Source organism: Pararge aegeria, chromosome 7 (genome assembly GCF_905163445.1).
Source record: "Pararge aegeria chromosome 7, ilParAegt1.1, whole genome shotgun sequence".
Lineage (NCBI taxonomy): Eukaryota > Metazoa > Arthropoda > Insecta > Lepidoptera > Nymphalidae > Pararge > Pararge aegeria.
In genome coordinates, this window is record NC_053186.1 from 13185385 (window position 1) to 13305396 (window position 120012).

The 120012-nt window shown below is 35.8% G+C and overlaps 3 protein-coding genes and 3 non-coding genes across 7 annotated transcripts; 1 reads left to right on the forward strand and 5 right to left on the reverse strand.

Moving 5' to 3' along the window:
• Window positions 1-11738: 11738 nt before the first annotated feature.
• Trnad-guc lies at window positions 11739-11810 on the reverse strand. Its single transcript has one exon. It is a non-coding gene; the product is annotated as a tRNA-Asp (tRNA).
• A 259-nt stretch (window positions 11811-12069) lies between these two features.
• On the reverse strand, window positions 12070-12158 carry Trnay-gua. Its single transcript is given in 2 exon segments — window positions 12070-12105; window positions 12122-12158. It is a non-coding gene; the product is annotated as a tRNA-Tyr (tRNA).
• A 182-nt stretch (window positions 12159-12340) lies between these two features.
• Window positions 12341-12414, reverse strand: Trnan-guu. Its single transcript has one exon. It is a non-coding gene; the product is annotated as a tRNA-Asn (tRNA).
• Window positions 12415-63278: 50864 nt separating this feature from the next.
• On the forward strand, window positions 63279-99850 carry LOC120624890 (alpha-N-acetylgalactosaminidase). Its single transcript, XM_039891656.1, has 9 exons — window positions 63279-63672; window positions 66344-66518; window positions 91901-91994; window positions 95894-96069; window positions 96348-96509; window positions 97165-97362; window positions 98106-98270; window positions 98724-98796; window positions 99204-99850. The coding sequence occupies exons 1-9, from the start codon at window positions 63503-63505 to the stop codon at window positions 99311-99313; spliced, it is 1323 nt and encodes a 440-aa protein (XP_039747590.1). The 5' UTR covers window positions 63279-63502; the 3' UTR covers window positions 99314-99850.
• A 98-nt stretch (window positions 99851-99948) lies between these two features.
• LOC120624891 lies at window positions 99949-119483 on the reverse strand. 2 transcript variants are annotated; one of them, XM_039891658.1, is made up of 3 exons: window positions 119378-119483; window positions 100313-101802; window positions 99949-100111 (listed from the first exon to the last, which is right to left on the reverse strand). In XM_039891658.1, the coding sequence occupies exons 2-3, from the start codon at window positions 101740-101742 to the stop codon at window positions 99997-99999; spliced, it is 1545 nt and encodes a 514-aa protein (XP_039747592.1). In that variant the 5' UTR covers window positions 101743-101802; window positions 119378-119483; the 3' UTR covers window positions 99949-99996. The 2 variants fall into 2 exon arrangements, with proteins under 2 accessions (XP_039747592.1, XP_039747591.1); XM_039891657.1 differs by lacking the exon at window positions 119378-119483 and adding an exon at window positions 102878-102947.
• Window positions 104730-106107, reverse strand: LOC120624892. The gene has a single exon (XM_039891659.1). The coding sequence runs from the start codon at window positions 106014-106016 to the stop codon at window positions 104799-104801; it is 1218 nt and encodes a 405-aa protein (XP_039747593.1). The 5' UTR covers window positions 106017-106107; the 3' UTR covers window positions 104730-104798.
• Window positions 119484-120012: the final 529 nt, after the last annotated feature.

Genomic DNA, 120012 nt, shown 5'->3' on the forward strand with positions numbered 1-120012 from the left:
TATTTAGGAAGCTGAAATTTAATGGCAGTTTGCAATCTAATCTACCTATAGCATTTATTATTTACATAGTGAACCATTCATTGAAATACCGAAACCAAAATGCATATGCATGTTGCAGCCACTATAAACCACGAGTGCTCCTGCACTGTCTAGACCAGCTGTTTCCAAAGTTGCGGAAGTTTTTCATTAAAAAGTATTTTTGATCATTGGAATATTGTGATCCGGTCTGAAGGGCGTGGTTGCTGGGTTAATAACAGACACATGAGGCTTATTGAAAGATGCATGGCGGTATGTTGTAGGACGAGCTCTGTTTATAGGCGATTGTTTTCCACTTACCATTAGGTGGGACATCAAAATTCAAAAAATTAAAAAAAAATCAAAATTCATTTATTTTAAGTAGGCCTAATATAAGCACTTTTGAAACGTCAAGTCTGTCTGTGTGTAGTGATTCTACCACCATCTGCATGGTCCGTAAATTATTACTATTAAAAATAACAAAAAAATTATATGGTTCACCCGAGTTTTATCTGGTGGGAGGCTGTGGCCGTGGCTAATTACCACTGACAAAGACGTGCTTTAGTGTTCTAAAGCGATTTAGTGTTCCATTGCGATGTCGCGTAGAAATCGATTACGCGTATGACTACCATACTCGCTATCAGGTAAGCCAACTACCATCTTAGATTGCAGCATCACTTACCACCAGGTGAGATTGCAGTCAAGGGCTAACTTATGGTGGAATAAAAAAAAATAACGTAATTGGAAAACCATCGTTTAAAAACAACAACACAAAGTCCGTTGTCCGACAAAGAGCCCCCCTGTATCCATCGACCAAAGGCGTATATACCAGCAACCGCACTTTTCAGACCGCAAGACAGAAAAGCTTATTCTGCCGTTAAGCAGCTTATCTGTTATTTGTGACAGAGCTCGTCCGTGGAAGTCCCCGAACGAGCTCTCTCACAAAAAACTCTACAGCTAATAAAATGTTCAGTGTTTCGTATTAAGTTGGGCACCACTGGTCTAGACAGTGGAACGATAGCGAAAAGTGTACTTCTGATGTGACTAAAGTGTTGTTTGTTGGTCTCATATGACATTAGGTAGCAAGGGTACTTGGAGTAAAGATGGAAGTACAAGTGAGTATAAAAAAGTCTTTACTAACAAAAATTGATTCTTCTCAGTTGGTTCGCTCTTGTCAGATTAATGTTGAGTATCGTCACATTAGTGTTAAGGCACGCTTGACTATCCATCGCCACTCCTCTATGGCAGCTGCCTTTCTTGCACACTCACGTAAGAGGACAGCCACTGCAACCTTTATTTGTCTCATGGGCGATATTCCGCGTGATTTTGTGCCTTCGATTATTTCTTGGACAAACAGACGTTCAATGGAGTCATTGTCTCTTCTTGATACGTGACCAAAAAAAACTAATACGAGCCTGTACAATGGAGGATAGACGTTCAGTAAAGCCAAGTTCTTCAAGTACTTGGCGTCACTCAACTTGATGCAAAGAACATGAACAGAAGACCTGTTGGTCCGATTCTCCCTTGGACAACAAGACGTTTGATGGAGTTGTTGTCTCATCTTGATACGTGACATAGAAAAGCGAGCCTGTACAATAGAGGATAGACGTTGCAAATGCAAAGAACATGAAGACTTGTTGTTCCGGAATGTATTCCAGGGTACGCTTAACATCCTTCTTAAAAATTGATTATTTGGGCAAGAATTATCTTTTTTTTCTGCGTGGAGGAAAAGCTTTATGGCTACCTACCAACCTTGGGCAGGACGGAGGTTATGTGGAACTCCACCCTAAAAAGGGGTCTACCTGCACTAAAAACAACCTCTTTTCGCTTTTTTAGACACCTGGGGAACCCGTGGTACCTATACTGTCCGGATGAGCAAAAATAAATCCTACCTTATTACTATTTGTTCTATACTATTGAATAGTAGTAGTATTTGATTTTTGACTGTCTTCTATTTATACTAACAACTCAGCTGTTTCACGTTATTTAAAGCGAGTTAACTGAAGATCGTAACGTAGTTTTGAATTGTCCATGTGTATACTTTACTTCTGTGCCTTACGCACCCTCCCGTACGTCCAGTAATATAAAATTGACACTATTTCCTTTAAAATGCGTCATAATAACATGGTCTAAATAACAAGGTAATTTTCTTTCTGTAAAAATTAATACTTTATGACTAAAAATGACGATTGAAAATAATATTTTTATTATTTTTCGACATAAATTGCATTATTGTGGCTTATTTATAAAATATGTACATGAGTTTACGGACTGTTTAAGTCTACTAAAGATGATTATTTTTGTCCATCGGCATCTGCAACCGATTAACGTCCCAAATTCGTCGTCTCTCACCAGAGAGAGACGGTTTTAGAGCATAGACAAACCACGCTGCTCCAATGCGGGTTGGTGGGTTTCAACGACTATTACCGCAAGTAAATGACAGTAACCAGAACAGACAGCTTAACGCGCTCCTCAATGCCCAGGGGTTTTCACCGCCAATTTCCTAACTACAGTGGCTAGTACCGATTTTTTTTTAATGCAATATACACAATAGGAAGCTTATATAATTTTTGAATCTAGGACCTCGTGATCCGTAATTGAACATGCTAACCACTAGACTAACGCGACAGTTTGTTAACAAAAATAATAATTTGAGGCTAAAATCTTATTACTATTGAAATTAGATATAGCCTGTGTTACCCTTGAATAAAGTTTTCTTATGGTGAATTATTAATAAAATCGGTTCTAAAATTTAAAATTTTAATGATCACAAATAAATAAACAAACGATCTCTAAGCAGATACCTAAATACATTCTGTTGCGAAAGGCGAGCAAAAATAAGCAAGTATACCTAAAATAGTTATCATATTATTCTGCTTGATATGTCATAGCTGAGTATGACTAAGTACTTGAATACCTACGTAACTACCTAGAATTTGTAAACAAAATTTCAGTACTTACTAAAGTAACTACCTAGAATTTGTATACAAAATGTCAGTACTAAAGTTTCTACGAAAATGTTGAACAACTCTAGGTAGGCACTTACAAAAATATGAAACTCACAAGTACCTACCTTATTAATTTTAATTCGCTCAAAAATGAACCAGATATTCAAATATTACATCTAACTAATAATTTAAATACGAATTAATACTGCGATACTAATGTAGCCCATTTTTGTTTCCACCAGCGATTCATTAAAATTTTAGAAAACAAAAGCTGCTACTGTGACTTTATTATATTTAGTTATTTATACTCATTATTTGTACACCACTCAAACAAAGAAACAAGACAAAAAAAGAACAAACACATGAAGAATGAAGCAGGGTACAAAAGGCGGCCTTATCGCTAAGTAGCGATCTCTGCCAGGCAACCTTAGGATTAGGAAAACTAAAAAGAAAACAAATCATGTACTTTAGTCATGTAATTATGTACTTTAGTCATGTAGCACACAATTTTTTTATGTACTATCAATAGTTTTCTCAGAGCACCACCACCAAGTAATGAATTTAATAGGCCAAATTTTGCTACTTTGCGTTGCATTATTGTTATTTTCTGAATGATCTCCAATTTTTATGGAAATAAATTATAGCCCATGTTACTTCGTGATAACTAACATTCTCTTGGTGAAGTAATGGTTAAAATCGGCCCACAACTTCATTCTCTTGGTGAATAAATGGTTAAAATCGGCAACTTTCGGAGCCTATCAGATACAAACAAACAAACAAAGAAAAAATCGTCTTTATAATATTTATTCATTACAAGCGGACCCTCGCGACGTCGACCGCGTATGAGTCAATCGATAAGCAAGAAAAGATGTGATACTAAAATAATAAGCATCGTGCCTATGTACCTACTATTATTTTACGTGGTGTACTGAGTTAGTAAGTTGTCATTTGTTTTAGTTGATACATACATACATACATACAAAAATCCACCCATACATCCATCCTCACAAACTTTTGCGTTCATAATATTAGTACGCATGCATTCGATCGCTGTCCAATATGCCTTGCGACTTGCTGTTATCTATGAAGAGTTATGTCCTTTATCTCCGACAATATTTATCAGATCTTCATTAAATATAAAAGACAATACATGCTTGATAGTATACACTTTCAAATAAAAAAAGAATTATTAAAATCGGTTCTAATTTAACGGAGCTATGAAGTAAAATTGATAAAAAAAAATCATACCATTTCCCGGAGGAAAATTATTGTTTATCGGGATAAAAAGTATTTCAGCTACCACTATACCAAATTTTATTTAAATCCGTTCAGTAGTTTTCACGTGATGCCCGGACAGACAGCTGTCTGTCTGTCCGGGCATCACGAAAATGAAATAAAAATCTGTTTTGGACTCAGTATCGATTATAAAGCATCCCCCTGCCAAAATTTTCAAAACATATTAAATGTACAGATATCTTCCAGTTGCAGTTTTATTATAAGTATATAGACTATCGGCCCAGGATGGGAAGGGTTTAAGCCGTAGTCTACCACACGAGTGTTGAACAACGAATGACACGTTGAATGTTGAATTTTTTTTTTGAATTTTGAATGGTAGACTTTACATGTCTTTAAGGACAGTTTGGAGCACTAGGGGCTTGCAGTATCATACTAACTATAATTTACCCAATAGATCTTCACATTTGGCTATATTTTGCATCGATCCAATCATTTCATAATTTGATAGGTAATCAACTAAAACAATAGAGGATCTACTTGAAAGACCGAGCAACGCTCGCGATTGACGTTTATTCTTGTTTTTTATTTGGTAACTTATTTATATAAACTTGAAAAGTAAAGTAGAACTTCAGTCAAATCGTTATATAGCCGGTCCCAAGAAACCACTTTTAAGGAGTCGAATATAGGCAACAAAGGTGTTATATAAAATATTTGTAAGGATCAGATAAATAATTAATTAATAAATAATATCAGGCAACTCATATTTTAAACCAAGTGACTCTGAATATTTTAATTTTAATCTTGCTGTTATCAAATTTTCTAACGACTATACAGAAACACAAATAGAACATTCTTTCTGAGAGTTGTAATATTAAAAGGACGTTTGCTAGGACCATTTCATAAGAAATAACCCAAATACGGGACATTGTAAATATCCCGATCCAACTATATTGACATCGCTATTCGCTACGCACGAGGACGCCTACGGTTTTGAATTTCGAAGCGTTCCTGTTAGACAGAGGCAGAGAGCTTGCGCCGTGCTTGCGTCAGACGGCGGAACGAATGAGACGCATATACACATCGATCGGCTTACGTCACGCACGACGCGTGGGCGCGATGACGTCACGTTGCATTCACCAATCGGCGGCGGGGGAAAAGGCGCCACGGTTAGTAAAGAATTGCGGAAAACGCTCCCTGGAACTGCTTATTTATGGTTACGTCAGATCCTGCTGCGTAGAATTTTATCGTATTTTTTACGGGTCAAAAGTTTTATTGCAGAGATCTATGTTTTTAAGTGGTAGGAATTGGGTTTATGGTATTTACTTTTGTAGATATGTAACCTACACACGGCACAGTAGTTTAATCTAAGGGTTAGGTTTCAATGTCGCTTTTTTAAGTTGATTGATGATACCTACCATAGATCGTAGAATCGAGTCAGGTAAATACAATACAAGACGTGCTATGCGGTCCTGCATTAATTCTTGTTATCGTGCGAATCTGGAAAGCCCAAAATACCTTTTAAATAATAAGAATTAAATAATTTCGAGATCAAATGGCTTAATAAGGTCTATAATAAAAAGGTCTATCAAATTAGGTAGGTAATATACCTAGTAGGTATATGTATAGGTTCGGGGACGATCATAGTTACGATCTGCAAACCATTGGCATTTTTTTTGTAAATAGTAGGTATATGGCAAATGTCCATTTACTTGCAGCTTGACCTACAAATACATTATTTAGAAATAAATACATAAATAAAATAGTCTAGGTATATTGCTACTGAATAAGATTGTTTGACACTTGTTAAAAAAAGTAGTTTCAGAATTTATTGATTACAAACAAAAAGACGAACAGATCTTTCTTCCGTATAATATTACAGTATACAAATATAGATGTTCGTACTGAAGCAGGAATACCACAGCGCTGTAAACATAGGTACCTACTTATTTTAAAATTAATTTTGGTCTTTGCCAACTTGGAAGTACAAGTTGCGACATCTATCGTTGCTTTTGTGTAACAATTATTTCATTGAGTTATCATAGATGGCGCTGTAGACCGAGATGATATGGTGTTCTTGTTTAAGTAACTACTCATAGATGGCAGTGTCTCATTTATTTTTTTAGTAATTCAAATATGAGTCATTATTTATTCGAAACGTATATCTGCCCCAGCCGAAAGACGGACTTAATTAACGATTTTAAAATACGTGTATACTATTACAATGAATATATAAGGTTTACCTACTGCTCATTTTTACATAAGCTTTGTAATAAAAGTAAGTAGGTAAATCAAATTTTTGGGCATGCACAGTCTCAGTATGTAAATTCATATGAAAGTAATAGCAAGATGTATTTTCCGTATATACTATACTGATGATCACAAAAATAATAACTCCATAACAAATCCCAAAGATTGTGAAGGTCCAAACGAAGTAGCTGAGGTAGATTTAAATTCTTGAAAATAAATAAATAAACGTTCCAATAAAATGATAATTGTATAACATTAATAAGCCGAAGTGTTATTCTAAAAGCGGGAAATAATATAAAAAATGCAAATTATATTAAACGACATAAAATGTTTGAGCAGTTGAGTTTTAAAATTATTGCCTAATTTAGATATCCCGCGATAACTAATGTGAATTTTATACGAATATTAAATTTTAATTTAGAAAATCACAGAATAGTTATAAAAATTTGTTTTGATGGAAAGAAAAAAATGCGGACATAAAATACATAGCGCGAATATAAAAAGGCACGCGCGTTTTAAACTGTGTTCGTTATTAATTCCGTCATCTTAAATAAACGTTACTTTTATCATTATTTACATAATTCTAATAAACAAAAGTATTATATAATTGGTAGTTATGCTAAACCAATCCAACTCATAAGCCCCCGAAATTGAAAATAAACGTAGTAACCTACATTTTGAGAACGTGCCAACCATTTAAGAAACAAGTTTTCAGTCATCAAGGACTGGATAGGAGGACTGGGATATTGTCGTATTACTTCCAGGTGCAAAACGAAAACAAACAGTTACAAACAAATATGATGTCAATAAACATATTGTAAATAGTAGTCAGACAAGATAGTTAAATTTTGTTGTGTGACTAAAGCCAAAAAATAGTGGAATTTCGTTCGAACTGATCCTGATTTTAATACATTAATTTTTTTTAATACTACGATTTTGCGTAGGACAGTTAATAATCTCTCATAAAAAGTTTGCAAATGAATTAAAATTTTCATCAAAATCCTTAAAATTAATTTTATTATGTCAGGAGAAAATAAAAAGGCTATTAAGAAGAGGTCAGCGCTCTATCAACATGTTTAAAACCAATTATAGATACATAAAATTATTAACTAGAATCGTGATAATATTTTTTTTATAATCCATTAACCAAAATAATACTGGGCAAAGTGAGGCGTGAAGTTTCGCTTATCCCGTATATCCAATCGCCAGAGCCGTAGGTCAACACCATGCGATTTTTTAACCATCAGCTGGACATAATTCCACATACTCCGGTGTCGTGCCGCTAGTATTCAGCGGCCTTCTGGTACAGGTTTTATTAGGGTTACTACTCCGGCACTTTGGGTTTATTAGACCTCCGAGGAATGTCCACTGTTAGCTTAGCTAATGTCTGTCAATAACTGGTTCTTCTAAAAAATGTAATTTTTATGTGATCGAACAAGGAACGCAGTGGTCTAATTGACTTGAAATTTAGTACATAAAGTAAACATTAAGACAATGCAATTATATTGTAACCTAAGATTTGTTTCTTGGTCTGCAAAGTACCCAACTCCTCAGCCTATTAAGGCAGATGTCTCACGTTTAAATAAATTTGTTTTCAGATTTAAGTTCGCGCCTGGCACTTTGGAAGTTATTTAATAAACTGAGAACTCTCGGAGAACTTCTGGAAATTTCTAACATAATATCCGGTATTTCTACAAACAATTACTAATATCAATTGATAAGAAACATAAAATAATAACTTATTTCTCGCAATTTTTTTTCTCTAGTCCACGTCGATAGACCTTGATTGCACAATATATGGGCGAACTACTTACTTAAACAGCATATACCTAGAAGATATGCGCTAATAGAATTTTGACAGCTGTTCTTTTTAGGTGAATACTAGACAGATATCTAAAAAACCTTGTTTTTGTTAGATATCAAAGGTTATGTCTTGTGAAGGATTCTTCAGTTGAATGAGTATTATTGTTTAGGTAATTGGTTGAAACTGAGCAGTGCTTGAGTATTTCGAGGTTAAACAAAAACAAAAAACATACTACTTAATACGTAGGTACCTAAAGTTTAAAATACTTGATTTTTTACGTCTTACTTATTAACCCCCGACGAAAATACAACGAGGTGCTTCAAGTTTGCCGCGCGCGTGTGTGTGTGTGTGTGTGTATGTGTGTGTGTGTGAACGGATGGACCGATTTTAATTTGGTTTTTTGGTTTCAATGGTGATTTGTGTTTCATGAAAATCGGTAAAGATGGCTGCCGCCATAAAATGACGGATTACATATTTTTTAAGTTTCATTGGTTTAAATAAATTATTACATAAGAATAACCTTCCTTAAAAATACTCTAAAAATATACAATATCGTTGAACATATTACGTTTAATATTGAAATAATCGTCTGGGATATATAATTAAAAGTACTTTTAAAATTTATCCATTAGGTAGGTACGTAGAAACAAACTAAAAACCAAGTCTTCCTTATCTAGTTTGTATTATTAGTATAGATTGATACGGTCAGTATTTATGAACCGTTTAGTAGCTACTAGCTAGGTAACTCGTAATAAAACAATTTGTGACTTTTAAAAATAACTTACTTGGTTTTACATGAGAAAAATGTAAGTCTCGGAACGAAAAAATGTTGCGAGAGTTGCATTTTGGCAAATTTCAAGTTAATACTTAACGCATACACGTCGTCAACAATACAAAAATATAGTACTTAAAGGTCGTATTCGGTGCTATTGAAGAAGCGGATATTGAAATCAACAAAAAAGCTCAAAAAAATGTGACCTTTAAGACGACTTCCATAAAAAGCATAACGACCTGGGTCCATCGAACTTGGATCGTGTATAATTAATTGCTATACTGTTATCTGAATTATGGATTTTTGCGTTATACTCGCACCAATATCCTAATAAATAACGTGTCAATGACCCATTAATTATTGTAGCTATTTCACCAGAGAATTTTCATTATTTACTTAGAATGTTTGTATTTGCTTGTTTATGTAAGTATGTATCTTAAGATATATATAGTAAGTTATTAGTATAAAATAAGAGTGGGTTACTATTAATCGCCATTAGATTCTTAAAGAATGCTTTTTCTTAACTGTCTTATAATGTAGTTAAACAGTCTTTCCCTTACTCTTTAGTGTAAAGCTTATTTTAAATTGTTAAGAAAATAATAAAAACTCACGGTCATAAAGGAAATTAATTTTATTCACCTTGTTTTTTTATATTTTTGTAATACTTTATACTAGAAAGTAAAAAGTAATTGAAAGATTGTTTTGCGTTATAAGATAAATTAGAAGAAATGGAGTGTACTATTATTTACTCTGTGCTATTGCAAAAGCAAAAAGATGAAGGTTATTATAATATTAAAACAATAATTTTAACACATATTTACGCACACGCACAACTGTAAATGCGATGACAAATCATTAGATATAATTATTTAGGGTTGCCACTTCATTAAATATTTTTTTATTTAGGTTTGAAATTTTATTTATATCTCTTAATACTTAGTGCATTAATTTCCAAATGACATTATAGAACTATCCGAACCGTCGTCGTCAAAATACCAGAATTCAATAAAACATAGGTTAATTACAATTTCAAGGAAGTGAACGGCGCATTTTGCCCCTGTTTCTGCCCCTAAAGGTGAAGGCTTTGTTAAGGCCACCATAAACAAAGCCGCGTGAACTTGTGTAATTTTGCAAGGTGTGGTTGCTGTATTAGGATAATGTCGATAGTTTCGCGTGTTTGCTGTCGTGAGGTAATCAAAGGGCAGTATTGTTCTTCATGGACCTAATTAAATTCATTGACGGATATCTACGCTAAAATGTCGAAGTGGATATCGTCGTTGATAATCTGACAGCGATTACCCAACTAGCATTTTTGAATACCACGCTGATTTTATGGGAGGCCCAGAAAATGCATATAGGATTAGTTAGCGTCTTACCTACAAAGACGTAAAGCCAGGCGATTTAACATTGTACGATACCTAGCGCTCATTGCTCAAGGGAATAATTTTAGTGAAAAAACAAATAAAAAGAAAACTTTTCAGTCGAATTTTGAATGAAACAAAGGAGGTTTAGGTCTTTTTAATCCCGCTTCAAAAAGGTTTAAATAAAAATATTTTTGAAGTAAAACTTCTTTAGGCACGACTAGGGAATAAATCAGATGTTTATCGGGCGGAAGTAACGCTTACGTCAGACGTCTGTGTAGTTTCCGCTATTTAAAAATAATAATTTTGATTGGCAAGTATATTTCATAGTGGATCAGCTAGTGGCAAATATCATAATCAATAAGAATTATTTATTTATAATATTTTCAAACCGATCAATTGTGAATAGCAAAGTGAATAAAAATGCAACAGTATTAAATAATACATTTTAAATTACAAAGTTTTTTGAAAATCTCTAAATGTTTTGTTTATTTATTACTTTTGTAATAAATTAATTATTTATACATTTTCTGACGACTGCGACATTCTATAATATTCAATGACAAGGTTATATTGGCATGTGCTGATCTAACCTTCAATTTTGTACTCTTAATTATTCTATTGAAATACACAATACAAATGAAAATATTTATAAAATGTGGAAGTGAATATCATTTTCACATTTTATAAATATTTTCTAAATAAAGAATTTTAAATAGAATATTAAATGAAATAGTGAATATTTAATGAAATGGCGGTGTCCCAGGAACATTCTCTCTATAGTCTCTTTTATCAATAAATAATAATAAAAGTTTGACTTCAATAGCGCGTAAAGGTTACACACACACACTTTTTTTTTATTTTCTCGGTGACTTCGCCGTAACCTATTTTAAAAACGATTTAAGTTCTTGAAAGAGTTCGTGGTACCACTGTTAAGTCAGAGGCTGATAAGTGCATTTCACGTGAAAAGAGAAAATCATAATTCAAAAAATCCAAAATTCATTTATTTCAAGAAGGCCCAATTTATAGGCACTTTTGAAACGTCAAATCAGTCTGTGTGTAGTGACTCTACCACCGGTTCGGAAGGCAGATTCCACCTTGAAGAGCCGGCAAGAAACTCAGCAGATGGCTCTTTTTCAACATCGTTATACAATTTATAATGTAGAGACTTTTGGAGTAGGTAGATACTTTGGGACCGTGGGGTCCGGAGGCAAGAAACCTTTTCAAAGATTTTTTCAGTAGCAATGGTCTTAAAAGGAAGATTATTTGTGTTGTGAAAGTACCCATTTCAAGGAAGCGGGCTAAAAAAAACTAAAACTGAAAAAAAGTTTTAAAAAAAAAGTTTTAGAAAAAATCTCCCCGGCGGGGAATCGAACCCCGGTCTCCCGCGTGACAGGCGGGGATACTTACCACTATACTACCGAGGATGGTGTCATGAGCGACCAAAATATACAATATATTATTCAAATATCTTATTCGTATTTAATAGCAGTGTGAGCTGTTACGATACTTACTACATAATATTAAATCAATGTATTAACTACTAAAGGACCAGGTGTTCTACAAAATTATATAGGTATATTTATTGATTACATTCTGAAAACTCACTTTGTAGCTTAAAAATATATCCAAAACATTAAATCAAAAAAAAAAAAACTATGAGTAACATAAAAAATTGGGTTTACTTCCTTCGAGCCGGATTTGAACCAGCGACCTATGGATATCAGTGTTATTTCCTCTACAGTCCACCGCTCTACCAACTGAGCTATCGAAGGTTAGGAACACAAGGCGAAATTATGTAGCATTCTTGCAACTTTTTTTTTTGTCTACATATAACAAACTGCTAATAAAATTTATAGAACATAGTTCAATGTAACTATAATAGAAAATAAAATATATTAAGAATAAAAAAAATAAAAGAAGCCCCTTAGCATGGTTGTAATAAAACAAAAATTATCGCCCCCGGGTGGGCTCGAACCACCAACCTTTCGGTTAACAGCCGAACGCGCTAGCCAATTGCGCCACGGAGGCGGATGATTATACTGATGAAATTAATAATTTCTTCTATGGCCTATAAAAAAAATATATATGTATCGGCAAACATTGGATCAGGTATCAGCACGCGGTTCATAGAAGCAAAATTAATATGAATCAAACAGATATGCATACATTCTGAATAACATTTATCTATCTACCTATCTATCTATACCAATAACGGAGGTGAAGAGCTTTTGTTATGTTTGAACGCGCTAATCTCTGGAACAACCTGGATTAAGAAATGTTGGTTTTGCATAGCCAAAACTGAAGCAGATTATTTATGGCTTTTTAAAAATAAGATATAAATTAAATAAAATCCCCGACTCTCAATATAGAGTAAGTACATTATTTTACTAGTCAAACCCTTTCATTTGATACCCATATTGAGTGAGTTGTGAAAAACAAAAGGTAATTGGGCTGTGGGAATTCTGAGTAAACATGAAAATTTTGAGTTAACCATTGCATACCATAATTTTAACTAACAGTAATAAGCTCTAACATTAAATGAAAAAGTGAAATCTATTGACTCCTATGACTTTATTGGGTACGCGACGCATAGCGTGGGTATTGAGCACATGTCGGTCTTTTATCTTCAATACGGTTGTAATATTCAATTGAAGATAAAGATTTTTGGACCTACACGCCTTTTACTTTAATTATTATTACCGCTATTGTATTATTGTTCTTTATTAAAATTGAATGTTTTTTTTAAAATTGATTCTATGTGTTAATTGCAACCAATGGTTTGTAATATATGCACGCCAGCTAATGGCAATACACTGTGACTTCGTTATTGTCATTTAAATGACATCTACTTAAACGTGTGTATTATGCAAATAAAGATCTATATATCTATCTATTTATCTATCTATCTAGCTATCAATGCGAACATAATGGAGAACTCTCAGGCATGCAGGTTTCCTCACGATGTTTTCCTTTACCGTTGAAGCAAGTAGTATTTTAATTGCTTAGAACGCACATAACTTAGAATTATTAGATGTGCATGCTGGGATTCGAACTGTGATCCCGAAAGTGAAGCGGGCCACTGGGCTATCACCGATTTACTAGGATATGCATAAAAAAATACGTAACATGTAAGTTGCACGAATTATAAACCTTAGGTATATTTTAGTCAGGCTGTCGCGAATTATAGCATGTAGGTATAATAGTTAATACCTACCTAGTTAACGGTTACCGGATAATGTGAGATTATGTGTGTTCCCAGCATTTGCGTTTAGAAAGGAAATTGTGTATTAAATTCAAGGCGGTCTGCACAACGACTTTAAGGTACCCGCACACGGGGAAATCCGTCACGAGTTTTTACAAGGTGTACACATAACGATGCAGTCCCAATCGACTGCATTAAACGATTTGGATTATAGCATGTAGGTATAATAGTTAATACCTACCTAGTTAACGGTTACCGGATAATGTGAGATTATGTGTGTTCCCAGCATTTGCGTTTAGAAAGGAAATTGTGTATTAAATTCAAGGCGGTCTGCACAACGACTTTAAGGTACCCGCACACGGGGAAATCCGTCACGAGTTTTTACAAGGTGTACACATAACGATGCAGTCCCAATCGACTGCTTTAAACGATTTGGATTATAGCATGTAGGTATAATAGTTAATACCTACCTAGTTAACGGTTACCGGATAATGTGAGATTATGTGTGTTCCCAGCATTTGCGTTTAGAAAGGAAATTGTGTATTAAATTCAAGGCGGTCTGCACAACGACTTTAAGGTACCCGCACACGGGGAAATCCGTCACGAGTTTTTACAAGGTGTACACATAACGATGCAGTCCCAATCGACTGCATTAAACGATTTGGATTATAGCATGTAGGTATAATAGTTAATACCTACCTAGTTAACGGTTACCGGATAATGTGAGATTATGTGTGTTCCCAGCATTTGCGTTTAGAAAGGAAATTGTGTATTAAATTCAAGGCGGTCTGCACAACGACTTTAAGGTACCCGCACACGGGGAAATCCGTCACGAGTTTTTACAAGGTGTACACATAACGATGCAGTCCCAATCGACTGCATTAAACGATTTGGATAAAATTTGAAAAAAAAAACTGACTTTGTAAACTACTAAAAAGCAAGAAATAAATATTTTCTACAACATTTTTAAATCGGTGCCAAGTGAAATGTAGAAATTACAAAGTAAATATATATCTTTATATGTGTGCGTTTGTATGTCACTGAACTCCTCCTAAACGACTGTACCGATTTGAATGTTTTTTTGGTATGCGTTTGGGTGGCAACCTGGATGGTTTACATTCCCGCCCGACAGATGGCGCTGGGCTAGTTTATATATATATATATATAGTATTATTCCCTTTTGTATAGCAGCAATGAGAGTAGAATTTTACTAATTTACTAAACAGCGCTCACCGCTGCGCCATCAGGAAGTTTTACAAGATAACTTAAAAATTATACTGGTGCAAGCGATATAAATGCACTGTATGCTACTTGCAAGATTTCGGGCAAGAAAGCGCAGAAGGTTTCTGTGCTAAAAAGTCCCATTGCAAATAATTGCACGTATGAGGAAGGCAGTTTCGACGCAATGGATCGCTGCAATTTGCGTGCAATTAATCGCTGCGATGTTCCACCAGTGTATGAGACCCTTTACAGCTCAGGTTCATTTCAATTGGAACGGATTATTGTCAATATTAAACCACTAGCGATGCATCGCAGTGTCGCCCGCGTTACCTATGGTCGTTATTCGATGTTATTGTTGCCTTTCAAGCTTCTGGTTGCAGAGTGCGAGATTTTCTACTTACGGTTACATATTCGATAGCGTCAAAGTTAACTGCGTTTTTTATGGTTTTAAAAAAGCGCCATCTAGTGACAGTACGGTTCTTTTATCGTTGTAATTGGCGGACAAAGCAGATAGCCTACCTCAAACCATCGCCAGAGTAAATCTGTCAAGGAGCACTAAACCCTTCTCATTGTGGTAGGCCACATTATTATATATATATTTAGGCCGTAATCCCCGACGCTGGCCCAGTGTGGATTGGTGGACCGCTGGCCCAGAATGGAATGGTGGACCGATAGGTGTTAAGCGGTTAGGTGTCATGTGTCAGACCGGAACACAGCATTGCAACACTGCTGCCCCGGGCGAGCTCTGTTTGTGAGGTTTTCCAGTATTAAAACTAGATGGCGCTCCTACGATACCATATAAATCGTAGTTAATTTTATAATAAATAAACGTAGATAGAAAATGTCACACCTGGCACCCTATCCGCACTTCATTCGCATAACTTTCATATTAGGTATAGTTATTCCTGCGCGGGAAGTCCATTTTTTATAACTTGTCTTTCTAAACAATCTATTCATTTGTTTTCGGTGTGAAGTTTATTTGATAAATATAAAAAAATCAAGAACGTTAAAATGAACAAAAAAATACACAATTAAAAGCAATATTTTTTAAATAAGTAAGTGTATTTTTATTACACACCCAGACACTGAAAAGTATCCATGTTCATCACACAAACATTTTCCAGTTGTAGGAATCGAACCCACAGCTGGGGCTCAGAAAGCAGAGTCACTGCCAACTGCGCTAATCATATGGGTGTTTATCTAAATATTATAAGTATTTATGTATATTATTCATTAAAAATTATTCATCAGTTATCCCCATAAAACAAGCTACGCTTACTTTGGGACTACAGGGTTATGTGTGTATGTCGTAGTATATTTATTATTCAATAATAAAGAATTATTATATGAGTAAATACTGTTACATAGTGATATTTTAATAAAGTTATTAATGACGATAACGGTTTAGTAGTATTAGTTAAAACGTCGACACTCCCATATAATCAATTTACATATCCTCGTAAATTTTAGTTACCAGTCATTCACCTCGTGGAGTTATCTTCATATTATTTGCATAAAATATTATGCGCTATAATGATATCAGATCTTAATGAACTCAGCCCTGTGGTGACGACAGATCACAATACCACCCAGTGGAGGATTTGCCCTAAGGCCCAGTAGGCCAGATATTAAGGGCGGCAAATCGTGCGAAAAAAAAAACATTGATGGTAAATTTTACTGGACAATAAGTCTATAACGATGTTGCTGAGAAAGGGGCGGCACATGGCCTGGGGCCTAGAGCGGCTGGGACTACAAATCCGCCACTGATACCACCCCTCCTCTACCCGTATGAGGCGTGTCGTATGAGGGGACTTCGGACGGAGAACGGACAGCATCGTCCTCTACTATCATCTACTGCACCAACCCGTCTGCCCAGCGTGGACATTATGGGCAAACCTTCCCGTTGGGAGAGGTCTTTAATCCAACAGCGGATGACTTTGATTATGATAATAAAGACCTTACGTTGTGAATCTCGGAGATTTTTAGGAATAACCTACTCCTAAGAATACCCTTCAAAAATAAAAGTTTAATTTACTATTAAGGATGTGTGATGGTTTTGACGAAATAAAAAACATTTGAATAATTTTTTTTTTTTCATTTGAATCCTAACATGATTAAACTTGAAGCCGTATTATGGTAGTATTTATTCTTATAAATATAAAATCATAGTGAAATTCATGTAAACTATAAGTAGGTACCATTGGGTGATTATTTATTTATTGTTCTATACATACAGTGGCGTGCACTAGGTTTCTTACCAGGGTATGCAAACAGCAGGAAAATTGCATAAAATAGCAAAAATCCTCCTTGTAGACGAGCTATATTTCAATTTTAGGGTAAGCAGTGGTTTTGTGCATGTATGAAGTGCACGCCACTGTATACATAGTACTTTATGATTTTTTTTAAAGTAACATGCACCAATGACCCGTAACTTAATCAAAATGTATTGCTATAACTTCGCGGTCGCGTTTTAGTTTTACGTTCTTCAATCGAATCACGATGTTATGAAAGGATTCTGCAAGATGTGTTGTTTTGAGATGTGTTCAGGTCAAAGTTGTGACAGATATCCGCAATCGACGGATGTCGCGGTGTGCTCTACCTTACCGGATGCATTACGTTTAACAATGGCGTTACCACAGATACTGACAGCTAAAACTTTTCTCAAGTCGTTATCATCTTGAATATTGGTTCACAAGATGTTTCGTCTAATTCTAAAGCCATGAATTAATACATATACTTTGTGTCTGCCTTTGAGAGCTCGTTAAGGTGCCGAGTTCTGTAACTGAGGTTAATATAACTTAAACTATTTATTATCTATGTTGCTCTTCACAGCGACAGAAATATTGTTATTCTCGGCCACATTTTTGACTAAATGGTTGTCCGCTTAGTACGAATCAGTTAAATTTTCTCCAAAGAAAAAATTACAAAGTTATAATTACAAAAGCTGTAATAAAAAATTGTAGGACATTTTTCTTATTCCTTTAGTTAAATTGTGACATACCAAAATAATACGATTAATTACTGATTTCTGCTGACAATTCCTCCAAGTGTAGCTAAAAGTTTTTTAATAAAAATATAAAATTTAATATTTTAATCCAAGAATGCATCATTGCAAATCGCAACATTGTATACTGAAATCCACTGTCTCCAAAAACCTATGACAATAAAATTGAACGTCAATCGGTTGAAATGAGGATGATACTGAAATGGAATCCGATCGTGTAACGATCCGATTACAGTTATAATCACTCCTCATCATCATCATCATTTGCCTATGGACGTTTCATTGCTGAGCACAGATCCTCTCTCTCGGAGAAAAAGGGCTATGCTCAGCTGTGGGTCATTAATAGCAATGATGAATGCAAATCAAAGTGATCACAACTAGTTCAGTAATACGCCCACAATCTTACGCAACTGCGGGAAGCAAGGTCACGTATTCACTATTCACGTTACACTTTCGTGTACCTATGTCGAAATGTGGTTCATTATAAACATTTTTATTAACCGCTTGTGCGTCAAACATATACCACTATTACTATTTTTAGTTGACAGCACAGGAAGATGGGAAATTTTCTTCACAGTACTGACTGTACCAAACTTATTAATAAATTAGAGACCCGCGCTGGGGTAGATCTAAATTTGAAAATGTTTTTTTTTTTAATACAAAAAACTTTTTTGTCTCAAATAGAAAAGTTAGACATATGCCGTCGGTGACGCTTTTGTAGGCATTATCAAGCTCTACAACTCTAGAACTCAATCATAAATTCTCATTAATATTATATTTGCCCGTTCTTTTCGATTTAATTCCAAATCCAAACATCATGAATATGTTTTTTTCATTTTTCCGGCTAATATGGGTATATATTGATGAAAGTAGAGTATATATGAAACAAACAAAAAATGTTTTTTTTCGATTGGTAAAAGAATTTTCGAAATTACCCCCTACAATTTCACAAACTTAAGTCTTTATAATACAAGTAAGTATAGATGTGGCATGACGGTGGAGCAGCTAAGCAGCTTTCTGACATACATTAATTGAAAGAGCTTTTACAATTTCTGACAGAACTCTGCATATATATTCCTACGTTATTTAACATCATATTGACGTCTGACGGCAAATAGAGTAAATATATTATTATTAATCGAAGCAACTACATGCTCATTCGGACCAGGGGCTTACGCACTGGCATAGAGCAAAGCTTTTTTTTCTTCTTTCTCTTTCTCTCTGAGGCCTTTTTAATAAATGTGGCATAGTCAACAGTGTCCACGAGTTATAAAAACATTAAAGTAGCCAGTGCTTCTTTACATGTATGAAACGCTTCTCTGCAGTCAGTGGCTTGCCGCAAAAATGCAGAAATAATGGATTTTGCTATAGTACCGTTTATATAATTTTATTGGTATAAAACTTTGATGTCAAACTTTACAGACGCTCGAAACTTTAATTGTAAAACTAGATGTGCTTCGTGGCTTCGCCCTTCTTCTCGTCTGACGGGACAGGAGATTATGGGTTTAATAAGACTGCCATACTCTTAACAGCTTAAACTATTCTCAGTTTGCATATCAAAATGTAGAATTTTCGATAACACTCTATTTTTTAAAGATATATATTTATTTTTTGTTTATATTATCGATCGACCTGTTTTTATTGTCGTTCACAAAAGAAAAACGGAAAATATATTTCCCTGAAGCTGTTTAACGTCTTTCAACGTATAAGTTAGCGCATCAAGCGTAAATTCGAATGCGCAAATATTGCGTGCTGCGCTATTAAGAACAAGCTTAAAATACATTGCGCATTTGCGAATGGTTGGTGTTCAAAGTTGTAGTGTAGGCGGCATTGGATAGGCTGATACTTTGTTTTTTCGATTATAGAATGTCAATGATCGCAGTACGTACGACCTGCGTTGACTAATGCGCAAAGAACGAACTCTTTTCCAACAGATCAGTCGTCGTTTCAATCGGAACGCGACTGCACGCGCCAGAACCTACGAACCGCCAAATTAAATTCAAATTTCGAACTTGCCGAACTGTGACTCGAAGTATCGCGTAGTGTTGACAATTGAAAAAATTAATAAATCGGATTTTTTCCGCATTTCATCGTCTCCATTACGGTGAGTAAGCAGATAAAATAATCTAGTTTAAATTGTTAATGAGGCAATAATATCGGATCGCGACATTGCGTGCACTTTTCATTTACAACGTAAGTAAGTGAATTTTCTTTCTTTGCAGTCACACACAAATATGTTTGAATTTAATATTAAAATCGCTAACAATTCCATTGGGAATCGTGAAAGAATTATATCTATTAATATCAAATGAAACGATTTCATTTTGATAAATGCATAGGTACCTTTACATAACATTTTTTATCTTATATTTAATTTATTATTTTATATATTCATGTAATTTTCTGTAAGTTTTGGTAGAACAATTTTTAGGGAATGAGAACAAAACAAACCTTATCACTTTAGTTTTTAGAAATTAAGTTCTAAATATTTTTCTGTTACTGTATGATTTCATCATTTTATTTCTTGCAGCCACATATGTAACGTATATATTTTGTTCCAATTCCAATCGCACGCAAAAATACAACTTTCTACAATTAATGTAATAATATTAAATCAACATTCAAACCACCTTACCTATATATTACCTACCTACATTACGTTTGTATATAACAAAATTGATTATATGTTTTAGCGTCATAAAAGTTATAATATTTGCATAACCATAAATTTTATTGTGAAGCCACCCACAAAATTTAAAGCGAGTCAAAATCCTAAGGGAGACTTTAATTTTCCGAGATACATCGTAGATTAAGAAAGAATCCGTTCGTTTTTAGAAACGACTGTTGTAAGTTACCTGTCCTAAGGACCTAAACCGATTTGGACTACTTTTTTTGTGTACTTATATCTTAATAGGTTCCGGTTTGAAAACTTTTTAATTTGAATCGATAGGTGACACTTATTGCACAAATTTGATTAAAATATCTTAAACTAGCGGTCCCTCGTGACTTCGTCCGCGTATAAGTCATACACTAGCGGTCATTCGTGACTTCAACCTTAAAAGATAGACATATGCTGTCGTTGACTTTTATGTAGAACTTTTACAGGGAAGAAAACTTGTCATACATAATTCTACTCAAATTTTATCTAATTTATGCAAGCAGCGGAAGCTCTCAAAAGGAAAAAACCCCATTCTTCATTGTCGCCATGCTACTGTTGGTGTTAGCGTATTCTAATAGCCTTCCTCGATAATTTGGCTATACAACATTGAAAGAATTTTTCAAATCGGATCAGAAGTTCCTTCGATCTTCGCGTTTAAGTAAACAAACAAACAAACAAACAAACTCTTTAGCTTACATTAAATTACCATAACTTTGCAAACCTAAGGTAATACAGAATGCGCTGTCGTTGATATCTTTTGCAGTACACAACAAGCATATATTACCTATACTTAGTAACTTACCAATTATGGTCGTAGCGAAACTGAATATATTTGGTACAGAGACAAATTTATTCAAAGCTACACATAATTACATATATTAAATGAATAAATGTAGAGAAATATGTAAACTATATACCTACACTTGTTAGCATTCAAAACTCCATAAATGTCTAAAATTTAAAAAATACATGCCTTTAATATTGCAGATATCAAGTAGGGGTGTGCAAATCGAATAGTTTGATTAATGAATTCAAAACCTTTTAACATTTTGTATTTTAGGCAAATTATTTAAATATGCATTTCAAAAAATACAACTTAGGATTCGATTTTTTTATGAATAGTATTTTTTTGAAACAACGGTGCTATTCTAATTAAGTTTAAACAATAGTTATATTAAATACCGTAATTGATGTGTTATACTACGACAATCACATCGCCACCTAGCCCCAAAGTAAGTGTAGCTTGTGTTATGGGTACTAAGATGACTGATGAATATTTTTATGAATTATATATACATAAATACTTAGAAAATACATATAAATACCCAGACACTGATAAACACTTATTGCTCATCACACAAACATTTTCCAGTTGTGGGAATCGAACCCACGGCCTTGGACTCAGAAAGCAGGGTCGCTGCCCACTGCGCCAGTCGGCCGTCCAATACGGACGGTTTATTAGTCTTTAACGCATAGTTAGCAGTATTACACTTTTAATTTCCTATTCGCAATTCTGTCGTGAATTATTATTAAAAAAATATAAACAAGTTACGATATTAAATATAACTATTATAAACACATAATGTCAGGGTTAGAATTGAGAATAACTTTTTTTAGACATCTCTGGATGTTCAAGCAATATTTTTATAACATTTTTCGCACAGCCGCTTGGGCTTGGGTTATCTGTCGGTCCGTCATCCTTTAGACGATATATTAATGAGATCCTTGAGTAATAATTTCCGTACCTCACTGTTATGAAATTGTATAAGTGAAATCATATATTATGCAAAATTTTTTTTTTTACTGGGTGCACAAACGCTGTCCTTAGTGACAAGTAATAGATACTGCATGAGATATCTGTGTAACGCGGGAAAATTGTAAATAAATCTATTGTCGACGGGTGAATTCTTTTAATACAGTTAACTCGTTACAATTCATATTATGATATGAATTACAGATCTGGGAAAATAAATATATGGCCAATAATACGATTGATATATCTTCCTGCTTTTAGATACAAAAAATTTTGGATGAATATATCTGTATATTTAAGGAAAAGGTCTTCTTATTTCCATTAATTTATTTGGCAGCGGGCAAACATAGCGGGGTATGGCAGTAAACTAAACCATACTTCTAATATATAAGATATTAAGTATAATAAATTTAAGAGGAACGAGCTTGTATCCTGACAAGTCGACTAGGCTTAAGATTTGGAAGAATCTATAAGATATTATAACTATAAACTTATATAACGGAGAACGGGCAGCAGAGTTTTCTTTGCTACTGCCACCACTACTCTGATCACCGACCTGTCTGACCAGCGCAGTTTGGTGATACTGGGCCAACCCTCCCGTTGGACTCTAGGTCCAGCTGTAGACTGTACAGGATATAATCAAAAAACAATACGGCTTTCAACGTCTCATGTTTCTATACTGTATACTTACAACCGTTTATATCAATATTCTACTACACAAGTTTCATAATAAATAATGTTTAGCCCACTGACGATTTCGTTCGACTGTGAAGCAACTGTAGCCTCATTAAAGAAGGCGTGTATAGGGAACATTTTTAATGAGATTTTCGTATGCATGCTATGCAAAACTTTCACATTTGTATTAGCGGAACCGAATGCCCGGAACTGTTGTACAATCGCTGCTATTTCCTAGCCGTAGCTTAGATGAAATGTGTTAGGAGGCTAATGCACATGTATAAAAACAGAATTATGTTAAGATATAAAAATAAAAATAAGATAAGCGAGCATCCGAACCTCTATCCTAATATCAGTATAAGTCAGAGAAAGCTAGTTATACTAAAGCAACATTGGCTTTATGTTATTAATGTAATAATGTATAAGTATGTTAAAAGGTAATAAGATATAAGGCTAAAATAATAGTATGTGTAAAGCAAACCAGAAGAAAGAGGCTACCGATCTCCTTTATCCGCGTGTGGTGCATCAGGTGATCTTTAATTATGTAGGACAAGAATATCCTTCGTAGATCTAAAAAAAAATCAGAGAGACATATATAAATAGGCAACAATAACGCATTTTAAGTCGAACATAATTTATAAAATAAAACACTCGTCTTTATTAGGCATAGAGATTTTGCTTATATAAAAATACAGTTAAATAAGACATATATATATAGCATGTTATTTAGACATACTTAAGAAGATAATCTAAACTTAAAGTATCGCGAAGTCGCGCAATTACGGGAGGTAAGTTTACGTCTATAAGTAAAATGAAGCTCATATTATGCTTGAATATAAAATTGCGCTACGACCCATGAAACTGTGGGGAACAATGAGTTATATAATAAACTGGGTGGTGCCCGCGATAAAGTGTCATCTAGGATGATCCTAGTCAGTTTTTGTTTAAGCATTGAGTTGCCTCTAATATCGGATATGTCCTCACTTGGCTACCTGGATCATTTTGTAGGGTCGAGGCCACGCTTCGACGGCCGAATGGCGAAGTGGGCAGCGACCTTGCTTTCTGAGTCCAAGGACGTGGATTCGATTCCCACAACTGGAAAATGTTTATGTGATGAACTTGAATATTTTTAGTGTCTGGGTGTTTATTTTATTTTATGAATGAATGAATGAATGAATACACTTTTATTGTACACCAAAGAAAAAAAGTATTTACAGAGATATAAATACATATCAAGAGAGTATTTATTTATTTATTTTTTCTGTATATTATAAGTATTTATGTATTTTATAGTAATAAAAACATTAATCAGCTATCTTAGGACCCATATCCCAACTCACAAGCTACAAGCTTCTTTGAGTCTAGATGGCGATTTGTGTATTGTCTTAGTATATTTTTTTTGACTACAATCGGTGGATATGATGATAACTTACAAGTTACATTCTGGAAATTTACCAAGGATACCCGAGTCTAGGAAATGCTAACGTTCCCGGGGGAATTTATAAAACTCCTATTGTTACTTTTGCATAGCTAAATTGAGCTCGACAAATTTTGCATTGAGATACATAAAAAACTTTTTATACTGCTAAAACAATTCGTTATTACTTCCTAATTTATTTAAATGGAAAATGCTGTTTTTTATGTACGAAATATTTTATACCATGGGCATTGACCACAACATTTACAATGCGACGATTTTGGTCCCAATGAGGAAAATAATAAAAAACACGAGTAATGCGATATCACAACGCACTTCGCATATTTGGGTCTTTTGAAGGACAAAATCTCTTGTGAAAGTACCACCTTTTATGAGCAATAAATAAATACAACTGAAACAGGTAATCACCAAGACAAGATGGCGAATCTGGATAAACAACACGGGTCAGATTTCACCTCTTGATTACCGCTTCTAACAATGTTCTTTTACAACGGTTATCCAGTGGAATATTATTTCTGGATTTCTCAAAAAGAGTTGGTACTTCTTAAAATGTATGTTTTTCGAAACATTATGTTGTATTTTATTAGTACTCTGCTTTTAAAATAAATTTGAGAGCTCACATTATACAGCTGTTCAAACACGTATTACTTTATAAAGGTCTAAAAAACAATACGTGTGTTTTAAAAAGCTCTACATGTTTAAAACCTGTTTTCGTTAACTCTTGAACTTCTAAACTAATGAGGCTTCAATATAAAGGAAATGTAAAACTTTCTACGATGATAAGATCTTCATTTCCCATACAAAATTACAAGCAGTGTAAGTTTTATCAAACATTACAGACAAATCTACCAGCTGTCCAGTCTCTCTGTTCACTAAATTTTCTTACGAGTGAGTTGGAAAACTCATCGCGTCATCCTCATACACAACGCATAATTTAATAGCGGCAGTTATCAACTCATCTTATTTTTGTAGTCACCGCTCAGCAACTGCTGGAAAAATGAGTGAATCGGTTAAAAAGTGTTACTGCGTGAAACAAATAATTACAAACAAACAATATAAGGTTGTGTTGTGGTATAATCCAAAATTGGTTATTCAAACAAAATAAAGTTTGACCAGTATTTTTTTCTTCTATAGGGAGAGAATTTATATCGTCAATATTAGCATTAAATAGATTTTGCTCATTTACTTACGTTAAATCAACTTCAATCATTTAATTATTATGTATCTATCTATTTGCAGTACTCAAGTAGATTATTGTATCATACAAACATGTGAAATGAATTAATTCAATCAAGATTTATACAATTATTAATAATTAATATTGAGCACGTTGTAAGTATTAGTCCTTACCTTCGAATGTCGTTCAGTTTGATTTTTTCAACCTTATTAATGATTGTCACTTTTGGTAATGGATTATAATTTTATATACGCTATTTATCAACACGGAAGTGTTATGGCTTAATATAACAAATCTAGCACTGCGGTTTCACCTTGCTCGCGGCCCATACCTAGTTATTGAGAGTGATGTTATATTTCTTACTAGCTGACCCGCGCAACTTCGTCGGCACCAAATCGGTGATTACCTGTTGTAATATCTTAAAAAAACCTAGAAGCTAATTGCAGCGCCACCTACCAGGTCCAGTTTTATTTTCAAACTATTATACGCGGCCGGGCGGCCCGCGGCATTTTTCTTGCTTTTAGCATTTCTATACCAGTTGTAACTTCAACGATGGGTCCAATTTGAATAGTTTAAAGAGGAATATAAAGGTATATAATGTACTTAATTTAATTGAATATTAAACTATTTATTTCGCTAAGGTTTAATAACAATATAGTAGTGTTCACCATCTTTCGATTGTACCCGTGTCTTGATTGACAAACAACTAAAAAACAGTTATTGTGACTTAACTTGACAGTTAGACATATAGTCTCGTGGACTTTTTTGTAAGTTATATTGATTAATATAAAGCACATTATTTTTATGTATCGTCAAAAATGATCGCGTCGTACGCCAGCGAAGCTCAAAGTCGGTATGACATCTTTAACAAACATTGTTATATTTCTGCCAATTTACAGAAAACCACAATAAATAATACACTAAATCCTTTCGGAAAAATCTCCTGTCTATTAGTGAAAACCTTATGAAAATTCGTTCGATAGTTTTTTAGGTTTTCGCGCCCAGCCTGACGCGGCCGGGACTTTATTTAATAATATGTGAAAATAAGTCTTATAGCTGTAAGCAATATTGCCTTTACCTGAACGTTTATTTAAAAAAAGCTTTAAGAGTTATGTGCGTTTTAAGCAACAAAATATAACTTTGCTTACGTCTGCTTGCCTGACAGTTCTTCATAAAGTATCCGCACTTGGCCAGCGTGATAGACCACGGCTTATATCCTTTTCATTCTGAGGGTAGTTCCGTGCCGTGGGCCGGTAATGTTTTCATGATATTGAAGATATACATTCATGTAACTCTGTTCACACGGCTGTTGATTCCAAACATTATACTACTAAGTATGTATATTAACATTATATATTTTAGTTTTATCAATAAATATTCCATGTTCTTTTATTTTATTGAAATAAACAGTGATATGAGTGATGTAGAAATAGTTAAATCAAATTAAAGATTGCAAAGCTTTTAAAAAAGTTTTTATTTTAACCATAAAATTAAAATATACATTATTAAATAAGCATATCTAGATAGAAATAATTAAATTTCTAACTTTCACGATAATACCGTAACAAAGCTTAGTAACTTCCCAAGATACTGGAAGTAAAGGCTCTTTGAATGGCCATCCCATTTATTTTATCAACGTTTATTAGGCCAAACTTTAAAAACTCTAAACTCTAACGTATAAACTCTAGCAGTGGCATGCATACAGAGTATGCACAGGGTAAGCAGACGACATAAAATTAAGATAATCTCCGGTACGAGTAATAAAAACTTAAAGATTGACATTGTAAGAGTTAAAAAAAAGCCTACCCTTAAATATTTATAACACGTACTGGAGATTTTCTTTATTTTATATGATCTGCATACCTTGTGCATATCCTCTATGCACGCCACTGAATTCTACCAACCTAAGGACTATTAAATTTTTACAAGTCGTAAATCAGTCAAGGCATTACCTATTTCATGAGAACAGAAGTCATTTGAATATTAATAATTGAGAACACCGGATTGATACAATTTATCCTTATAAATAAAATGTTATGTAAATAGCAAGGTCGAATTTACATTTATTATAGCGTCTGTATAAAGGGTTAAACAATTTACATAAACATTCTAAGAAGGCATTTAAGAATGTATTAAAGAACGATTGGTATGCAAAGTGTGTTTATAATACACACGTGTTATGGACAGACGTCTCTGAGGCTATTATTAGCGAAGATGTAAAAAGGTTTATTACGTCAGTGCTCTTATATTATCAAGTTACCATACATTTGATTTTCATCCCTATCCCTATCCCTAATACTGATATTATAAATGTCAATGTTAGTTTGTTTGTTACGCTTTCACGCAAAAACTACTTAACCGATCCTCATGAAACTTTGTTTGTATTTTTGGAAGTGTTAGAAGTAATATAGGATACTTTTTATCCCGATATTAAGAGATAGAGGACAGAGCTCCTCAGCGGTCAGCAGCAAACCCCTCATTTAAGGCTTAGCTATACTGAATACATAATTTATGAGGACTTCAGGGCTAGGACTTAATAAAAAATATTAAAAATGTTCTCCGTTAACCTTTAGCAAATGAATCAATTAACAATGCGATTTCGATTCTTCCTTTAACGATTACTATTCTTTGTAATTGATAGAAGGAGCTAAGACTGATCAGACAGTTGTTTTAAGGTATTGTTACAATGTGAATAGAAAAATTACTTTTTAAAACCTACACCAGTTGTTTTTAAAAGAATTGATGAATCAACTAACAATGCGATTTCGATTCTTCCTTTAACGATTACTATTCTTTGTATTTGATAGTAGGAGCTAAGACTGATCAGCCAGTTGTTTTGAGGTATTGTTACAATGTGAATAGAAAAATTACTTTTTAAAACCTACACCCGTTGTTTTTAAAAGAATTGATTTTCTTAATTTTTTTTAGAACTACAACTAACTAAAACAAAATCAAACGCAGACAAAGTGACAACAGCTAGTAGGTATATATTTAAGTCAATATAATATATAATATTTAAGCCTATAGCAGTCCACTGTTGGACTCAAGGCCTCTTCCAAAGGGAGGGTTTATCCAGTCACTGGATGACGGCTCCAGTCGGCTGGGCTGACGGGTTGGTGACTACTGTAAATCCCCTTAGCCCGTTATATTCCCGCAGTCGACTCGTATGACACCCGCGGGTCGCATATATTTTATTTCATACTAGCGTACCCAGCCCGCTTCGCCGGGCTAGATTTTGCTTTATTTTATTTAAACAATAAACTTGCATCATTAAATTTTAATATATTTAATCATTTATTTCTCTCCGTATTCATTCTCTTCTATTCTCTTCTCGAGTGGGTGAAGATCATTATCTACACCCATGTACACCCAACAATAGAATATCATCATAGTAAATAAAAGCTGTATTTGACAGTTTGACAGTTCAAAAATAGGAGTGCTCCGATCGTCACCAAACTTATCTATGATTACTCGCCAGGTCAATCCGGAGATTCCCTGAAAGTTTCATTGAAATCGGTCCAGCCGTTTCGGAGCCTATACGGAACATACCCACACACTTTCTCTTCTATATACCTATATAGAGATTAACATACTAGTGGTTATTTATTTAAACTTTATTTAAACTCTTTATTTGTACACCACTGCCCAGTTAGGAAAATAAAGGACGAATAGAGAGAAACACAAAGACTGGATTAGAATACAAAGGGCGGCCTTATCGCTTAAAAGCGATCTCTGCCAGGCAACCTTAGGATAAGGACACCAGAGCGAGAAGAAATAGGTGGTGTACAATTATTATAAACCTACATTCAACATACATAAACAAAATATATAAATCATAATACTAACTAATGAGACGTGAAATTTGATTGTCCGTATTTGAATATTCATAAGTGTTATGCAGACACTCAAATTTGAACCGTAGTACCTTGTAATGAAGTTAGTATTTCGTTGCACCCTTAATTTTCAAAGTGTATATTCATGAAATAATTTGTATACCGGATGCTAATTCAGTGGAATGTGTTTTATTTGTAATTTGACTCCATTGTTTATTCTAAGGTTTGTAATACGAAACATTTCATACTTGGCCTGTCGGCTGCTGCTTGAAGTACCTACCTTAACCTTTTCGGTAACTGTATAACCCTTACTTACTAATAATATAAATGCGATAGCAAACGGTTCCCTCAGTATTTGTAAAAAATCGTTATAATCGCTGGCGAAGAATAATATGATAATTGCCATGCTAATTTTATTGATCCGACAAAAACCTAAACTTATTATTTAGTATTTCGCAGGGCAATTTATCATTTTACCTACCGATACCATAAACACATTAAACAGCCTTGTAACAAAACTAAACAAGTCGCATCTAAATAATCCTGTGTGGGCTTCAAAACAGTGGGCGACTGTCAAAATGTTGTATCGAATTACTTAGGATAGGTATAATTAAGATCTTTAACGTTAATTGGAAAGAATAAATGAGTGTGCCCGGCCTTCAAATGCCTTATAAGTAAAATGAAATAAAACGAGAAATCCAGGGTTTCTTACCTCATTTTATCTAAAACCGCTTCGGAATTATATATTATATTATGTGCCTTTAATCTATCAAAGAGTTTTGCGTTTGCATGGGAGATGCATAGTATAACTCTTAATTTAAAAGAAAATAAAAAATATATATAATATAATAAATATACTACGACAATACACAAATCGCTATCTAGCCCAGGGTAGCTGTTGAATATTTTTATGAATATAATACACACAAATACTTATACAGATAAACACCCAGACACTGAAAAACAATCATGTTCATCACACATACATTTTCCACTTTTAGGAATCGAAACCACGGCCTAGGACTTAGAGAGCAGGGTCGCTGCACACTGCGCCAGTAGGCCCGTCAAATAATACTAAGTGGCTGAGATGGTGATAATAGGCCACATACTTCGCCAGTAAAAAATAATTTAGTTGGAGTTTGGAGGCCGAGAACATGGAAAATGATTTTTTGTATGATTTTTTTTCGGTTGGAAATTTAAATTAATAGGTATCATTGATCACAACAGTCGGCACTTTTAAATTTTCGTACGTTTTGAATGGTCTCCTTTGCCCTTTAATAGGAAAAGAATCATGAACGACCGCAAACCGGAATCTTATGTAGGTTTCAAGATAACGATATATATACGGTTCAGATTGTTATAGTTTCGTCAACGGAAGTCAATAGATAGCTTCGGTTAAGCAACTTGGGCCACGAGCAAAAACCAACGAATTTAGTGACCGTCACTGTAAGTCCTAATTTGGCACCTTTCCCTGCAGAGGACGTCGGTCATTATTTCAAGTCAGTCATTGTCATTAACACCCTATAATAATACCTACGTTTAGCTTAATGTACGTACGAAACAAACAGACATGCAAAGATTTTTAAAATAGGTTTTGTTTTTATCCCAACAATCTAAGATTCAAACTTCAAGTCAAAGACAGAAACTTCTATGTAATTGATTAGGCCCAAAAATAAATATATCCTTAGAATAACGTGTGGCACGTTCTTAATATGTCAACGTATCAAAGCGTGCTTGGTTCACGTCATATTGTCAGATTTATTATAATTAAAATAAGATTTATTGCTCACTATATTGCTCATGGAGAAGGTATAGTAGTCCTAACACAATTAAATTATAGTTCCACATATTAAGAGGTCTCCAGTAGAAAATTTGTTTCAAATCTCGCTTATCTACCACATTAATAAAATAACGAAGGAGGGCGTCACAGGAATATATCACAGGATGATCGGTGTAAAATACTAGTAATAACTAATAACACTGGAATTACACTCTGTTGCTTTATCCATAAGCACATCCCACACGCTTCGTTCCCCAACCTCGGATCCCAGTCCACAGTTGACGGTCGACAGCTGACAGCTGGCATTTTATTCTCCTCCTGAATCGTAGACGAATCCTAGCACGACTGCGTGCTAGGATTCTAGCAAGAATTTAACTTCGTATTCTTAGAACAGACTTTGTAATCTAACACAGTACTAATTAAGAGTTATTTTCAGGAGAGTTGAAAAAGATTCGAAGTGTTTTTTTCGATTCTACCTAAATATTCCGGTCCTTTGTTGTCGTCCTATCCTCCGATAAATCCTTATATTCACATATTCTAGAAAACCTGCAGTGCGAATTAATAGGTATCGAATTTTACACCTTCACGTCGTCTTTTGCCAGCTTACCTTGAGAAAATGTAATTTAATGCAAACCTAAACTCAAACTATGAAGAGGCGGATTGCATTGCAAATGAGTAGGACAAGTCGTGTCGTGTGATAAAGGTATATGAATACACAACCACTCCCTGTATTACGAAACTTTGATGAATTCAATTCGATATACGCAATCCTTGCTGACTTTATAGAAAAACTCACTTAACTTTAGTTGTGGATATCTATCACTAAGTTGTTCATAATAGTAGCGGTACTTATGCTAAAGGGGTTTCAATTATTGGTACCATGACCCCTAAGATACTTTGATATTTATATTAAAATATTCTAGAATAAAAATTATAAAATTAATGTTGAAGTTCAAATATTACCTATATATTATTATTAGTACATATATATTGTGATCTTTACGATCGAAAAATTTTTTTCGCCTCATTTCGGCGGCTATTTTTATTATTATAGCCTTGTTAGTTCACGGAATCAAGATATTTTGCATACTATTGTCGAGATAATTTAATTGAGATTAACTCCATACCTTTAAAAAATTGATTTACTGCAATAGAATTGGAAAAAAACACCAAAATAGGTCAAAAAAATTTCCTGTCCGTCATGTGTGAAACCCGAAAACACTCTAACTTGTGAAAAAATCCATTATTTGAGTTAAATAAAAAAAAAAAAATCTAATCGACGATTGTAGGTCACTGAATGCGAATGATTAATTAATTCAGTGTGGTTTGGTGGTGATATATCTATATCTATAGATATCATGTACATTTTATTCCACACGGGGCGCCAGTGCATCACCTGCTGTTTTAAAAAATACTGTGGAGTTGATATCTTAAGCATAAAAGTTTTTATCATTTGTTCAACACTATCATCATCAACTTATTATTTTCCCAATCTCTCATACGAGTCGAGATTTAGATCTTTCGACCCTTCATGATCAATCCGCGGCTTCTCCTTTTTCCTGGGGCGTTTCCCGCACGTAAGCACGTTGTTTGTTGTGCGTCGAATATTCCCACCATTCCATCACCCAAGCTAGTTCCAGAAACCTAGCAGGCCGCCCAGGTTGCGGGAATGTGGCAGGGGATTTAGTTACTGGGCAAGTATTAACAATGACGGTTACTACGCGGCCTTAAAGTTTAAAGCTTTACTTAAGTATTTCTAAAGAGAACAATTTTACTTTGCAAAAGAGTTTTGTTTGAATTAATGTTCAAATAACACAGTTGAGAGCGCAATCTGATTTATGGATAAGTCATTTCAAAAGAGTAGGTTTTTTCATACTTCCAATCTAAAGTGGTTAGCCTTGCTTAAGTAATATGCACAATTCAATTAAACCAAAGCTCATAACTTGTGTTATTCTTTTGTTTGTGTGACTTGGATTTATCGTTTGGATTGTATTGTTGGAACGAGCGCGTGTGATCAATGCTCTCGTTTTCATTTAGGTACTGCAAGATAGATTTGTTGTTTTAGATTGTCACACAATCTTTTGAGACGAGTTTTACTGGTACAGTATAGCGGTTACGAGATCATTCTGTAAGGGTAATGTGTAAAGGTAGAAAAGGCCTCATTCAACCTTCTTAAAGGCTTAAAATGTTAGGTAATAGCAGGTTTGCAGAATTCCACGATATACGTACTATAAATATTAAGCTTAAATTTGCATAGTGAAGTTTACACTGGTGTCGGTGAGTGCATTTTGGAAGGTCCGTGTGGATCTTTTGCGTGGATTATAGCTAATGAAGCTTAATGTTCATTGTATAACAAGGCTTTACTCTCACATCTTACTATACATATTGGCACCCTCTGCATGATTGGGGTAGTGGGCCTATGAGGTCAGGTGTTACCTTGCCATAATTCTTCTGCGTATATATGCATTAGCCCGGGTTCCTTTTCTTCAGATACTTTATATTTTTGACATGTATCGCACCTACCTATTTAACTTGATATATCACTGAACATTCCTGGCCAGTAATAACGTTGTGCTACCTTACTAAATGTCTTCGAAGTTCCGAAATGCCCCTCGTTAGGTTCGTTGTAGTTTTGCGTTAGTATTTTACATTCTCTGAATTTTTGATGCATACTTTCCATTCGGTTTTCGATATATTGAAAGTGCTGCTGACAAAGTTTCGAGTTCTCTGTACCCTTATATAAAAAGTACTCTGTACTCTATACTCACATTTGATTGCGTTACTTAGTGGGCGATGTCAAGAGCTCGAAAGGCTCAGAGTTTTGTGAAGTACATCAACAAGTGATCCGAAATAAACCCGCAAAATAAATAGAGTTGTCGTTATACAAGATAAAGCATAAGGAGTGGTTAGCTAAAAAGTGAAAATCGGTGTGGGCCTGTCTCGGACGTCTGATGGTAAATGGGGTCCCGAGTTGCTGAAACGACCATGCACCGGAAAAAGCTAACTATGTGGACATAAGATATCCAACTTCGTTGGACAGAAGTTCAAAACTGAAAATTACAACGAGTTATCTAAAAAGATACCTGGCATCGATATCTTCCATGACTCACCCAGAGCTTTTAGAAAAACGCTTTTAGAAAATTTTGTGTAAATTTTTTTGCAAATTAAGTTTATATGACGCTTTGTCAATGCGATGTGCACTTGTCATTGACGTGCATATCAGTCCATGTGTTTGACTGTTTGTGTGTGTGCTATGTTTGAAAAACGTGTAATATGCATGTTGTTAGTGTTCTTAAATAAATAAATAAATAAAAACTGTAATATTTGGAAAAACCTTGAAAATATCTATGTCCACTGATAGATTATGATGATACATTAATGTTTGTATCAAGGTTAATGGTTATTATTTTTGCTTATTTTTCAATACCCATCTAGATTTGAATAGCTTTTACGATTGGTAACTGTGCACAAAATTCAAATTGCCTCTCCATTAGCACGTAGGATGAAGAAGATTGTCTGTTTATTTATTCTACTACCGTGTGGCTTAATTACAGTAATGTCCATGAACAGAAATACTTTGTGTTTGACATGTATTAAGATATTTTATTGATTTTTGATGAGTTCCAATTATTTTTCATGTATCATAACAAAGTTTTTTTTAAGTTATGAACTAACAAGCAGAGTTTATAAATTGATGCATTGGAGAATATTTTTAAGATATTTCACTTTTTCTTTTCACAAACCATTCTATACAGAGGACTGTCTGTACCACAGAGATAAACTGACCTTATATACCTCGCCATTATACGAATGATAAAAATCTTTGCCTAAAACATCACATACCATGAATGTAAAGCATCATAATGATAAAATGTAGGTTGTGTAAGCCAATGGTAACAATTCTAAAAAACACAAATACCTCAAGCTTCTTCAGGTTTATTCGCAGAGGTCCAATATAAATTTAATGGAACTAGTGTCGACACCCTAGCTGCATCACACATCCAGGCTAAGAGGAGTAAATATGAAAACCTTGATAGCAGTTTTATTTTTGCCTTTTGGTGTAAGACTTTGTGACCTTTGGGACCATAGGCTAGACGTCTTTTTAAAGAATTGTCAAAAACGGTTAACGAGTGTACCTTGATCCAAGAGCGGGCCAAAGAATTAGTTTCGCCATTCAAAGGGGCAATGCTGCGAGCATCTTAGGCGCTATGCCTCGCTGCGGTGGTTTCGAAGACGTTTTAGATTTTATTTAGTTTTCCAGTCCAGCGACTAACTGCGACGCGCTTAATGTCGTATGTCCACCTCGACGGGGGTTAACCAACGCTGCGCTTACCAGTGCGAGGCTGCCATTCCAGCACCTTTGGACCCAAACGTCCATCCTTTCTCCGAGCTATGTGCCCCGCCCATGGCTTGCTTGCAGCTTCGCGACTCGTTGAACTATGTCGGTCCCTCTGGTTCTTCTACAGGTCTCCTCATTTCTGATTTGATCACGTAAAGATACTCCGAGCATAGCTTTCTCCATCGCCCGCAGAGTAATTCTGAGCCTCCTTATGAGGCCCATAGTTAGCGACCATGTTTCGGAACCATAGTTCATCACTGGCAACACGCACTGTTAAAATTACCTATGTGTAGAAATAAGTAGTTAATTTAATTGAACTTAAATATAACTTAAATATTTTAATCGCAACGGTGAGCGCTGTGAAACAAAGTACTAGGTCCCGGGTTTGATTTCCCGCAGGGGAAATTTACGGATGTATAATTTTTCTTTGGTCTGGTCTAGTAGGAGGCTTTGACTGTGGCTTGATAACACTCTAGCGACCAAGACGTGCCGCTAAACAATTTAGTGTTCCGGTGCGATGTCCCGTACAAACCGATTATGACTAACATACTCCCTAACAGGTTAGCCCGCTACCATCTTAGACTGCATCATCACTTACCAGCTGAGATTGCATTCAAGGGCTAACCTGTACGGGCGGGCGGTAACGGGCGGTCACGGACGTATTATATTGTACTAAGTAATACTGGCAAAGGGTCTTATTTTATAGGTGGCCATGGCGTTAACAACATGACATCAAGGGATACACTTTGTTGCTATTACTCACATTCTCATATATTATAATACTGCTTTGTACATTTTAAGTGAGTCGAGGATATTGGAATACCATTTTGCTGATTGTGGAATGCTATTATTAAATATAAATAAATATATAACGACAACGCACACATCGTCATGTAGCCCCAAAGTAAACGTAGCTTGTGTTATGGGTACTAAGGAGACTGATGAATATTTTTATGAATAACATACATAAATAATTAGAATATTCATTTATAAACACCCAGACACTGAAATCATTCATGCTCATCACACAAACATTTTCCAGTTGTGGGAATCGAACCCACGGCCTTGGACTCAGAAAGCAGGGTCGCTGCAAACTGCGCCAATCGGCCGTCAATTAAAGTCAGTGTTGAAATAATTTGTGTCAGAACACTCAACATTAAGGGATACACCTTTTTGTTAGGTTGCTATTATTAACATACTCATAATTGACTAAATTGCTGCGTCCGTGGCTAGCTGGATAATGTTTTGCTAACAGTGGTACATTTAAGTCAGTGTTGAAATAATTTCTAACCGTGTATAACCACCTCCTTTATGTTTTCTTCACACATTTAAGCGAAATGGTCTTTGTTTCGTCTTGCTTATTTGCATACTGATTCACGTCGAACAAAAATCTTATTAGTTACAACTTCTTGTATGGGAAAACTTATTGAATCCGGGTCTGTTTTGTAGAAATCCATGGCGTGTATAAAATCTATTGTCTCTTTTTTTCTATAGAATACAGAATTCGCTCGTTATTATACCTAATAATAAAAATTATTAGTACATGTAACAACAAAATAGATACTATATATTTATATAAATTATCTTTAATCGTAGTAGTAGAGCTATCAAAGACAGTGCTCGGGGAAGTACTAACACCGTGGCGACCTCCGCGAGTAGGAGGTCACGGGTTCAAATTCCCGCAGGGGCAATTTGCGATGTATAATTTCAGAATTTTCTTTAGACTGGTCTTGTGGGAGGCTTTGGCCGTGGCTAGATACCACCATACCGACCGAGACGTGCCGCTAAGCAATTTAGTGTTCCGGTGCGATGTCACGTAGAACCCAATTAGGGGTGTGACTAACATACTCCCCAATAAGTTAGCCCGCTATCATCTTAGACTGCATCATTACTTACCACCAGCTGAGATTGCGTTCAAGGGCTAACTTGTAGTGGGGAAAAAAACCGTGCTTTTTTTTTTTTATAACACCGTTGTTGCAAAACTGTATTCTTATCTGAAGGGCGTGGTTGCCAGTGTAGTTACAGGCACCTACGCCACAGGTTAGTGTACACGGGGCGGCACTTTGCTGGGCGTGTTTCTTACATGAGTTTCGTAGTGCTGTTTTGTTTATAGATGATGGTGATACGACAATGATTACTATAAAAGACCCTCTGTCTTTCAGTTACATAAAGATAGTAAATGGAGAAAACCGGGAAATAAAAATCCATGTAGACGAAAGAAACCGCATGCTTGTAGGAAAACAAAACAGACAGTTTATGCGCTTCCATTCAGGAATTCGGGCTTCCTATTGAGAGTATACTAACATATATTCTTATCTTACAGTGTTTAATTGTACCTATATCTCTTACCATAACATCATAACTCAATATAAACTATTTGAACTCTTAACAAACTTTAACCCTTCTCTTCAGTCTTCTTCCGTCCATTCTCGCCATTTTATTTATTTTATAAGCTTCCTCTATGATAATGGATTGATGTTTCTAAGGAATCTAGGAAGGATTCTTACTATCAACGTTGCAAAAGCAGTTTTGCTAACAATGTTGACTAGTTTGACGATTGGCGCTAAGTTCAAGGCTGTGGGTTCGATTCCCATAATATCTATCTAATATTATTCATAAAAATATCCATCAGTCATCTTAGTACCCATAACACAAGCTACACTTACTTTGGGGCTAGATGGCGATGTGTGTATTGTCGTAGTAATAAAAAAATGTACCTGCCTAGCTACTTAGAAAAGTTGATTAATTTCTTAACCATAGTATACATAATAACACTAGATTTATTCTAATGTCAAGTTAACAAGCTATATAGTTTACAAGAGGAAATACTTTTACTTTCAATTCATAAATAACAGCGAGAGAAACTGTCCGTTTACAATGTACGTAGTTCTCACAATGAATGAGTTAACGAACTGGTGTATCTATTGCACCATGCCGTTACAATCGCCGTCTTATATTTTGATTAATTGGCAATTTCTATTGTTTTATTTAAAAGACAACCTTAGAAGGTTTAAAATCTTTGTTTACGTTAGCGGATAAACATATCTGAGTTGAATTATCAATACAAACGGAAATAAATAAGTATTAAAAAAACTGAATTTGAATAAATAATGACTTTGTTGCCAGATCAAACAGAAAAGCTACATAGGTACAATTAGTAGCAGAAGATATTTTAATGCAACAAATTGAATTAACACAAACAACTGCAACTATTAAAATTCTCACTTTTGATCTTAGTCGAACCAAATTTTTAAAACTTAGATTGTCAAAAATCTAATTTTCTTTGAACCTTTTTTAATAATTAGAGAAACAAGTAGATGGAAATGGTACTAATAATTATTTGGTAATTATAGGTACAATTAGTTGACAATGAATGCAACAATCAAATTATACTTGCGCAATGACCCCCTCAGCTTTGATATTGATTTAAGTGTTCGTTTTTTCTGCTTCGTCGGAAGCCATCACGTTTTAGTATTATGCAACTGTATAATTATTTTGATTTACTAAAAGAAAAGTTCTTTTCGTGTCTACTCCTATGTTTATTCCTTTTTTTATCATCATCCCAAACCCAATAATGCCTCACTGCTGGGCACTGGCCTCCTCTCTAATAAGAAAGAGGTAATAGGAGCACTAATTTAACCGAAGCTAAAGCAATAATTTAGCTAAAACTTGTTTGCGGGATCTAACAATTATAATTATCATCAACAGCCCACAAGCGTCCACTGCTGAACTTAGGCATTTCCAAGAGCGCGCCACTTTTGAAGGTCATCTGTCCAGCGGGCTGGAGGTCGTCCCACAGTGCGCTTACCGATTCGCGGTCTCCACTCCAGAACGTGTCTGCCCCAACGGCCATCGGTCCTAAAACAGACATGACCCGCCCTCGCCACCGCACACACATTCACTTGCTTACCCTTTGAGTACCCTTTGAGCTGTCGGTGGCCTTGGTTCTCCTACGGATTTCGTCGCTCGTCCCTAGAGTCCCGAAGAGAGACTCCCAGCCAGGCAATACGGCGGCTTAACAGGTTCTCCGAGGCTCGGGCGAGTTAATTTCCTGTCTCATAAAGCTGCAAATTTCCCAAAAGAATATTTCAATGCTAAACAATTTTGGGTTAACCCGTTTGCCCATTGCTATGTTTTCCGATGCTGTGTCGCCGTTTTAACTCATTAGTCGGTTCTCCAATACCTCAAAAAGTATTAAGCTTTTATTATTTTATTATTAGAAATCAATCGTTGTATTTTTAGCTATAAATTCTTGAAATGGCATGAGCTAAGAATCGAGCATATGACCTCTTACTAAAAACTACAACTTAAGGGAGGTCGATAAGCTCGTTATTTATTTTTAACAGTTTTACAATTCCCGTTACAAGCCAGTAGAGTTTAATTCTGGTTAATGTTTAAATAATTTTCAGGTCAACAATTTGAATGCGGAACGGCATTTGACCTTCCATCATCAAGGGCACCCATACTTATTGCCATGCAATGTTATTACTTCCTGGGTCACAATATGGCCAAAATGTTAATTTTTGTGTAAGATTTACGAGGAAGACCATAATAATAAAGTACTGGCAATTTAGGTTTAAATTGTCGGTGCGGTTCTTAATAATTTGATGTCTATACTTATTTTTTTTTATGAAAATTAACCTTAATTTGCTATACTCTGCGAAAACCAGGAAAATCTGTATGGTGTAATTTATAATTTCTTTTATCCTTATACTTCACACCAAACAGATCTTCGGCATTGTACCCTATACACACATTTCGCTCCGAAACCGGAGCATCCTTAGGAGATATTGACTTTACAATCAATAATTGTTTTGTTTCTTATAACTTGCGTAGATGTTACATTGCCGAAGATCTGTTTGGTGTGGAGTGATTTTCCTGCTTTTCGCGAAGTATAGCGAATTAAGCTTAATTTTCATAATATATCTTGGATTTCGGCAAAGTATTATTGTGAAAAACAAAACACAAAACTTCGAGAAAACAAAAAAGTAAAACTGCTGTGTAAATTTTAATGTTCACAAATATCATTAAACTAATTTGAAACGTGCCCGTTTTACTACAATATGATATTTAATTCTGGATTGTTTCTTAATTGTAATATTAGTAGATGCACCTGTCAATTTAGTTTAGAGGTTTCGTATAAATAGGAATGGCACCATAACATGCCAAAACACTTTCATTGCCCGAGTTAGAGGTAAGCTAGGTTTAAGAATGCGTCTGTATCAACGTTTTTTTCTGATTGAAACCAAATCTCACGAAAAAATATTGTATATTCAAGACAATTATTGATTCAGGTTGTACTTGGGTTCCTGTTTTATAAAAGAAGAAGTTTGTTTAACGTTCAGTAAGTGTGGTCATAAATCATGGTCAAAAGCCAACAGTAATAATTTAATGAATTAGTGTGAATATTATTTAATTAGCAATTTAGTGTGTCTGCAATTTAGGGTGGCATTTACCTTAAATATTTAAAGAAATAACTGCTTAAACTAATTCTTTCCCTCAACCTCTGCCATACCTTTTCATCCCTAATATAAGGTTTATAACTTTAAAACAAAAGCGTCTAGAATATTAAAAGTAGCAATGGTATAGCACCTACCATTAATCAGCTACTTTTAATATATCGATACTTTTCTATCTCTTATTTTTATATCAAAGAGGCTTACATACCATTTGCGTTAGCAAATGTTTTGGCAGTTTTTCACGCACCGTAGCAATGTAAACCAGCCCCGATAAAAGAATGCGTCAGAAGTAGAGTAGAGTACAGCTATTGCCGTGTTGCGTCACCTTACTTTATTTTCTCCGCACTTTCGATTTTGTTGATCGCACGAACTTGTATGTGCTCACGAGTGGAAAGACTCTTTGATATAGATACATCGCAATTAATAATTATATCAGCATTGTTTCTGCCCCTTCTAGATTAATGATAGTGTGTAATGCTATAATGGGCTAAGAAAAATAAACTTTAGAATTTAATTTACTGGAACTTTTTCATAAGTAAATATAATATATTTCATAAAAATAAGTTCGATTCCAGTTGAAAAAAGTTGGTATTCACACGTTTACATATATATGTATATGTATTATGGAGGAATCAGTAAACTATTCTTTTTTTAAGTTGACTGCAAATATTTACGCTGCTATGTAGAAGTTTTAGTCTCCATCGAACGAAGTACTTAATCTCGTTAAAAATATATGGAATTATCTCATATCCTTTATTACAAAATGTGGCCCACGTTTTTATTTAAATCTTGCGAAAAGCCATTTCTTTATATATTAAAGAGACCTTTTACCTTTCCCGGGGGATGCATGTTAACTCTGTACTAAGTTTTAAAATCTTGCAGGAATGGATGAGGCGAACATAGGTAAGAACCAAAAAACGAACAGACATACTTTCGCACGTACACTATTTGTATGGATGGGAAAATGAGTCTGATGTTGAATAATCGACGCACCGATTGGGAAATTTTACACGAATATATAGCATTTTTTTTCGAAAGGCCATTACAGTTTCTTAACTATGCATGGCTTAGCAGCTAAAGCGATTTTGTCGCAATTTTGCAAACTGATAACTTCCTTTCTAGAGACGGACATATTGATACTTTAGTTAAAAAAAACCGAAGCAATCGCAACACTTATAGCTCAGAAATGCAAAACATACTGCCAAAAGAATAGGTTGTGTATATGAAACACAAGAAAATAAGTGCTAAACGTGAAATAAAAGCCATGAAGGGTGGACCGAAATCTGAAATGAACCTGTAAATAAGAAATAACAAAGTTGAAATAGTATACCGGAATCAACATTTTTTTCCATTTCATTCAAATTCTTTAAAAAGAAATGATATCATGTCTATTGTAACTACATGATTTTGCATTTATAGCCACTATTGATTATGCAAAGACAAATTGGCAATTTCGTTTCTATTTTCAATATCTTGGAAAGCTACAGATTAACCAGTGTTATTCTTAAATTGATACAAAATATTAACATAGGCTTATCTCTTGATGGTGCCAATTATGTTGTAGATGTACAAACTTCTGAACGAAACTAAATCGACATGTCATATAGTAGTGCTGTCCTTTGCACTATGTTCTTTGTGCAATAAAGGTGTCTGTCAATTTAGTGAGATTTAGTTTTTTCTGATTGTTAACAAAATTTATAAGAGATATAGAACCTGCGGATCCCTGCTGGTGGCATGGTAACACAAAAATGTTGTCATGTTAGTAACATATTACGTTCCTATTACATCTCATAGCGGAAATTATATGGCACTTTTACCGACCGCTTCTTACTCAATCGGATTTACTTATGGCAAGACGGGTGTTTAACTAATTTTGCTAATTTTCCAGGAATTTTCATTCAAAAAGGAAATTAAATTGCCATGACTTGTACGAGTAGTAACGATTAAAAAATCCTTTAGGCAAGAATAATCTATTTCTTTAGAAAAAGTAATGACCTTGGCAAACAATGTCGGCTCAACGTGGACTCAAATCAAAGCATTCCAAATGTATGCTTTATGTTCAGTATCATACATTTTTGTTTTAGTAGTATTTGATGAGTGGACGCCCGTACAATACTTTATGTCACATGATATAAAACGCTAACCTTTTAATTCGAGTGAATGTTAAGCAGATATAGTAAATATAGGGTATAGAGTCAAAGAATTAATCTCATAACAAAACCGAAATTAGGTCTTTTCTTTGTCACCAAGTCTGAAAATATTTGTTTATTGGGTCACTTAAGGGAGGTTTATTATGCTTTGTTTCTGAGGTGTATCACATGACGATTTAAAAAAAAAAATGTTTAGTCATGGTTTCAATCTTGCTGAGATTACTTGACCTAAACTCTGTTCGTTTTTGCATAATATTTACACTGCTTAATTTCACTAAGGCGTTATTTAATAAGGTTACAAGACTTGTTTTCAAGAAAAACATAAGCACTTCCAAAACTCGTATGTTGCTATTCCGATCTAATACTTCATATTAGTTCTCTTTTGTAAACTGTTGCTTTATTCCAAGTTTTCTATCCGGCTAAAATTTTTCCAGTCGTTAGAATGATAATATATATATTATTACTTAAAGTATTACTTGTCGTGGTATAGTCTACAGATTTGAATCCTTCATATTTACCCCCGATGTAAAAACGACGTGGTGTTGTAAGTTTGACGTGTCTACGTTTGACGTTTACTCTGTCTATGTATATGTGTGTGAGTCTTTGTGTGTGTGCGTGTGAGTGGATGTGTCTGCGGCATCGTATTATAAACAGATGAACGAATATTGATTTCGTTTTTTTGTTTCAAAGGTGAATTAGTCGAGAGTGATCATAGCTATGTTTGATGAAAATCGGTTCTTGATTTCCGCCACCACAAAATAGCGAATTATTTATTTGGTGATCAAATGAAAGTGCTTGACTAGTAGACTAATGAACACTGTATTGGAAATCGCAGGTTTTTTTATTTTTAAATTGATTGTATATTATATCTGTTCCTACGAACCTACCTAACCTAACCTCCGACGACCATGACTTAAACGTCATGGTCGTCGTCAGCAACAAGAATACACTTTTTTGGAGCACTCTTTATAGCTTCGGATTCGCACACTAATGTATAAAATACACCCGATCAGAATTTATATTCGCTTGCTTTGTTAATTAACAGTAAGTTATTTTTTTTTTGTTTACCTTATAGAAATTATGTCAGTGTATATAAATAATATACATGAAAAAACAACGTTTGCCGGGTTAGCTAGTTATACCTATTTCTAATATCCCTTATAATCATTTAGTACAGATACTAGTATTTTAATCTTGCACCTTCATAATACAAAGTAATTTTATTTTAAAATAAATAGTGCCCTATTTAAAAGGTTGTGTAAACTATGGCTTCTATAATTGCAAAATGACATTGTACAAAGGGAGCGGCGCGGCTGAATGCAGAAAGCGCCAACTGGTTTTATTGGCACATATAAACAACCAGTTGAAAACATTCGAAGAGGTACGGTCAGCGAAATAAAACCGAATGTAAACCCATTTATTTATTTATTTATTAAGAGCTCTAACAACATGCGTATAACACGTTAAATATAGCACACACACGAAAACATGGACTTATATGCACGTCAATTACAAGTGCACACAGCATTGACAAAGCGTCATGTAAACTTATTTGACAAGCAATTTAACTCACCGATAAGTGTTCGGTGAGTTTTTTAGGTATTTAGTCGTACAGTCCCGTTGGCAGCATTCCTTTACAGAATCCGGAAAAACTATTGAGCTCCATTTAAAGCGTTCGATATTTGATGATGAAAGAAAGAAAAAATAATAATAAGGGAAAGTTGGTCAGAGAAACTACTTAATTAACAGATTAAGAAAAAGTCAATAATGCAGGAAATTTGTCGTGCTATTTTGTAGTAGTTCGTATTTTTTTTTATTAAAAAGGTTCGAAAGCGAAAGCTTCTTAATAAAAGTGGGTCGGTTTAATGCAATAATGAATATACTCAAAGTAAAGAAACTTAACTTTCAAGGTGATATAATTATAGCACTCTGCTCATGCATGTGTGAGTGTCTTGATGTACCTAGTTTTATAACAGTGGAAATTATAAAGTAAAGGAAAGACAAGCGTGATATAATCCAAAACTTATACTTTTATATTATAAATGCGATTGCGTTTGTTTGTAATTTCTTCGCGCCCTCACTTAGATATCAATCAACTTAATTTTTGGCATAGAGTTAATTTAAAGGATGAAGAGTACAATAGACTACTCTTTGTCGCGGAAAAGTATTAAATTCCCAAGGGTGACTTATAGGAACTTTACTCTTCTGTTTTATGGTCAGTGTCTTATTTCTCCAGGCAAAGCTCAGAAATAATAATATCCGTAGAATTTACGAGTAATTCGTTGAGTTACCAACATAGCTCAACGAATTGTGACGTTAAAGTTGCAATGGGTAGGGTTTATTCTTCTTTCACGCAGCAACTTTTTTATTCAAAGCATAAGAAGAATGGAAGGAAGGGCCAAAACTAAAACAACAATTATTGTCTTTAAGTTTGAAGAAGAAAGGTTGTGCCAACATAAAGATGAAAACTGCTAGTATGTAATTAAAAATCGTGATCTGTAGGTACGTATATTGTAAAGGCATTCAATTTTGATGCAGACCACGTTCTCGAGAGCGTTTAGTTTTTTTAAAACGAATGCTGTTTTTAAATCTTTGACCCTCGAAGTAATCGATTCATTGGAGCACGTGAGTGAGTCACGCAATGAATTTGAAGTGCTGCCATTTTTACCGCTCTTAAATGACTTTGTATGTTATGTGATAACTAGAGTTTGTTGAAACGATAAATGAACACCTTTTACGTAGTACATAATAATGTTAAAAATACGAAATTATGTCTGTTTGATGACATAGGGTGAACTTTTATCCTGAAAATTTGAATTAATAAACACATGAAAATAATATCAAAAATTAGAATTTGATAACCTGCAACTTCTTGGAGGTGTGAAAGAATTAAATACTTAAGTCATCGGAATCAAAAGATTCGGCTGAATAGATGTTATTGGGTAGGTAAAGTGCAGTATTTTATAACTCTAATAAAGGGAATAATCAAAAACGTAAACTGGTTTTTATAACACAAAAAAATCATGTGATTAACGAACTATTTCCTACCTAAGTATTTTACACCTACAAGTTTATGTAGAGTGTAGACGGTTTAATAGTAGCACATATTTTTATGACAGAACTCGTCTGGAGAAGTTCTATCAACATGCGTGTTTCACCCGCCAAGCAGCTTTTGTTAATTGCGCTCTTAATGAGGATTTACGCCTCAGGTTGGTGGATACGGGGTAGCAGTTAGTAGGACATGTCGTGTTCCTTGGATGCCCTGTAAAGCTTTTATTTATAGGCGATTGTTTCCACTAACGATCAGATGAGCCATCTGGTTATTCCGTAAATTAATTATTATTATGAAATGTAGAACCCTCGTCTCGGTGCGCTGTCCAACTCATTCTTGGCCTTTTGGCAGAGTATTTTCGCAAATCATCGATTCTGCAAATGTCGATGGGCGAAAATGACTGACACGAGCAATTACTTGCAATTCCTTAGCACCATTTATTCAAAGACTGCGTTAAGTCTTACAAGCGAAAGGAATTTTTGGAAGCCATTATAGCGTGCAAACGGGGTTACTGATTAATGCGCTCGACTTTACATTCGTTACAGGAAAATATCATGAGGAAACCAGCATGTCTGACAGTTCCCAACAATGTTGTTATGGCTTGTGAAGTCTACCAATCCTTACTTGGCCAGCTTGTTTGACTACGGCCTAAACCATTCTCATTCTGAGTGGAAACCCGTGCCCTGCAGTTGGCCGATACTGGGTTAATAAATATTTATTGTTCCGCGTGTTTTTCGGGCTGATATAAGCCCATGTAAATCTGCCTTTGGTCAAGATAGGTTAATTTCTAAATACTGCTGAAGAGCTTCGTAAGTGATTCTCCGAGATGGAGTGCTATCCCTCACCAGGATGCAAGCTATCTCTGTGCCAAATTTCTTGTGCATTCAGAAAGCCACCCTATCATCGCGGAAAGTAATATTATTTTAATTTTGACGACGCTTTTGTATGAGAAATATGTTTTTTTGGGGCGACAAAGTACATGGTATAGAATGTCATTTTAAACGGTGTTAGTAACTGATCTGATCTGATCAGTTCCGCGATCTAGTTGAATATATGTACCGAATAAATAAACACAGTTTAGCTTTTATAACATCTATATAGATTGTGGTGTTTTAACTACCTAATATTACTTCGTGTTACTTGGATAGTTGTTACCAAAGATTAAAATATTATCGGTTAATACGCTCGACTGTACTACTTTAGACGTAACAAAGTGGTCCAGTCCGTGTGAGGCCGGTTTCTTACATAAAATTACGTAAACTCGTAGGCTGATCGCTCTACCGTCACGTGACTCGCCAATTAGCTCTTGCCGCGCAGGTTGTTTTTGTTTTTAAGGAAATGCTTTTTTCTAATGTACTACACGGCCAAGGCTTAACTATAACTGCTTTGTTCTGAAAACGCTGAATTACATCGGACTTCATAAGCAAAAATTGCATTAATTAAAAAATACAACTTCATACTTAGCCTATGTTATGTATCGTGTTCAAACTTAGAATTTACAATATTTTACTTGATAAACGCTTACATCCTTATGTAATTTCTTAGATTATCAATAAATTCAACTAAAAGTTCCAAGCTATATTCAATTTAGAAAACGGAAAATGTTTCTATAACCTCTGTGCGCCTTCTGTTCTCCTGGTCACCTGTCTGTATAAAAGCTCCATGATACAATTTTATAGAAATAACTGGACTGGGAAATACAACCAACATCAGCTGTTTTGCAAGGAATTATTAGAATGGCACCAGCAAAACGTTTATGGTCCTAGGTAGTAGATTATATAAAACAATTACATACCGACACATATACCCGTGCATATGCGATTTAAATTATAAGAATTTAGGGTTATATTTTTTATTACTTTATTCGAGTATAAGGGATGCTAAGTCCTTACTAGTTAGTGTCTAACCAAACCCCCTTTCTAAATCACCTTGTATAGTTAATGTTGGTTATAAGGCTATTGAATTAGTATTGATGTTAACATAATCGGTTCATCATTGACATTCAACCGATTGACGATCACTACTGGACATAGGAATTTTGTAGGGAGTTCCAAAATCCAGGGTCCTAGGCCGCTTGTTTCAAGTTGTTCCAAGCGAATCGTTGGATGTCGTAGTTTTTTTGTTGTTCCCATATAGTTTTGCTAATAATCACCACGCTTTGCATGCGATTTGGTGATCGCGGTGCTGGTCCTCTCGGACAGTGGATTTTGGACAGCTGGTTTGGACCATCCATTATGTGGTGGTATACCGTCCTTGTTCGGTCGTTATTGCCTCGTGGGTAAGTCAGGGTGCACTACATGTCACCTAAAGGTTGACGATTCAGGAGGCAGACTGGTACTAGACTCCCTCTTATACCCCTTTATTTTAAATGAGGTAACCAATAATTGATTACATGTTAAAAAAATCCCCGAACGTTTGCAATTACGTGATATTGCGAATAATGCTGAAATCGGATCCATTAACGTCAATCACAGTCACACAGTACTGGGCACAAAAGTAATTTTCTACTTACCTATAGTACGTTATTAACTTGGTATTAACGAGTTTTTTGTACTGACGTACCACATCCGTAAATAATTAGGCTAATAAATCCATAATAAATCGTAATGATGCAAAATTTGCAAAGGCACTTAAATACTGTAAGGACTGCGTTAAACCATTTGTTCCTATAACTAAAAAGCTCTGCACACGAAACTGTAGGAAAATATATATTGCGCAGGAAGATTCTGGTCAGGATTCGATTGGATGATGTTTCTAGGGATGTCAAAAATCCCTAATAACTTATTATTCGTATATATTCATATATTTACTTGATTAATCCCATCCCTTACAAAACATACCTCCGTTTTATAAGAAGGAAGGATATCTAGCGATGATAGTCAATTAAGAAAGATTTTAGCTTCTCTTTCGGGGTTCCCCAGCACACTCTAATTTTCCAGAGTTATGTGCGTTTTAAGCAATTGAATAGGTATTGCACTTGCTTTATATATCACGTGGAAACTGAGAGTTCTCTATATTGTTCTCAAATGAGTCTGAGGTGCACTTGGCCAGTATAATTTTTTACCCCCAACGCCCCAATTTTTAATTCTGTTTTTATGGTTTGAAAGGTCGGTGCGTCGGGAATTAGTCGGGAGTGTTCTAAGCCTTGTTTTATAAATATTGGTTAAAGATGGCCGATAAGTATCAAATAAAAGGGCTTGACTGAATATTTGTTCGGGGGTTTTTTATCTAACCTTCAGTTATAGGCTGAGGATAATGATAAATTATACCAGCTCTTATTAGCACACACTTTGAGGCTAAATGGCAAGGAATTAACGTATTCGGATGGCAATACAAATATGAAAGGCTACCGATAATCACCCGCAGTTAGTTGCCTCACGTTCAGTAAAACAGGGTTTGTCGGAAATACATGTAATAGTCCAGTAGTGCGGGTAACGCAACGTTGTAATTACATATTACCTTGCACCTTATTGCCATATGCTGATCACACATTACAACAATCGACGCAAGCGCCGCACGCACCGCATGCAACATATTTGAAAGACTATAAAGAATTGCACGCGAAAGAGTTCCATCAGACTGGAATAAAATATCTCACGCGACGTTCTTATACGATATATTAAACACACTACAAAGTCACGGCAGAAAATAGTAAGTAAATACTAAAGTAGATAAAAGCAGTTTTAACTAAGTCGGGAATCAACGTCTACTATTCAGAACCTAAATTTGGATCAATGTCAATTAGAAGCCACAGTAATAGAAAAATTGTGACTTCCAATTGATATTTGCACTCATGTTTATTTTCAAAGGCTATCGCGTCGGGAAATTATCTTGTTTGGACCTAGTGTATAAAAAATAAATGTAAATTTTGTACAAAATAAGTGCTTTCAATTCGCAAAATTATCCTAAACACACGCCACGATATGATAGCCACTAAATTCGCATAAAGTAGATAGAGAGAGAAAACAGATGGATAAAAAAAGTATTTCCCTTTATACTGGCTGTCAATCTTTATATCGTGCGACTCCTTCAGTAAGATTGCAAAGTACTCGTCGTTCATGACGTCATCGTTTTGCCTATACGATCTTTGTATGTATGAGCCATCAGCTTAAACCTATAATTTAAATATTAATATTCCCCAAAATTTAGTCTTTATAATTGAAGCGATTAGTTTATAGTGTGGTAAAGTCACTACACACAGACATACTTGACGTTTCAAAAGTGCTTATATTAGGCCTACTTGAAATAAATGAATTTTGAATTTTATTGTATAGGTGTAAATTAAACTGCTGATTATGGTAGTATCTTCTTAAGGCTATATAGGTACGTACTTAATACTACTTAACTAATTTTGGTATCGATGGATTAGGTCATAGTTGTTGGAAAAGTGTAAGTTCTTAGCGACCGACTTAAAAGGCAAACGTGCATTTTAACCGGAGCAATAGCCTATTGACCTCAAAACTCATTAAGGATAAACCAGTAGCTAAATAATAATTTCATCTTAAAGTCCCAAGCTCGATTAAATAAAACCAGCGGAAAATTTATCACATCTGCGCGCCTTATGTTCGCCTAGTACCTGTCTGATGTCTAAAATCACCGTAAAACATATATAATATGATATATCTAACTTATCATCACCATCATCATCTTCATCATCATCCTAATCCAAAAAGGTCTCACGAAAGGGCTCAAACTGCCTCCCTTATAGGCGAGAGGAATTTAGAGCCTAGATCTCTGAATAGCTTCAATTCGGGGTGGCGGGCTGTAGCGTGTATTATTGTCATCTAAATAAAAGATAACTTGTAGTGTTAATAATGATTTACAACTTTGTTATGTAACCAGGCCCTGAATTTGCTTGCCTGATTGCCTTCGCTTTACGTGCTCTCTCACGAGAAAAAAGACGACAACCGTGGGGACAACGTCATTTTCCTAACTTCGGCAGTAAGAGTTTCATAACGGAATGAAAACAATACCTAAAACTTTTGTCCTCATCATTCAAGATCGGCAGTCGAACATGCGCACTTCTAGACCTGAGAGGCAGTCACAGAGTGGGTTACAGATAAACACAAACAAATAGATACACAAAGCGATTATAGCTAAATTTAAACTGGGCTAAGTCCATAAAACTAGTTAATCCGCGTTGTTAACCTTGACCTCTAAATAAACAAAACAAAACAACTTTCAAAACTACGTAAAACTTGAACTACAATCAGTTCCTTAATTCAGCACAATTGATACTATATGTTGTTACGATATCAAATTTATTTCAATGTCAACACGCGCTGCTTTAATTGCTGTCAAGTTATTAGCTTTAGCCGCAGGCTAAAATGCACGTGGTTTTCTTGGATTAAATGTTTATTTGTAGTATCTGATATACATTTTTTTACGGCGACCGATATACCAAGAAAATTCCAATACAAATATTATAACATAAACTTAATATTCTCATTCTTTATTAATAAACCATCGAAAAATATATTTTTCTAGATAAATATAAATAGATAAATATATATTTTTCTAAAATTAATATTTACAATAAATATAAGCCGTCTAACTGTTCACTTATGGGAATGGTACCCAAAGTGCTGGCGCTATTGCCCCTTTGAATTGCTAGACTTAGCCGTTGGGCTATATAAGCGCCGGCTCTTAATATTATAATATATTAGTCTATGATTAATACAAAAGGTAGTGAGAATTCGGTGCATTAAAACACCTTATAAAGAATGGAAAATTGGAAAGTGGAAAATTTCTGCAGTCTTCTGAATTGATTTCGTTCAAGTGTTTGCAACTACTATGGAGAGCTGAAAAGTTAGATTATGTATACTAACTACTATGGTAGTTAGTATACATAATCTAACTTTTTAGTGCCATAAACACGCATCAATGTAACATTGATTTGTTTATGTTTTTATGGCACTCAATAAACAACACACATCACAAAGATTTTTGAATGGCAATGGAACTTGCTAGCTTTCGCCAATATAGTCTCTCGTAAAGGTACGGGGTCACTTGTGCAATATCCTATAGATTATCCTAGTAAAATGTAAATTTCTACTCGATTTCATGTTTAGTTTTTCAAAGCTGCAATTATCATCGGTGTTACATAACTTCTCCTTGGATTCATGTAGCAGAAGTTTATACGTGAATTCTGTACGTGCTATGTATATAACAGTGTTGTAAATCATAACGATACGTAGGTACAAATCAGCGAGCGGAAAAGATTTATTTGTGTGTACTTACTAATTAATTAATAATTAATGTAACATTCATTAATGGATTTGTAAGCAATGATTTACTTTGTAATATTTTGTATGTCAAGCGCGTTTAAACTATTACATTGCGAAAACGAGATCTGAACATAGAAAGTGCTCTCATAAATGCTTATTTTAGTTACGATTTTAATTTATTTATTACATGTTTATTTAGCAATGATAATATGTAATAATGCCTTTTTAAATAAATACCTAACATAATCGGTATGAAATAATACCTAGCATTTCAAAGTATGTCTACTTTCCAATTACCTCCAGGTGCATAAAATAACAGTTCCATAACTTTAATAGATAATACTTACTATGACAAATCATAAAAAATAAATTAATTTCTAACAAATGAAGTTCCTCGTTGGTCTGGTCAAAGGATTTTACACCACTACTAGTTAGGACTAGACTGAAATCTCGTCTGCTCGTTAGTGATGATGCGACCTAAAATGGCAACGGGCTCACCTGTTGGCAGTTTTATTCAATCTATGGGTTTCTACGCGACATCGCACCGGAATGCTAAATTACGTAGCGACACGTCTCTGTCAGTAGTCTCCCACCTGACCAGACCAAAGAAAATTCATAAATTATAAATTCCCAATTGCTCTTGCGGGGGATCGAACCTGGGAACTCCCGTTTAAAATCACAGCGCTCACCGCTGCGCCAGGGCATCCTCTATTTTTGACTATAGATTAAGAGTTTCATTTCTTATTCGAGCCCAATTGTCAGGAAATTAACGATGTCCGCCCACGTTCTTCAGAGACATGTTATACCTTCTCCACCAAGCTGTATTGTACAGTTAGTGAGCTACTTCTATAAAAGAGGATGATGATGAAATTTAGTTAGATGCGTTTAAATAATGGTTAGACAGAATCCATAATATTATTCTACATTATCAAAATTAAGCTTAATTTACAATGAATAATTGTCATTGTAAAGTCAACATCTCCTGATGATGCTCCGGTTTCGGAGCGAAACGTACGTAGAGGGTGTATTGCCGAGGATCTGTTTGGTGTGGAGTATAAGGATTAAAGAAATTATAAATTACACCACACAGATTCTCCTGCTTTTCGCGGAGTATAGCAAATTAAGCTTAATTTTGATAAAGTATTGTGGATTTCCGCAAAGTAACGCCTGCTTCTATACAATATATACCATATTATTCTATTATTTGGGATTAGGCCGCTTTATGATTGTAGCCTTTTTTCTGCAAATTTTGCTGTGCATCAATTTTTTTGAAGACCTTAATTGAATACGTATGTCATTTCAATGTCATGCATTCCACAATTTTGCATAGCAGTGAGCTGATATGAATATGACTTTGTGGGAATTCAATGTCGTACCTATCAGATCAGCTATTAAGAGCAATTTGACCATAATTATATGCGACTGCATTTTCTAAATATCGGAGATCGTATCAGTAAACACTAGTGTCTTCTACATTTCGTTTATTTTGTCCATCTTTTAAAAAAAAAAAAATCATCGAAGTATGTATTAGACAAATGTTAACAGAAAAACTGAACTGAACTTAGAAAACTGCCTCGGCATGTACCTACGTTTATTTTAAAGAAAAAGGTATCTTCGTTCAAACTGGCCCAAATTATACATAAACTGTGGTCGATATAACTTGGAGTGGGAAATCAAAATGTCAGGAACCCAGACCAAAGAAGGTTGTATAAAAAAAATTAAAATGGCGGGAATAAAATGTACAGAGGAGTACGGAGTACCAACAAAATTGTCAAGAAGATGGAAGAAGAAAAATAATCAAGTTAATTGAAAGTTCAAAAAGTATGTTTGAGTTTTTAATGAGTTATATATACCGATGATATATAGAGATACTTAAACTATTAAACGCTGTAAGAAATGAATAAGGGGTTTCTTTACAACGTTTGAGATAAGGCTGTGCACATAGATAGCTTTATTTAATCATATTTTACTGACACGCCATTAAAGTTCTTGATTATTAAACTTTTATTGAATATTAATTATAAATAAATCTAATCCCGATCATATATTATGAACTTAATAGGTTTTTGTATTAATTTCATTATGTTTACAACATTTTAATAGAATTCGGAAAAAAACACGGCATTCATTGGCTTAGGCGGTACGAAGTTCGCTGGGGAGCCAGTAAGGACTAAGTTTATATCAGAAACAAGAACGTCAATAATATTAAAATAGTACTGCTTTGAGCGATGATCGCTTAAAGCAATAAGCCCCCTGGACTGAAATCTCACCTGGTAGTTAAGGCAGTTCCCTAATCGGTTTCTGCGCAGCATTGTACGCGGCACTAGAAAATCAAGACAAGTCCTTTTTTTAAACACCCAATGCACGCCACTTCATGCTACAATACTTCAATATAGCAAATTATGTTAGTTGTTTCTTCATAGGTACACTTTGTTCTTATGGGAACGAACATAAATCAAGTGTCTTAAGAATAAAAAAAATACAAATTATGTTATAACCATTACATCTAATTACAGACATGCTCCGATAAAATTACAATCATCTGGTAGAAGTCTAGTTGTAATTGTTGCTAGTACTTTAGACTTTTTTATAATTGGTACATATTAACAATTGTTGTTTAATTGTTTATGTTAAACGTGCTTGTTGTAAGCAATTGTTTACGGCAGTGAGATGTTTACCTCCTGAGTCTCCAGTGTCCCTCAATATGTTTCAACCCGACATAGTGACTGTGTCGTATAACTAATTAGGATATTGAAATAATTGCATCTCGGTGCATAAACTAATATTACCCAGCTAATAATTCACTTGGCCATCTTTGTGCCTATTTGAATAAATAAATATTCGACTTTGACTTTGACTTTGTACCGAACAACGAAGCGGACTCACATCGTAAATTTAGTACCTGGCTAGTTTCGTTTTTACCGAAACAACAGCAGCGAACGCAAAACCTTTCCTTTACCCACAAGTCATCCGATGGCATCGGGAGTAGAGGAGGTGGAAAATATAATTTCGCACCCCATATAATGCCAGTGGCGTGCACAGGGTTTTTGACCAGGGTATGCATAAAGCATGTACATGGCATAAAATGGAAAAAATTCCCCTCCAATACGAGTTATATCCAATAATTTGGGTATGCAGTGCTTTTGTGCATGTATGAAGTGCACGCCACTGTATAATGCATATCTCCCGCTGCCATCGAAATTTGTCGCCTTCATCGCCATGGATGAAGGCGACAAATTTCCGCTGTCCTTCCCGGTCCTACAGATTCGACCTATGAAATAGCACTATAGGCAGACAAAATAACCAGGTTTTTGGTGGAATCCTTTCCTTTAACTCTCATGTAGTAGGTATGGGGTTAGTGCCTCTAGTTTAAACATCTTACTGCTAAACGGATATCGATATTGATTAAGCTTGATGATGAAATGATACATGAATAATATCTATGATGTAGTACTTATAAAACTATATTTATATTGTTTCTATAAATATATTAAGCAAAATGAAATAGCACGCACCACATTAATTTTTAGCCTGATTAAAAAAACTTAAAAGTTTGCGGGCTTTTGGTGGAATCCCATCGTTAAACCCTCATGTAGTATGTATAGGGTTAGTACCTCTAGTTTAAACATCTTACTGGTAAACGGATATCGATATAGATTTAGCATGATGTTCAAATGATTCATGAATAATATCTATGTAGAACTTATAACATTATTTTTATATTGTTTCATTTCGAAGCTACGAGTTTAAGCAAAATTGTATATACGCGAGACTTTGAAAGTACGCGTAAAAAGGAGAAATGAGGCAAATAAAATATATTTTTTTCAAAATAAAGTCTTTCTTATTCAATTAAAAAGAAAGGTTATCTATACTTACGATGTTTGTATGTGAGGTTTTACGTTTACGAATATGACTATCGTCTTCATCACACTATCATGTATACATTTTTTAATGTAATGTATGCATCATAAGTGCCTTCTATGGGCCCCCTGGAAATGATGAAAATGAGAGGAAGCCTGCGTCTAGTAGTCGGACTTTAATAGGATGAATATAATGATAATAATTCTAGTCCTTGTATGTATCTAGATTTTTTTCATCATAACGATTAATCAATCTCCCATAACAAAAGCTACAAGCACTTAACGTCAGTGGAACTATAATGATATCATTCGTCTCTTGACGCGGCCTTGTTCCAAGTTATGATTGTGTTATGGAGGCCCATTAATAGTCTGTAATGTGTAATTACAGATTTCTTGTTGCCAGCGGTTTCACGGTAATATACTAACCACATATATAATATGACGACCTCGCTGGCGCAATGGTGAGCGCTGTGCAGGAGGACTCGAGTTCGATTCCCCCGATTGGATATAATTTCTGAATTTTCTCTGGTCTGGTCTGGTGGAAGGCTTCGGCCGAGCTAGTTACCACCATATAGACAAACACGTGCCGCTAAGCGATTTAGTGTTCCTAAGGTGTTAATTAAAATTAAATTAAAAGGTTCCTCATAGGTGTTTATCCTCATGTGCTGTTAATTACACTCTCAAACACGCCCTTCAGATAGAAACTGCTTGGCGGCAGAGATAACCATGGCAGTAGTACTTCCCCGGACGAGCTCTGTCAGAAAAAGCTCTACTTGCTTGTTTACAATTTGTTTTTTCTATTACCTGGCTTATAAACCAAGCTACACATGTTTGCATCTACCAATATTACCAAGTTTATAGAACCAAGGAAAGTACCTAGTAATTTTTTACATTTTAATTGGTACCGACTTATAAATGTTGAAGAACATATTTAATTAAAAATGGTCTACTTCTGAAGAAGTGGTGTGCTAATAGAGTATGTACAGGGTATGCAGACGATATAAAATGAAAAAAATCTTCAGTAAGAGTTATAAAATCTTAAAGGCTAGGCTTTTATAACTCTTACAATGCCTCACCTTAAGTTTTTTAAAATTCGTACTGGAATTTTATTTTTATTTTATATAATCTGCGCGCTTAGTGCATACCCTGCATGCACGCTACTGCTCTGAAGTAGTTATAACGTACCAAATGAAAAAAATCATAAAAACCGTTTCATAATAAAAATATAGCCGGTAAATAATTATTTTGAAAATTTCCTTCTTTTTTAGTGGTTGGAAAGTACCTACTATAAATGTCGGTATTACTTATTATTTTCGTTTCGCTTTATTTACTTAAGCTATTAAAGTTTCCAAAAAAAGTGACAATGGAAAAGTGCACGGGGTAGCCACGTAGCATTCAGATCGCGTTTGAAATCGTTTTGCATTTCTGCAATGTTTTGAAATCGAATCATGTCATCATGACAATATAATATCAGACCTAACTATATTAGTAAGGATATGCAACAGAACTCTTGAAGGTTATGAAACGTCAAGTACGTATGTTTTTAGTGACGAGTTTATTTTTTCCAACATCAGCATTTACAATCATTTTGATGCGAGCGGAGCTATGATTCCAAGCTACCTTGTTAAAAAACCAACAGACACCGTCTCTGCGCCTGATAACAAATATGCTGTGACAGAGGGAGAGACAGAGTATTCTATAATATCTATCAAGAACTCACTAAGAACTTTTTTAGTTTCTATGAGTAATTTTTTAGATTATTTAGAACCCTACGAAACCCTAAACGGGAACGGTAAAAAATCAAGATTTTAATTAAATTGTTATACAACTAATATTTTATTTATTGGTTATGAATTTGTGAACCTAAAGGAATAAGATCCTATAGTTTCCTGGAATAGTTATTTTAATAAAAACACACACTCTCAAAATTTTAATAAAGTTCTTTTTCTTCAATATTTAAAAAATATATATAAATAAAGTGTAACATATTAAATCAATGTATAACTAAGCACTGACCCGTGCCGGGGTCTATATACACTTACCGACTAATAACGCAAATATTTTTATAATCTAATTTAAAACAGATTGACAGTATTTATCATAAAATTATATTGGCGCTATAAGATTGGAGGACTTATAATGATTTTCAGAATACGAAAATAAATTTTTAAATACGTAGGTAACTTAAGTAACTTAGTTAGTTTCATGTTTTATGCAAATAAATAAATTGAATTGAATTGCATGAAGAATTAATATATCAACTTGATTACCCGACATAACGTGCATAATATTATAGGTTTCATATTATACCTTAATATTTATGTGTTATTGTATAATTTTAAACACGCTAGAGATTATTGTTGTATTACCTATTATTAAGCTTCAACCACGTAGTTTCACCTTTTTATATGCAGTATATAATATATGAAAGTAAAACTAATGTAATTGTAGCATTTATTAGTATAATTATTGAAACTCTACTGATATAAATCAAACATTCTATATAGACGCTTTAAAAAAAAGTGGCTTAAGCTGATATAACGTGATATTACGTGATAAAAAGAAATTACTTTAAGTTTTTCTATCGTTAACATATGATTATATTATATAACAATATAGAAGAACTAAATATACGCCGTCGAGTTTCATGCCAGAGAATTATAGCAACGATATGTTCGCGTACGCGTACGCAATGCTCTCTGATTGGCTAGCACTATTTTTACTATTGGGTGGTGATCCTGTAAAAACAATTGCGATAGTTATATAATATTTACTAGCTGTTACCCGCGACTTCGTCTGCGTAGAACTACTACTTCGTGTAAATTTGTTTGGACTGAATAGGCTCTGAAACTATAATGAAACGATTCTAATGAAGCCGGCACATTGAATTATTGAGATTAACATAGGTAGACTTTTCCTGACCCTGATCCTTTTTTTTTTTTTTTTTTTTTTTTTTTTTTGTCGTGGTGGAAAAGCTTTATGGCTACCTCTGTCCTTTTGGGCAGGACAGAGGTTATGTGGGACTCGTTTACCCGAACTAAAAACCACCACGGCATGTCCCTCTCGTTGGATTTATTGGACGTCCGGGGAACCCGTTGTACACTTCCCAGACGTCTACCAACAACCCCAGCTGATTGCCAGGGCTACAAAGCAAAGGAGGAGGTGATCAGGACAGCTTGACCCCCCCTCAGACAGCAGGGAGACTCGTATAGGGACGGGTAGCTAGCCCAATAACTACCCGCCTCCCAGGGCAACCAGACGTGCGGCATATTCCCGCCGTCTCCTTCCCCCCCGTCTACGCCGGAGCGGATGTGCGTTTACAGCTTCTTCACGCATCCGCTCCGCGGCCTCCTTCTGCGAGATAACTTCTTCGCAAAAGTCAACCACAGCTTCCCAAGACCTCTCGCTGCTCAGCATGGCAAATACAACGCTGGACAGCGAGAGGTCCCCGCCTATTTCCGCTACCAGAGCGCGACGCTGAGTATCCCACTTGCGACACTCCTCGAGGGTGTGCTGCGCAGTGTCATCCGCAGCACCGCACTCGTGACACGACGGGGTCGGTTCCCTCCTCGCGACTCGGTGCAGGTAATGACCGAAACAGCCATGGCCTGTCATAACCTGCACGAGCCGGAATGAGAGTGAACCATGCTTCCGCCGAATCCACTGGCCGAGGACCGGGCGTATGGCCTCTATAGTGCGTTTGCCATAGAGGGCATCTTCCAGACTCGCTTTCCAGCGGTCCCGCATCCTCCGGGTAGCCATCTGCTGCACCTGGCCAACTTCTTCGAGAGCCAATCGTTCCCCTCTCGCCTGTCTCTCTATTCTAACGCGGTGCGTCTCAGCGAGCACCTCCGCTTCCAGTTCCCAGGGGGGAGTGCCCGCCAAGACGCACGCAGCCGCGAATGCAACGGTAGTGTAGGCCCGGCATATCCGGTTCGCCACCACCCTTTGCGGCCTTCGTAGAAGCGCCCTGGTTGGCGCACGGAGTGCGTCAAACCAAATTGGGGCCCCATACATTGCCATGCTCCTCACTACCCCTGCAAATAGACGACGGCATGGGGCTCCAGGGCCTCCCACATTTGGAAGCAGTCGACCTAGTGCAGCAGCTGCACCCACCACTCGAGGAGCAAGTTGGCGGAAATGCTCCTCGAAATTCCACTTGCGGTCCAAAACAAGGCCTAGGTACCTCATGTGGGCACGGATTTGGACCGCTTCCCCCGACACCAAGATGCTAGAATGTGCCGGGGGCCGCCAACCCACTCCCCCGAAAAGAACGGCTTCCGTCTTCTGGAGGGCCACTTTCAGACCCAGCATCCCAATTCTGGTTACCACCAATTCAGTGGCCACCGTGGCCCTCCTCGCAGCCTCCCCGTGGCTGTTTCCCCGGACGGCAATCAAAGTGTCGTCCGCGTAACATATTATTGCCATCCGTGGGAGCAGAGCTGGACGGATGGCCCAGTCAAACCCTATATTCCACAACAGGGGTCCGAGGACTGACCCCTGTGGAACCCCACAGGCCATACGTCTCTCCTTCCTTTCTCCGTCCCTTCCCTGATAGAGGACCACCCTACCCTCCAGGTAGTGCCCTATCATTCGGCGTAGATAAAGGGGCACCTCGTGATACCGGAGCGCCTCCTCTATCACGCTAAATGGGAGGCTGCCAAAGGCATTGGCGATGTCTAGTGACACCGCCAGCACCCCCTCACCCCTCTTCTTTGCAAACTCACAGAAGGCTCTCAGAGCACCCACAGCGTCTATGGTCGATTTGCCGGCCCTGAACCCATACTGGTGCTCCGAGATGTCGGGGCCCCGTTGAACAAGATGTTGGTTTATCCGAGAGGCCAAAACTCTCTCCAGCATCTTGCTCACCTCATCAATCAGGACGATTGGTCTGTATGCTGAGGGAGAGTCAAGATTTCGACCCTCTTTTTGCAGCAGAACCAAACGTCCTTCCTTCCACACCTCCGGGAAACGTCCCGCCTCTAGGCAGTCGTTGAACAACTGCCTCAGACGGCCCCCAAGGTGCTCCAAAGCCAACATCAGGACCCTTCCCGGGACTCCGTCCGGTCCTGGTGCCTTCCTACTCTGCCGTAGGCGATCCCAAACCTCAGCTATCTCATCGTCTGAGAGTGGTGGGGCTGCAATCGGCCTCCCCCGTTCCCCGGATAAAGGCGCCATAATTGGGGGCGTAAATGTTGGTGGTCGGGGAAAAAGTCCGGACACCACCCGATTAAGAAGCTCAGGCTGCATGGAATCCGTGGGAGGGACCCTCCGCATCTTGCCTCTGACGATTCGGTATGGTCGGCCCCACGGATCTCTGTCCAGGGTTGCCAAAAACTCCTTATTAGCAGAGTCCTTAGCCCCGGCGATGGCAACCTGGAAGGCCGTTTTGGCCTTTCGTAGCTCCCTATAGAGGTGATCCTCTTCGGACGCGATCAATGGCCTTCTGCGGCGGCATCGGGTGTAAGCTCGACGTGCCTTGTTACTATCGGCACGGAGAGTAGCGATTTCCTGTGACCACCAGACCCTGATCCCTGACTTAACTTAGTTTAATACGTTTTTGTATACGACATTTTTTGTTTTTCCTTCTTTGGTAAAAACATGTAGGTTTTGTGGACTCGATACTCGTGAGCACGCCACATACAGTTGCCCATGGGAGAAACAGTTTTTTTCTAAATGAACACCAGCTACTTTGAGTGTCTGTCCTTGAGCTTTGTTTATCGTCATAGCGAATGCTGCTTTCAGGGGAAATTGTACTCTTTTGAATTGAATTGGCAAATCGGTAGGGATTATTGGAATACGGGGAATTAACACTTCTTCTCCCTTTGCTGTTCCTGTCATATTTATTGCTCTCACAATATTGCGTCCCAGGTGTGTAATTTGTAGACGTGTGCCATTACACATTCTTGGTGCGTCAAGATTACGCATCAACAGGACCGGGACACGGGATGAAATAAAACAAAAACAAAACGAATTGCTAAACTAAAACTAAATGTTAAAAAAAATATACTATCCACATGGAATAAAAACAAAATGAATCGATAAAATTATCGATTCACACTCACACATTCATAGTGTATAGGCCGATGGGCCTGATGGACATGTCAGGCAGAAAGAATTCTAAAAGCTGGCTAGAAGTATTTGAATTATGCGATACATAACTGCACCCCGCGTTTTCACCCGCATAATTCCGGGATCGGGATCGGGATAAAAAGTAAAGATGTCCTTTCCCAAGGTTCCATCTATCTCTATACCAAAATTCATCAAAATCGGTTCAGCGGTTTAGGCGTGAAAACGAAACAGACAGACTGTCTATGTCTTTCCCCAAGGTTCCATCTATCTCTATACCAAAATTCATTTAGTAGGCATATACGATACATAATTGCACCCTGCGTTATCTATCACTCGCATAATTACGGGATCGGGATAAAAGGTTGCCTTTGTCCTTTTCCAAGGTTCCATGTATCTCTATACCAAAATTCATTTAGTAGGCATATACGATACATAACTGCACCCTGCGTTATCTATCACTCGCATAATTACGGGATCGGGATCGGGATCGGGATAAAAGGTTGCCTTTGTCCTTTTCCAAGGTTCCATCTATCTCTATACCAAAATTCATTTAGTAGGGATATACGATACACAACTGCACTCTGCGTTTCCACCCGTATAATTCCGGGATCGGGATCGGGATCTGGATAAAAAGTACCCTATGTCCTTTCCCAAGGTTCCATCTATCTCTTTACCAAAATTCATCAAAATCGGTTCAGCGGTTTAGGCGTGAAAAGGTAACAGACAGACAGACAGACAGACAGAGTTACTTTCGCATTTATAATATTAGTAGGGATAGTTATATAATTTTCGAGATGTTTCGTTGGCTATGAAGTGCAACCCAAAATACTCTCAAAGAGTACGAAATGTGAATGCTAATGAATTCTACACGTTAAAAGTCAAACATTTTCTACTGAGTTATTTATGCCAGTGTACGTATTATTACAAACAAATGTAGACAATATTAATATGTCATGAGTAGTCATTAATGTTAACTTTTGTTTTGTTACAGATAATCCCGCTGTACTGCAGTTATAAACTCATTAGTGGAGGACTTCTTGCTCTCATAACCTCTATGCAATGACAGTGTCTCACTGACAGTTGTATTTTACACCCGCTTAGAATCGTAGTATTTCTTTAAAATTACATAAAAGTAAATTGGGATTTAATAAAACTATGCGGATATAATCTTTGGTGAAGTAAATTTTAATACGTAATTCGGTTTAGATATTTGTGATGGCCTCTTGGAAGTTATGTGCGTGGACGGTGATCGTGATTGTGTGCGTTCTGGGGAAGAGCTCTGGGCTGGACAATGGGTTGGCGCTGACGCCACCGATGGGGTGGTTGGCGTGGGAGAGGTTCAGGTGCAACACGGACTGCAAGAATGATCCTGATAACTGTATAAGGTGAGATACATTTAGATGATATACCTTTTACTAAACTTATATCTTTTGACACAGCATTAGCTGGTGTACTACTGGGTACAGGCCACCTCTGTTATGAGAGAGAGGGCAGGGCTTTAACGCTTAATACTACATTTTGGTGTTAAACGCTAGGACCAGAGGCTTAATATGCTCTTGGCTCGATCTGTGGAGTGAACCTAGGACCACAAGATCCGTAGTTAAACACGACAATTACTAGTAACGGAGTCGAAACGATTAAAAAGTGGCGAGCACAGCGTAGGCTGATTATGTCGATAGCCGATGTTATGCACTTTTATAATTTTAAAGTTTATATCCAGAGATACAGATGTTTTCCTACGATTTTGCTAATATACCTACTGGGTAAATAATTAAAATGAACTAAAAAGTATGAATAAAATAAACTTTTTATACGTTTTTGAAGTTTATTGAAGGTCAGCGTGTTAGGAAAATGTAGTCGAGGAAATCATAATTTATTTAACATTATCTGTTTTTTGTAAATTAATTCAACGGTTTAAAGAAAACATTTTCGGATTAACTACAGAACTTTGCACCCATTTAGATCTTTGAGATGTCGGCCAAGTCAAGAACCATAAGTCTAAAAAATAGCAATTATTTTGAATAGTTTTCAGAATGAGACAGGCGGATGTGGTAGGGTAAAATCTCCAATTTAAAGTTCCCTTATAAAAAAAACAATTTTTTTTTTCTAAGCATCTTCCAGCAACAAATTAGCAACAAATTGACCCTTATTTGCTTGATTGATCAGTCGACATTCAGTGATTCCCACGCTATTTTAATGTAAAGTTTGCGTTATTGCCGATTTTATGCGATCGGTTAGAGCAAAAAAATTAATTTTTCAGCAACTAATTAGCAACAAAAAAGCAACAAATTTCGGTGTTGTTTTTTCCAATTTCGCTAATTTTACGTCGCCATTTTTTTAGACTTAAGAACCATGCTTTTCATGGGAATATAATTTACAATTGAGAGATCCGTCTGTATGTTGTTGATTATAACAATTAAGGATCGCTATTTATAGTATATCCATGGGTTTCCTCAATATATTGGAACGTAAAAGGTTGAATTGTAGTGCGTTTTTGCCTTAGATAATACCAACATTAATATACTGACTGAAGCCCAAGTTTGATATTGCGATTGTGTTTCAGCGAGGTTTACTTTTTTTTAATACTATGCGCAATAATTACTAATCAAACAAGTTCGTATGCAGCATGTTTCTAAACAGGAGTTGATGCATTATTCTTAAATATAATTAATTACAAATAAACTTACGGTGTCCGATCTAAAAGTATATGTACACAAATTGAATAAGCACCTATAATGCAGGTTGTTATCTTGTGGTACTAACTGAAATTTTATTTAATGCCAAATTATGCAACGTAGTTTTAATAAATCTTATTAATTTGCCCTTTTTTCATTGATAAACCCTGTTGTCCCTGGACTTCATCAAAAGCTGTTCTTACTGGTGTAGGAAGCTATTTGATTATAATCATAAACTGCGTATAAGTATTGCACAATATCTTTCACCTTTTTAACATAGAACTGCAGCCAGGCATCGTGAGAGTTTGTATCCTTATGCATTACGTATTTAGCATTCCGCCCATATTCATTAGATGTTTTGCTTCCTCGTTTCTAATGTGATTCGCTGATTTCTAAACAAACTTTAAAATCCTGTTTAATTCCTACATCAACAATCGATTTCACTAGAAAAATAAAATTCACATTTATTACAGACGTACTTTGATGATTGAATGCATCTTGTTCGTAAAAACTTACTATACTTCTAAATCTATTCAAGAAACTTAAAAACATTATGTCAACCTTAACTAATGTAATTAACTGACATTAAATTCACTAGAGTATCTGTGTACAATGTGAACGTGTGTGTGAATTATTGTTCTAACAATAATTTATTATAATCTAGGTCCTAAATTATTATATTAACATATTTATCGCGTCCCTATTTATCTCTAATGTAAACAGCAGATGTTATGGCTGTCGTCGCGTATATTTGTAAGATTAAACTTTGTATAGTTAGTTGTCTAAAAGTACTGATCTCAGGTAAAAAATTAATAACTTCTGTCCCTCGTTACCAACTAGCCTTATCAGATCGGTATACTGGACATATACTTTTTCAGACCCTTCTGATATCATTAATAGCATCCTTTGCGTCATAAATAACTTTTCAATCCCCTTTACAACTTGCCTTTCAAAATTAAAAATTCATTTACTTTAAGTAGACCTAATATAAGCACTTTTGAAACGTCAAGTCTGTTTGTTTGTTGTGACTCTATCAGCGGTTCGAAAGGCAGATTCTACCGAGAAGAAGCCGGCAACAAACTCAGCAGTTGCTCTTTTCCAATATCAACAATTTACATTTTACTTTTTAACATTCATTTTTCTATCTTTTGAGAGATGAAAGCGGAGAATCCAAAATCACCTTAGGAATCATATTATAAAAGCGTATACTCAAATCCTACAAATGACCTTGTCAGATCGGTATTCGGGGTAGGTACTTTAATAGACGCTGCTGATACCATTGATAGTATCCATTGCAACAATACCTTTTGTAAGTATCTAATTTCCATCTAACCTTATAACAACAGTGTTACTTGTTGGGTTAATTTCAATTATTTTCCAGCGATCGTCTCTTCCGCACGATGACAGACATCCTGGTCAACGAGGGCTACGCGGCTGCCGGATATGAGTACATCAACGTGGATGACTGCTGGCCCGAAAGGGAGCGCGATGCCCGCGGCAAGCTGGTCCCCGATAGAGAACGGTTTCCTTACGGCATGAAGAGTTTGGCGGATTACGTGAGTACACCGCAATTTTTTTCCAGATGAAGCTTTTTTAGAGTAATAATTGAGTGGAAATCCATTGCCTATATAAACAGGGCAAAACTTCATAAAACATGCAAATACAAAGCGTCTTACAAAGTGCTGCCTTGAGTCCATCAACCTGAGGCGTAGGCAAAATAATAAAATAAAAATAAAATAAAATAACAAAGCCTTTTAATTCTTGCTTACAATACATAATAAGTTTAAGAGAATTAATAGTTATTATCTGGTGTTATATAATTTCTAGCAAGAACCCCTCTCATGCGAGGGTAAAGGCCTCCTCCACCGGTCTCTATCCTTGGCTACTTGCATCCAGTTTATGCCGGCAACTTTAGCGATCCTGGGGTCTCATATGTCTGTGTAATTATACCGGCAAACGCTACTACTATACTTTTTTTTTAAACGTAACCTTTCTCGATTCTATTCTGGGGTCGGGCCTAAAGTTCTTCATTTTATAAAAAAATGTCATTACCGGAGTAGAGTTAGGATATAGACAGTAGCCCCGTGCCTCTGAGAGCATGTTAATCATATTACTTAGATGTGTTCATTATTTCTCCTATGAGAGAGGACGCCTATAAGAGGACGCCTTCTTTAAAAATTTAGCGGGCATTCTAGGCCGGTATGGCAGCTATTTCTAACCGATACCTCTAAACGGCTTCTACGCGACATCATACCGGAACGCTTAATCTCCAAACGGCACGTCTTCGTCGGTATGGTGATAACGAGCCACGGCCGAAATCTCCCACCAGACCAGACCAGAGAAAATTCGGAATTGATAAATTCCCAAAGCTCCCCTTCTGGGAATCGAACCCGGGACCTCCAACATAAAACCACAGCGCTTACCACTGCGCCAGGGAGGTTGACAAAATAATAATAAAGCCGATAGCGTAGCTGATTGGGTATTTTCGTCATGCAGACCCGAAGAGTGACGACGGCAAACTGTGTTGGTTGGACCGACTAAACCATTTTATATAAGTACCTTCTTCTTAGTCGTTTCAGTCTTGACAGACTGGTCGTGGTCGTCATCTGGGTGTTGTGGCTCGCTTAACAATACTACATATCTTTAAAAATATATAAGTATCTACATATCTTTAAAAAACCAACCACGCCTTATTACCAAGGTCTTAACCTCAAAAATTGCCTATTGAAATAAAAGCAATAGAATGCAATTTATGTTCAACCTTAAAAGTACGCTAGCCCATTACTTCAAGTCGTGCTTAGAATAAGTTTTTGAGCAGGTTTTTTTTTTCTACTATAAAGCATCAGTGAGATGTTTATCAATCTAGCCTATTTACTTGACTGATAAGTAATTTATTTTTTACTTTTACTTATAAATAGTTAAAACTAAAATATAGTCCAATGTTGTAACTCGATTTCTAACTATGATTTAACGTTCACTTTGTTCACGTGAGCTTATTACTTAGTACAAATACTAGTTTTATCCACTGCACTTTACTAGCTCAAAGAGTTTTAAGCCTTCTCACTGAATTTTCTTTATTGAGAAGTTATTTTGATCAAGTGAGTAGGTAAATATGATGGAATTAAATAATTAAACAATGTTAATAAACAATCTGAACTTTTAATTGCTGTTGTTGAAAAAGAGCAACTGCTGAGTTTCTTGCCAGCTTCTCCTCGGTAGAGACTGCATTTCTAACTAATAATAGAGTCAAAACGAACGATAAACTTGTGGTTTCAGAAGTGCATATAGAGAATGCATTGTGAATTTGCAATCGCCCCTGCCACAGATCGAATCCGGCGCCTTACATTTAAATGCCGTTATAAGTCCACAGTGCTGGCCCAGGGAAGTCGTCAAAGCAAACAAATAAGAAAAAACATTCCAACTTTATTATCTTCTTTCTTTGATACCGCTAATTGTAAGCTTGGATCAGTTAAAATTCACAACGTATATTAATGCTGTTTTGAGCACTACATAGTGATTCAAGAGGATGGTTAATGTGTAGTAAACATGCGTATTATAGTACAGAAAAGCAAAAAAACTCAAAGATTTGTAATGTGATGTCGAAATAAACATTTTTGTACGCTTACATTGCAAACGCTGGCTAAACCTCAGATTAAATTAAAGTACCACGGAATTGTAATCACTCCAAACTGCCCCACATTAGTAATTAGTATCTATATTGCACCCGAGCGAAGCGAGGGCGGGTCGCTAGTTTTGTAATAAATTAAATGCACGCTAATGGTCGCACCGAAGCCGCACCCTGAGTGTTACAACGCTCACTGAGCCTTCGATAAAAGTCGTGTACAGTTTTAATTTAATTGTTTATTTACCTGAAACTATTTACACGTGCGTGCCGCGGGTCCGACTTATCATATTACTGTACGTACGTTGCGTGCTGAACAGTTGTTGCCTTCCTGTAGGGTTGCCACAAGCTCGACGTCCCGGATCTGTCCTATGTTGACATCTGACTGATGAAGCAAAAATGCAATCGTATTTATATCAAAATACCCACCGTACCGACCACATTGTCTGTAAATCTAATAATTAATAATTTTAATTATTACTTGAAAGCTATTCAAGTAATAATTAAAATTATATTAGTAATTATTTATAGACAATGTGGTACAGACAATGAAATTAGATTTATTAGCGCATTCTTTAAAATCCTCATCAATTTAACAAAATGTCTGGCACATATCAAGATAGTATCAACAGATTAATTATTTACCCACTTCACAAAACAACTGTAACAGTTATTATGATGGCGTGATGTATTGAGTGGCAACCCTACCACCAGGTATTCAGTAGTCATTATCTCACGGAGTAAATCACTGGTCAAGATGTATTTCAATGACATAATGAGCGTACATTGATCTTAATCATATTTCACTATTTCATCGTGATAATTGACGCACTTTTATAGGTAACTATCGGTACAGTCTATCAGAACTTTGTAGTAGAACAATATTCACTTTTTTATCTAGTTTCTGCACACTAATTCGTTTAAAGTACTGTATTAAAAATAATACAGTAGAAAAATATTAGAGTAAGATTTATTTTTAGCTATCATTTTTTTTAACTATTATTTAATGTTATATATCGACAATAAAAATACAGTCGGTGAACATTTCTACTAACTGCCTATTCATGGGATAAATTCCCGCTGCCATTGACGTTCGTGAAATATTTGCCACCGCTTGTATGTTTTTGTGTAACATTTTCCTGAACAAACTACTAGACCAAAAAGGTTAACTATACGAATGCGGTTTATCGCATTGCGAACGTATATCAAAACGAAACGTTTATATTTTGTTATACTTTTTCCGATTCCGACTCCGATTTGGATGTGGTTTCTATATTACACAGGTCTCGGAGCACATTCTTTGATATGTTTTAATTTTCTATATTATTATAAGATTAAGTAAGATTTTGTCTTGGGGTTAAAAATACTCTCGTCGTTCAACAGTAATTATGTCAGAGTAAATCACTAACCATGAAGTATTTAAATGACATAATGATTATACGAGAATCTACTTATTATCTACGATGTAACTGTGATATAATTATCACTATTAAAACTGCAGATTTTTATCAAAACCCATTTAGTCAAGCAAGGACAATGCAGTATATATGATATCACTTTGCAAACATTATCTTCTAAAACAAAACCGTTTTTGTGGGTTTGTATGCAAAACTCAAACGCATTGATTTAAAATTATTACGGGACGTTGTAATTTTTACATGAATTGTATATCGTTCAACATCTGGTTAATGCAATGTGTCAGGTTACGGGCGGCGTGATAAATAATTCCCGAGCGTAGTGAAAGTGTGTCATCCTGAATAAAGAGTTTAGGGGCGTCCAAGATTGCTCCCCCGTTGAACACTAGATACTTTTAACACCTTGTAACACATTAACATCAAGGCTAGTATTTTAGGAGCTTTTATTTAACTCACCATGTTACTTAGTATATGTGTCACATATTGCAACTGAATTTAAACAAGCTGCAACTTTTTGCATCTCCATGATTTATGGGTACCTACCTATCAAATGAAAGGGTTTGCTGAGAAGAATATTTGACGACCTCCCTGGCGCAATGGTGAGCGCTGTGAATTTAAGTAGAAGGTCCCGGGTTCTATTTCCGGCAGCAGCAATTTGGGTATTTATTATTTCTGAATTTTCACTGGTCTGGTTGTAGGCTTTGGCCGTGGCTGTTACCACCTTACCAAAAACGTACCGCTAAGCGATTTAGTGCTCCGGTGCGATGTCATGTAGAAACAAGAACTTAGGACTGCATCCTCATAGCTATAGCAAAGAGAAGCCGGGTTTAGCTAATCTTTATAAACAGTAGCTCACTAAAAGACTCGTTATTTGTTCTCATGGCCTTGCTAACAAATTCCTTAGCACTCTCACTGTTAAAAAGTCTTCAGTTACTTCACACGGATCCCACTGTGATGTTACTGCACAACGCAAGGCATTAACATTGTGTAACGGAGAAATTATATCTTGCGTCATTGCAATTCAGCTCGCCTATGCATTAAGCCTCAATTGTCAAGTAAGTAGGCCGCGTGACGGGTACCACTAAACTGGGAGACGATTGTGGTAAATGACGATGGCAATGTGACGATTGCATTGCTTCCTGATTGGCTGACACTATTCGACTATTAACTAAAATACGGAGTTTCACAGAAACTCTTTAAACTCTACTTACAGTACTTGATAACTATATTAAAACATGATCATCACCATTGCAACTGAGAAACGTCAACTATTGGATATATATGCCTTTTGAAAAGACTTCCACACTTCACTGACCCGCGCATTAATCCAGCGATTCCTATGAAACTTTCTTGATGTCGTCTGTCCACCTAGTGGGGGGACTTCCAAACCTTGTTTCAGTGCGGATTTGCTACCACAACCTTAGGACCCCAACGTCCGTCCGTCCTCGGTGCTGTTTGCCCAGCCCATGCCACTTTAACTTCGCAAATGGATCAGGCCAATAACAACAATTCAATAATCGTAAGAGTTCTCACATTCTTCGTCTTCTTAACAGTGTGATTTCAGTCATTGGCTAACTTGTATTGGACTAAAAACTATAATGATATTTTAGAGCGCTGGCATATGATGGCAAATGGCAGTATAGGCTGGTCATATCACACTGCTACCAGGGTACAATAAATTTGAAGGAATGCGTCTGGAACATTTGCGTTCCCGATAGCTAAGCGGTTTTTCTCAATGTGTTTGCGTATGAATGAAAGAGCTTGCGTGTGTGTTTCTGGAGGTTTACAAGAAGTCGGTGTAATTGTAGATTTATTATCCGTTTAATTATGATTTAATGAGTGTAATTACCCTTAGACTATGTCGACTGACATTATCAGGAGAGTAGCTATTATGAATTGGATGAAAAAAGAGAGAGCATGCTGGCAAAATTAAATCTAACATTTGATGAACAATGCCTTAAGCAGATCACTATCGCAGATCACTATTATAAATCAGCTTGCAAAATAAGCTTAAAAAGCACTCAACTGGAATGTATTTTTTTATACACTTGATAATTATCTCCATTAGCTGTGAACTGTTTTTAAATGAACAATGTAAGCAGATATACATACCCTGATATCATAATTGAAAATTCATGAAAAAATACGACTACTCAGGGTGAAAATATTTGTTGGTAAAAACTGTTCAATTAATCATATACCTAAGCCTAATAAGCCGCAGTTATTATTAATTTCCAGAAATCCTACTATCTATAAGATTATTTTAATTTTAATTTGTATTTTAATAACTGGGTTTGTCTCATCATCACTTCTACCGATTGACGTCCACTGCAGGGCGTCTGTCTTTTAAAGGAAGTTCCAAATCCACGGTCCCCGGCCGCATTTCTCCAGCGGCTTCCAGCGACTCGTTTGTTGGCGTCTGTCTACCTAATTGGGGGCCGACCAACGCTGCGTTTACCTGTACGGGGTCGCTATTTCAGCACCTAGGGGCCTAAACTCTTCCTTAGTTATTGATTTGTACCTATTGTAAATTTCGTTTGCACATGCTAAACGCGAACTGTTAAAGGGAAACGCGGCAGAGTACGCAGTATATTGCGTGAGTCTTTAGAAAAAAAAAGTTAAGTTAATCATAGGTAAACAGTTATCAGAACTATTAAGATTAGTTTCACTCATTCACCTGTTCAATAAAAGATTAGAAGCGGTCTTCAGTCGTGTCGATAATCGGTCTTTAATATTTAATGGCAGTTGCAAATACTTATATTATATTATAAATGCGATAATGTATGTTGGCGTGTATGTGACATTCATGCAGCAAAAGATCAATGCAGTGACGTGATTATTTTTCTTACCGGAAAAAGGTACGGTTTAAAAACGATTCTTTTATATAGGCGATAGGATTGGTCTAAATCGCAATGATGTTTAACCTTGGATTTTTCGTGTATTTCAAATAAGCATAAATAAAAAATTAACCTAAGCAAAACAAAGGCGTTCGGATGTATACGAGCAATCTTAGCAAGATAACTGATGTGCATAATGTAATGGTTAAATACCTAAACATCATCATAATGTCAGCCCATGGACCTCCACTGCTGGATATAGGTCTTTTGAAGGGGGGTTCCAAATACCACAATCTTGTGCCGCTAAGGTTCGAAAACATTCGAAAACGTGGGTAATTTTTGTTCTCCTACAGAAGAACTCGTTCACTTTTATCTGTTGAAAAAACAATCTGGATATTTTATCTGATTTTCAAATCATCTGAAATCAGTATTTTTAGTCAGTCTGAACTCGTAGATAAAAGCCAGTAATATAACCTATTATTAGCACCCCTGAGTACCACTTTCTCGAAGCTTAGCAACCGCGGTTGATTCTAAGCATGAACTACGATTAGAATCTATTAACATAAACATTTCTGCTGGATTTGTGGTCGCAATGCCACAACTTAGCGAACCTGTCAATCTGAGCTTTAATCAAACGCCGTCAAATTGTTTCCTTAAAATATCAACGTGATAACTGCTTTTAAATCTTGAAACGTTTATCGTTGAATTCCTGTTTATTACTGAAAGGTTGACACATTGATAACCGCTAGATACTATATTACAGGTCTAGAGGTAGTGGCATGGAAGCAAAAACAAGTAAGACAATATAAACGCAAAGCAATAAAACCAATCCCATAAACCTTTCTCTATAAATACAAAACTAGCTTCTGCCCGCGACTCCGCCTGCGTGGACTTCAGAATTGTTTCTAGAGCTTCATTCCTTAACACGGAACCATCTTACCACGGGAACTATTTGAAAGGTGGGTATAGAAAGTACATGTCCTTTTCCATAGCATCGGTGACATGAATCCCAAATTTCAAAAATGTCTGCTCGTGACTCAGCTCGTTAACATTTTACCTTGGGAACTACTTAAGGAGTCGGGATAAAAGGAAACCTTTGTTCTTTTCCATGTCTACAGACTACATATATGCCAAATTTGATCCAAATCCGTTCACATTTATAATATTAGTAGGATTTGCTGTTTGAAAATGTAATGTAAATGTAATTTGAAAATGTAACGGACAAATAGTAAAAGGTCCTAGAAAGTAATAATGTTTGAGGAAATTTAAAATTTTTCTAAAGTTCTTTCGACCGATTTTGGTAAAAAAGAACTCTCCTTTCCTCCTATTCTCGACTACATTTTATTATAGTTCTGAGTTTAGTCTGAAGTATATAAAATACCTACTAATCTATATCTCGAAAATATAAGGAGCAACACCTGCACCCTACGGCCTTTCCCACCAGTGGGTTAAAGAAGAATTCGGATTTACCCGTACACCCACTGCGTTAGGGTATGAATTAAATGTCGAAATATATACACTGTATCGATCACGTTTTAGAAGATTTTACCTCATAATATATCTACTTATTTGTATTAATGTCAGCTATTTAAATAAGACAGGTTACAATCTTTTTCTTCTTTTATTTTCCTAGGCTTGTCTCCGTACTTAGTTGGCCTGAACCGTCCATTGTACGTAGACAGGTTATAATATGTGAAGTTGCCATTTTGAAGTACAAGTGGCGGAGTGTAAGCCAGGCTTCGCACTACTTTAAATAATAGAGAAGATAAGATAAAAAAAAGAAAGCTAAAAAGGGTGTGCGCGTGCTTATTTTATAAAACGATGTAATCTAATTGAACAGCAATACAATATTATCATGATTTATTGCACTTTGCAATATCATAAACCGATATATCAAGTCTTAGGGCAAACTAAAGTCCTACACTATAGGTGACTACCTACTTCTTAAAATCCTAGGTTGCCTAGATCGGTTTTCGGACGTTAAAGAGTGCATTTTTTTTTGTGAAACATGACGCCATTGGATAAAATAGTTACTTGTATTTATATTATTACTCTCATATAACAAACTTTATATACATATTATAAAGAGTTATTAAGTAGAAATACAAATAATATATTTTACAAACGAGTTAATGATAAGTTTTTGAAACAAAAGTCGTTAGTTTTAATGTAAACAAATACAGTCTGGTATTTTTTTATTTGACTCTGTATACACGTGCGAAGCTATGCCGGGACGCTAGTGTTGGATAAAATAATCCTGCCTCTAAAGGTAGAGGCAAGGAAAATTGTATTTTTAGTAGTGTACGGTAGCTATGGTGATACGCTCCGAGCGGGTGATCGTGCTCGGGGACCGAGGTCCGAACATTCATTTTTGGAAGTTGTATAAATAGGCATTCTTCGTGAACACTTTGCTAGCGCGATGCTGGATTTTTGTGGCGCCATCTAGTTCTGTAATGTGGAGACCGCTACAAGTAGTATTAGAGGTTTCTGTAACAGAGCTCACCCGGAGAAGTGCTACCACCATGCTTATTTCTGCCGTCAAGAAGAATTGCGGCCTGAAGCAGTGCCGTGCACAGAAATGTGCACCAGGGTCAGCATAAAGAAGTTAAATGACAAAAAAATGCCAAAATCTTCCTCTGTTGCCAGTTATATTAAAATGCTAGGGTAGGCAGCGCTTTTGTGCATGTATGCAGTGCACGCCACTGGTCTGAAGCATGGTTGACGGTGTTATTACAGGCTTACACCTACGCCTCAGGTTGACGGGCACATCACACACGGAGGCAATTTGTAGAACATGTTTCTTGCTCTGAAAAGCTTTGCTGTATTTATAGACGACGGTTTTACACTTACAATCAGGTGAGCCATATGCTTGGACCGTTAATTATTACCTAAGTACCTTGATGGATTTGATAACTTAAAAAAAATACCGAGCAAAAAAAAGGGGAAAAAATTTACTGGACTCGAAGCGGGGTATTCTGGTTTCTTGAACAAAAAGGGGAAAAACACAGATCAAGAAGAGATGTAGGTGGTGCATATAAATATACATATATATTTGCATATATATGTATATTACAACGTGTGACCGAATTACGAAATAATGCTGAAGGATGCATAATTATAATACATAAGTAATCACCCTATACAAATATTAAATGAAAAAAAGCATATTTATGTTTCCATACAAACGAATTCAAAACATTCTAAGTATTTACTTATGACAACCCTATTGAAGACAAAAGACCGACACGCGCATAATACCCAGGCTACTCGACGCGTCCCTAATACGATGATGTTAGGGGCTGTATCTGATTATTTTCAGTAAAAAGTATGGAAATGGTTTACTCAATAACTATATAATATAATATAATAATAAATGGAGAATCACTAAAAATGGGAGATTCCACAGTTTTTCTGGGCATGACCTTGGATTGTAAGCTTCAGTGGGGTACCCATATAGATACACTAGCAGGTAAACTAAGCTCGGCTGCCTACGCCGTCAGGAAAATTAGACAGATTACTGACGTAGAAACAGCAAGACTTGTTTACTTCGCGTACTTTCATAGTGTGATGTCTTACGGGATCTTATTATGGGGCAAAGCTGCTGATATTTAAACTATATTCATATTGCAGAAAAGAGCTGTACGGTCAATATATAAACTTAAATCACGTGAATCCCTCCGTGAAAAATTTAAAGAAATTGGTATACTTACGGTAGCCTCACAATACATTTATAACAATATAGTATTTGTAAGACAACATATTAGTCTTTATAAACAAAAAGTGGATATAAACAGTCGACTTACAAGAAATGGTCATAAATTAGTGACATCTGCATATCGTCTGCGAAAGGTGCAGAAGTCATTTGTGGGATTGAGTATACGCTTTTATAATATGATTCCTAAGGTAATTTTGGACCTACCAATGCATAATTTTAAAGAATGTGTTAAAACACATTTATTACAGCGAGGTTATTATACAATTGATGAGTTTCTTAATGACAAGGTTGCTTGGAGGCATCCGGCTCCGCTTTCATCTCTCACAAGATAGAAAAATGAATGTTAAAATATAAAATGTAAATTTTTGATGTTGGAAAAGAGCAACTGCTGAGTTTCTTGCCGGCTTCTTCTCGGTAGAATCTGCCTTCCGAACCGGTGATAGAGTTACTACACACGGACAGACTTGACGTTTCAAAAGTGCTTGTATTAGGCCTACTTGAAATAAATGAATTTTGAATTTTTTTTTTTTTGAACTATTGGGTTTTCGGTTTCACAGATAACAAAGTCTTTGAGACAGTACAGTAGGTACATAATGTACCTCGAAGTATAATTTCGGTTTTAATTTACAGTTTGTATACATAAAAGTATTAGATATAAATAAAAGAATGCTAGTTAACAAAACAAATTGGTTCACTTACAACGCGCGTATCCTCAAGGCATTTGGCGCATTCAATTGTAGTGAAAGTGAATTACGAACTAGCTATTTGATAATGTCCCTATTATGTGAACAGTTGTACACTGTATAACGGTTGCAGGTGATCAAATTCTATCACTCTTACTTTTCGAACCAATTGGCGGTTTTAATTAAGCATCCATTATAGCGATCTAAGAGCTTGCCGAATCGAAAGAAAGTTGTACCGGATATCAACAATGATATCTAGTAAAACCCGTGTGAATTGCGGAACAAGTCGGTTTTTCTGTTTATTTGTTAACTCCTTCACAAAGAAGAAAAAATAGAAATAGTAATACTAAAACTTTGATTAAAACGAATTAAGTTTTTTAATGATTGTTGCACTACTTATTGATTTACGAGATCAAGTAGGACCGGTCCATTCTTTCTATCTGGTCTCATAATGTAAACAATATTTTCGTTATTTGTAAAATATTTTTTTTAAATATAAAAAAAACAAATGTAATAAAATATTTATTTTATTAGGTACACTTGTTTTTCTTTTCTTCGGAGCTTTCTTTTACGAAATATACAGAGATTTTCTTTACACTTATATATGTTTTATTATTTTCTTAACAATTTAAAATAAAGTTAAAGCTAAAAAGTAAGGCAAAATTTGTTTACATTGAAAGACTAAGGTTCTAAACGTTTACCATAAAATGGGGAAAATGCAAAAAGATTGTGAGCTAGCAACATTCCTCGGTAGCAACGTGCGCGGTGCGTTTTCACTGTTTTTGGACACAATGCACTGAATGCAATAATGGCTGAATGAGGGTTCTGAAGATTCTTAATTCTGTGTTTACAGCACGCAAAACGTTCAATAATTGATGTGGAGCAAACTTTAATCAAAAATCATTACCTAACCAATAATAATAAATCATTATCATATCATTTATCATCTTTAATCACTTGGAAACGGTCTCATTCTTTGTGCTAATCGCGGATCATTGATCAACCGCTGATGAATCAAACATAAGTTTGGATATCAACGATTCACTTCACGTTCGTTTGACAGTTTAAGAGCACGACATTATTTATTGCATTGTCGGTAGAAATATGTTGAAAAAATTTAATATTGTTTTGTCATTTGGCCATATAACTTGGATATTGTATAGAAGCATTTTTTGCACAGGCAATGCGCTAGATTTTTCTTAAAAAAACGCGTAGGTTGATTAATGATTTTTAAGACCTGCATCTAAGTTATTGTAGTTATTAACGCACATAGCAAAGAATAGCTTAGAATCAGTTGACCGATCTTCTTGGTCCGTCAATTATCAAAAATATATTATTATTAAAATATATATTATCTTTTACCTTGGGAATTGTTACGCCATCACTTTATGAAATGCAAAATATAATAAAATTGCACATACATACAAAGCAGGCACTGCCAAATTATATGCCTAATTAACATAAGATTGGAAAGTAGTCATTTCACACATGGACGTTACGGCTGTGTCTTTCAACACCAACCGAAAATGAATATTATTAGCTAATTGTGAATCCTCTGTTAAAATATATTACGTGTGATGAACAATGAATCTGAAGGTACCTGTTTGTGCGAAATAAAACGGTTCTGCCACCTGGTTGCGACCATTTTATTTTGAAATATTAAGAATACCTACTGTGTGCATTAAAAATTACTTGAATCATTATCCGCAGCCTATTAACGCCCCACTGGTGGCCACAGGAATCCTTTATCATATAATCCTCTTACCTCTATCCATCATCTAGAAGAAATGGTTTTGTTACAAGTTAGTGATAATAGCCGTGACCGACGGCTTAATGCGCTATTCGATGCCCGGGGGTTTACGCCGAAAACTTTCTAACTTCGGGCTGGTCCTGAAAATTCTATAACAGAAAAAAAAACAATACCAAACAATATTTGGCCCGATTCAAGATTCGAATCTTTTTTCTTCTAGTTAAGCACGCTAAGCGCTAACTAAAAAGGCAGATTTAAAAAAAAATTGCAACATTGATTTACTTAGGACCATGATTATTATCCATTTAGCAATTTAACTTTTAATTTGAAGAAGAAGAAGAAATAGGAGAAATACTACTACTTGCACAGAAACATCAAAATATACATAAAATAAAGAATAAACAAAATAAAAGAACCAAAATTGGCATGCAAAGGCGGCCTTATTGCTGCAATCAATCTCTAAGAGGCAACCTCTGGCATAAGGAACTGCTGCAAGAGAGCGGGATGGTGCAATTATGTATACATATATATTTAAAAATAGATAGACATACATAATCATAAATCTATAAAATATATATACATAGATATATATATATATATATATATATATATATAGACATATATAAATAAAAAAACTTTTTATTTGCTCAATGAAGTCACATTGAAGGTCTTGAACTCCATTGTGCCGGTGAACAAACTTTGTCAACAGTATCGGCATGCGACACCGTTGTGTTTGTCTTAGCCACTTAACACGGTTCTGAGGTAAACGACCATGTGTTTGGCACATGCATAGTTTTGCATATTCCTGCATTTATTTATCAAACGCAGTTCCACTTTGTTCGTTAAGCTTTCTTCTCAAATATTTTGTTACCCAATTATCTTTTATCAGTGAATCCATACTAATATAGTGAATGTGAAAGTCTGTTTGTGTGTTTATGTGTTTGTTTGCAACCAATCATCTTGATTTTAGGGCATACACTTCGTTTAAAGGATTGAGAGTAACATACTTAGGCTTCTTTTTAGTCCAGGCAAACAAACGAACAGTTCCCACGGGATTTGTAAAAAATTAAATAAACGCAGCCTAAGAACGGGGTACAACAGCTGGTAGTTAAGACATTTGAAGCATACTTTTCGTAAAGAAGCCAGTTTGTATTTTTAACTAGGATCAATCATAAAGTTAAAAAACGTGTTAATTCTTGCCAAGTACCTACCATCCGGAAACTTTAGATTCGATTGTTATATAATTATATAGTTGACAGTATCGCTGGTGGCGCTTATTGCTTAAAGTGGTGTTTTCAAACCTATACGAAAGTAATATATTTTTTCTTTTAATGGAAATTCCATTGAACTGTATAGTCACAATTTTGTAACTAAATATATTTAATTTATTACTACAGTTTAACGCTTCTTGAGTTTTTAATTATAAAATATTAGGTACTTACCAACTTTCTAAAATATTTTTTTTCTAAAACAAAATGAACAAAATCGTATCCGTAAAAAACACTTATACGAAATTATATCTTCCTAGATAGGCGGCATTAAAAATCGACAGCTTCCGTAAAAACTTTGATACAAATTTGTATCTTCCTACATAGAAGGCATCCAAAATCGTCTGCTTCCGTAAAGACGTTGACGCGAAATTATATCTTCCTTATGTTTTATTTAAGGCAATTTGTGTGAGAAATGTTGCCACACATGTTAATTTAAACATTTACGAGCAATGATCGATGTAGGCACTTGTCGGAACCTCGTGTTGCCAGTAATTAACCGAATGATGTTTTGATGCAAATTGATGTTTTAATTATATAGATTCATGCGGATTTTCCTTGTGCAGGATCGAATGCAAGTTTTACCGGATATGTTAAAATTGATTGTTCTTGTCCAAAACGTTCAAAAACGGATCATTAAGCCCTGCGTTCGGGGTTGAGCCATGAATGTTATTAGGTTTTCATCAGCACAGACTTAGGAAATTGGATGGCGCAGTACGACCCGTGCGTCGACGATCAAATGTACGTTAAAAATTATCGTTAGAGACCACCAACACGAATTTGACCAGTGTGGTGGGTCTAATCCCCACTCTTATGTATAAGAAGATAGGTCCCATGGTAACCCCAAAGCAGATACTCTTCTTGAAGCTGTTGAAATCGCGACTGCCTTGTCATCATTATCAATCCATCAACAGCTCAATACAATACGATACTCGGGTCTCCTTTCTAGTCTAGTCTCTCCTCCAGGAAGGTAGACTACTCGGAGTAGTCTACCTTGCTGGCCAACCCCCAGGCATGCAGATTTCTTAGTAACGTTTTTCCTTACCGTTAAATCAAGTAATAGTTAGTTTTATTAACGGCATAGATAAATTTTACCTAAGTTCTGTATAGAACATTTTGAAGAACTCTCGCGCATGCAGGATCCCTCTTGATGTTTTCTTGCACCTTTAAAGATACTTATTCCATAACGCCAAAAAGTTAGAAGTTGGTCGGCCCAACATCGAATTCGGTCACCCCGAAAGGGAGGTCGAAGTGTAAAACACCAGACTAAATTGACTTATACATATTTCACATTTCGGAACGCCTCGGATACGCCCACATCCCGTTCTCACGCTGATAACCATCAGGATTGTAATAAATAAGGTGGAACGGGCTTACTTTGTCAGGGTCACAGTTAGAGTAAACGAGACCCGCAATTACTGCTCTACGTGTTTTGATCTTGTGATCTATTTTTACCTCCAACTTTTCAAAACCACGTGCGCTTCAAACAATTAAAATATCACTTGTTCCACGGTAGAGGATAACATCGTGACTCATTTCGCAGATTGGTGGATTCCATAGTAGCCACGGCTAAAACCTCCCAAAACAGGAGAATCGTATTCATTTTATGGCTTAGAACGTGTAAAGCACACGTTAATTGATCAAAAAATTTGTTCAATTGTGCTTTGAGTGAGATGCATTATGATTTCTAATTATTCGCCTTAGTAATAGACGATCCGTGAAGAAAGAGTGTTCAATGATTTAAATTGCGAAAATTTAAGACATTACGGTGGAAGTATTTTGGTCAAATACATAAGTTATGTATAATTTTTTTTCAAGTGCTAATTTTAATGGTTTCATTGAATGGACTATTTAACACAACGCTAATTTGCCTATAACGATCTATGAATTATTGTATAAATTAACGATCCATGGAAAATATTACAGAATCGGCCGCCCTACAGACCAGAGAAATATGTTATTCATGACTACTGAGTATTTAACTACTGATTTTCTAATTCACCTACTCCTTAAATTGGCTTTAACCGGCTCATCTGCTGTGATTTCTATAAATAATCATAACCCAGTTGCAATGAAAGTTTGTACAAAAACAATTTGCCGTCATTCAGCGTAACCGACGAGAGGTAGAAAATCGTCTTTCAACAACCTGATTTGATGGAAAGCAGGTTAGCAGTTGGTCGGATCTTGATAAATTGCCGTGTGCGCGAATTTATGTTGGTTTGGGACGTGATACTATGTGCTTTGAGTTCACATATTGAGGGGCTCCATGGCGCAGCAGCGAGCGCTGTGGCTTTAAGTGTGTTTTAGCTTTAATGATTTAAGTGGCAATTTAGGAATTTATAATTTCCGAATGTTCTCCGGTCTGATGGTAGGCTTCTGGTGTGGCTAGTTACCACCCTACCGACAAAGACGTGACGCTAAGCGATTAAGCATACTGGTACGATCCGGTTGCGTTGAAACCGATTAGGACTTTGGGTTTAACATAGCTACCATAACCCTAAATGTTTAGTCTTTTAACATCTTAGAATGCATAATCACTTACCAGCAAGTGCGGTTGATGATCTGACACTAGAAGTGATCAAAACTGATATCTTTGAGTTTTTTAATTCCTTACGAATAACCTCGTTGCAAAATTACTATACAGGATATAATGAAGTTGTCCGATGGAAACAGCGTTCAATGTCGGTGCGGTGCCAAATTATCGTGAGAAAAATCGGTTCCATTCATTGGAACTGGTGCACCGGAGGTCGCGGTAAAAGTGTTAATAATTCAGTGATCAGGGGTGTCACTCTCTTTATAAATATTCCGTAATAACTATAAATTTAAACTCAACAAGAGAAGTTATAATTCTATAAAGTAGAATCAAACAGAAAACTATTACCTATAAAGATAGTAAAACTTCTCGAAGCATGCGAGAATGATAGATAGAACGTTCTATAAAGTACTGCCCTGTGTCCGTTAATTTCGGTCGTAGGAGGTGTTAACCTGTCTGGCTATTCTGTTTATGATATGGATGATCCTGAGTTCGATTTACCGGGCAGCCATTTTGGGAATTCACTTGTCTGTCTTACTTAGCTCTAGCTAGTCATCATTCTATTGGCAAAAATGATACCGTGAAGCAAATTTAGCATTAATCCTATCATAGCCAGATTAGATAATCCATACTAATATTATAAATGCGAAAGTATGTTTTTATGTTCGTTTGTTTGTTTGTCCTTTACGCCCTATCTCAACAATAGTAAACAACTGGATTTTCGGCATAGAATTCGTTCAAAGGACGCAGTGCAACACAGGCTACTTTTAGTACTGGAAAAGCATCGAATTCCCAAGGAAGGCTTACAGGAAAATAAGTTTTTGACGCCAAATCCATGACGTCCTAACAAAGCATCCAAACAAATTATTCACCACGTGTAAAACCGCCGGGCGGGGCTAGTGAAAATTATAAATAAAACTCAGTTCGACAACCCTAACTGCATTGGGACAGCCCAATGATTCAAGTCAACTAGGTCAAGTGCAGCGAGCACGATTTTTGTATGCTTTACAAAACATCCAAAATTGGAATTTAATCGAAAGTGTTGCATGCGATTATTATCTTGATTTTTTTTTCGTTAACAGAGTTTTAAAGATTTGCTATAATCCGTATGGACTGAAATTTTCCGACCACAAAAGTACCGTATAAAGTTTACTGCTGTTTATCTTGTCCAAGGTCAAACCACAAAATATCTTATAATTGCAGCTACATAATAATAGTGAGCTACATAATAACACGCTAGTGCCCATTTTGTAGAACTACTTTTATCGTAGTTTCATATTTTCTACAATTACTAGATTTCGGAATCGACAAAGGGTCCTGTACGCGACAGTCGCGCCCAGAGCCGGGGATATCGGACACTTTACATTCAATCCGTTGCCGCAATTAATTGCACGAGCACTTTTTTTAACGGAACGTAGCATCCCTATAAACTCGTGCAAATAGTAGGTATGTGTATGTCGCTTACACCAGTAACATGTGCAAGTAGCTTGTGGTGGCTTCCCAAAGCAGCGATCTGCGTGCGATCGATTGCTGCGACGGATTGACGTGCTGTTAAAAAAGAGATCAAATTATTTTACGCAGAATATCTGAATATATTTTTGTAAAGAGATAGATTGGAGCATCCTGGCCGTGACATAGAATTCTTTTTCCCGGAAAAATAAATGTCTTACGCAAGATTCCTAACCGCGGACAATGTCGCGGGCAACCTCTTGTAAATACATAATTATATACGAACACAAATACAGAACAAAAAGCTGTTCACGCGGCTGACACACTGAATACTCCAGCTTTTTCTTTTCCATACTATTGCAACACTCCTTATATCACAATGGTGTCGAAATAGGCCCTTACTATGCGAAAAGTTGAACAATGAAAGAACAATATGTACAGTAAAGTACACCTTTATTTTATCATGGAATTTATCTTTAGATTTATCTCGACCTTGGCTAAGGATCGGGCGTGGGAACTGGTCGCTCGCTCTGAATAACAAAATGCTCCGACTTCCATGTCACGTTAAGTTACTCGTTTATGATACTTTATTATGTTAACCATATTGAAAGGAATACAACAGAATAGAAAAACTTTATTGCAACACAACACAATAGGTAAAAAACAAGGAAAGCAGTAATAGTACTTACTTGCTAAGGTGCAAAGACGGCCTTATCACTAAAAGTGATCTTTAAAGACAACTTGAGCGTACGAAGCTGATAAAAAGGTGGAAAATTGATGGTACATGATACAAAAAATAAAATAACATAAAGGCATTATTTATTATTATTGCATAAAAACCACAATAACAATTTAGCGGGCACCACATCACCCAACTAGATGGCGCCACAAAGATCCTGCATTGCGCTAGCGAAATTTTCATAAACAATGACCAATGAATGAATATATACTACTTTAAAAAACGAATGGCCGGACTTCGATCACCGAACACAAACACCCGCTCGGTGGAAGATCTTTCTACTGTTAAGGTCGAGCGTATCACGATAGCTCACGTAAAAACAAGAAAACGAAAATAGAAAATGTATTAAGCGATCCTTTAAAGGCATATTTTAGTTCCATATGGGCGACATAGTCATTTTTGACCATATCTCTCTAAATAAAAAAGATTAAAAAAACCTTTAAAAATTAAGATGTACACGAATTAGAAACGCGGCAAGTTTAAGACGGAGCTGGAAACACTGCCGCTCCCAGACCAAATTCCTAAAAAAAATACCTTTACTTGAAAAACACTGCCGTCAAACCTAATCAAGCAGGCGATTCGTCTCTGATAAAAACAGAATAAGAAACATATTGCACAACCACTTAGACAAACTATGATAGTAAAGCCACTACTGCAAACAAGTCTAATGTAGTATTCGTATCCTCTCTGAGCGAGAGGCTCTTCTCATTGGAGACTTTATGCAGTGTTACACCTGTGAGTTCAACCTTTACTTAGTTCGGAAAAATACACTTATCTGATCCTCAAAACGAACCAAAAGAAATAACTTTAAATGTGCTTAAAATTCCCAAGAACGATTTAAAAGAGTTTAATAAAATATTGTGTACAAAGTAGGGTAAAAGGAACATACACAAACATACATTAATACAAAAGTAACGCGCTAGTATAATAACAGACATAATGTTTTGTACTTAAAACGAAAACACTATGAGCTTAATGCCTGCTGTCACCATAGCGACAACCTGTGTTCAAATAAGCAAGCGGGGATGCAGTAAATAATTAACTATTTGTACAGCAGCAGATCGCTTAGCTTTCGCAACTGTTCGCAACGTAATTACCACGCGACGCGGACGTTTGCGATAGGTTCACGACTTACGATAATTTCTTACGTCGCAGGAGTTGACACTGAATATCACAGACTAAAGGCAATAAATCCAAAGAACTAAATTCAAAACGTAAAGTGATCTTTATAGACAAACTAGCGGACCCTCGCGACTTCGTTCGCGTATGAGTCAATCGAGTAGCTAGAATAGATCAACATCATAATAATCGTGGCTATATACCTACTATTATTTTACGTGGTATACTGAGTTAGTAAGTTGTTAGTTGTTGTTTTAGCTGATACCTACTTACAAACATCCATCCTTACAAACTTTCTTATTAATATTATACGGTATTGGACGGTACGCATGCATTCGATCGTTGTCCCATATGCAACTTGCTGTTATTTGTGAAGAGTTATGTACTTTATCTCCGACAATACTTATCAGATCATTATTTAAATAAGACAATACATGCTTGGCAGTATACACTTTCAAATAAAAAAAGAATTATTAAAATCGGTGCAAATTGAACGGAGCTATGAAGTAAAATTGATGTTAATTTTCATCCCATTTCATAGAGGAAATTATTGTTGTTTATCGGCATAAAAAGTACCTATCCTATATGTTAACGCGGAATATCAGCTACCACTATACCAAATTCATAAGTTATTTAAATCCGTTCAGAAGTTTTCACGTGATGCCCGGACAGGCAGACAGACTGACTAGACAAAAATTAAATAAAAATAAGACTCAGTATCGATTATAAAGCTTCCCCTAATCAAAATTTTCAAACTATATTAAATGTACAGAAATTTTCCAGATACAATTCTATTATAAGAATAGATTAATACAAAGCTTGTATTTTGAAATAATAAATTCCAACCATAAAGCTTGCAAGACCTTAATGCAAACATAATGTAGCATAGTTTAAACGAAAACACTGTTAGCCGAATGCTTGCACTAAAGTGACAACCTGTGTTTAGATTAGCAGTCGGAGATGCAGGAAGTCATTAACTATTTGTACGGTTGCAGATCGCTTAGCTGTCGCAACCGTTCGCAACGTAATTCCCATGCGACGGTTACGATAGGCTCGCGACTTGTGTTTTAATGTTCGATAGTGTAGGACGCCACAGCAGGTGTCGGCATCTAAACGGACGACAAATCGTACATCATCATCACTTCATCACATCGACCCATTAGCCGTATTGGCCAGGAGACCCGTGCTATGTAGTGGCATAGCACGGGTCTCTTCCCACATTGAGTAGGGGTTAAGCCCGTAGTCCATGATGGCTGAGTGCGGACTGGTAGACTCCATATACCTTTGAGAATATTATGTAGAACCATATGTAGGTTTCCTCAAGATGTTTTCCTTCACCATTGAAGCAAGTGCTATTTTATTTACTTAAAAAAACGCACTTAAAAAGGATGTAGCCCGAGACTGGGTCAGACCACGCCCACGTTTGTAGTGCTTTTCACAAGGCCACCATTAGGCATAAATGGCAAGAAATATTTAAAGTATGAAGAAGAAGAGAACTAGAACTATGCGAAGAGAACTAGAGTGGACATTTGGACAGTAGAAGAGTGTCAAGGACGAACTCACTCGTAAAGTTATCTTTTGGAATATTATCGACGGAGACTTTCAATAAATTAACAACTTTTCTGTCAGGCAGCCTGGCAAACAGTTCAATTTAAGGGCCTGTAAAAGGCCTATTAAATGTACTACTACAGTTTATTCATCCACTTTTTATGTCATTGTCTAATATGCATAGTAAAATGGGCCTTTGTTTATTTTTTTACGTTATTTAGGTAATAAGTTAATCGGTACCCTTAGTGTGAGATTTAAACACTCGCAATCGTAGATTCGCTTTCGAGAACCGAATCACTGTAACGTCAGAATAAAATGGGTAAGATTATCCCACTTTGCAATCCTCTATCCTTGCGAAACATTTAAATCAGCATAGTCGGATATACGATCTTACAAAGCTCTAAGCAGAAGGCAGGCCTTAGTCTTAAAGAACAATACCGGAGAAGTAATTTTGTGTGCGAGTATAAGCCCGGGCAAGCAGGCAAGGCCTCGATATTCGTATCCCAACAGACTTCAGCTTGCCGAGAAGAATCCACAATAGAATGTACGACTATAAAACGAGAATAATTAGAACGAAATAAAGGCCTTTAAAATTGGATTCTTCTTCTTTTTCTTCAACACCTGGTGATTCATAGGGCTGAGACTACTTTTTTTCATACAGACCTATCCCGAGCTGCAGACTTAATCGTGTTCCAAGTTAAAATTGGATTAACTATACTAAAAAAGTAACATTAAAAAATCCTTACACACATACTGGTAAGTAAAGGTAATTTGGCTGAAATGGTCTTTGGTCGCGATAGCCTGAGATATGTGGACTCAAATCCGCTCGGTTTCGCAGGTGTTGGTACGTATTTCATATAAAAAAGAAAGTCCTTACAGTTCAACTATAGTTGTAGTTACAGTTTTGATGTATGCAGCTAAGTAGCAGAAGCCTGATGATCTTTTCAGTTAGTGGGAGTATGTAATGTTTAAACGTTACCCGAACTAGGCTGTCAGAAGACCTGTGGGCCTATTTACTTTGTCGTTCAACTATTTCGATATTCGAAAATGAATTCAGTTACGATCATACAAATAAGTGCTAAGGGTATTGAGCTATAACAATAAAAGGTGCAGCGTGTATAAATTCGCTACGACTTTTTGTAGGAACGTGTTTCTTTCTTTGGTCATCGACAATTATGTTTAAGACTCTGTAACCAATTTAAGTGCGTTTGGCAACCGAAATAATGTCAGTCATGACCTTCAATACTTATTCGGAAGATTGAATGAATTGTTTTAATGATTGGGTAGGTATGCTTTTGTGTAGGTTATATTTTGTAATTATCTTACTGTTTATTTCCTATTTAAAGCGGTTTTATTTAGGTTTATTTTTATTTGTATTGGTAGGTAAATCGATTTCTTCGCCTTTTTTTCCTGCAGCATATAAATAATTTTGACTTTAGGGCCATATAATTAATGCACTGCTATGGCCACACATATACCAGGTAGTAACATAGTAAAGATAATTTGTTTGCACTAGAAGGCTAACTTGTATGAGAGCAAAGGGGAGTGACGAAATGTTTTTGTGTTAACTCCTCTTATGCTGTACAAGTACACAGCTGTGGGGCATTACTATAGGCTGAGGCTAAAAACGAAACTACAATTTACTTGCTATCAATTATTTTATCTACATGCCTTTATAAATATCATCAATATTCATAAAACGAACCGTACTAAATGCGAGGTTACCTAACTCGTTACTAACTTCGAATACTTTTACTTGAAAACCATGTACCTAGGTATCGTCCTGCGTTGAAACGTACCTACTAGGTGCTCAGAAATTAGTAAGAGTACTTTGTGAGAGTTACCAGGTAGGTCTTTAGCATCGTGGATCTTGGAAGACTCTGATAAGTAACTTGGGATATATTTTCTTATAAGTAAATGGTAGGTAGGTACTGCTACCTACCACTTATAACATCTATACTAATATTATAAATGCGAAAAGTTGGATGAATGCTTTTTATTTATTCACGCCAGCTGATCGGATCTGGATTAAATTTAGCAAAGGTATAGGTTATAGTCTGGAATAGCACGTAGTATGCTACTTATTGTGCCCGAAAAAAGGAAGGTTTCCTTAGGTTTAAAGATTTGTTTTTTTTCACAGAGCAAAAGATGGACAAGGATTTCTGCATAGTTGTAATTCAGGGGTCAGAGAATATTTAGGCATACACATCAAAATTTCCACGCGAACGATGTTGTGGGTAACAAAAAGTAAAACATATTTATAAGGTGCCTATAGGTACTAATGTTTTTTTACTAACAATCATAACCTTGTCGAGATGTGAATGACTTATATCTCTGTAATCATCTTTATTGTATTACACTAAGTAGTGATCACAATAATAATTATTAATCATTTTTTACGTTTCATAACCGCGAAATCGATTAACTAACGACAATGGAGCTAGGGTTGCCAGTTGCAAGGAATTAAGTTGTAGCACGTTTTTAATCTCAAATTAATAATTAAATTACTTAGAGCCAGTGCAGTATAACAACAGCTTAACAAAGCATCAGGAGCGCGATGATTCATAAATTAATAAATTTTTTGTGGTTATTTGAATGAATGAATAAATGAATATACTTCTATAGCACACCACAAAATGTACATAAAAAAAGAAAAGTATAACAGAACTTCGTATACAATTTGGCGGCCTTATCGCTTCATAGCGATTTCTTCCAGGCAACCAATGGCGAAGAAAACAAAAACAGAAAATATTTACTATTATTTGATTAGTGCTTTTTAGTTTCAGTTTCTTTACGAAAATTGCAATGATACAAGTAATATCAATCATTTAAATTCATGAAGCTTACGAATGCCCAGTTTGGGTTAGCAATAATTATTGTATTTATCTTTTTATTATCTTATTTTATTACTAGTACCTAATATACCTAATAAAAGATCGATTTAGCGATTCCCTTTGAAGTAGAAAGGGAACTCTTACAATATAAATTAACAATATCCTGTGCAAGTTATTCACACACGGCGGAAGTGTAACTTCTGAAAAGTAGCCTACGAGAGATTGAGGTGGATGTAGAGTATCAGAACTATTAGACTAAATGTTAGGTTTATTATTTAGTTTCCATGGCAACTAGAATATGTAAAAAAATTTATAATGTTTTCTATCTCACTCTGTCCTTTTCATTTATGTGTTTGTTTCTTTATCTAAATATTATCCGGTTTCCTTGGCAACTTAAACAGGAAAAAAACAGATAAAATAGTATGTATATTTCTGTCTTATTCTTTGCCGGCTTCATTCTACACATTTTTGTATTTGTGTCTCTTGTCTGTCGTTTTTTTGAAATCACAACGATTCTAAGGAAGTTTCACTTTAAAAAATACAGTCCTGTATATAATAACCTGAAACTTGAAATATTAAGAACGAGTGTTCATTAATTATAGTCTGTGATTTGTGTAAATAAAATTACTTGTTTTTTTCTGTCCTGACGCCTGGCAACCCTATTTTTATTTTTCGATTTATTTTTGCTTGGTTCTATAATCAAAGTTTTTATACATCTAATTGGAGCTGCACTATTATAAGCGTGAGTCACCCGTGTAACAATGATAAAACTCACCATTATATATGATTTAAATACCTGTCTTTGTCTGGTAGGAGTCTTCAGCCGTGGCTAGTTACCATCCACCGTCAAATACGTCTGATTTAGCGTTACGGTACGATGAAGTTTTGTAGCCAATTGAGGATTACATATCCTATTTAATATGCTTTTTTTCCAATTGTTTTATATAGTGAAAGTTATTTATCACACCCTTACCGGACGATTCGGCGCGGGAATTCAGTATTAGAAGGGTAAAAAGCCCGTAATCCAGCACGCTACCCAAATGCGTATTGATAGGCTTCACACGCCTTTGAGAACATTACAGAGAACTCTCAGGCACATACGAGTATGAGGAGGATTTTTAAATAATTAAAATATCACTTGCTTCAACGGTGAAGGGAAACGTCGCGTCGTCAGGAAACCTACATACCTGAGAGTTCTCCATAATGTTCTCATAGCAGTGTGAAGTCCACCAAGCCACACTGGGCCTGCGTGGTTTACTACGGCCTAGGCCCTTCTCATTGCGGGAGGGAGCCCGTGCCCTGTAGTGAGCCGTTAATGGGTTGATATTATGATGATATGATAATGTTAGAGGTACCGTATTGGAGATCGAGCTAGGCTGCCAAAAGGAAAAGTCCTAAATTAATATGTCCTTATCTTTATTTACAGGTGCACAGCAAAGGTCTGAAGTTTGGTATTTACGAGGACTACGGTAACTTCACCTGCGCGGGTTACCCAGGTGTCGTCGGTCATCTCGCTGGAGGTAATATTATTTGTATCACTAATTATATAATTACTCTAGTTCTGCCAACTGCGATATTTGCGGTACGATGGATGATGTCCAGCATGTACTGGTGGAATGTAGCAGATACAATTTGGAGCGACTAGATGTTATGCGGCGGTACAAAATCAACAGATTTGACGTGGGTGCTCTAACAAGCCTTCTCTCTCAACCGACCACAGAAGGTTTCAGGTCTGTTGTTGAGATATTTATGCATAGGCAGCAATAACAGATTTTATCTGTTACATTTCCCTTATATTAATATAGTTATTAGTTTTTTTTATTTACTAGTTACTTAAGGGATGATGGGGCTGGCATATCCGTGTTGGATAAAAGTCCCAAATAAATAAAGATTAAAAAAAAAAAAAAAAAATTATATAATTACTGCTGCTGTTTTTACTGTCACGGTTTTATTACAAATCCAGTGACTCGCGAGAACCGTTTGTTTCTCTGGCCTATTTTACTATCCGTCCTTTCAACTAACTCTATGCCGATAACCAAGTTGATAGATTGCTTAGTTAAGGCGTGAAGGAAGGACAAACAAACATATACACATTTACAATATTAGTATGGGTAATGGTTTTGTCATCCTCGCTGGCGTTGTGGTGAGCACTGTTGCAATATAAAAGTGGGAAGTCCCAGATTCAATCCCTGGTAAGGGCAACTTGAGCAAATTTCTGAATTAAAATCTTGTTCTAGCCTTATTTAAGCCGTGGCGACTTACAGTCAAAGGCGTCCCAAAGTTTGTAGGGTAAAAATTACTTCTACAGAAGTTAATGTACTTTCGGGGAGAGAATCGAGAGTATCTGCTACAGTATATAGAGTACCAGTGGTTGCGACTAAGTTCGCGAATAATTTCTTATAACTAGTTATATGCGAACAATGATTCAGCCTAAGATGGTAGCGGGCTCACTTGTTAGAGGCATGGCAGCAGTGGCGTGCACTGGGTTTCTTACAAGGGTATGCATACAGCAGGAAAATTGCATAAATTCTCCTCCTTTACGAGTTATATATAAATTTTAGGGTATGCAGTGCTTCTGTGCATGTATTATGTGCACGCCACTGCATGGCAGCTATAAGCTTTACCCTTAATCGTTTTCTACGCAACATCGTACCGGAACGTTGAATCGCATGGTGGCAGATCTTTTCCGTTAGGGCGGTAATAAGTCACGGCCTAAGACTCAGAAATTATAAACTCGAAAACTGCCCCTGCCTAGGATCGAACCAGGGACCTCTCTTTATTAGATCGCAGCGCTAGGGAGTTTTTTTTCTTAATTTTAGTTTAGATCTTTTTTTCTACTACTACTCTTATAACAAATATTCACTTTACAAAAAAAAATCTTATTAAATAATAAATAAATAAATATACTACGACAAAACACACACCGCCATCTAGTCCCAAAGTAAGCGTAGCTTGTGTTATGGGTACTGAGATAACTGATAAATATTTTTATGAATAATATACATAAATACTTATAATATATATATAAACACCCAATCACTGAAAAACATTCATGTTCTTCACACAAACATTTTCCAGTTGTGGGAATCGAACCCACGGCCTTGGACTCAGAAAGCAGGGTCGCTGCCCACTGCGCCAATCGGCCGTATATATGGATACACTGGTATTTACATGGGTCGTATTTTAAAGGTCAATATCGTGTTTATTGATTTTCATTGTACAACATTCATTGTCAATATAGACATAAACATAAAGTTTAATTGATGACTGACGTAACTCTTAATAATAGAGCTACCTACTTGCAACCGTTATATTCAATTGCACTTCCTGCCTATACATGCAACAATTAATAATAGCAAACTACGCCGCTAGCCGGAAACTATAAGTACAAGATTGCCTTAAATCGGCGATTATTAATAAATAATCATCGATTAATGTTTTAATGAAATACTGTTGTTATCGGCGGCGGCTTATATTAAGGGATCCTACACACAGGGCAATCTCTCACCATCAATCCCAATAAAGCTTATGAATTGTTTCTAAACTAGTGTCCTGCTCCGACTTCGCACCGGTATCATAAAAATACGTCACCAAAGCGCATTTTTTTAGAATTTACCTACACCACCGCTTGAGCGTCAACCCTGCAAAAGTAAAATACCTTTATCTGACCTCTTTATCCTTACTCTGTGCTTATACAAAGTGTAAATGAAAACCGAAATAATATTTCAGAGGCCATAGAGGTACATTATTTACTGTCTTTGAGACTTATCTGTGAAACCGAAACGATAATAGTCTGAGTTCGAGTAAACAATTGCCATAATTTTTACTGAAAGTAATCAGATACAGCCCTAACATCGCGTTAGTATTAAGCACGTGTCGGTCTTTTATCTTTAATAGGGTTGCAATAAGTGGACATTTAGAATGTTTTGAATTAGTTAGTATGGAAAAATAAATATGCTTCTTTTGATTTAATATTTTTACAGGTGATTCCTTATGAAATATGCTTATGCACTCTTCGACAGTATTTCGTAATTCCTTTACACGTTGTATAAAGCACTTGAAAAATTTCAATGTTTATAAATAATTGATCTATTTTGAAGACGTGCTCATTTCTAATCTAATTACGTCTAGGCTACATACATACGCTTCTGTAAATTTGTTTTTAATCACCAGTATTACATTGACTTTGCCAAAAAAAGGAAATAAAACTGACCTCTATATAGAATGTCTCATCGTTCTATCTTTTAAAGATCAATACTTAAGTAACCTTATGAAATGTATTTGCAATCTCAAGTCAGAAGCTCACATCACGCTTTTTTATTTATTTTTATTATATACTAGCTGTTGCCTGCGACTTCGTCTGCGTTTGATTTTGTTTTTTGATGTGGCGTTCAATTTAGTTGTAGTTCTAAAGAAATTTAAAGTATGCAGTATCGCTAAGCCTTAAATTAGGGGTTTGTTGCCGTCCACTGATGAGTTCTGTCCTCTATCTCCAACCACATTCATCAGATCTACACAAATTTTGGGCAAAATTAAACACATATTATAACCTCTAGTATAAAAATAATTATTTAAATCCGTTATAATTTGTCGGAGTTATGGTGTAAAATCGTCAACCACTTTCAGCACCTCTCCCAAAGGAACCGAGCTTAATGTCGGGATAAAAGTATCCTATATTACTTATCACACTTCTAAGAATATGTGTACAAAGTTTCATGAGGATCGGTTAAGTAGTTTTTGCGTGAAAGCGTAACAAACAAACTTACATTGGCATTTATGATATTAGTAGTGATGTCATTTGCCTCTAATGTTTATCTTTTTTATATGTTTAAACTAGCTATGCACATTATTATTATAACCTTAAGCCTCGTTATTTACCAGTAAAAAATTTTTCTAAGCGACGAATATTTCACTATGAATTTTGTCCCTGGAGCCTACTCCTTATTGGATCTAAGTTCCTGAGATAAACGCGTAGAACATACAAACTTTCAGCTTTATTACCTGCTTTAATTTGATACACGTAAACCTCATCATCATCATCGTTCTCAGCTATTTAAGATCTCACTGTTGGAGACCTCTCTCATAGGAGAGAGGATTTTAGAACATAGCTAGTTTTCTTTCTACTTTTGGCTACTCCAGTTCGGGAAGGCGATCTTTAACAAATGAGTGATAATAACCGAAACCGACGCGTATGGTTAATGTGTTTTCGGAGGCACGGTTCTGGTAAATTCATGATAATAATCGCCTCAGTACCAAACAATTATTAGGAACCCAGGAATCGAACATCAAGTTTCCTCGAGATCCAGGGGTAAACACGCTAAACTCCCGACCAACTAGGCAGTTGTCTAACATAGAGAGGAGGTAACTTTAAGTTAATCAAAAGTTAAAATTTATTAAACGTGATTAAACTCTATCACAGACGCAGCGACATTCGAATCATGGGGTGTAGACTACGTGAAACTGGACGGATGCTACGCGCTTCCCGCTGACATGGACCACGGGTATCCAGAGTTCGGTAGACAGCTCAACCTCACTGGGCGACAAATGGTTTACTCCTGCAGTTGGCCGGTCTACCAAATATATGCTGGAATGCAGGTAAGTAATACTACCATCACCAAAAAAGTTATTGGTGCCGATTTCGTTATATCTTCACAAAGCTCTAAACCAAACTTAGTACTGCTGTCCTTATCGCAAAAGCGGTATGCTTTTGTATTTTGCTTTTGTTGAGTGTCTTCACCTTCTTTTAAATCTTGACATTTTGCTTACTTTCTAGATATTAATGAGCATGTGTGTTGTCAGTCTTTCAATCAATTGAGTTTTGATGAGTCTTAAATATATATTTTGTTATTCTTTAAAAATAATTATAATTTCAGCCGAACTTCTCTTCGATAATCGAACATTGCAACTTGTGGCGTAACTTTGACGACATTCAAGACTCGTGGGCATCCGTCGAGTCTATCATAGACTACTACGGAAACCATCAGGACGTCATCGTGCCCAACGCTGGTCCTGGACACTGGAATGATCCTGACATGGTGTGTTTTCAATATATTTTACATGCTCTTCTAATTTACCTGCCCTTACTGGTTTAATTTCACTAGGTGGAAAAAAACCTATTTATTCTTCAGACATGGTTTTCTTGCAACGTACACATAGTCATTCTAAAGCTATATGTATTCTAAGATGTTATTAAAAGTATCTGGACAGTCAGATTTCGGATTACTATTTAACAAATTGAATAAAAATTACTTGATTTGTAATGTGTATTTGAATCCAAGAGGTATAGAATTAGTAGATACAAGTACCAATAATGCAATGGGCTTTTGATTTGGGGCAAGGGTGGGAGAGTTTTGGATGAGATACTGGGCAGCAACGGTAACTTCTAAGGACATATCGGGGCCTCTCTTGTGCGACACCAAAATGGCTCATTTCGATTCTGCAATTTCATATGATGCAGCTGGTAGGCAAGGCAACTTGTGCAACAAGTTGGCATCTTCCCCGGTTCGTAAGAGCAAAAAGAACGCTCTTTTCGCAAAAAGAGTACTCTGATCGCTAAAGACCCGAGGTCCTATATCACAGGGCTATTAGATGCATGGTTAGAGACGGAGTTCAAGTTCCATACATAATTTTACACTACCTAATATTATAAGGAATTTAAGTATGCTTCATCATGGAATTTATCTCTTTCAGCTAATCATTGGCAATTTCGGTCTATCATATGAGCAAAGTAAGACGCAGTTTGCGATTTGGGCGATTTTGGCGGCGCCTCTGCTCATGAGCGTAGACCTGCGAACCATCAGACCGGAGTACAAGGCCATTCTGCAGAATAGGAAGATCATCGAGGTCGACCAAGATCCTTTGGGTATACAAGGGAGAAGAATATACAAAGTGAGGCTACAGATATTAAACTTACACGCAAAATTTAAAAAAAAAATCGACAAATAATTATTTAAACATTTCTACTAGATGAATAAGCAAGAAACCAATAATTATTGTATTACAGAGTTTATTACGTTACATAATGAGGTTAACTTTTTATAAAAAGTCGCAACTCGTGACTTATGTACAGTATTTTTTTGCCCATGTCTAAGGTACGGATCGAATTAACATAAATTGACAAAGAAAGAGCTAAACTCACAAAATACAGCATCACGAAAGGACCCAAAATGTAAGGTGCATTTTTTGAAAAAGTTGAAGTTTCAAAAAATACAACAGAATTTTAGAAAGACATTAAATTTATTAAAAGTATAAACATAGGTACAATTATATCAGTAAAATGCCAATAAATTCAAAGATATTCCTTGAAGGCGAATTTTTTTTGGGCATTCCTCTCCGTAACCAACAATAATGTGGTTACAACCTTCAATAACTTTTTCTCTTTATTATAAGACTAAATATTGCCCTCGAACTTCGTCAGCGCTTCTGACAGTTTTTTTAGAAATCTTTATTATTATTTTTTATGATCATTTTCCTGGATTAAAAAGTAGTGTATGTATACTCTCCGTCCTTTCAATTAACTTTATGTCAAAAATAAAGTTGATTGGCTGCTTAGTTAGAGAGTAAAGGAAGGACAAACAAACAAACATACTTTCGCATTTATAATATTAATGAGGACATGCAACTTTTTCCAGCACCGGGGCATCGAGATCTGGTCAAGACCGGTCATACCAATACACGGCCAGTACTATTCATATGCGGTGGCGTTTGTAAACAGACGCACTGACGGCACCCCCTCAGATGTGGCGGTTACTTTGCGCGAACTTGGTCTAAACAACCCTGCTGGATATAGAGTTGAGGTAACTATTTTATTTAACTCGTCCATTTTGACCTTTTGGTTAGAATTCTTTCTAGGGGGTCCAAAACTTTGATATTTCGAGACACAACGATGGGGTTGCTAAGCTAAATGTATGGTTTTCTGACCAACCGTCCCATTGGACTATGAGAGTGAGATGAGAGAATGGACAGTGAGAGAATGAGGAAGTGATGGAGGGAATGAGTTAACCTGTATTTGGATAGTTGGAAAAACTCTGGAAATTTACCACCACTGAGGCAAAATACAATCAGGTTAATTCAAACCCTATAATATGATCGATATAGATTTCAATAGGGTACAATAACGATCGACAAAAAATTACATAATATGGATTAAATAAAATAATAAATTAATAATAATAAATAATAATTAATATATTGATTTTGCTATGGATATAATTATGGATTCAATTAACAATTTGCTGTATCATTTTCAGGATTTGTACGAAGACGTTGACTATGGTGTCCTGTCGCCACAGACGAAGATCAAAGTGAAAGTTAATCCTTCAGGTAGTGTCATTAACCTTAGCTCTGTATGTTTAATTAGCATTATTAGTACAATATCACTTTAGCACTCTCCGCTACTTTGACCTCGTATATTATTCCAACTTATGTTATCTGCAGTGGGTTTTTTTTTAGATTTTTTGTTTTTTTTTTACATTAAAATTATCCCTTATACTATTTAATAACAAACATCGTCATAATCTTTTCAATAATTATACGATCAAGAATTACGTTTTTGATCTATACAGAGATAAAATTTAATTGATTTTTACTATACAATCAATTAATATCTTAACTAATATTTTAAATGCGAAAGTACCTATATTTGTCGATTAAATTTCGTTAACGCAGCAACAGAGGAACGGATTAACAAGTTGCAGCGAACAGCTATTTTAATGTGTTTTTGTTTGCAGGTGTGGTAATACTCCGTGCGGACGCGCAGCCAGCTTTCGCATACAACGCGATACCAACGCGGACGCCGTACACACTCAACGACGTGTTCAGACTCACCAAGAAAAAGTAACAGAGCCATCTAGCGAACACGCGTAGAACAACAAATAGAAACGATCTACAAGTACAATAAAAGATGTCGCTTTAACCATTTTATATTATCACTGTACTGACGGCTGTCAGTGTTCTTTCTTTAAATTTCCTGAATATTCCACAGACCACAGATAAAAAATTCAACTGCTACTGCGATTTTTCGGAATTGCAACATAATATATTATCAGTATAAAATGTTTGTGGGCGATCTCAGTTTTACTCATTTTTGAATATCAATAAGTTAAATAAAATTGTATCTATCTACAATTATGTAAATTGTGTGATCTGTCCAGTGAAATGACGTTGGTTACCATAATGGTTGTTACTGGGTTTTTTTTTATAACTTGCCTTTAGCGTACGTTTTATTTATATTTCTTGATAGTGTGATCGAACGGAGAGTAGTAAATACGAGAATTAATTTTGCCATTATTATGTACCTAGGATTAAGGATGTACATTTTAATTGTCTGTAAATGTAAGGTTTTTTTTGTAGAGAAAATAAATAATTTTACACATAACATTTTACTTTATTTATTTTCTACAAAATTACGTCATAATTTAAATTAAATAGCTTAAACTCTTTTACTGCACTATTTAAAATATATAGTAAACAATTAATCACAAGGATAACAATAATTTTAAGTTTTATATTTGAACTATATTTTTATGCATGGATATTTCTATAGGTAAAGTCAATACCTATAGGTGTTTCACGTCCACTAAATCTGAACCCCGTTGACGTTGTTGGCACTCTCTCTTCCTCTATTATATTGATCCGTCTGTAAATTTATAGGAAATCAATAAGTATATTGTATAACTTCTAAAAATAACAGATTTCGTTCATTAAAACCTCACACAACAACATGAAATGAAGAAAAAAATCATTTAAATTAAAAAATATATACTAAAGCTTATTTTTAACCTGTTTTACTACTAACTGTAAAATAAACTGTCGTACAAAAAAACATTGTTATCATTACCTTTTACGTCTAAATACTATATCTTGTATTATTGTCTCTGGTGTTGTAACTTCATCTTCATTGGGAATTGGGGTTACGGTTATTAATTCTTCCTTTTTAACCGTTAACTTGTTAAGATTAACTTCTTCTAATGTAAAAATACTGTCATTAACAGCTTTTACTGTGTCATTCATGCCAAACAAAGATATAGTCTTGCTTGTCACAATTATAAGAGGTTCCGACGTTATGGTTTCTGAGACCAAATTTTCTGGCCCTTTTATTATCTCTGTAGGATGAATCGGTTTTACAGTTTTATTTACAGAACCATGGAATTGTTCAGTTGCAGTGATAAAATGAATCCATTGCTCTGTATTATTTACATTTCCGTTTGTCGTAGCAGAATTGAGAAGCTTTTCTGTTTTGTTGTCAAACAACTTATCCACTGTATTTGCAACAACTTCTGCTTTTTTTTCTTTAATTTGAGAATCATCTTTATTTTCAATTTTCATTGAATAGAATGGGGTATCTGTTTTGTTTTTCGAATGTAATGTTTCGATATTGGTAATAGATGTAATATTTTTTTGTGTTATAGTTACTGAATCATTTAAGATTTCTGTTGTAGTTTCTAGATTAGCCAATGATTCCTCTACTTTAGCAAAATAAATAGGTTTTTCTGTTGTATTTACAGGAGAAATTGATTTTTTTGAAGTGGTAACCGTGATAATTTTATTTTTTTCTGTATCCTGTGTAGTAATAGAACTCATATTATTTTTTATTTTAGTTGAAACAGAATCTCTGCTTGTTATGGCTTTTTCTTTCAATCCAGGTCGAATTCTTCTAATCTTTTCAAGAGATTCGAGGATCGCTAGTTTAGATTTTGATCGGACTTTGTCAGTATTGAGTAAAGTATTGATGGCGATACTTTTAAATTGTTGTGAGGCTGCAGTTGCTAGAGGATATCCTCGTCGTCTATTTAACGGTCTTTGTTTACTAACTTTTCTTTTAGTCTGCCTTACTTCATCCATAGCTCCAATATCTGTGAAATTTATGAATCTATCTTCACCACTCTCTGAGTTTAAAGCTGTATTTAGTGTATTTTCGTTCTTAATTTGGGATTTCAAGCGATTCTTTGCATTTAAATTCCTTCTTTTGCTAAAATTAGTTTGAGTTCGAGAGTGTATGTAATGAACTGCATGGGGCTTAGAGGTAAACTTCTGGTTTCTCATAAGCGGCCGCCTGGTAGTCGATATATAAGGTGAATTATTGTTTTCCGCTGATATGTCTTTTATATCAATTTTCGGCATTAGACGGTTTTTTATTTTCAATTCCTTAGCTATGTGATGCGATGAAATAGGTGACGATGTTACATTTTGTTTTATTGCAGATGAAATCTCAGTTTTTTCCCTTACTGCAGTATTTTTTACATTCTTTTGTTCTGTTCTAGCTTCCATCGTTATGTCACTACTTCTAGTTTTGACGGAATCAAATATGACGCTAATTACAAGAAATATCTGAAACGATTACATCAATTTTGTTAATATTGTATGAGTATTAAAATCATTTCTGGCTGACCTCTAATTGGCTACTATCGCCTTATCTATAAAGTGGCTTGGAATTTTTATCGATCGCTGGAGCACTTTGTTCTTTAGCGACCATTTAAGTGCTTGGGCCAGCTGTTAATGAGTCTACTGTGCTTATGTATGGAGTTGCTTTGTAAAACGCCCTGGTTGAAAAAAGTATAATATACAGTAACAGCAGGTACTAATATATTAACTGTAATCCTCAAAGGCTAACTTTTTTTTGCCTGATTTGGTCATCGAATCTCGGACTTCGTAACACGCAGTCGCAGAATTAGGCCAACGGGGAATACATTACGATATTATTGGGAAAAAATGTGAATGCAAATATTATTAACTACCTCGTTGGTCTTGCGGTTAGCATGCTCAACAAGTGATTGCGAGGTACTGGGTTCAATTTCTCAGAAATCTCAGAACCAGCTTAGAGTTTGAAATTTGGCATTGTGCTCGTCGTGCCTAGGAAAAATTGCTAACCAGTCAGCTTCTGTCCCGGTTTTTATCACTCATATGTGATTAAAATCGTTAAAGCGCGATAACGCGCATAGGAGCAGCGTGGTGGGTCTATGCTCTAAAACCGTCTCTGCTATAAACCTGTGCCGTGGGCGTTAATAGGTCAATAATGATGCTAGATATATTATACATTTGTTTAGTTTATGTAACTGATGCTGATGTTGACATGAAATTTGGATCACAGATAGTTAAATAGTACATGGGTAGTTTAACTTTCATAATATGATGCGTAGTTAAAACATTTTTTTTACAAAACCTTAATTTTGACTGGGGAAGACTTTGACCATGGCTATCAGTTACTTATTCAGAGTTCCGATAGTAGGCCGCGTAAAAACTATTGGTATGGGTTTAAATATAAATGCCATACACCTAACAGGTTAACCCAAGTCAACCAGGTTAGATTGTGGTCTAGGGCTAACTTTAAGTTGAAAAAAATGTATCGAATAAATCTTTAAAGAAACGTAATAATAAAGAAATTAATATAATTTTGATAACTCACCAATGCGATCTTCATTGTGCAGTGGTACAACAAAGTAACAATTTTAACACAACTTTGCACAGAGGATACAAGCTAAGTGACTTCAATTATTGCAAACTTAATGTAGATATAGGTCGACTTACTGCCATGTATCAAATATAATTACATACTTAGAGGCTATTAGGAGTAGGTAAGTACCTTCAATTGGTTTCTGAGTAGAGATAATTAGAATTTGAGAAAGCTTCCATTACATTTGAGTCCATATTCTAATCACCGTCAATATATTAACGCATCAACATTGTTAATACAAGATAGTAGCCCTAGACGCGGTTTTGCTCATGTATACTTCCTACATATATATAAAAGAGAAAGTGTGTGTGTATGTTCCGTATAGGCTCCGAAACAGCTGGTCCAATTTCAATGAAACTTTCAGGAAATCTGCGGATTGACCTGGCGAGTAATCCTGTAAAGTTTGGTGACGATCGGAGCACTCCTATTTTTGAACTGTCAAACTGTCAAATACAGCTTTTATTTACTATTATGATATTCTATTGTTGGGTGTACATGGGTGTAGATAATGATCTTCACCCGCTCGAGAAGAGAATAGAAGAGAATGAATACGGAGAGAAATAAATGATTTAATATATGTATTATGAGACTTAAATTAAAAATTTAATGATGTAAGTTTATTGTTTGAATAAAATAAAGCAAAATCTAGCACGGCGAAGCGGGCTGGGTACGCTAGTATAATATAAACGTAAACGTTTGTAGGAAGTCGTGATAGCCTCGTGGTTAAAGCTTCGGTTTCCCTTTCAAGATGATCGAGTTCAAACCCCGGCACGCCCCTCCAACTTTTCGGAGTCATGTCATTTTTAATTAAAGGAATTCAAAATATCATTTGCTTTAACGGTAAAGGGAAACATCGTGAGTAAACTTTCATGCCTGCATGAGGATGCATGCATGCCGGCATGTGAGGGTACGAACCGATTAAGCTTATGGCTTTCATAAACTGCCATACCCCTAACAGGTTAGACTAAATCATAACTCAGTACCAGGTGAAATTGCAGTCAAGAACTGCTCGTAGTAGTATAAAATTTAAAATAAAATGGGTTGGGTTTCTGCTGACATCACTAACTACGCAGTAAATTGTTTGGATTTTCTTACAAATAAAAATTATACTGTATATTGTTTATATATTATTCTGTATATTATAATCTGTATATGTATTATTATTTATTCCAAAAACCTTAAAATCTACAAAATATCATTAAAAAGGTTAATAGACCTAAATTAGGTCTATTTTATGGGAAATATGCAGTTTTTAAGGAAACTATATGCATACATATATGCAACTTTTAAATTGTACGTATACAAAATTACGATACGTACAAAATCAACAAACACACAACAACACGCGTTTTTTATATTTGTAAGAATTCTTTTAATCGTTAGTACAAAATCTCCAAAATAGATTTATATGTACAAAATTTAAGTAGCGTAAATGGGATAGGTACTTTTAGTATTCTTATCCTACGCATTAAAACCTTTTTTTTTGTTATATATTTAATTTTATTAGTAAATTGTATCTGCTTTAATGATTACCGTTTAAATGTGTCACACAAGGGTCGAAGTGGCATGTCCGGTATGATAACAAAACATATTTAACCGAGGACATTCAACCTTTAAACTGGTAATCAAACTTCTTTAATATTCCAGAACAAAGACCAACGAAACAAAAGATTTCACTAATTAATCTACATCAATAAACCTGAAACTGTCCTGACAAATGTTTTTGCAGAAGAATAATTCTCGAGCTTCGTTTGCAGTACAGTACGGATTGTTGATACCAACGAAGTAATAAAAACCTTTAAACTGTTAAACAAACTTCTTTATTTTCCAGAACAAACACTTTCATTGAACGGAAAAGATTTCACCAATTAAACTACATCAATAAACCTGTCACTTCAAAATCTGGCAAATGTTTTATAGTGTTTCTAAAATCAGCTACTGTACAACAGAACGCATATCCCTCAGCAGGATTATCTGGGTGCCATGATAGCCAGCGGAAGTTTCCAGATCTACAAATGTCTTTGCAGAAGAATAATTCTCGAGCTTCGTTTGCAGTGTAGTACGGATTGTTAATACCAACAAAGGCGATTCCACGCTGTGTTGAAGGCTCATACACAACCTTATAATAATACTGTGGTACTCTAATAACTTGATTATTATTAACATCACTGTAAAGGTATATTTCGACTCTGAGACCTAAATGGTTTTTAAGTTCCGTGACGCCGTAAGTACCTGTATAAACGATGGTATCGTAACCAGCATAGTGAATATGGTTCCTGAGATCAACTTCTAATGTATTCCAGTTTCCGCCATTAAATCCAGTCCACTGTGGAGCACAATTGACGTAGTGAAAAGTGGCACGCTCGCTAAAAGCGAAAACGAAATCTGTTTTAGCGGCCAAATGACCTCTTGATAAGTGTTGACTTTCAGTAACGTAAGTTTCAATCAAAGGTCCGACGTATTTAGCAACAGCATCTCTTTGGTTTTTAGGGGAGAACAGAGTGTCTACTGGGACACCTCCATAATGACCGTCATCTACAAAATATGGCCTGTCAACTTTAGTTTGATATAACGCGTTGTAAGGCTTCTGTGTATATTTTGAGTAAATTGGATTCAAATTACCGTGATCGAAGCAAGATTCGAAGACGGGATAGAATTGATTTTGACTTCTGTATCCAACCTCAACGATTTGATTTCCCCCGAAGCACGTGCGATTTGTGCGTTCACTACAATGGATTGGGCGATTATTATTTGGAGGATCAGAGCATCGGAAGAAAGAGAAACTGGCAGGGAAAGTAAGCCAGTTATCATTCCTAAAATTTTCCCCTCCTGCACAAGTAATAGAAGCAGTTGGAAGATGCTGAGTTAAGCTTGGGTGTGTTATGGTACCCGCTCCTTCACAGCTCAAAATCATCGCCTCGCCGTAATTAAGTTCCACATTACCGTTATTGTCATTTGGTTCTAACAATCTCTCGTTTCTGATAATAACTGGTAGCGGTTGTCCAAAATGCACGCGGCTGTTTAAAATACATCGTTGATTTATTTCTGAGTTAAAAGCGCAAAGGATGAGAAAATAAAACCGTTGCCACATGCCTTATTCTTTCATGAATTTCATAACAAATGGTTCATTTCATTCAAAAACTGTTAAACTAGAATTTATAAATATTTATGTTGATTTTTTGGCATTGATTTAATATGTGACACTGTTTATTGGTACAAAATGATTTTGACGTAATTAATAATTATACCCACTAAGCCAAAAGAGCAAAAGAAGAAGAAGTAGTTTTTGCACAGAGCCGTAAGATAATTTGATTTATTATCTTACTCTGCGTAAGAGTTTTTTTTCAATGAAGTTTTATTACGAAAAATCTAAAAGCGTTTTCGGTTAAATAGGTCAGAGCAAAATGCACAACAGATGATATAAATGGCATAAATAATAAAGTAGATAATATAATTTATAGTAAACCCCTAAATAGATGTAGTGTTTATATGTCCAAAACCTTATTTGCCAAATTTATACATTTATATTTTATTATAATACAAAATAACATAATATTTAATATTTCAACCCACTTCCTAAATAAGGCGGAAATGCGTTATGTATCAAAGCACTTTGTGACGTCCATTTGGAAACCACGTAAGTAGTACTTACAAACTATAAATTTTTCCGTCACCAATAAGTTTGTAACGCACTTTTTTGGTTCTGTCATAAAAATAAATTATATCTAAGAAGGCAATGAAGAAGAAAGGGAATAGGATTTTAATTTACCCAGATTGGATTTGCATATGCGACTATCGTTTTTATTAGTCGCTTTTATTTGCCTGGCTAAGTGGTGGTTTAAGGGGGAGGTTTTAATCCCCGGTGAGAATGCAGTGGGCCGGACATGTTCAACGCATGGGCGATTATCGCCAACCAAAAAACATTATCGTATATACATCCAAGCCTGATGGGCGGAGATCAATTATAACCATCATTATAATATCAACCCATTAACGGTTAGGTCACGGGTCTCCTCCCACAATGAGAAAGGTTTAGGCCGCAGTCCACTATGCTGTTCCACGCGGATCTGTGGACCGGCCCAGTTTGATGGAGATCAATCGGGAGGCCAAAATTGCACTGGATGGACGGAGTAGACCAAGATGCACAAGCCATTGGCATGCGATCTGGCGGACATGATCACAAGAGATAGGTGGAGAGATCGACTAGAGTAGGCCCGAGCCCACAGAAGGCTGTAGTGTCAATGATGATGACCATAGATATGTATGAGCACTTCACTTCATAAAAGCATGTTTTAGGCATAAATTAATAAAGACTCTTCGAATTTGAATTTTGAATTTATGGACGTCTGCATCGATTTCTATGCCGAATTTGATGTGTCTGGTGATGTGAATGGTCTAGTCATGCATAGATACCTAAAAAATGCTATTTCTTTTTAATCCAGCGAGTTTTTTTACCTGCAACTTTGCCCGGATAAATGCTTTGTCTAGGATGCTAGGTCACATGTGTGCCAATTTTCATCAAGTTCGGTGTAACGGCTGAGCGACACACACACAGACACACTTTTTCTAACATTTCTAATATTAGTATGGATGGTGTAAGTTGTGCGTTTGTACCTAATTAGGGAGTTTACGTTTTAAATCACGTTGTTATATAAGACACACGTTCAAAGCGTATTATTCCGTTTAGCGACGTGCTAAATAATAATTTTCCACGCTATACCTATAGCTCTCGTTGTTACTTCATCGTTTTTCTTGTAGTGAAATAAGAAAATAAATCATCTACCGCACTGGGCTTCTATCTGAGAGAAGATTTCTGCTCTGTAGTGGACCTGTAATCGGTTGGTAATGATGACGATGTCTCAAGAGCAACTGCTCATTTTCCTGCCAGCTTCTTCCTGATAGAAACTCCGAACCAGTTGTCTTTTATTCCACTACAAGTTGGCCCGTAACTTTGACCTCACCTGCTGATAAGTGATGCAGTCAAGTTAGTAACGGGCTAACCTGTTAGGGGTATGGCAGTTATATTAAACTTATACCCCTAATCGGTTAATACGCGACAACGTACCGAATTGCTAAATCGCTTGGCACTTCTCAGTCGGTAGGGTGATCACTAGCCACGGCAGAAGCCACTCACTAGACCATACCAGAGAAAATTCTGTAATTATAAATTGCCTAAATTCCCCTGCCGGTAATCGAATCCGGGATCTCTCAATTAAGTCAACAGCGCTCACCGTTGGATCAGAGAGGTCGTCCGCCTACGTGATATAAATGAATTTGGAATTAGATTGTGTTGCAGCTACCATACGAGAAATTTTCCACATGTGCATGACGCTTAACATTGACGCTGCGCCCGCGCCAGTTCAGCAATCGTATTAAAAACATTACATTCCCTATATTCGAATTATTCCACTGCAGTCCACGCTCTTTTAAATCTCATTTCCGTCATAACTACAGAGATAAACAGACGCGTATTATACTGGTAGTGACGAGAGTAGATTTATAAATATACATAAATATAGAGTAAACAAACAAACAACTCTCATTTCTTGATATGTAATAGATACAAAGAAGAGATCAAAACTTTAACGTTTCATGTGTGAGACATAATGGATTGTTTTATACGAACGGTAAGTTTAAACTCTTTTATGAACCTTAAGAGAGATATTAATATTCGTTTTGTTAAATTAAAATTTAATGAGGGATTCATTGCGTTTTTTTTATTACATTAATTTAAATTCCACAAAGCAATTAGTAAATAAGAATAATTAATTATCAAAGGCACTCCAATATGAGTAATTTACTAGCTAAGTATTCTTAAATTGATAATTAGTTATTAGGTACTATAAAATTTTAAAAGCAAATGTGCTATTTTATTTTACCGTTAACAGATCCAACGAACGCTTTTGTTCCTTTTAAATTTTTCTTATTATAAGGGCAGTGCCGTGTTGTGTAGCGACAGCCTTAAACAAACCTTTATTAGCTGGCGATTTTGCAGTTTCTAAATTTACTTATTCATATAGTAATCCCTATTAATAGTTTTATTGTGCCTAAGCCCGCCAATCCGCTAAGAGCAGCTTGGTGGATACAGAGTCAAAATGCTTTTGGCATATCATACCAGCCGTCTTTACCGACTTCGTCAACAGTTTGGTACTGCTTCGACGGCGAAGGAAAACATCGTGAGGAAACCTATATGCCTGAGAATTCTGCATAACGTTCTCAAGGGCCTGTAAAGTCCACCAATCCGCCCTGGGCCAGCGTGCTGGACTACGGCCTCAAACCCTGAATGGGTTCATATAATGAAACATATAACTTCTAATAAGCTTTGTATACAAACTTTTACCTGCTATTCTACAACATTTACCTGACCATCGGCATCACATCACCCGCCTGTGGTGATTTTAATAATAATAGGTATAGCTTTCCTTTAGGATTTTCAGTAAATCAGTTTCTCGAGATTAGTGCTATAAACAAACTGTGTGAACCGACTTCACCCGGTTTGTTTTGACAGATCGTATTGCAGTTCAGTTCTCCGGATAATAATAGAAAAACTTTTACGACTTGTTAAGACTACAAAAACGTTGTTAGTCATGAGTCAGTCATTTATTAATTACGTAGAAATTACTGGCCACTTATCCGTGTTCCACTTTCCCGCTTAATTTAGTTTTATGGACTTCGCGTGGACTATTGTACTTTAGGCAAAGCACGAAAAATATAACATACCTACATCCCACTTACTAATATATGTACAAAGCCACGCTTCGTTATGGCTATCGGATACTAATTTAGGAATAAAGGTATTTAGAATCGAACAATCGACTGTTTTTTGAGTTTTTAATAGTTACAAACAAAGAAGCGGTAATAGCCTAGTGGTTAGGTTAAGTTACCTTCGGTTAGGTCAGGCTTGCCGCTAGTATCCGTTGGCACTTCACTTAAAACGCGGTGGGTTGCGCTGAGTGGCGTACATAGAGGGTATGCAAAGGGTATGCAGGTGATATAAAATGAAGAAAGCCTGCAGTACGAGTTATAAAAAACTTAAGGATAGGCATTGTGAAGGTTATAAAAAGCCTACCCTTAAGTATTTATAACTCGAAGTGGAGATTTTACTTCATTTTATATCATCTGCATACCATGTGCATACTCTTTATGCACGCTACTGATTGCGCTGGGTTTTCGTGGGTATTCATACGTAAGCGCATTTCCCAGCGAGAAAAAAGAAAAAGAAAAAAAGGCTTGCCGCTAGCTGGGTCGCGGTTGTGTGCGAAAGCCTTCCCGTGGCCCAGCCACCAGGCGACTGGTTGAAACAACGTGGGGTTTTAGCCGGTACGCGTCCGACATATCCACTGTGCCTCCCCGTGGTGCGGTGGTATCCATGAAGGTCAGGTCGGGCTTCGGCGTTACTTTCAAGGGTACCGAAGATTCACGGGACGCACTTTTCGGAACTATGCTATGCATTTCAGTTAAGCAATTAATATATAACTTGCTTTAACGGTGAAGAAATAACGTGGGGAAACTTGCATACTTTGAGAGTTCTCTATAACTTTCTAAAAGGCGTGTGAAGTAAACCGATTCGCACTTGGCCAGCTTGGTGGAGTGCCCTGTAGAAGCCCGGATTTGGGTAGGTAATGATGAACATACGAAAGCTCATTTTCAATTGATGTTGAGATTTTAAGTCCTGACAAGGAGTGAACTGAACCGATTTTAATGGAACCTTTCATTTCACCTGGACCAAAAGGTCCGCCATTGCGCCATTAAGAGGTAATAATAGAATTGCGTCGGAGATCAAACACTAGATGCCGTCCTGTCAAAACACTATGTCAATTCAATTGGTTTAAACTTTTAAGCATTTTTTTGGTTGGTTTAAACTAATAACCATTAAGATTTGGAATAAACCAACGAACAAACTTTCCCATTAATCTTAATAAAGATATGAAAAAACAGTTGATAAAAACACAGACACTTAAATTTTATGAATGTGTATACTTGGATGTGACCATGAAGCAATCCGTTTGTTTGATTTCAGTTTATGCTGGTGCTATTTATAACAGCAGCCTATGACGTCATGGGCTACATTATACCAGCATCCATGAAGACTGAAGACGAAAACGTTGGAACTGCAGCGTCAAATAAAACAGAGCATGTATCAGACGATTATGTAAAATATAGTTATATAATAACAACATATTTATAGCTGCGTACAGTAGGTGTATAGACACTTTTGTGTCTTATTTTAGCTTTTAACTACAATCTCGCCTTGTGGTAAGTCATGATGCAGCCTAAGACGGTAGCGGGCTAACCCGTTAGGGAGTATGGTAGTCATACCCTGTCCTATTCGTCATACTACACGACATCGCACCGGAACACTATATCGCTTAGCGGCACGTCTTTGTCCGTAGTTTAGTAACTAGCCACGGCCAAAACTTCCCACCAGACCAGACCAGAGAATATTCAGAAATAATAAAATCCCGATTTGCCGAAGTCTTATCCCCGGCAGATAAGACTTCCTATTTTAATTTACAGCGCTCACCGTTGCGCCAGGTGATAAATTTAAGTGGGAGATTTTCTACCAACGTTCACTTATTACAATATTGTTTCGCAGTATTCTCGTTAGATGACGCTTTTTCGATTCCATACAAATCGTAGTTAACTTTCACGCGATTGAATAAATTTACGCAGATAGAAATTCTCTAGAAAGGACGAAATTTTATTGTCTCTCACAGCTTCATCAACTCTCCGAGCGTGTGAAACGGGTTGAAATAATATTATCGGAATAATATACGTGTAATAATAAGCAGGGGTAAACTTCTCCTGTACCCCATTGCCATGCAGGTGCAGATGGATACGTTAATGTTATTGTCAGGGGATATAATAGGGGGATATCGTATTTGTAGCTAACCGTGCTGGTTGCAAACTGGATTTCCTATGAAAATAAACTGTTTAATTTGTATTTAAATGTATTATTTGTTTAGTTTCCTGCCTCCAAAATAAGTTAAGGTATATATATAGGTTATTTAATTTCCGGTCGGTTCCGTTTGAAATAAATGGATCGCCAATCAAAACGTGTTCGGTGTAGGCAACCTGAAACAAATGTCCGTTTTCAATAAAGAAGGTAATTCCTTAGTAAGTAACGCGTAATCAAAGAAGATTCCTAGGCATACATTTACCTAAGACCAATCAATTTTCTATAGGCAACTCATATAACCTAAATTGTCTATGATTCTTGCCACAAGGTGTGGTATTATGTGTTTGTATTATCATATTTTTACATTATATTCTTATATTACTATTTGAATTTTCGAACCACAGCACGGCTAGCATGGGCAGGAGACAATTATATCCCCGGGGAAAAGATTAAAATTTATCTTCTCCCACAGCTTTATCGCCTCTCAGAGCACTATAGAAATAATATCCAAATAATATAAATGTAATATTAAACGGGGGTAAACTTCTCCTATTCCCTTTTCCCGTGCTTTAGCAGGATTACACGTGAATTATATCCCTTGTCAGGGGATATAATCGGGGGATATATCCCCTGTCTGTGCTAGCCCTGCAGCTAGATTGGATTGTACTAAAAATGCCCTGTCCTCTATTGTATTATTACGTTATCCACGCAACTTTTTAGGGTTCCCTACCCAAAGACTCCGTTTGTCACCAGGCTATCTCATAAATCGTTAATTTAGACAGTTGAAATTTTTACAGATGATGTATTTCTGTTGCGGGCACAACGACAAATAGAATCAGAAAAAAAAATATTTAAGGGGGCACCCATGCAACAGACACGATTTTTTTGTGTTTTTATAGATAATGTACGGAGCCGGTCGTTTCACACTTTGCAGGGTTTTTTTTTTATAAACGTTTCTTTCTTTTCAAAGTAATTGAACAAGATACTTAGTTCTTGCTCTATTAGGTACATAGAGCAAGGATCACAGTGTTGATCTTAACTGTTTGTTAATAATGTTTAAACGCATAGTTAATTTTGTATGACTTTGTATTATTATAATGTGACTGAACCAAATTGACCTGTGATGTGAATAATAAATGTTGTGTGTTTTAATTACAAAGGCGTTTCCTTTATTATTATGTTTTAAAGTTACCTATACCACGGAACCTCGTTGGTGTAGTGGTTAGCATGTTTAACTACAGATCACGAGGTCCTGGGTTCGAATCCCGGGTCGAGCCGTTAATTGAGTTTTTTTTCTATTAAACAATTCTTAATACCAGCCCTGAGTTAGGAAACTGTGGGTGTCAACCCTCGTGCCCCGGAGAGCACGTTATCACCGTCCGTTTTACTGTCGCCAAGATTACACGTGTTCAACGCAATTCATTTATTGAAGCAGCATGCTCTAAAACCATCTCTCTCATGAAAGGGGGGGGGGGGGCGTGCCCAGTGGGACGTTAATAGGCTGCGGTTGCTCCAAATAATATATGTTCTCATATCGATATATTATTATATGTATATATATTTTTTAGATACTCTGCTAGCCTGTGACCTGTCGTTCAAAGTCAAGTCAAAAATATATTTATTCAAGTAGGCCCATAGATGGCGCTTATGATTAGATGAAAAATGTGTGCATGGTAGTCAGATGATTATTTGATTTAAATTTAAATTTATTGATAACCATGTTCGTTAACTTAAAACTAAATTAAAAAAAAACTTTATTTATACTCTTTATTTGTACACCACTCAAACAAAGAAACAAGACAAAAAAAGAACAAACACATGAAGAATGAAGCAGGATACAAAAGGCGGCCTTATCGCTAAGTAGCTATCTCTGCCTGGCAACCTTAGCATTAGGAAAACTAAAAAGAAAACAAATAGGTGGGGTACACTATTTAGTACATACATACATATATCTACATACTAATACATAATAAACCAGACTACACAAATAAAAAAAAAAAATAAAAATACTAATACATATCTTAACTTTATTATTTTTTTTTTTTTTTTTTTTTTATATTTATAGACGAGCGCTTGACTGCAATCACACCTGATGGTAAGCGATGATGCAGCCTAAGGTGGAGCGCGCTTGCCTAGAAGATGCCTATTCACTCTTGATTTGAAGGTACTAATGTTGTAAGAACTGGGGAAAATGGAAGCTGGAAGAGCATTCCAGATCCTAGCGGTGCGAATTAGAAACGAAGATGCGAAGCGCTTCGTACGCGTCCGCGGTATATCGACCACGTAGGGATGCAGATCCTTCCGGTGCCTCGCGGTTCGATGGTAAAAAGGCGAGGGGGGAACTAGATCAAATAGTTCTTGAGCACACTCTCCGAAATATATCCTATAGAATACCGAAAGGCAGGCAACCTTGCGACGATGTTCCAAACTCTTAAGTTTTTTATTGGCTAGGTCACCGATGAGCCTTCTAGCACGGCGATCAACCGAATCCAGGGCATCAAGCTGATACTTGGCAGAGCCATCCCATAAATGGGAACAGTACTCCATGCACGATCGAACTTGAGCTTGGTACAAGGTAAGAAGCTGTTCAGGCGTGAAGTACCGCTTGACCTTATTGAGGATGCCAAGTTTCTTGCCAGCTGTTTTTGCCCTGGATTCGATGTATTGTCCAAAGTTGAGGTTGGATGAAATATTGACACCTAGAAGCTCTAGACTGTCGGTAATAGGCAAAGATATACCTCGGAAAGTCGGAGTCAGGGGAAATGGACTCCGTTTGGTAGTAAATAAACACGCTTGCGTTTTGGTAGCATTAAATTTGACCAAATTGGCGTCTCCCCAATCAGACACCTCATTTAAGGTCAGATTAATGCGTTCCACCAAAGCCTCTCTGTGTCCTAAAATTTCAGCACCACTAGCACGGGGACCGGGCATATATCTCTCCGTTACAGTGCTATCATCTGCGTACCCAAAGATACCGGGTTTCAACAGATCATTAATGTGAAGCAGAAAAAGTGTAGCGGAGAGAACAGACCCCTGAGGGACACCGGCATTGATTGCCATTTGATCTGACGAGGAGCCATCTAAGACAACTCGAAAAGATCGACCACTCAGGAAATCAGATATCCAGTTCAATCAGGTATGACAACTACGGCCCATTTGTTAGTAAACACATACACAGACACGGCACCCCGTTGTTTTTTCATCGGGGCTTACTAATCAGTTATTTATTCCTAACTTATTTTAAAAGCAGGGTCGGAACAATCAGTTCTTGGTTCCTAACTTCTTTTAGAAGCTTCTTATATATGTTCTTCTTATATATGAGAGAGTCATTGAGAGATAAATTTAAAGATTTTAAAATAATGACAGTGTATAGTCAGTACATATTTGAAAATTTAATGTACGTCCATAAAAACATTTCTAAATTTAAGAAAAAATGTGACTGCAATAATTTAAACATTAGAAGTAAGAATAAACTTACAGTGCAATATACTAGGTTACATAAAATTCATAATTCGTTTAAAGGAAATTGCATACAATTTTACAATAAACTACCAATTGACATCTTGGAGATGTCTCTTAAAAAGTTCAAAGTTTGTATTAAACGTAAGCTTATAGAAAAGTCCTATTATAGTATAAAGGACTACGTCAACGATAAAAAAGCTTGGGTGTAAATTATTGCTCTAACCAGGTTGCTCTTCTAATAATTTAAAATGACATTGTGAGATGGCGATAACAAAAAAAAAAAAAAAAAACACCCGGCTAAGTTTGTTGTGGGCTTCTTCTTAGACCGGGACGCGTTTGGAACCCTCGTAGCTTTAGTTTTAAGTTTACGAATGTGGTTATCGCCATCATCTCACTACCGTGTAATTCTTATGTACGCATCAAAAGTGCCACCTGTGGGCCTACTTGAATAAAGATATTTTTGACTTTGACTTTGACTTTGACTTTGTCGCAATGACTAACGTCTATTTATAGGTACACAGCATTTAATTCATCGCGTTAAGGATTTTTTGGAATCAAATAATCACCACTAATTATAGTACCATATAAAACATGATGTTGTCATGTTTTTTTACATTATCTATTTAGACACAGTTTATTTCGAGTGATTTAAACAATTTGCTGAAGTTAAACAAAAAATGGCATTCGTTGCGGTAAGTTACAGACTCTATTAACATTTGTCTTTAGTTTGGTCATTGAACTTTCTTTTTATTCCATTTATGGCAGTGACATATTCCTTGTCGGTTTCTGCACGACATCTTACTAGAATGCTTTTCAGCAGGCATGTATTGGTGTGAAGGGTGGTAACTAACCACGACCGAAGCTTCCCTTAAACCGGACCAGACCACGGGAAACTTAATATTCAAAAAATTGATCCCAAATAGCCTTTATACTATTTATAGTGTGAACCCCGAAACGACCCACTTAAAAAAAAAAAATATTTCTTTGTCGATAGAAAATTAACTAAGTTAACGCGGTAATAGCACTCGTATATAAAAAAAAATCTTTATTATTTTCCAGTATATCATTTTATGCATATGCACCTACACAGTATTTGGGGGAAATCCAATTGAGTATAATTCAAAGCTTCCCAAAAGTCTAGATATAGATACTGTATTAGAAGCAAATGGTAATTTTATTCAAAAAAATGTAAAACTTCAAGACGATGGTAGCAATAAAAGAAGATCTTCAATGGACATAAAAAATGTATTACAAACAGATATCACAAACTCAAAAGACAAAGATTACAAAATATCAGAAAACGTTAAATTGAAAAGAACTGCATCAGAAACTGTCCTAGAAAACATTAGTGGTGGATCCACCAATAATAAGACTATTTTATCTAAAGATGCACGGCGCTCAGATAGCGAAATTTCAAAAAAGCTCCCCCTGATTTCAACGGAAAACGGCAGAATTCGACAAACGAACATTATAACGATTCTTTCAAAAAAGTCTAAACTAAATGACACAGAAATAAAAACAAATTGCAATAACTGCGAAACTTCAAAGGCAAAGGCAAACAATAATCTTATAGCGATATTAAATAATGATCGTAAACGTAATGCCAGATCGACGAACGATAAACCACTGGTGTCGAGCCGTAATAATTTACTAAGTATTTTGTTAGATGTAATTAATCTCGTGCAATTCAGAGAATTTAGACTGTCGCCGCAGAGTTGGGATGTAATGTCGAAGACATTCGAATCGTTTTTGTCGATCATGTTTGGACCAAATATAAATATTTTTTGGCCAATATTAGCCAGAACTATTGTTATATTTATGAAGTAAGTATGAAATTATGTTCAATACTCTTTTTATATAATTATGTTGTAGTAGAGCTTTTTGTGACAGAACTCGTCCAGGCCATGATAATTTCTGGCGTCGTGCAGCGTGTGAGCGTGTTTGCCGGTGTTATTACCAGTGGCGTGCACTTCATACATTTACAAAAGCACTGCATACCCAAATTAGTTCATATAACTCGTATTGTAGTTTTCCATTTTGTACCATGTACCTGCATTATGCATACCCTGACCAAAAACCCTGTGCACGCCGCTGGTTATTACCGGTACATGAGGCTCTAACACCTACGCCTCAGAATGATGGACACAGGGCGACACGTCATCAAGGCGTTCTGTATGTTCTTAATGACGTTTGCCTTGAGTGCCCTGCGATGTGTGACTCTGTTTATAGGCAATGGTTATTCACTAACCATCAAGTGGGTCATCTGCTTGATGTCATCGTCTGCTTGGGTCTTGACGGCCGATTTGTGCAGTGGGCAGCGACCCAGCTTTCTGAGTACAAGGCCGTGGGTTCGATTCCCACAACTGGAAAATGTTTGTGTGATGAGCATGAATGATTTTCAGTGTTTGGGTGTTTATATGTATATTATAAGTATTTATGTATGTTATTCATAAAAATATTCATCAGTCACCTTAGTACCCATAACACAAGCTACGCTTACTTTGGGGCTAGACGGCGATTAGTGTATTATCGACTGTCGTAGTATATTTATTTATTTATCTGCTTCAGTATTTATCGGTCCATCAATTACAACTATAAAACTTTTAATGACATTTTAGAATATAATTACTAAAAAGTCGAAAAAAACAGAAGTACCTACCTATGTTAATAACAAATACAATACAAAGTGATGTACTTATTATAGCTATTTATGTTTTAAAGTATAATAAACGTTGTTTTTTTTACTAAACAGGCAAGAAAATACAGACGCAAGCAGCAATATTATGACAAGCAATAATATTATAAACTATTTCATAACATTACATCACTTTTCGCTTTCCAGAATAGTATTAATGTTATTTAATAATAATGCTTTCTGTTCTTTTCTTAATAAATATATAACATGTAAATATCTTTGTTTGTCCTAGATTGCTGACGTGACACAGAAAACCATTTCGATACAGCTTTAGATACATACGAGCAAAAGTACGGCAGTACAGCAATCTTTGTTGTCAATCGTAACTTTTGTATTTTATTGGATGGAAAAGTGACGTGTGCCAGCAAGATCTCGAGATTAATGCTTGCTGCTGCTGCGAAAGAAACTCATGCGAGAAGAAACTTGTAAAAAACTTGTACCAATAAGTAGGTACATTGAGTTTAAATTTTTGATACCGAGAATTTTTTATTAGAATTTTAACAGTCCATGATATGTTTGTGTTACGTTTTAATTATTAATGATAATTTGTTTTGTAATTTGTATTATTTAATTCTTTTACTTGTTAACATTACATTTTTATTTATTCAGGAAAAGGGGTCCGGTTTTTTTTAATAACAAACGAGAGTTCTTTTGCGAAACTATATTTGTAAAAAAAAACTGTGTTTGACTACATACATAAATCTTGTAGTGATATACAAACTTAACTTATAAAATATATATTTATAAGGATCCAAATTAAGAGCAAGTTTGATAAAAATGTTTTCATATGATAGACTAGTCTTAATTTTAATGTCTTTCGGGGTATGAAATGAATAATAAGTATTCAACTCAGGGTTAATGCTGTCTATGTTTTGGACGCTCCTAACTGATGATTCTTCAAACCCCTCGAGTTCGAACTGTAAAAAATATATTCTTTTTTGGTTTCGAAGGGTCACCAAGGGCAATCGCCACTAGCAATCACCCCGTAGATATTTTATGCATTTTATTTATCCTAAATATCACTTCTCTATCGGTACATATAACGAAGCAAAATTCCTATTGAGCATATATGTGCCTACAAAATAAAAAATTTACATGTTGAAAGATGTTTGGTTTTTCGTACGAATTAAAGCGCGCGTATTCCTCTTGTTTCCCTTCTTAATACTCCTACTCGAGACACTGAAAGCTTATACTGTTGCATGTTGCCTTTTACGGCCGGTCACCGAAATCGCGCATGCGCACGTTCGCCATGGTATATAGGGCTCAAGCGGAAATAGATAACTACCTAAAGTTCAATGTAAAGGTGTGTTCCACTTTTGATCGTTTAAAATTAGAGCGAGATAATCCTGGCCTGTCATTCAATTTGAGAGAGGCAAAAAAATGGATTTGATGTTACCTTTCACGTTGAGAGAGAGGCCCACAGGTCCTACGTCATGTCCAGACTCTTTTAAATCTCATTCTTGTAATAACCTCAGAAATAACAAACGCGTATCACTATTTAAACTGATAGTGACAAGAATACATTCTTATAAATAATAAAGAGTAGACAAACAAACAATTCAGCATGGATGAATTCATATAAACGGTAAGTTTAAACTCTTTAATAAAGTGTATCTATTTAAAGAAATAAATACTCGGTGTGTTAAATTCAAGTCTCACTAAGTAGTTTTTTGTTGAACATTTCTAGTAGGTAAATAAATGCAAAAAAAAAATTCCACATAGACACTGATTCACAAATCTACATGAATTATTATTTCGAGCAGGCATTGATTTTCTTTTTCAATTAAATTATTTTACTTGAATTTTTATTTATATCTTTGGAGGTTACATTGCGGCAAGAATGAAATGCGCCGTAGTTGTTGCGATGAGTATAGAATGAAGAATATACCTATTAAGAAGCAGAAATTTGCCACTTACTGTTAATTTTCCAATTACTTACTGTCAGATTTTACAAGATTCCTAACCTGCTACTTTTAGTTATTTATGCAACTGTTGTTTAATAAGGATTATTGAGTCACTATACTGTATTTC

Bases quoted from the DNA above. Each gene is read 5' to 3' on its own strand.
- LOC120624890 (XM_039891656.1), top strand. From the start codon at position 63,503: ATGGCCTCTTGGAAGTTATGTGCGTGGACGGTGATCGTGATTGTGTGC. The intron at 66,519-91,900 runs GTGAGTACACCG...CTTTATTTACAG, and splicing joins TGAAGAGTTTGGCGGATTAC to GTGCACAGCAAAGGTCTGAA. The intron at 98,271-98,723 runs GTAACTATTTTA...TATCATTTTCAG, and splicing joins CTGCTGGATATAGAGTTGAG to GATTTGTACGAAGACGTTGA.
- LOC120624891 (XM_039891657.1), bottom strand. The intron at 100,112-100,312 runs GTAATGATAACA...ATAAATTTACAG, and splicing joins ATAGTATTTAGACGTAAAAG to ACGGATCAATATAATAGAGG.
- LOC120624892 (XM_039891659.1), bottom strand. From the start codon at position 106,016: ATGTGGCAACGGTTTTATTTTCTCATCCTTTGCGCTTTTAACTCAGAA.